This window comes from Anser cygnoides, chromosome 2, assembly GCF_040182565.1.
Source record: "Anser cygnoides isolate HZ-2024a breed goose chromosome 2, Taihu_goose_T2T_genome, whole genome shotgun sequence".
NCBI lineage: Eukaryota > Metazoa > Chordata > Aves > Anseriformes > Anatidae > Anser > Anser cygnoides.
Genome location: NC_089874.1, coordinates 34,997,196 through 35,122,566, shown reverse-complemented (window position 1 = coordinate 35,122,566; position 125,371 = coordinate 34,997,196). Strand labels below are relative to the sequence as shown.

The following is a 125,371-nucleotide window of genomic DNA, read 5'->3' as shown; positions in this document are numbered from 1 at the left end:
GAAAAGAGACGGGCTCCATCCTCTCAACACCCTCCCCTCAGACATTTATGTACATTAATGAGGTCTCCCCTCAGTCTTCTCTTTTCCATGCTAAACAGGCCCAGCTCTCTCAGCCTGTCCTTGTACAACAGAAATCAGACTTTTCCATATCATACCGTGTTTTTTATGGGACTTTGACATTTTATTTCCAATTATTTTGTCAGCTTACCTGCTATTGATATTAAAACTGAAGTTCTTCTCAATTCTATTTTTAAGGGAGGGTACCACATTTTCAACTTTACAGATTTTTGCTGTAGTAACTAATTTTAATTCTGATTCTCATGTACAAATTTTCATTGGTTAGCTTACCCATTCAGTCTTTCTCTTCTTTATTTTACTCACTACTGTTATATTTTATACTCATATTGGCTGAACTGCAGGTACTTTACCATTCAAATGGACACTTTAAATTGCACATCTCTTAACTCTGTAGTGGATTGGGTTTTTTTAAGTTTACAGATAATCACTTTACTCAAAAACACTTATTTCATTGCCTTTTTCATTATTTAAAATCTTTTCTGGTGAATGAGGGGAAAAAAAAAGGCTTCACTTTTTAACAGTCCTTCACACCGTGGTATTTTATCTTATTACTTTGTATACACCTCTCTTTTTGACCCAGCTATTCTTAAGTATTGAACAAGGGTTGTGTCCTTCACAGGAATACCTGGGAAATAATCTTTTCTTGAGAGTCTCAGAAACACGCTTCCAACAAGCAATCACATGAAGTGCTGACACTTCTAACTAGATCAGTTTGTTGTTTACACCAAATGAACAGAAGAGGGAGCCAATGTACTAAATAAAAAGCAGAAGAAAATCATAAGTGCACTTGACGGTAATTTTGAACAAACCTTAGACAGCTGGAAAGACAACATTCATTTGTACAAAAGGCAGTTTTACTGGAAGCGCTCAGCAAAAAGAGCTGGAGGTGACTAGTACAGCCGAAAGCATTGGTATGCCTACAATAATCATCGGGTCTTCTGAATTCTTAAACTGATTCATGTTTCATATTTCATCAGGCAAGCTCAGGTTTGAAGTAGCCTATATTAAATTTCAACTTACTCAAATGGTAAAATATTCAGTTAGAAAGGATAATGTTTCTTTCTGACTATTAAGAAAATCTTAATCTAAAGTGGGGATCTCTAATGGATACTCTGGCTTTGTTCCTATTGTGGAGCTCACATTGATATCATCAGTTGAAGTACTATGCCTGAAATGCATAGACAGGCTGTAATACAGTTCCTCCACTAGCAGTTAGGTAGGAACATGTCAACTTTTGTTAGTAAAAATGTAGTTAGTTAGAAACATATCGACTTTTGTTAGTAGAAATGTTTTTTTTTATTCTCTTTTTCATACTGTTCTACGAATGGTATTTGATGATAGACTCAAATTGCTCAGAAAACCATGATATATTTTATAATACAAGTATACAAGTAAATACTAGTGTTGTTACAATTTAAGGTCCTAGGAAAACTAACACATGCAACCTTGAGTCAAAATTTTAATTAGCTAGGGTGCTCAGCTTCATTAAGTAAACTATTGGTATCACTTTTCTAGCACATGCCCAAATATGATGCCTTTGCTACTTCAAGACCATGTTTTTCTTCATATCAAGCTGTATTTGATTGCAACTAAAGATTTTGAATACGAGACCCAGTCAGGAATCCCTTCTATTCTTTTGCATAAAAGATGGCATCAGCTTTTGCAATACTCAAAGACTTAAACCTACAAGGCTTTGAGCACCCATGAGTGCTCAAATCTCAAATTAGCTCTATGTGTATGTTGCAAGTTAAGCTTGTTTTTCAGTGCCTAACTCTATCAGAAGCTGTGCGATCAGACATTACAAATTTAGTTCATACGAGTGTGTGCTGTCATTCTGAGTTCTCAGAAAGATGACATCTCTCTCCACACCAGCATGCCGATGACACATCAGAAACAACTCCCCAAAGAATGAAGCAATCCAAAGGGAGGGCTTTGCAGTCGGAAGATACTTCCACATCAGGAAATCTACCAAGAACATGGAGAAGTCTTCAAGGAGTGAACAGGGTCACAGGATAGAAAACAAGATGACACAAGTGAAGCAAATAAAGGGGAAACAAAGTGGACATGAAATGAGGTTAGCATAGGCTGAAATGCTATATATTCTCATTACATGCTCAGCAGTTACAAGGATTAGCACTGTGCCTGTGCTTTAGCCTACTTAGTAAGGGTATTGCCAGGTGTTGCACTCTGAAAGGAAAAGCAGTGGAAACCTAGAAGCAATAAAAAACAGACTTAACCTACCTTCAACTGAAGGTTTGGCAACTCTGTGTGTGTGTTCAGTGAATATTTCTCTGTTCAGTTGCATTTAATTTTGCTTCAGCTCTGTGAAATCACCCATTTGAGGCTACCTGGCTCCGGCAGTCTGTGTTTTGCTGCCACATATTTTGGTGTTATATATTCCACATTAGCAAATCAGCCAGCTGAGACATGGTGTGATATTTTTTCAGTGCATGTATCAAATGACGTTTTGCAGGGCTGTAAGCTCTGATCTGTCTTCTGCAACACCAGAGCCTAATGTCCCCACTTAGGCAACATGCTTGAGTTACGCTACAGTCGATGGCATAGCTTTAAGCTTTAGATCCTACCTGAAAAGTACAAGGCAGCGATCTACACCAGCTGCTGTGAACATAATATAGACAAAAGGGCAAAAAAGAAGGGCTCAAGCAAAGTAGGGAGTAGTCATACGGTAGACTTAGCATGAAAAACAGCTTCTGTTTCATAGCCAGAAAATATAAAAAGTGTTGATGGGGAGAGGAGCATAGCCTAAATTACATTTAGATTGAAGTTTATCTTTTTTTTTTATTATTGTTTAAGGAAGCTAATTCTCAGAACTGCTCTGTGCCAATACAGAAATCACTATAAAGTCCTGCCATCAACAAATGAAGATAAAAAGCCACTGAACCCAGTGAATCTGCACTGACTACAGTGCTGTCTGTCTGGCTCTTTTGCTGACTTGAGGCAGTTATTTTTCTGCTTCTAGACAATGCACTCTAATGCTTTGATTGATCATGTTAGACAAATTTTTGTTTTTCTCTCACAGATTCCAACAACTTCTTTATTTCAAGTTTTAGAGAAAATTATTCCTTTGGTAAACTGGTTAGTTTCATTTTTCTCATATAAAAATTCATAGCAACCATAAATATCTCTTTGTTGTGTCTGTCATTCAGACTTGGTTAACACTGGAAAATAAAAATGTGGGAAAGATCCATAATTCACAGGTGAATAACTAGGAATGGGTGCATTGTGTGTTCCATCCACTCCAGGTCTCTTGACACCAAGGAGCAGATGGACATGCATTTGTGAGGTTGCTTGCTTTTCAGAGTCGGATAAAACAAGCAAAAAAAGATTTATTCCAAGTTTACTTCTGTGGACACAATACCTGTTACATATTGGTTTCTCCCTTATCCAGTTTCCCTCTGAACAGAGAAAAGAGAGGAGCATTTTGAGTTTCCAAAGCATTTTGATTCTGTCAATTTAGGGAGATAGAAGAGATGGGCTGTGTGATGAACCACTTGCTAGGAGAGAATTAAAATGCTCTTCTTAGAAAATGATTTCTTAGTGTAAATCAGTGCTGATTTTGGTATTTCTTGAAGGGAAAAATGGTCATAACCACCTTAGCTTCTGCTGGAGGCTCAGCATCAGGTTCAGGAAATGTCCAGCCCAAACTGGAAACTCTCCCAGGCATAACCCCCACATCACAGTGCACTAACTGTTAACAACTTCTGTCTCTCCTCCATCCCTTTTTTAAACTTCAGTAGGAGTAGGCATAGATATGATGTGTTTAGATCAGATAAAGGGGATTGGGAAAGGCTTCACAGAGCCCTAGCCTGGTAGAAATGTGTCACAGCCACGGGGAAAACACCCTAGCTGTCAGGCACCGTATTGCCGTTGGCTCACAACTCCAACGGTGCTTTCTCTGGGCTCTGGTGTGAAACCCATGGAGGGGACCATCCCAGCTCACTGCAATCTTGGGAGAAGCCTTCTCCATGACTTGTCCGTCTCCCAGTTTCCAGATCGGCAACACACAACACTGTGCTAGGAAATGCATGTTGTCAGTACTGGTGCAGGGAAGGGGAGGGCAGAGGCCTTCAAGGAAGACCATGGAGAAATCTAATACCTCCATGGGTTCCCTTGCAGGGACAAGATCAGGGATGTGGAGTTATTTATTAGGTCTCCATCTACTGCTACAACATGCATGTCATCAAGCAGCTCACTGTAAGCAGTGGTCTCCAAGCTTTCTGTCTTTTTAAAATTTTCAAACATCCTTTCTTTCTAATCTTAGAGTTACAGATTTTGGTTCTTACTTTAAAGAGCAGCACAGGATGCTTTCTGGAACAGTGACTTCTTGCCTAGTCTTTGATTTCTGCAGGTCTCTCTTGGGCAAGGGCTTTGGTTTTGTTTTGTTTTGTTTTGTTTTTCATTTCTCTGCTGAAAGGTGACTCTGAAAGACTTTAGCTATTGGGTAATTATTGGGTAAGAAATTCTTACTACTTTATCTATAAATTTTGTTTGTTGGTGCATATCAAATACTCACTTTCTCTTCATTTATGGACCTAAAGTAATTCTAGAGCTTGCAAGTTCACTGAAAATAGTAGTAAGTAGGTTTTATGACAGCATTCAACATCAAAAGATTTCAAAGACAGTTTTCTTAACTTTCAGTAAAACAAATGCATAAGTCTAAATGAAACCTTTATGCTAGCATGATAAGAATCTATAACTTGGTAGTTTCATATTATAAATACAAGTCTCCAGAAAATTAAATATATTGCTGTAGTGACTGCTGGAATATTCAGCTAGCAGATGTTTGTTTTAAGCTACTTTTAAGAGAGTTCTTACATGAATACAATAGCTTGTTCGTTTTTCTTTTATTTCTATATAACTGAAGCCCTTGTCTTTCTCTCACAAACATCAAGGGGGGACCAGGAGAGAGAGTTTTGTGAACTCTGACCGCCATGTAGCTCTTTTCCATAGCTGTGCTTGTACTATGTATGGGTGGGACTTGGTCTGTTTCCTGTGACTTGCTCTTCATACAGTTTCTTCACAGCCACAGAGAAGGAAACATTCTTCTCTTTTGTAAAGCCACCTTTTGAAGGAAGACATAATATTTTGTTGTGTAATGCCATTTTTTCCAGTAAATGTGTGTTCATTTAGTGGAATGAGTCTGATTACAGTCTTGTGCCAGTCTCTGAAACTTTTCAAGTGGTTTCATTGGACTAATAGAAGATGAGATTTCATTACTCTCAGGATGGTATTCAATTTCAATATTATTCAATATTCAATATTAAACAAACGCATAATATTTGTCCCCAGTTAGAAAGTTAGAAGTATTTAATTTTACGCGTTTGTTTAATATTTGCAAGCAGGTAGAATTTTTATGTCTTGCCAGGCTTTGTAGCAGTTACATAGTGCTACAAGCAATTTGTAAGTATTGAATATATTTTGGTTAGTTCAAAAATGCTCAATTTTTTCCTTATACTTTAGTGGATATATGAGACCATGAACCTGCCAATATGTTTAATTACAGAAGATGCAAATGCCAGTAAGTCTGCGCATTGTGTACAAAGTATGTGACCATAACTGTTTGTTTCTTGTCAGTCTTAGGAAATCCACAGTCTGAAAAAAATTCAAGTGCCAACTAGACATTAATGTGGCTACACAGCTCAAATATGGCTGCCTAAAGTTATGGTGCTACACCCAAAGTTCATTGGCGAGGATTTTCACTCCATTGGCCTTGATCTTAGTTCCCTGTTGCCATAACCAAAATGAGAATCCTCTTCTGGGCATTGTATTGTCTAGGAAAGTTGGGCGTAGACTGTTGCATTACAGCATCTCAATATGGGCTTGCAAAGCTTGTATATGTATGTCAGGCCTGAAGGTTTAGGGCTTAGTTTTCAGCTTTGGTAGTTCCTTGCTGGTATGCCCTTTTCAAGATTATCATAGAATCGTAGAACAGCTTGGGTTGGAATGGACCTTAAAGATCATCTATTCAGATCAAAAAAATCATTTGCTTTATTGTTTCAAAGTTTGCCTCAGAAACACTCAGACACCAATATTTGTATTCCTTTTTTGAATTTCATTTTATGGAAGACACAGCAGAGACAGTCCAATACTTACAAAGAAGTGAATGTTTTGCTGCTGTTGTCTTGAGTCTGTGATAGCAAGAAAAGCTAAATTAATAACTGAAGCAACAACTTTGGTTAAAGATGTGCTATACCCAGAATCCCAGATTTATGTCCTAGAGGGATCAGCTCTTCATCCTTCATTTATCCAGCATTAAACAGTCTACTCAGAAAGAGCTTGTCTACAGTAAATGTGGAATCCACCAGTCTGATAGACTTCTCCCTCTTACTCCTAAAAAAGCAGTGCTTTCTTTACTGTCTCTGGATGAAATCTCATCTTGGTACTGCTCTGCTGTTTGCTCACTGATTGTTTTCTCAAATACAGCTATATTCTATTGCTACTTCACAGTGTATGTACAGATAGCTAGAGATTAAAAGTCTGCACAATGTAAGTTACTACAATAATAATTTCAGACTCAGTGCACTGAATGTTTGGGGGTTTTGGTTTTTGTGTTTTTTGTTTGTTTGTTTGTTTTTCAGGTAATGACCCCTGGTAGTTCAGAACTCATAAATATCATGCTGGATAAAGATATGTAGCTCTGGACAGTGTTTTCAGCAATCCTGTTTCTGTGGCTCCATTTATACTATTCATATGCATTTTCTTGATATGTGCATGAAGCTCAAGAGGAAAATAATCAGCTTTTGTGGGATTTAGACCTTGCAGTGCTTCTCTATTTCTAAGCACTCAAGTAATAAAGGCTTTGGTAATCATCTCCAGCATACTGTATTACTATCTTTCCAAAGCCATCATTGCTGTTAAGCTTAATGGCTACTCTACAACTTAGCAGAAGCTATGAAAATCAAAAAGGATGACACAACTATAGACTGAAATCCAGAAAGCTGCGGTTCTTGCTCCAAGAAAATTATTGAACACATTAGCAGAACATGACTTCATTAACAGCATTAAAAGTTAGCATTTACTGGAAGGCAAGCTCTACTTTGGCACATATTTCAATGAATGACAACAATTTTTTGAATATTGCATCATGCATCAACAGCTAGTTTAGGGCAGTGGGTCTAAAAGCATTTAAGATCACATCAGTGTTCTTCAAAACATTATGAAGAATAGTTATTGCGCTCATTATTTTTTTAATTTTAAAAAGGCATTTTCCAGAATGTTTAGTATTTACTAATGTTCATATATAATTAAAACCACAGGCAAGAGCATAAGTCTCTGAGCTAATTATGTTGCCCAGTATCTTTCTGAAGAGATTGCCTTTTATCCTTTTCTCTTTCCCTCATAGTAGAAAAAGAAACAGATAGTAAATTTTGGTCTTTTGTGGCTTTTATAGTTTTACTTAGAGTTGACTCAGCCTGAGAACTGCAGGATTGGATTGCTTCCTTCTGGTTCTCCTCCATCCTCACCTCTATAGCACTGGCTGGATTTGGTGAAGATCTCTTATTACCAGCTAGCCAGCCCAGAGTCCTCTCCTAGGTAGTTGTCATTGCTACTGCCATGCTGAGATTTTTGGGACATTATCCTTTCTGGGGACAGCAGGACAGATCTCATGGATTTCTGCAAGCCACCGGCCTGAATAGGGATATACCACTCTCAAAGTCTGTTACTGTTTCCTGAGCCAGCAAAGCAATAGTGATAATATTTCTTAGCTGTTTTGACTTTTTTCTTTCTCTTCAGTCTCGTGATTGTTACATGAATAGGTGCTAAAATTTTGATTTAAGACAGCATCATTCAGTGTTTCAGAAAATCAGGATCAGTTTCAATTAAGCTTTTCCAATTAACTTTTACTTACAGGGAAAAAATATCTAAATGGATAAGAATGTTATTGGGTCTCTTGGGATTTCTTGTTTACAGTTGTAAAGCTTGATTCTCTTCTCTCTTACAGTGATACCAATCAGACATAAATGTAAGGCACGTAAATGTAAATGTACACTGCAGTAAAAGCAGAGAAGTGAGAGGAAAGTACTTGGGCCTAATATGGGTGAAATAGAGAGTATTTAGATGCATGTAGGGTACATGATCTATGAAGCAGATGGGGCAAAAACAGGAGGTCCGTGAAGGTGAAGTTTCAGGAATCTGAGCTCACATTCTGGAGAAAAGTGTTAGAGGTGTCTGGTTTGGTGTCCCTGGTCTCCCCACAAGTACACATTTGGTCTCCCCACAAGTACACATTTTTGGATGCAGCTTTTCAGACAGAAAGACTGTACAGGTAAGGTGCTTGACAGACAGAAAGATAACTACCTAACACAAACCTTCCCTGCACCTCCAGGGACTGGGAAAGGAGAGGAAAGGCAGACTGGCTGCCCCCATGTCCTGGCTCTTGGTGGCTGCGGAAATGAAGCACGCCTCACCAGAGCACAGAGAAATGGTGGGGTTCTGGAAACCAGGAGAGCCTCTCGGCAGCTGCCATGCCTGAGGCGCTGCAAGTCCACCAGGAGCTGCCTTTGCCATGCCCAGGCCTGGGAGCAGCTGGCATCAAGCAGACTTCTCTCCCAGGTGGTTAGGGAAGTCGTGCAGGCCCCATTTGCTGTGACCACAACCTCACAGAGGCTCTCTGTAATGGAGCTGAGCACCCGTCACTGCCCTACTAAAAGGGATGAAAAATGAAGTTTAAAGAAATGTGAGAAGAAAGCAGGAAAATAAATAACATCAAAAGTCAAGCTAAGAGCAAGCCTGCCCTTCAGCTCATTACAGTGAGGAGGAAAGAAATCAGTAAGTCCTGGAGGGGAGGAGGGTACTGCATCAGTTAGCAGCAGGAACTGAAATATACAACATTTGCACCTCAGATATTCACCTTGTTGCTCACATCCATTTTTCTGCCAACATTTTCAACAATAATGGCCATTAAACACCACCACGTGTATGCACAAAAGCTTGTATTCTGGAAATGGCATTCTATTCTTCAGTAATTACAGACCACTCCGTAGCACTAATGAAATACCCAAGCAATGCAAGGAAGTGTTCCCTCTGCCGCCCACCAGCACAGAATAAATATATCATATATACATATACATAGCTACTGAACATGGGTTTTGGCATCTGTAACCAAGCTGCAAGTCACCAAAAGAAAAGAAAAAAAGAAAATAGAGAAGAGAAGAGAAGAGAAGAGAAGAGAAGAGAAGAGAAGAGAAGAGAAGAGAAGAGAAGAGAAGAGAAGAGAAGAGAAGAGAAGAGAAGAGAAGAGAAGAGAAGAGAAGAGAAGAGAAGAAAAGAAAAGAAAAGAAAAGAAAAAAAGAAAAGAAAAGAAAAGAAAAGAAAAGAAAAGAAAAGAAAAGAAAAGAAAAGAAAAGAAAAGAAAAGAAAAGAAAAGAAAAGAAAAGAAAAGAAAAGAAAAAAGAAAAGAAAAATTCCTCAAGCCACTAAAAATTCAACTACATAATTCCCATTTGGCATGCTGTGGGGAGGAAAGCCAGTAGAAATTGTGGGGGCACCAGGAATGCTACAGGTAAGCACCCTATCCAGTGCCTTGATGGAGAAGTGCTCAGACACTGGGATAAAAGGGTGACAACTTCAGTGAGGAAAGGGATAAGGGAATTATGGAAAGGTGGAAAGGGTGAGGGGAAGATTAAGTAACTTCTTGTGGAAAGGAGGTCCCTAAGAGTCCCATTTCTCAGGAAGAAGAGGACAAAGGGACTGGAGCTAGTCAGGGGAAAGGAAGACAGTGATGTGAACACATGGAAATTGGAGATGCAGACCTGATCACGTTTTTTGGGAGGCCGCACTGAAGGGAGACAAAGGAGAAGGTTTTAGGAAGGAGGGAGCAAAGGGAAATACATTTTAAAAGGACTTTTCCATGAAAAGTGTGAGGAATGAAAAAGACTATAGAAAAATCACCCAGACATAAAAGGATGATGCTGAAGAAACAGAAAGGAAGAATCACAGCAGGACTAGGATGTTATTGGCTCTGCTTTATTGACTGTTTGGCACATCCAGCATGTTGCCCCATGAGTGAATGATTAATGGCTTGCTTCCTTCCCTAGGCCCTGCTCTTCGGGATACAGTCTGTATCAGTCTCACTTTTTTTCATTCTGAAAAGCATACTGCTCTTGGACTCATGTACCTGGAAGTCCATAAAAATTCAAACAAGTAACTTTACAGCAATATTACAGTGGCAAAGCACTGTGCCTCCACAGGCAGCAGCTGCAGGAACAGGGTCTCACTTTACTCTGATCAGCATTACCCAAGCATTTTCATATGTCTATAGTCTTATTCTCTGCATTATCAGAGAGGTAACAAATGACAGAAGCTTCATATTATGAATTATGTAGTTACTTCAGCAGTTATTAGAAGATATGTAACAGGAGGACATATACACATAATGCAATGATTTTAAATTATTCATTTGAAACCCCACTTACCAAAATACCCAAGAAAATTACATTTTGTCTGATATGGTTTTGAGCTTTGTGTCTTCTTTGTTCATAACGAGGTAAATCCCTTAATTTGTTTAATTTGTTCTCATGCAATAGAAAGAGAACACCCAAGATCCCTTTTTCTGTGGAGGAATTTCAGAGCAAAGAGTTGCTATCTCTGATAGCACCAAATAACTCATTGAGCTAAGTCCTATTTGCAGACTCATAAAATAACAACAATCCTTGGAAACATCTTTCATTGCTGAAATTGGTAGTCTTATTTTGTCTTCTTCTTATTAAAGTTGGTTTGGAAATAAGGAGTGGGGAAAATTACCACCCATGTAACTACCCACCTGTGTTTGTACTCCTTTTAATAACGTTGACCTATAATTCAGAAAGAACCAAAATGCTGTTTTTATGTAAATACATAGAAAGTTACTATTCCCTGATAATAAGCAAATGTCTAGGAGTGTTTGAGACACAGGTTTCATTTCAACTGGAAATGATGTTTTAAAGAAGCTCTCATGCCTCACGGGCAGGCACATAACTGGTTTTTTTGTTTGTTTGTTTGTTCATTTTGTTTGTTTGTTTTTTTGAGGATAGCATTTTCATTTCTGCTCAGCTTTCTCTATTTCTCATACCTGAGCTTAGAAGATGTTTAAAAGAGTTTGGTCTATCAAGCAAAAATTCCTTTAGGAAGAAATGGGAGCTCCTACTGTTCTCCTCTGCTCAAGGCTTGCCCTGGCTTTTCACTCTGAGGGTCAAGTACACCTGTGCTGCTTGGTGTAATGATTTCCAAGCCAGTTCTTACCGAGTTAGCATTGCTATCAAAGTGATAACAGCTGCATTAGCAGAACGCTGTGTGACAGCCAAGTTCTGCTGCCGAGAAGCCAGCTTGGATGCCTGCAGTCATTTAGCACTAGGTCAGGCATCACAGCCAGGTACCGGGTTCTGGCATGGAGACGTGAGCAATGTTTCTGAGAGAAAGAGCACTGACCACTTCCCCAGCCTGCCTGTTCCCAGATGATTCATCAGGCCAGTCTGCCTATTAGCAACTCATGCGTGCTGGCTCCAGCAGCTCCAAAGGGCGCGATCATTCATGGGTGACACGGCGAGGTCAAGAGACCTTTGCATCTTTGGCTCCTGACCAAACTCCTCCATGAGAGGCAAGGCAGGCGGGTGGCAGTGGCTGACCTGGAGCATCGATCTGGGCATTGATTCATTTCTTCCTCCAGCCTGAGCAGAGCAGGATCCTGTTTCTCCTTTCAAAGGGAACTGGCTGTGCAGGGGCCTGAAGCAGAGCAGTGTGTGTCAAGCAGCCATGGAAACACCCGGAGAGGCTCTGCAGGCATTGCAGACGATGCTTCATGCAGCGCCACAAGCCGTGCTATTGATTTTGCTGCACTCTTGTCACCAAGCTGAACTGAGGCTCAGTTCTCTTAAAAGCTGCATTAGGATCCACTGCACCTCCATGTGTTGTTCTGAAAGCTCACAAGATTAGCTAGGCCTAATGCAGTAGGCCGGGGTATAATCTTTCTCTGCGATTGCTGGCCATCTTTTTTGTTATGCCAGGCTCTGCCTGTCCTGAGAGAGAAAGGGTATTGTGCCAAATCCCATACTAAGTGAGTGCAGTTCCATAAATCAATGTTAATGCTAAGCTTATTAGAACTAGGGGCAAATAAGAGGAGCCTAAATGAGCAATACTGTGTATTTAACTATGTATGAGGAACAATTCAAACAGCACAAGGGCTGTTGGATGTACTGTCTGTAAATTCAGTAATGAAGCTGTTTACTGGGGAACACTCGCTTTTCTCTAGCCAAATGACAAGAAATCATTTTTGGCATTGTATGACTGTGATGCTGCAAGTTTTGAAGAGCAGAAATAAACTTGAAAATCTAATTTAACATTGAACGATAGCTTGCTGATCACAGACTATATAATTTATCTTTAGGTAAATCACTTTCCTCTAGACAACAGCAATTAATGCTTAGGCACAGAGGTATAATGGAGAGTTTGAAAAGATAGTGTCTTCATCCCTGTGTCTCATAAACCCATTGTCCTTAATGTACATAGTTCTCTTTCACCCTCAACAATGTCCTCTGCAGAATGCACTGCAAATGTTCTGGATGTTTGTTTCTTAAAGGGTGATCAAAATATAATGAGATGAAAATGGCTGTGATTTATTCTTGAAGTTGCTTGTTGCAGGATCCTGACCCAGATTCAGCCCTCCTTAGGGCAGTTTTGCACTGCACTCTGGGCAGGATGCCCTTGGAAAGGGCATAGCTGGTGTTGTGTTTGTGGAATGCACTCTGAGGTTTCTTAAGTAACAAAAGTCAAACTCTGTTTTCTCTATAAAATTTTGTATAAAATTCAGAAAAAGCTAAGGGTGGGGGAAAAAAAAAGTATTTAGTCTGTAAAGAATATGCTGCCTAAAGCCTATGTTAAGATCATGTATGACAAACAGTGCAAAACAAGAAATCAAATTGACTCCTGCTAATAAATCTCTAATTGGGCCTTATTGTTGAAGCAAATAAATGAGGGAATTAGCCAGTCTAGTTAGCACCCTTTGGGTTTGCTCTTTGGTACTGATGCTGGAAGTGCCAAGTTGGCACTCAGAATCCAGCCTTGCAAACATGACCCTACTTTTACCTTTTCCTGAAATGTTCTGTAACAAAACAGGGCTCTCATCTCCTTTTTCCCAAGTGATGGGCTTTTCTCATCATACATTTTCTAAGAAAAAGAAAGGAAACATCATAACTTCCACTGGATTTAGCTTATACCTGAAACTTACTTTTTGTTTTCCAGACTGTCCTTTCTGCATTGCCCTTCCTTGCATCCCATTTTCATTTCTCTTACTCATCCTTCCTCTCCCTCTCCTTGAGCAGGTAAGACTGCACACCTCCGTGACACCTGGATTAGAAAGCTGTGCCTTAACGAGGCTGAGTGCTAATGCCAGCTCACCTGATTTCGCAGGCTGTGGATTTAACCTAGCTGCAAGGGTGCAAGGAGTGCTGCAGCAGCACAAGCCTCATCTGTACCTCCTGCACTTTCTCTCTGCTACATGCACTTTGTTTTGTTTTTACAGAAACACAGCTATTTTCTCCGCAGTGATGGTGAAAGACCATGTTGTCTGCTCTTCTATTGTACAGACTCTTCTCTGTTTTAGCCACTGAGGTGATCAGGTAAGTGCTCCAGTAAGGGTTACTGTCTCACCGCTGCCAGGCCAGACAGATTTATCTTCATTCAGAGAAAATTAGGTTTGTCTCCCCTCCCTCTGTGTATCTTACACTCGTGCATGCACTCACACACACACAGAAGTTTCCTACCTGTTCTTTCTCATGCCTCTGGGCCTGATTGTCACACCAGCAGGCCACAGCATGGAGGAATTTCGCTTTCCTGTACGCTTAGATTTGTGCAGTGACATCCGGCAACATGAAGGACAGCCAAGATCCAAAGCAGCCCCCACAACCTGCTGTTTGTGGCTGACAAGCTGCCCCGTGTTTTGAGAATGTCATTCTTTTTCACCTGGCCTTTTTCACCTCTGAAATGAGCCCAGCACTAACCACAGGAATATCCCTCCCTCAGAGGCCGCTATGCAGGCCTGTAAGAGCACCGTCAGGACTCTTCTGCCTGTGTCTGTTCAAGGAGGCCGGCGCAGCTGATCTGCAAGGCCTGGGGCCTAATTCTTCAACATGAGTGAAGCTAGATGGAAACTTCTTCCAAACACTTCGGGTCACGCAGAAGTCAGGATGGAGAAAACATTTGCTGTAACTGGTAGCAGAAGTAGGCGGAAGGCAACCCCAAACTGCAGTTAAGTGCATGTTACGAGATTAGCGATGCATATCAAAAGATTCAAAGACTGATGCAACCTGTATGGTTTCTGTCAGAGCCCCAGTTTTGGCTTTCCTCTTTAGAAAATAAATGTTTCTGTATCTTCATCAGTGGAAGATTTTAAAAGAAGAGCGAAGCAGGTGTCAGGAATAATCCCCATACCATCCCTGCTGCCAGTGTCCTTGGAAGCCAGGACGGGACTGACATTTTCCTCTTTTAATTATGTTCGTTTTCATTTTCTAGCTGTTCATAAGGAAGCCATTAGCCTGGAACATATGCTGGGGCTGTGGAAAATTAACCCCAGCCGTGTCCAGGCTCCAGCAGATGGGTGCTGCTCTGCACAAGCTGATGCATTTGTTACTGACATCCCGTCCTGAAGCCGAGGGCAGAAGGCTGAAAGCTGGATATGCCCTGGAGATCAGTCTGTCCTGCCTTACTCAGGGTTTATCTTCTTAGGCCTTTCAGAGATGGATTTACGGGGGGAAATCAGGAGGAGTGTAATGCCCCTCATCTGTAAGTACCATAGTGTGTTTCGTATCTTGAGGCAGGGAAGTGACCATAGCATCACTTTTTCTCCCAAAGCACCATCATAAGTGGTTTATAACTAACCCTGAGCTATGGACAGGTAGATAGGATACCTTTGGAAAATCCTGACTACCTCCTACTCCCTGTCTTCTACCCCAAAGCATGTAACATAGTTTCTTGAACCAAGGCAAATCTGCGCTGGCTGGAAACTTTTACCCCAACTAAAGCACAGGTTGATCCCTATGTTGGCAGCAGTGGTTTGCCCTGAGAACATTAGTTTGTGTGCTGTTGATCTAGGGCGGCTACCTCCAGGCTTTCGCCTTGAAATTTTTATCTCAGGGCGTGTTTGGTTAGTGCTTTTGCCCTGGTTTTACCTGTTCTCTGAATTATATTACGCAGTCTCCAGTGCTCCCAGTACAGCATGTGGCTGTAATTTGCCCAAGACTCTTTCCGTCCTGTCACTCCAAATGCTCTTTATTTAAATTAAGGCTGCATTTCATGGGGAAAATCAGCAGTGTTATGGTGAGTCAAGCAGAAGTATGAGGTCAGTCGGCATATCTTAACAAGACAGAAACCTGTGTGTTGAAGATTTTATCATGCTAAATGCCTTTGGTTCAATTTAGGGCACTCTTTCACCAAGGGCTAAGTCCCTCAGGATTAAGGACCACTTTAGTCACATTAGGACCACTTTAATCCTAAACGAGGACATCCATTTGGGGCTTTAATGCACATTGGCTTCCCGTGGTCAGGTGAATTGGCTTAACTTGCTGAGTGTCCCCTTGCAGACAAACCCTAATTCTCCTTTGTTTTGCATTTTTGCAGTGTCCTACAGCAAAGGACTGCTGCGTCACACCTGCTATGCCACGTGTCTAAAATCCTCTTTCCTTCCCTAAGTCACTGACTCATCCCTCTCATCAACTCTTGACTCTCTTTGCAAAGTTTTGTAGGCTGCAAGCTATATAAAGAAACAAATAGTGCTCAACTGTATTAGCAAGCAGCCTGAAGGTTTTTCGTTTTGATTTGTTTGTATTTCTTTTTTTTTTCTATGCAACGTCAGAAAACAATTTGCCCCATCTTCAAACTTTCTGAAACATTTGACTCACATTCCTGAGTTATCAAGACTTCTTCATGCCGCAGAATTACTGCATATGCCGGTACGTTACTCCTTCATTCACTGCCTTTTTTATTCAGAGTTGATCGCTTTTTCAGAAACGCTATAGATGATGTTACAATTAGCTTATTTCACACAGAACTAGCACATTCATCTACTCTCTCACTGTAATTAGAGAGAAAAGTAGCACATCTGAAAATAAATAGCCCAAGCATGAGGTGTTTTTGTGGAACAATACAGAGCAAGTGGGTGGACAGGAATGTGGAAATAAAGCCAGGATTCTGAGTGGCAAAAATTGGCTTATCTCCATTAGCTTGCTAGAGCTACAATCGCGTGAACCCTCACATTTGGTGATAAGCTATGAAATGATTAAAAATGCGTAGTATAAGGAGAAATGTATCCTTCTAAGCTGTTCTTTCAGAGGACTTCTGCTGGCAACAGCACAGCTTAGAGACAAATGGTCTGAACTTAGGTTTCTGTAGTTGCCCTTCTGGCTGTAACCCACAGGGCCTTACGTCAGGGGAACCACACAAAATGGAGGGTCTCTGTGACAGATGGAGTGACTGGAGGTGCACAGGAGGTAAATGAAGAGAATTCTCCCTGTTGGAGTGATCTGAGCGACCTGGAGATATGATGACTCAGACTGACAGCTTATGACTTGTAATTTATGCCATGGAGTAGTGGAGAGAGAACAACATTGAAAAATTCCTTGGATTTTCTCCTCCTCTTGCTAGCACAGCTGGTTCTTTTCCTGACTTAGATACTGGAGTGCTTTTTTTCAAAAATGCCAACACTTCGTTAGAAAATTTGGAATGCAGGTTCCAAATTCAAGGTGCTGCTGGAAGTTGTATTCCCATCCTGACAGTCATCACTAACTTGATATCGCAATTCTCCCACGCCACAGCTTCTGTTTATAGTTTCTCACAGGCAGCTTTCTAGTTTGTGTAAATTGGTTGGCCTTCCTTGGCATCTTCCAGATCATGGACAGTACTCAATAAACAACCATGCACCTAAAATCTGTTTTAGCCATAATTATGTTAGCACTAATAGGAGAAAAGCAGATCCTTGTGATCCAACTTCCTAGTGTAGTATCCACGCCTAGAAATGTCTCCTGAAGCGAGAGCTTATCTGCTTGTTTAGTGCTGTTTAAGGGAGTCCGGTCATTAAAATGTATCAATCTTTACTTGAGAATTTTGTTTGTCTTTTCTATTTCCCTGTAAGTCGAAAGATTTCAAGACAGCTACCATACCCTTAGAAAAACCTCATCACTGCTGTGCTATATTTATAAGTCAGAAGTCTGCTAAGGCCTTTTTTCCATATGACTCTCCAGACATGCTCTTCCACTCTTGCATTTATTTACTGCTTTTGGCTGACAGCAGCTTTTCAACCTGCTTAATATAGCATGTAAATATCATGAATTTGCAGAATATGGAGAATCAAAGGAGAGAATTACGTCTTACTATGGCCTTCTTCATTTCTCAGGCTAATTAAAATGGTGCATGCTTCCGTTATTGAATTGGAAACAAGATTTTATTTTTTTTAATTTAGGTTAAGTTAAAAGGCTAAGAGTACTCCCACATACTTTCATAGGAAATATTATAAGCATGAATCATCTTCATTGTGTTTTCTTCCTTCTTGATGCTAGCGGTTGGGCTGGCAATCTCTCCCAGCAAGGATGTTGTTTTGTGTGCTCTTCCATTCCCTGACGCGTGTCTGATGGCTGGGACTGTGACCAGTACTTAGTTTTCAGAGTTGACAGCTCAGTTTCACACTTAAATTGCTCCTGTCCAGCAATCTGGAGGACAAAGAATTCATGCAGAGCACTATTGAACTGTTAGTGTAAGGACTATCATTAGGACATTGTTGGGAAGCAAGACATTTCTATCTTTTTCATATTTGATTTATCTAAAACAGCTCATTTTTCATTTATTATTTAATGAAGTACATCAGCAAGATTATTTGGTGTAGCTAGCTCAGGCTCCCTACAATGAGTGATACAACAGTCAGCAGTATTGTCACTGACCACACAGGAAGACCACAAGAGCACTAGTAAGGACCAGAAGTTGCTCAAAATTGTTAACGGTGATAAAGTTGAGATGTCTGTGACCTTTCAGAGAATATCTGTATCTTGGGGGAGGCTGAGATGGGAAAAGTCAGAATTAAGAGCCTGAGAACTTGCATGGTGCCTCCCCCCTCAGACAGGATGGGCTTTCTGGGCTCGTTGCCCAGGGAGAGCCATCAGGGACTGCCATCACCACTTATCTGCAGACAGAAGGACATGAGTAATGCTTTGGATGTCACTCTGCACCTCTCCTGCTGAGGTGCTGCTGCAGCAGAGACACTGACACCCTCTGGAACCCAGGGTGGCAATGGCAATGCTATCCCACTGCCTCGCAGACAGACCCCTGGCCATGAGAGACACTGTGGCCTTGGCTAAAAAGAAATACAGAGCTCAGCCTGAGGACTTTTCATCCTAGATATTCGGTGATTCTTCTTTTATTTGGAGCACCTTCCACCTCCAATCCTTTCATGGGTTCTCCCTTCTATAGGTACTCACTGTCTAGTGTATAAGGATGCTAAGTCTGCATGCTTCTTAATGATCTATTCCTCTTAGAGAGAGAAAGAAAAAGTAGGGGGTTTCCTGTTTTTTTGGTTGGTTGGTTGGTTGGTTTTGTTTTTGTTGGGGTGGATGGTTTACTTTGGCTTGGCTTTTTTTACTTTCATATCTTAAGGGGAAAAAAAAATATTTGTCCTTTGGCCAATTCCAGACAAAAGGGATGGCTGGCAGAGATATCAGAGTTATGAAGGTCTGACAGGTGACTGAATTGGGGCAGGAAGAGGGGAGTTGCAGGGGAACTCATCTGAGACTTGTCTCTCTTATCCATAACTGGATAATCACTTGCTATGCCTGCAGCTCTCCATACCCTGTGCTTGCTCTTGCTCAGCAGGAAGCCTGAAGGCTGTACGCAGGGAACATAAGGAGCGCTTTGGGTGTTGGATGAACAGGTCAAGGGACTGTAAGAGGAGCCTGAGGGGGAGGATTTAGGGCAGGCTGGGGGCAGTGTTACAAGAAACGCAGCTGAGAGTTGGATTACATGTACAGATTAGTGCTCAGGACAATGAAAACACATTTGTGAGGCATCAGGCTTAATTTGCTTTACTGCTAATGGAATAAGTTGTTTCTCCTGTTAGCCCCAATTATTGTTGCTTTGTTTTTGCAGTGGCTCCCTCATCAGCCATGACATGAGAGGCAGACACAAACTTCCAGGGCCACTTGAAATTCTCCCATGGCAAAAAATGGCGTTTCCTAGTAGATGAACAGCTCCCTGACAACTGCAGGAAGCAAATGGAAGAGTCAAAGCGTGTGTGCGTGTGTGTACATGTGTGCATGCCAGCAGCAGACCTTTCAGGGCAGTGATCTGTGCAAATTAGAAGCAGAGGTCCCTAACGAGCCAGCCCAATTTAGCAGAAAACTTATCAGAAGCATGGTGTTTAGCACCTTCTCTTACTCTTGGCTTTTGATGTGTTTAGTGTGGGTGTTCTGCAAACGTGAATAGGCTTTATCAAGCTGTGACCTTGGAAGAGCTGCTTTTATGCAAGAAACCAGGCTATGCTTGTGTAAAAGTCACTAGCAGTTCACCACGAAGTTATTTGCCATTTGCTTAGTGAATGGAGTGTTGTTTTTTTTTTGTTTTTTTTTTTTCCACTTGGCAGAGTGCCTAGTTCAGTTAGTACCAACCAGAGACTAAGTCTAGATCTGTTACCTACTTCCAGGAGTAGCATTTGCAATGCTGTTCCCTTTGTGAAGGTAACTGTGTCACCCTTTGGCAGTTCAGCTTTATGTGCTTGTAAGACTTGAGCTTTACTGAAGTTGTAAAGTAAATGGCAACAGCAACAACATTTCTGTGAGCCTCAAGGAAAGTGGTGGGCTGCTACAAAGTGAGAAGACTTGGGATAATAAACCCCAGGCTTCCAGAATCCATGTTACTCATCAGGTATGTGATCTGATGTATAGTACAATGGCACTCTGCAAGGACCTGAATAAGGGATTACTGTGCTTTGTCAGGGAACAGATGGCAGCTGGAAACCCTGGTTTCAGAGAACAAACCCGATGCTTTGCACACTAGTCATTTCACCAAGCTGAAAGATGCTGCAACAATATTCTTTGCAGACAGGCAATGGACAGTCTGCAGACAACGATCCAAAGCCAAAAAGGAGCACAAGTTTACTCTGCAGAAAGAGGAAGACCATACTTTATTATTATCCTAATCTAGGACTGTAAAGAACTAGCTGTAAAAAGTGAAATAGAAATTACCTATCTAACCAGTAACACTCTCCTTTCCTTCGAAGAATTACACTAGGGCCAGAGTCCTTGCTGCTTTGTCTTGTTCCACTTGCCAGGAAGTTTTAGGAACTCTCTGAGAAGATAATTGGTTGCAGCTTTTATGATTTTACCACTGGAATGTTGTCAGGAGAAAATATATGCCTGGAGATGCTGCAAGGTACTGTGCTGCTAAAGAAAGTGGCTCTTTGTAAGTGAGGAATTAGAGATGTCTCATCTCAGCTTTGTTTACAGGACTTTGTTGAAAATGCTGACAAAAGGATACATCTACACAGACAGCTTAACATGCTCATGAACTACACATTTGATTATCAGAAAGAGTTGTCAGGTATTTATTGTGGAGACCGAGGAGAAAGGAGAAGCAGATTGCTAATACAAGACTAGTGCTTATTACCCAGCCAAGCTTAATGATGTAAGATGTAAGCTATGATTGCAAATCTCCAGTGCTTGATTTACACCATGAAAGAACTTGGGCTCAGTCATTCAAAAGTATGTCACTGTTAGAAGTGGGCAATTTGTTTGAGAAAGACGTATTGCTAAAACTCAGCAGCATGCTAATCAATTTTATTGCATTGTAAATCAATTGTATTCCTGATGAATTGTTTCTGATCACACACATTTTAACAGGTTGCAGATAACTTAGTACTGATGAGTTTCCATATTAATTTTTTTTACTAGGTCTGGAAAACATCCTTCAGGGTCCCAAATATTTAGAATACCAGCAGTTTTGGGAAACTGACCAGAGTTTACCTTTTATATTGCATTACTGTGCTTCATGTGCCTACTTTCAAGGTTAAAACTGTTGAAGTTCCTCTCCAAGAAAAAGCTGTGATGTATGGCATGTCGGACTCATGCATTGGAGTGCTTTGTGTCAGCTGAGAAATCTTTGGGGAAAACATTACTTTTGACAATATCGTTTTTAATCTTTTGTATCACAACAGCAAAGACACATAAAATGTCACAAAAACAGACACCGTCTCTAGTCTAGGAAATATCGGGCTACTATCTAGCTGGTAGGTAACCAGCTGGTAGATAACCAGACACTGTGGCCACAGGTAACTGCGAGCAGCAGCACAATAACAAAGTTAGTACAAAGCATGGGTAGAACTTGGCATCAGCTCATACAAACAGATTTAATAGCAGGCGACTCTGCAGTACAAGGCTCTGCAAACTAGCGTGACCTTAACCCAGTAAGACCTAGAATTCATCCCCGTGAGATCACAGATTGCTTCCAGATTCAGGCTGGATCACATAGAGGCCATGTAGCTGTCTCTGCACAGAGAGCATGGCTACCGTGCCCCACATTTAATTCTGCCCCAGATAACCAGGAGGATATTGCCATTGCTTTGGTTTTATACAGGTTAATAGCTTGCCTGTATTTCATGCAAGCTAAAAAAGACAAGAATGTCTTGATCCAATGGCTAGGATGGCAGCATTTTACCAGAAGTCTGCTCTGTACTTGTAATGCTTCATCCCAGTTTTTATTAGAGACTCTTTCGCCTTTTTCTTCTTTTGTATATCTAGGAGCTAATTTCCATTTGCAAAGTTATTTCAGCTGGATCAGATAGCTAGGCTTTACGTCTTTTAAAATGGCTGAAAATTATTTACATCTATTCATTGTGAAAAGAGCCCCCAGAGTGCTGGGCATTCACAGCAGAAAACTATTTTTAGTCCATTTTCTTAAGGAAACAATGTCGACTCAGCCAAGTTGTTTGTTCCCCCATCTATCAATTTAGTCCTAATAACTATGAACCTGCAGACCGATTTCAGCCAGATTTGGCAAATTTGCTCTGTTCCTGCGAATCATGTGAAAATGTGTGGTTAGATAGAAAGAACCTATTATTTCCTTCATGATGCAGGGAAAGCAGGAAGAATTCAGCCATTGTTTGCTCTTTTGGGCGAGAGCAGGCTGGCCCGTTAGGCTGTGCTACTAATTGACCAGGTGCAGAGCTCAAATACAGCTACAGCACATCTGGCCCCTGCCTGGCCTGGCAATTAGTGCACCAGAGTGAGGTGAGACTACTGTAGGAGAGCCGAGGGATGTGTGGATTGATGAGGAGGAAGCTAGGGTTATTGAGCGAGGCTTTATAGGAAATACGTAGAGAAACAAATCTGTAGGAGATCAGGCTTCATTAGTGCTGCTGCCCGCGAAATACCGTCTTCTCTTTCCCTCTGGAGCATCTTACTCTGAACTTTTTTGCCTTTTATAGTCAGAAATCTCACCTGTATGACTCAGATCTTTTCAGCTGGCGGTTTGAAGATGTCATTGCCATTCAGCCTACACTTGCTGGATAAAAATGACAGCCACCTTTCTGGGCACCTCCTCCCTCAGCTACTTTGGGAGCTCAGAATCCCAAGCAGCACGCTCCATCCTCCCCCCCCACACGTTGTCTGTGTCGCTTTTTGTCCTTTTTTTCTTTGGGGTAATAAATACTGAATATACATCTCACGCTGGAACTGGGGAACTTTTATGATGACAGTCATGATTTGTGAAAGTGCCAGCTGGCTATGTCTGGATCATTTCTCTTGTAAGATATAAAGAATTGAAAGCATGCATTAGTATGTACCTGCTAAAAAATCTGCTTTTCAAATTAAAGTTATCTAATCTCAGATACACACAGAAGTGACAGGATGGCCACCTGAGGAGGGGAGAGGGGAAGAAAGGGAAAATTAGAAGAAAACTAGTAAAAGGAATGTTTGTGACTGCACTTATGGTACATATGAGTCAGGTGAAGGACCGAAAAAGAAAAGGGGCAGATGAAATAAGGGACTGGAGATGCAAACAACTGCACAGGAAAGCAATGTGGGTTGTCTTTCCAAAACACCTTTAAGTTTCACACCTTCTCTGTAGCATCCTTTTGTTACCAGACAAAGGAAAGCCCAGAGGAATGCTGCATGGTATCAAATTGTTTTGTTTAGTACCTTTCATTCCCTTGTTACAAATCTTACCACCTTACTCACTTTTTGACATCTGCTGAGCACCTGGCAGATGTCTTGGATGAGCTGTCAGCAAATGCGCTTGCATGTTGGGCGCCACAAATTGATTTGACAGCTAAACCAGACAACTTAAACAAAAATTGGTTACAATCAAGACTGAAGTCTATCTTCTGCTTTCCAAATTAAAACCCTGAAAAGCGTAGGTTCATTTGACACAAATATTCCCTTCAGCCTCAGTGGAAGATTTTGCTTAGGAGAAAGGCAGAGGAAAATGTAATCTAACCCTCCAACATTACTGTTCCTGCTTCTGCAGTGAGAAAACACCAAGGAGGCGGGTGCCCCAGCCACCTGTCTAAAATGTTTTCTGGGACAGCTGAATCAAACTTTCCTTGGCATACGACTAATCAAACACAAAGATCAGGTAGCGGCATCTTCTTGGGAATATTTTAATCATTGCCAGAGTCAGGGATTCATTCTCATTCTTTTTGCTCTAAGTAAACGAAACTCCTTACCCCACCCCCTCGGGCACAGCTTGTGCAGGAGAAGCCCTGACATCGCTCCATGAGATACGCAGCAAGGAGGAAGGTGAGCCGGTTCCCTGCACCTTTCCCAAGTGTTCCAGTTACAGCTTCACTTTTCTGAATCTGGCCTTGTACTGTGTCTGGCTGGGATGTTAACTTTCCCTGCAGCAGCCCATACAGTGCTGTCCTCTGCACTTGTAGCTAGAACAGCAGTGGTATCACACCAGTGTTGTGTCTGCTGCTGAGCAGTGCTGGCACAGCATCAGGACGCTCTAACCCCCCTAGGGGTGGGCAAAAATGGGAGAAAGAAACATCACCAGGGCAGCTGACCTAAACCAACCAAAGGGATACTCCATACCATATGATGTCACACTCAGCAATAAAAGGTGGAAAAAGGAAGAAGACGGGAGGGGTGGGCTCTTGTGAAGATGTCTGTCCTCCTGAACACCAGCTACGTGCGTTGAGGCCCTGCTTCAAGGACGTGGTCAAGCATCACTCATTTGTGGGAAGTAGAGAGTAATTTCTTTCCTCTGCACTTCCACATAGCCTTCACTTGTTTTGTTTAGTTTTCCCTTTCCCCCTCCCTTCTCCCCTTTCCCTTTTTTCCCTTTAGTTAAATTGTTTAATTAATATTAATCTTTCCTTAATAATTATTTTTTCCCTTTAATTAAATTATCTTTATCTCAGCCCGTGAGTTGTTCTTTCCTTTACTTCTTCCCCTCCTCTTCTAAGGAGGGGGAGTGAGAGAGAGGTTATGGTGTTCAGCTGCCTAGCACGGTAAAACCACCACAGGCCTTCAAATATATATATATATATACATATTTTTTTTTCCAGATGAAATCGTTTGGCACAGTCAGTTTGTATTTGCAAACAGTCTTGAGACGACAGCAGTCGCACTGGCAGTTCTACAGGTGGTTTTTGGATAGCCTTATTACCTGTTCTTCTTAGGGCTTTCCCTGGAGGTTACCGTTCATTCAGAGCTCGCTGCATACATGTGCCACAGCCAACGTTCCTTCTATCAAGCCATATCTTCATCTTTCTCTGTCGGTATTTCCTTTACAATTATATTGCTTCCAAACATTTACAGTAACGTTATTAGATCCATCTGGTATTCATCATATTCCTCCCAAACTGTTCCAAACCCAAATAATGTGTATCACAAGCAAATTTTACTACCAGACCATTCATCCTCCCAGACTCTGAATAATACACTGAACACTGGCTCCAGCTCGGGTCCTTGAGGCATCTTGCTATTAACCTTTTTCCATTTTAAGAGGCAGTAATTTATGCTAGCTCCTTGTAGTCTCTCTCTCAGCTAGTTTTTAATTCATGACAGAACTTTACCTTTCACCTCTGATTCTCAGGTTCCTTTGCAGCCTCTTTGAAAAAGACTTTTTTGACAGTGTTTTCAGGCTCTAAATTAATTGCGTCCCCTCATTCTTCCTCAGCCATTATTATAATACTGCTATAATGTTTGTCTTAGAAAATGAATGCTTTTCCCATCTCTAGCAAGTGACTTTATTTTGGCTTACCAAAGCCAGTGCACAGGGGGCCTGTGTGCTTGCTTTCCTCCCTCTATCATTATGAATGTTTGCTTCCAGCCTATAATAGTCCCCCAACTGCCTAAGAAATGCACCTTTAATTCTTTACTTCAACAATGAACTCCATAACCTGTACGATTCCTAAAATCAACATGAGATCCCCTTTAAAGAGTGAATACATTTTCCATTTTCTCCTTGCAAAGCAAATGTTTACCGTAACACATTACCTTGGCTCTTTGAGGTCAGATAAACAGCCCGTTTAATTCACTGTGCACTTTTCATTTTTAGGATGGGTTTTCCTGAATTCAGCTACTTCTTATTTTAGTTCTCACTAGATGTTCTTGTGTCACCTGCTCCCAGTTATGCAACGTGATTTAATTTCATCTTTTCAAGCACATCTCCAGGAGGCTTTTGCCTTCGTAACTTCTAAAAAAACAAGATAAAACCCCGAGTTCCCATTCCGTTATACTAACCAGTGTGATTATAGATGTACATAAACCATTCCATGTCTCTGCCAAATATTTTTCTTCTTTGATTATGAATGGGGAAGTTTCCAGTTTTCAAGATTTTAAAATACACTTGGTCACTCTTTGTTCCTGCAAACATCTACAGAACAATGGCCTCATTTTTTTTGCTATAGGATTTGCTTAACTTTTCAATATTTTTTAATTCCATGGGAAAATACCTGCTTATTAAAATAAAAATCTTAGCTGGTAAATCCATGTCTATTTGTATACAAAAGGCAGATTTTAAAAGTGGATGGTTTTCAAACCTTGTAGAAATATTCCTTTTCCAGATCTCTTCTGGAGGCAGGAGGGTGGAAAGATGGCTGCATATCTCCTTTAGAGCTGAGGGCATTGTTAATCGAATTTGTGCAAAGTGGCCTCTTGTGTGATCAGCAGCGGACTGAGGTGACAGTGATGAACTGGCTTATACCTGGGCAGCTGGTGAGTAAGCTTCCTTTCATGCCTTTTCCTAGTGACCTCTGTATTTGTGTTTGCCCACGACAGACTGTGTGGGAGGTTTGTTTTTCCTCTATTTTACTTTGTCAGTCAGTTGTGTCAGACTGTGTCAGTAACACCATAAATACTTTTGTTCTCCTTTGCAGCAATTGCCTCTGAGATCAATTGAAGGCTTTCATAGCTTTATTGTTTTCAAAACTTTCTTAACCACAGAAACCTATTCCTCAGCAGCAAATGCTTAGAAAAAACAGCACACATGAAAGGATGCATTGAGCAATGCAGACTGTGTAGCCTGTCTTGCCTCAGTTATCAATGGGGCATTAATGGGAGCAGGTTGTTGTCCTCCCAGCAGCTTCCTGGATTCTCACCAATGTCTTGAGATTCAAGGGAAAATTCCAGCCACTTAACATTTTGATCCATTAGGTGAAGCATTTGACTCTGTTGAACTTGAAGAATGATTTTTCCATTGACTTCAACAAGTCTAGATCTGGTCTGGTGCAGCTGCCTGGATCTGTAAAGCTCAAATAAAGGTGAAGACTTTGTTTCCTGGACATCCCTTCTGCCTGGAACTGTTGCTATGCTCTGGCACAAAACAAAAGAAAGCAAAATAAAACCAAAACCAACAAACAAAAAACAACAAACCACCTGTGTGGACTTACAGACTTGTTTCCTGTTGAGTCTGGCTTACAATGTCCGTGAAGATGTATTTTCTGCCAAACAAGGCCAGCTGCCAGTGGGCAAAATGGGAAATTAGTCATATTAGAAGACTTCTGAATTGTTTTAAAATTCAGACCCTGACACTAATGGCTGTGGTACAGAAAAAGGAGATACTACTGCTGTGTACATTAGCAGATCTGAACCCACCCAGCTTAGCATTTCCCCACCTAGACCTCACAACCTGTCAGAACAGCAGTTTGGAAATCTCCTGATACAAAACGTACAGTCAATTCACACCAGCAAACAGGCACACTTCCTACTCTCCTCTAGTGAAATTCTTACCTATGTTCGTATATCTGAGAGATACCACCTTGGATTGGCACATCAACCATTTACGGAGGCGCAGGTCAGGGCACGCAAAGTATCGATAGGCACGAACTGGCTGTGTCCATGCCTAGGCTGAGAACTGGGGGACTGATCACTGGAGCAGGAAGGCTCTGGAACAGCTCTGTGGCTGGAGGCCAGAAGTCTGACTTTCAAAAGTCTGTGAGGAGAGTTGCTCCTCTGCTGTTTCATTCTGACATCAGTCAGGAATAACTGTTTGCTAACAAGCTTAATGTCTGTAGCTGGACTTGCACACAGTTTTCAGGATTGCTCTTGCTACTGCCACAATCGAACCTTGCCTAATATCACATGCACTCAAATGAAGCATTTGCAACTTCAAGGAGTTTACACAATGGAAAACTTCACCCGTGCTGGCAGGAAATGTACCCGGTGGGTACAACTTACAACATTCGAACAATATCATTTATTTTCCCTTCCAAGTGAAATGCAAAGGCAACTGTCCCATAGCCTTTCAGAAAATGCCTTCCAAATATAAATTCAGTGCCTTATCTTACCTTTTGCTTTCTTGGTCCTGAAAGAATGAAAGTATTTGATGTCAGCAATTTTTGTGTCTTAATGTTTAGACATTTTTTTCCTGTTACTTGTATTCAAAGGAAAAGAATAACAAAGCTAACCCTAGCAAGAGAAACATGGATCCTATTCCCACTCTGGGAAAGGAGAACAGGTTCCATGCAGGGACCTAGCATCTGGATCTGAAGTGCTCTACGCTCTATGCAATAGTGATGGAGAAAGAGCTACACAAGAGGTGTGCCAGGGCCTCACCCAGAGCCGAGTGAAGTAAGTAGAAACTCTGGCTGCAATGGACAATGTATTACATCTTCCATCTGCAATAATATAAGACTTTAAAAAGGGAAATGGCCCATGGGTGTGGAATATCTCTGATAATCCCTTGTGCCCCACAGGTTTCTTTCTCTCCAATTCCAGAGAGAACCCCTCGCTAGCAACCTAAATAAATAAGCTTGCATTCGTAGGGAAAGATAATGTAGCCCATAGTGCACTGAATTACACTTTCTTAATAGCTGTATTATCCTCTTTGCCAATTGAACTGCATCTGGATGCCAAATTCTGCGGAGACCTGTATCATGTCTCTGTAAATATACTTACTGAATACGGTAAACTTTAATATACTCTGGTATTTTCTGTCTTAAATAATGTGGAAAAAAATATGACTACTTTTTTCCATCTGACTGCATTTTAGATAAATACTAAAATCCAAGAATACTTGAAAGAATGAGTAATAGTCGCCAATGAGGGGGAGGAGGATAAATGTTATAAAACAGCGTCTGGTGTGTATGAAACCAGTACAAGACTGACAAATCCAGAATTTTAAATTGCAAGTTTGTTTAGCTTTTATTCTTAAAGGAAAATGCTCCTGTTTTAAAAACTGCAGAATCATTTTGGCTTGAAAACCTTGGAGTTCCTCTCATTTCCAAGTCAGTATTAAAGTTCCTGTTTGAAGCATGTTCTCGTGTGTAAAGTAGAAGCTTTGAAGATATCTTAACTTGCTGTTTCTCCAGTGGTTTGCATGTTAGACTTGCTTATTCACCACATCGTAACCAGTTGACATTCACTAGCTGGTCCTCAACTGCAGTAAGCCTGGGAGCTAGTCCCAATACAGTTGGGTCCTCCCGTTTTCCCTGAAGCTAAATAGAACAGACAAATACAAGTCAAATCAACAACAAGAAAATTATTTTTAGTATTAGTGATGAATGTTACTATTTGGAATTCAGCTGTTTCCAAATTCATGGGTCCTATTGTGGCAGCTTCTGCATACCCTCTCCAACCCCTCCCACACATACACACAAAGACAGGGTTGTCCAGAGCCTGCATTCTACTTTCTTCACTATGGTACAGCCCACAGGGATAATTCCTTGCTGAGTGTCAGGCTGGTGGACATTCATTCCTTTTTCTCCTTTCTATTTTGAGTAACTTCTGGCCACACGTCTGCTTTCCCAACATAGAAAGACTGTAATCTTCCTGCTCTCTCTGCCCTTATCTGAATAAGTTAACATGAGCCAGTTAAGCCCCTTGTAAGGAGACGAGTTAGTGCACAGCAGGTCTGCTTTCCCCCACTGCTGTAGAGCTCTGACCACCAGAAAAATGAAAGTCAGAATCAAGACTCCAAAAAGTATTTGCAACAACTCATGAATTTTGCAACACAGGTGATATGCTTGCACAAAGGCATAGCAGCATCAGGCACTTGAGAGGTAAACTTTGCCCCTCAGAGATATTCGAAAGGGCCCCGAAGGGAGTTTAACGAGACTGAGTCTAGCTGGGAAGCAAGAAGAGCCAGGAAAGAAGGCCCAGACACTACAGTCATGAGAAAAGAGGGCTGGGCAGATTAGGGAGATGATAGGTAAGTGTTTAGAAATACCAGCAAGACACACAAAAGCTAATGCCAGTAGCTTGCATAATACTAGCCTGTATATGCAACAGGATGCTGGTGGTATTTGCCAAAGAATTGTCAGTGGGCTAGAAGGCTCCTGAGTGGTCACTGAGAAGAAAATAAAAGGTACTGGCACAAGGACAGAAATGACATGATGGGGAGGGCTGGTATTAAAAAAAGCTACCAAGGATAGATTTCTTTTGGTGGACAAGGAATGACGTTGCTGAATTTCAAGACGGGTAACTCCTGCCCAGGACTGAAGATGTATGCGCTAAGTCATGAGAAGAGAAAGATGGGTTAACCCAATAACTATGCACACAATTCTACTGCTGCTCACACCACCTCAGCCACAAGGATTCTGATAAACCTATCCTCCTGCTGAAAATGGAGAAGCTCTTCAAAAGGTTTGTCTTAGTTATTTATCTCAAAGCACAGGACATAACTTGTATCTCACAACAAGCCTTTCTCTGTCTGCTCCATATCCATGCTATAGGAGCTCGTTCACCAGCATGAGACTAAGATTGCTTGAACATGAAAAATCATTGCATGGTATTGAATTCAACAGAATCCTTTTCATTGCGCTCACTGGAAATATTATTGTGTACTGTCTTTACAAAACCACAGGAAAGAACAAGCTAAAAGGATGCACCTAATGGTGGAGTTTTAATTCAGACCATGCAATTTAATTATGCATTATATTAGATCAAAGGGAAACTGAATTAAAAAGAAAATACCTGTTGGATCATGGAGAATGGAGTTCCTCTTCTTAATAGCTCTGGAAAGATTACAGTGTCATGAGGCTCCATCACGCAGAACTGAAAAACCAAAGAGCAAGGATAAATCGAAGGTTAAGTGCACAGGGCTGGGGAACACCCTAACCACCTTCTTTTTACTAATACAAACCGGATGGCTTTGTGTTGATGGATCTATTAAGAAAAGAAAAACACCAATCTATATTCAGACAGAGGCTTTCTGCCTATACATTTCTCCTGATGCATGCAACCACCTTTTATTTTGCCATCTCAGTTAAGGCTGACACTATTTCTCTGTGCTTTGATTTTCTAATAGGAAGAATGGTCTTATTCCCAAAGGTCTTCCTATTAATTCATTTTTAAACTTATTTTTAGCCCAGGAAAAACACCACTCCAATACTGTTTCATTTTTTTTTCTGTTCAACAGGAGGGCAGAACAAAAGGAAAGGAAAGAAATCCACAGAAAGATCAAACTCCTTCCTGATGTAGCTGCAGTTAATATATCCCAAACATACGTTTGGTCCATGTTTTTTGCTGTGATGAACATAGGAACAGTGAATGTCCTTAATGTCTCAGGAACCCCAAGTATCTCACTGTCTATATGGCAGGACTCAAGATGGAGATTTTAAACTGGAAGAGGATTTGAATTTTGCTTTTTTCATTTCCTTCTCTTTGCAAGGTCTGGAGGCTATTCATCATCAAAGAGCCACCCAGTTCCTTTCTAAATCAAGAAGTGGTCTGAGTTTGGTTTCAGTGGGAGCTCAAACAGACCACACATGCATAGTGCTACCTAACAGTACGTTAGTACATCATGTGATTGCCGGAAAGGTGCCTCATCAACATATTCCAGCTGCCTACACTTTTCTTAAAAGATTTGCTGCAGGCTACTTAGTGCCATTAGTTCAATAATCATGTTCTTTAAAAGTACAGTGCTAGTTTTTTTTTTCCCTAAAACTTGTATTTATAAAAGCAATTTTTATAAAACTTGAAATGTAACAAAATGGTATATGCTATTTTTAGATTCTAGTTGTTTGCAAACTGATAAACACCCTCCAGCAAAACCTGAATTCCCACACTGCAGAAACTCAAAGCTACATTAAACAACATAACCAAAAGTAAAACTGCTTTTGTTGCCTTTCATTGACTTTGCTCATTGACACTCACTAAAAATTGCTCCTCATATAAAAATGGGCATAAGTAATGCTGAAAAAGCAGTATTCCAAAGGTCCCATCAATATTATTTTCAAGTACATTTTATGATCTATATGAACTAAGGCAAAAATAAGATCATTATGTATAAAAGCAGCATTTAAAGGTATAAAACGGTATGGGATGCTTTAGTGCCTATGGCTTGGGAATCCTCTGCCACACCCTGTTCTTATAAACGTGGTACTCGGTGGCATCTCATAGCCTTTTAGCAAACATGGTTTCATTCACAGTGCAAGGTACCACCCTGAAGATGGGCTATGCTACTGCAAGCTCCCATCCATGAACGCTCTCCCTGCCTTCTGGGATGTCACTTGGAATGGCTTTCCCAAGCACTTCTGGCCTGTTCTGAGGCAGTGTAAACGAAGAGAAGGTTTTCCAGAAGGTTGCCCATGGCAGTGGTGGCGTCACTGTCCCTGGGGGTGTTCAAGGAAATGTTGGACGTGACGCTTAGGGATATGGTTTAGTGGGTGACGTTGGTAATAGGGTGATCGTTGGACCAGATGATCTTTAAAGGTCTTTTCCAGCCTTAATGGTTCTATGATCTATGTTTCTCTTTCCTGCGACCACTGAAGTAATGAGAAGCACCGAGTGCAGGCTGGGATTGAGAAGCGTTTGGTCAGCTTGGGGCCCATGATGCTGAGCTGGGAAAGCAGGGGGTCCTTCCATCCCCTTCCTCTCCTGATCAAGGATTAAACCACACTTTGCACACAAAAACCACACAAGTTCTGCGCCAGGCCACATCCTCCCTACATCCTCACAAGCAGCAATCATTTCGGAAAGACTTCGCGCAACACCACAGGGATCATGGAAAGAGCCCAGAGCGCTTCTAACGGCTCGGATCTCATTAGTCACTCAGGCTGTTTCTTTTCAAACAAGACTCTGAGGAACAGGCGAATTTTAGGTTGTGGGGTTTTTAGGACGTGAGGTTTTGGGACGTGAGATTTTAGGATGTGAGATTTTGGGATTTGAGATTTTGGGATGTGGGATTTGGGGATGTGGGATTTTGTTACGTGAGATTTTAGGATGTGATTTTGGGATTTGATTTCGGGATGTCACATTTTGGGATGTCACATTTTGGGATACCAGCGAGGACTGTACGTGCCCGACGGACGAAGCCCTCGCGAGCCTCCCCTCAGGGCCGGCCCCCGCCTCCGGCCCCACCTGCCGGCGAGGCCCCGCCCGTGACGTCACGGAAACACCCCCTCCCCCCGCGATCGGCGGGGAAGCGAACGCGAGCTCCCCTTTGGCCAGCGCGGCTGCCAATCGAGCCCGGTGGTCCCGCCCCCCTCTCCCCCACTCTCCCCCCCCCCTCCCCGCGGTGCCGATCGGGTCCGGCCGGCCGGAGCCGAGCGGAGCCGAAGGTAGCCGAGCGGTCGCCCCGCGCCCCCGCCCTCCCCGGTTCAGGTATTGCCGCTGTGCTTCATTAAAATAAAACTGAATAAATCCCGCGCCGGGGGGCTGCCTCCAGGCGTGTTTAGCCCTGGGACGGGGCTCGTACCGGCGGGTACGGGGGATGCCCCCGTTGTTCTGGTGGCTTCTCCCTGCCCGCGGCGCAGGGCAATGGGTTAAGTCCCTCCAGCGTGGCTTCCGACGGGGTGCGACTAATTACGAGCAATTTGGGGACAAATTACGAGCAATCTGGGCACAAATTACAAGCAATTTGAACACTGAGCCGCTCGGTACCGTACACTGAGGCTTGGTTCTACCAGGGGGACGTGCGGGGTGGCCGGAGAAAAGGGCATTTGGTAAATTTACTTCTTCCTCGTAGCGTAATTTGCCTGCTTTGCACTTTTTTCTAGGCCTCCGATGACTGTCACGGCGCTTTTTTCCTTCCCTGCTCTCCAGAGAAGGGACGCGGGCTGTTGCTCCATCCCTTGACTTCAAGCGCCGAGTTGGGAACGCTTCGCTCCGCTTCATTTCATCAGCCCGTGAGTCCTGTTTGGGTACGCACAGCGTCATTTATCTTAATTTCCAGCCTTTTCATTGAAAATACATCTGCTTTTAAATCTTAAGTAAAGCTCTCTAGTCTGCGCTCCAATGGATTAGGCTGAATGTTATCGCCGCGCTTCCACTGCATTGGCTTCGCAGTTCCTCATCTGGGTGCCGTTCCCTGCCACGCACACGGCGCTAGGCCCGCTCCCGTCCCTTTCTATCGTTCTGCACGGCGTCTGGGTTTGAATGCAGGAAGGGTGGGAGGGGAACTTTAGGGATTGGAGATGCTATCTGTGTACGAGCGTGCGTGTGTGTGTTCTGGGGGTGGTGCTGAGCAGTTGTGGTTGGGCTGAAATTACCAGCACGTTCACTAAGGACAGGAAATGATGCTGAGGCTCTGATAGAGTGTGCTTATTGCAACGCTGCGTGTGTGGCTAGCTCGTTTACTTTTGCAAATGTACATATGCTGTATTACATACAAAACCTTTTTCTGGATGCTGTGTGTATATCATCTTACAGAAGTGGGTCTAGTTAAAATAGCTTATATTATAAACAGATGCATGTATGTCTAATAGGCATATATCTAGTATTTCTTTCATTAGTCACGTTCTGTAGGTTTTATTTCATGCTGTGTAGAAGTTAGAGTCAATTGTGACATTGTGGCAGTCTTGGATTATATGGTTTCTAATTGTAAGAATGAGTTTTCAGTTGCTGCAAACAGTGCTCTAAGCAATTCACATATGAACTACATTTTCAACAGGAAGGCTTTTCTCATTTTCTAGCTGATACATTTCAGGCTTAATTTTGACTTGCTGCGGAGGTCTTTGAGATTCTCAATTTTGGTGTCTGTCTTCTGCCTTTGTGGTTATGCTCAAGCAGTATACTTTAGGGACATGCATCGTTTTTAGTCGCATGCAGCTGTCACTTGTGGTACCGGTATGTAAATCCATGAATAATATGCCTGGAAACAAATGTTCTATTGCTTTAGTTTCTCATTTATCTGAAGGATGAGGAGGTTTTGTGTATGTAACATTATGTCCTCTTGTGGGTGCTTGTCTTTTTTCTGTTAACTTAGAAATTAACACTGAGGAAATGTATTTTAATTACCTTAGAATAATTTTTGCTGCTTGCCATCAAGGTTAAGAGATGTGGGTGTTGATGGTAATATGACAATGTAAGTAAAAGAGGAAACATAATAGTTGAGAAACATACTGCTGTGGGTATGCTCTTGGGAAGCAGGATATCCATAACTCATTTCTCCTTTCAGTCTGTTTTAGCTTGATCCTCCTGCAAAGGTCCTGAGGCTGCTTGTGACTTATATGCAGCACATATCATATGATCAGAAATACCAGATTCAATTAATTCATGTCATAACTTCATATATAACACAGTATTTTATTGTTAGTTTAGGATTCTGTCAACATGAAACTCATGGCATATTGTTTCATGTTGCTTGAAACAAACAAACAAAGTTGAGGACAGCCTCAGTGAAGGAAGAGAACTTGCACAAATTCTCTTTCTATTTAAGTGTCCAAACTGAGGTGATTGTTACATGATCCAAGTGCTGGGTTGTTGTTGTTGTTTTGTTCTATTTTAGCACAAATTTAATGACAGTTCTGGTAAATGCATTGTTAATAAAAACACTGCGTGCTTTAAGAAAACGCTAGCTGAGATTGAGAAAAGCATTTGATTAGCCCAGCGCAGCTCAGCCTTTACCGTCCTGCCTGTCTGGTGTGCAAGAACACCACTGACTCAATGCAAACTCCTTAGGGTAGAAGTCACGTGTTAATATATAGCAGTAAGCACAACAGCACTTAATTCTATTTCAGTGCCTGGGTGTTCCATGCCGCTAACCGCAAAAGTAGAAAGAACTAAAGTTGAGCCACTTTGGATGTGGAAGGTGCTGAGCAATGTGTGCAGTGCATGTTAGCTAACAATTCTCCGTCTTTGGCTGAAGGCTGAACATGCGGTTCTTGAGTCTATTCTGAGGAAAATAAATAACTGTTATGCATGACTTGATAGGAATCCTTGTTATGTGCGGTGGAACAGTGAGAGTACAAGATAGAGTAAGAGTGAGTACACTGTATAGGAGTGAGAACTGACTTTCACTGACCTTTGAGCTCTGAGCTGAAACAGTGTATTCAGAATTTCTAGGAGTTTCTAGCACTCAGAGGGATCTCCAAACTTACGAATTGTACAGCTGGCTGTAAGAAAGCCTGATAACAGCGGCTGCATAATAGCATCGGGTGAGTCACAGAAGGAGGGCAGCATATATGATTCTCCACATGCCTCTGTGCTTTTCTTTTCAGCATTGTAACAGTTTAAACTGATTTTTGAAAAATTCTTCCTTTGTAGTCATTATATGGCAGGTTAGCCAAACTGCATTCCCTGTCTGACCAGGAGGCGTGTCTGTATTCGTGTTTCTAGGTTTCTCGCTTTCAAGTCGTGTTGTTCAGGTACAAGTACCTGGCCTGAAGGTTCCCTCTTTGGTCTTTCAGTGGTGGGGGGTTTATAGGTTGGATCATATTAGGTTGGTGAATACAGCTGCTGCCATGTCAACAACTATTTTTTTCTGAATGTTTTCTTTGGCACTTATGTTAATATGGGTGTGCAAACAAATCTACCTTTCTTCTGCCTCCTAATGTAAGGCATCAGTTGGGAATTAAATTTTTTCTTTTTGATTAATCTCCCCATAATGCCAAGTTCTTAGTGATAGCCTCAGATTCTGCCTGTGTGTTGGTTAAACCAAAACATAACATTTTTACTTTTTTTTTTTTTAAGGTATACAGTGCCATAATTGTCATGCAGCGCTTGTATTTAACTGCTGCTCTTAGAAAGAAGATGACAACAATCCAAAATATTAAAGTTGAGAAGCTAATCCTTGTTTGCACCAGTGTTTATTTTCTCTCTTCTTTTTCTTTTATGTTAATGATGTGCACTGTACTTCGATGTTGGGTTTCAGTAATGACTTTTTGTTGTTGTTAGAAAAATTTGAAACATGGGGCTTTCTGGCTATGTGGTGTATCCTCATGTGAATGTTTTTAGACTGGAAGTTTGAAGCATGTCCCTGGCTGAAGGTAGTGTTACTCTTCCCTCATCTTAATTTCTGCCATTTCTGTTATTGCTACTTAAGATAATAATGCCATGACTCTACTTTTGCTGTCATCTTATCTGTTGTGGCCATCGCTTAAATCACTTTGAGGTCACCTTTCTCTGACGTTCTCTCTTTTATTCCCCTATTTCCCCATAATTCTGGAGGTTTTTCCTAGTCTCGGTGTGTATGCATTATTGTTCTGTTATTTGTCTGTTCCATTTTCCACATAGTTGCTGGTGAAACCGAGTGAAGCTCCAGGTCTTAGCAGTTCCAGTAAAGAACAACTGTGTGGGCATACTCTATTGCCTTAAGCACTTTTTTTCCTTCTGCTTGGACAGTAGCTGAAACCACAGAAGAGACAAATTCTGAATGGCCTGTCAGTCACCAACAGGACTGTGTGTGTGGGAGACTTTATCCTTCTCAGTGCACAAGCCCATCTGTGTCATTCTTAATTCTGCTTGTTACTGAAGGTTAAATCCTGCCCTTCAAGTTTTAAAGCAAGCAGAGCAGAATCCTGGTCGCTGGCGCTACGTTCTTCTATCTCTGCAACCAGTCGCTCATATTAAAAATTTCTGTTGAAATGTCTTCCTCTCCTCCAAGTTAATTTTTTTTGTCGGTCTAGAAAAATAGCCTTGAGAAGGGGCGGAGGGAGTTTCTTCATAGTTTTAATGCCCTAAGTGAAACATACAATTGTTCTTATAGGGGAGCTTTTGCTGTCCTGTCTGTAAAGGCAAGAGATGGCATTGAAACTAGTTTGGATAAGTTTTGTTGTCAAAAGGTTTTTGCCGCTGCCTCAGGCTGTGAGGCATAATAGCAGTGTCTCCCCTGAACATCATGCAGAGCACGTCGTGCTCATATTGGCATCTGGAACTGCGCTGGCTGCAGCCACGGTGCTAGCAAAGGAGCTTGTTTAATAGTCTTATAAATTACTGTATTCTGACAGAGCGAACAGCTCCCTCGTTTGTTTCCAGATCCCTTGCTTGTGACAAACCCGAGTGCTGAGATCCCCTAGGTGCAACCATGACAGCACAAACTGTGAATTTAAGTGCAGCCTGTAGTGGTGGGGCAGGATGGAAGTTTCGTTATGAATGAGAATCAGTCACTGACCTTTTCATATCTTTAATTTAAAAAATAAAAGTAAGAAAGGAAGTGTCTGTTTTCGGTGGTACTGCTTGATCGCTTTAGCTAAGTAAGCGTAAATTATCGGTGTCAATGGGGATCCCCAAAACACTGGTGATTACCATCTGCATACTGAGGAGCTGGTGATGTTAACTCCAAAGGATGTGGGCAGCGGGGAGTCTTTGCTATTTCGTAGAGATGACTGCGGTAGGACTGTGGTGCCTTTCTCAGGTTCCCTCCCTGATACTGTGCTGCTTGCCAGGCGCAGGCAGGCTGATACTTGCTGACAGATACCTTTCTACAGTTTAGTAACTCCTCAAGTCTTTTTTTTTTTTTTTTTCCTTCTCTCTTCCCCTCATGGGATGTATCTGTGTCTGCAGCTGAGTAGTGCTTGACCCGTCTGATTTTGGGAATCCTGCAGCCATTTGGGTAGCAGATGTTCCAAGAACTCGCTGGTCTTAGCATGTGTCAGGCTATTTGGACCTCGTATTATTGCTAAAAGATTGCAAATCTTTGCTTTCTAAATAAGTGATAATGGAATGAAGAAACAAAAATTAACAACCAGGGGGCATTACTGAGACTATACCTAAAGATAAGATTTCTCCTTAACTTTTTGCTGGCGAGTAAGAGTGATTAATAAGTCTGTGCAGCCTACCCTGGTGCTGTGATGTCCTGGAAGCTTCTCAGAACAGCATCCCACTTGCTGTTACTGTCAAACAGGGTTTGTGGAATCCCTCAGAGCAGTTATCTTTAGTTTCCTTAAAAGATAGCGTTCTGGTAATGTTTTTGTCCTGTCCTACATCTTAACAAGTGACAAGAGACAATGGGCACAAAGCGAAGGAGCACAAGAGGTTCCATCTGAACGTGTGGAAATATTTTTTTTTTTTCCCATTGTGCGGGTTACTGAACACAGGTTGCCCAGAGAGATTGCGGACACTTCATTCTTGGACATATTTAAGAACTGTCTGGACACGGTCCTGGGTGACCAGCTGTAGGTGGCCCTGCTTGAGTAGGTCAGTTGGACAACCAGAGAGAGGCCCCTTCCCACCTCAGCCAGTCTGTGGTAACTAGTAGTGTATTTTGCGGTTTAGCTTAGCGCAACTCTGCTCTGCAGACTCTGATAGATTTAGAATTTTTTAATTTTTTTTTTTTTTGAAAAGTCACTTGCAGTCCGAGCATTCTTTTCCAGTCTTGCATGGGTCAAGAGTGGATCGGATCACCGCACATCCTTGTGAGTGGGCTGCAGGTAATCTTTCATACAGCACGGTGCAACCATAGTTGGAATAGGTTATTTCTGGAGAATTGCTGGTGTACCTGACAGAAGATGACTTCTAGAAATAGAAGAGAACTAGAACTAATGGGGTTTGCTGATACGATGGCCAGATAACAAGGAATTTGCATATGAAGAGGGGAGAATCTAGGTTAAATCTACTTTTGTCACTGAACTCTAGCAACAGCCACGTTGGGGAAAAAGAGTTGATACTTCCTGTGAATTTTTTTGACTAAGGCCTAACAGTAGAAGGAAGAGAATTTTGGTATAAGGTCTACAGGACTTTGTCATGTCCTGGCAAGAAAGTTACTGGCTTTTGGGAAGTGAATTCAGTAGCTGTACCCTTAGTAGCATCAACAAATAGTCTGAGGGCACCCAGCTGCGTTTAGATTCTTGAGCTGCGTGGGGGGTTGTTTTGCGGTGCTATTCTTAAGCTTCCAGGGGGAGGCATCTAAAGGGAAATGAAATGCAAAATTTTCATGTTGAGTGAAGAAATTGGACAGAGTATTACGATTACTTCTTGTCTTCCTTAACTGAATAGTACTGATAACTTATACTGATTGACTGTTGTGAGTTAACCCCTGTAACTCACCCCCAGCTAAGCACTACCAAAACCAGTAAGCCAAAAAGTAAGCTAAGCCAAAACCAGTGAAAAACCCATCTTTCATTTTTTCCTATGGTGGTCATGATACCTCTGAATTCATTTTCAGATTTCTTACAGTTCTTCAAATCTATGTACTTTGTCTGCAAGGCGATAAAACCAGAAGCACTTAGTATTACAGTAACATTATGAACCTTATAAAACTGAAGCTCACTTACTGAATATCTCCCAGTGCTTAGAGTTGCAAATTGCTGAGAAAGGGGAACTTAATGAAGTAAGAAACTGTTATAAATAAAGTTCTTGCCTTTTTGCTGATGACCAGTCCGTATAGTTGAAGCAAGCTTTTAACATCCTATTTCTTAGAATAAGAATAAACATACACTGCTGAAATGATGTGCTTTTTTTTTTCTTCACTTAATTCACTGAATAAATATGGAACTTCGTGTCAGATTCAGAGATATTAGAATTTTCCACAGAATAGCTGAATCACAGGCTTCTTTCCACACACAAACTTCTTATTTTTTCATGTATTATACTACACAGTATCATATCCTTTGAAGTTCAGCAGGATCAACATTTCTGCTTGCAAAGTAACAGCAGAGCCGTTGCCAGGATGTCACTCTGGCAAATGAGACTTTAAAAAAAATATATTGCTAGGCTTTCACAAAATGGAGTATTTGACAAGACTGACTAGTAATTTTTCCCCCTCTTTTATTGTAGGGGCACTTAAGTGTTCACGGTCACTTTTTTCTGGCATGTCATATTTGTGAAATTGCTGGTGTACCGAAGATCTCTTACGGGTGATACTTTTACATTTTAAAAGATCAAATTTCAAGTAATGGGACACCACTGAGTATTTTTGAATGCACACAAGGTCATTGTTTTTATCAGGTGAGCTTTAACAATCTGCTTGTAGTCCTAGTTGATGAGTGTGATAAGGTGAACAGGGAAGATGCATCTTCCCATTTATTCCTAGCTGTTTCTTCGTCCTTCTTGCTTTAAAGCAAATGGCTTCCTTGATTCCACTGTAATTCAGTGGTTGAAGAGTGGCTGTATCTGGGTGTCGTTAAGTGACTGAATGCCCTCACTTTGGGAAATACTTGTGGAGCTTGTCTGTGATGGTGGCCCCTTCGTACTAAAGAGGCATGGGGAGAACTTTGATTTCATGGCATGGCTCAGTACCTGGAAACATCCACATCTTCCGAACTGCGGATGCCATTTCAGCCTTGGTAATCCTGACACAATGACAGTTCATATTGAAGTGCCAAATGTTCACTGCTCAACGAGCTTGCGTTATTTGCTTTAATATGGCTAGAGTGCATGGTTAACATAGAAACATCCCACGTTCAATGTAGAATGAGAATTGTGTACTTCTGATGTTCTCAAACAAAACTGTCAAACAGTATTTTAATGTGCAGAGTCCTACCTAAGAATCATCGTTGCTTACGGTTAAATGGATTTTATGTTCTGAAACTAAAATGTTGTTTCTTGAATAATAGGAAGGTGCAGTGCCTTTTTCAGTGTGTCCTGTCTCCTGGCACTCACGTCTTGCAGAACTTGAATTCATAAGGGAATTTCGTTCTGAAGGACTGTTGAGCAATGAAATCAAGTGCATTGCCACTTGTATGATGGGTTACTTCAGGAGAGAGAAGGAGGTGTAGGCTGTGTGTCAGTTGTTGCTTGCTGTTGTATCTATCAAATCGATCTTCTGTTTTATCCTGGCGTGATACGATTACAGCAGAGAGGAAGGGAAGTGTGTGGTAAGAGAAATAGAGATGAAGGATGGGAAAACAGACTTTTATGTATGAATATACATATCTTTAATTCTCGCTGCTTATTCTGCTTGACCAAACTGCCTTGTTTTTCTTTTTAACTTCCCTATGTTTATTTCTGGGCCTTCAAAATAATCAAAAGTCATGATCTGGGTAGACGTGATTAATAATAATAAAAACGAAAAAAACAGCTGGTGGAAAAGAAACTCTAGCATGTCTTATGTCAGTGCTGACTGAGTTAATGGTTTACTCTTTGTTGGATGTGCACAGATAAAGGTGTATTTTAAAATAATCAGAAATTTAATATAGTCTTAGGGGAAACGTGGAAAATGTAATTTAGCAGTCTGGGTTTACAGGTTGCATTGTTAAGGTTTACAAGCTGAAGCATAGGAGAGACTTCCTTTTATTATTTTTATTTTTAAAAAAAAAAATAATAATTGCCTGCCAGATTTCTCTCTTGCCATAGTTCCGATAGCATGGACTAATTGTAAGGAAATATGATGAAGAATTGTCATGTTTGTATGGTGAGAAGTATGTTGGACTACTTGTTAAGAATGGGATGAAAGAATTTTGGCAGTTTCCCAAAAGTAAAACTTCTATGTGCTGTTCTGCCTTGCGCTGTTTGTAATGTGAGCCAAGTAGCTTGTACAGTAAGGAAGAAAGAACTATGTACTCATTTAATTTAGATAGTGTAAATTTAAAGAATTCAATTAAATGAAAAGGTTTATGTACTACATAATGAAGTTAAAATTTTCATTGTAATAACTCTTATTGCTTTGTTTTGGGGAGTTGAAGAAAGCTGTTCTGATCCCTGCACTGAGATTCCAAAATGCTTGTTTTTGTGTATCAGGGTTCCAGAGCTCTGCAGTACTCATCTTCAGGAAGTCAGGAACATGCAAAATATCTTCATCTTCAAAAATTTCATCAAATTAAGAAGAAAATATCAACAAATCTCATTGTCGAAATTAATATAGTAAAAGCTACATATGCTCAGTAGCCTAAACATAGATTCTAAAAAGTGTTATTTCCTTGATCTGCCACTTTTTGAAATTAATATTCCATAAGAAACAAACGAACAAAACAAAAAAAACACCGTACACCCCATGATAAATAATAAAAGAAAATCATACAGAAAAAAATACAGGTGCATGAGTAAAGCTGAAGTAATTCATTTTTAGTAAGGGAAATTCTAAAAATGTTACATCAAGGTCACTTGGCAGACCAGGTTAAATCACCAGTGGATTTTTAAGTAGTATATAATGGTATTCTTACTGAAAGCGGCTGTACTGGCACTTCATATGACTGGAAGAGAGGCCCTGGATACTCACCTTTTGGTATTTCTGTTGCAGTCAATACTTTTGTATAATCCCTTTTGTAATCTGACAAAGCATCCTCTTAAAAATAGTTGGAGCTTTGACCTAGTTGTCCCATTAACAGAGTATTTCAGAACTTAGTTGCTTTGACTAAAATGCTATTCCAGGATTCCGGATAAATGCATTCACACCCAGTCTGTGCATCTAGCTAAAATTAGTGTTTTCTCTCACCATTTATAAGGGCACCTGTATTCCCTCTGCACCTTTGTTTTGCTAAGCTAAACTGGTTAACTTCTCTTTCAGCTCTCATAGGAACGCTCTCCATTTCCTCTGTCATCTTTCATTTCTACTTGAAGAGATGCAGAGAATCTAGTGACTGACTACATACGCTCCGATATTCACTTCAGGAGGCTATTCCGTTGTCCATCTCCCTTGCAGAAGAGTACATTTATCTCTCATATGTCTTATGTGCTATTTTGGGCTTCCTGACCAGATCAAGTGCTAGCACTGCCTTGCACAAAGATTTTTATTTATTTTTTTAATGCATCTCTATATTATCTCTGTAGAAAATGCCTTACTTCATGTCAAAAGATAGCTCTTTATTTTCAAGCCTTCATCAAACTGGTGATTTAGTGAATCTGCAATCAGCTCAAACAGGCAGGTACCTTCCCTTCCTTGGTTGCTCCCAGCAGAATTTGTGCTCATCCTGCTCCTTGGGTTAGCAACCTTGGCCTTGCCTTTGGGACTTGAGAGCTGCGCTTTGTCTCACTGCTTCTGTTCGTGAGGTTCCTTCACCCGGTGTTTTGGTCACTTGGTGCATCAGAGGTGCCTCTGTGCTTTTTGTCAGCAGGGAATTTCAGTAGACGCTTCAATTCCTTTGCCACTAGTAGCAGGACTAGTGAATAGAGCCCCAGGATAATTCTTAGTAACCTCTTCTGGTGATCTCTGTCCAGACTGGTATTTTCTAATTACCTTCTCTGACCAGCTGCTTAGTTACTTTGCAATTCTGCAGTTAAATACAATAATTTCCAGCTTGATTAGTATGTTGTATGCAGTTGTCAGGTCTAGATGATATCTACATATTTCACTCACTTTTAATTTTTTAAAAAGTTCATCATATACCATTGACTTTGATATTTCTGTATGATTCTTTGACTTGATCTGAAATCTTGCATGTTACTGATTGTAGCCGGCCTGATTTCTTTTCTCTGCTCCCTAACTCTGAAGAGAAGTGTCCTGTTTGCTCTCCTATCATAATTTACCTCCTACTGTGTGTGTGTGGGGGGGGGGGTTGTTGTTGTTTGGGGTTTTTTGTTTGTTTGTTTTTGCTGGTCTGCTTAAAAAGTATAGTTTCTTTTTAAATGTGTATATAAGGTAGGGGTGAGGTAGACAGGTAACCTGAGGATGCATGAAAGTTTTATTTGCAACTGTGTACAATTTCCTCTGCCTTTTCTTTCAGAGATCTGTAACAGCGTTGCCTGGTTTCCTCAATTCGTGCTCAAGAAAGCTTTTAGTTCTAATTCTGTGTCATAATTTCCAGGCCTATTTTGTAGTAGGCATCCTGTCTTTGTTTCTCTACTAGGCGATAGTCACCGCCAGGTTCCTTCTTTGCTTAGTTCTGATGTGTTGTTGAAGAACTTAATTTTAAATATTTTTTTAAAGTCCATTTTTTGGAATGTTTTAACTTTATTCCCGCACTTTAACATATGAGGTGCAATTTCTTTAATCAATTCCTTCCCTGCCTTTTCGGGAGGGTTGGAGAAGCTATTTATCTACTTAGGCCTCGTGAGATGAATCTCACGAGTCGTCTTCTGTATGCTATCTTCTGTATGCTGCACCCCACGAGTAACTTCCAGATACATTTCTGCACCTTAAAAGGAGCAGCAGCTCAGCATTTCTGATTCGGGGAATCTGAATTCCTCAGCCCACCTGACATCAGCTAAATCCTTTTGCTTATTATTCGCTTGTTGGAGAAGTTAATCTCTTGTAATGCACACTTCTCTAATATTTTTTCATTCTAATAAAATCTGTACCGAGGCTGGATTTTGTGAATCTATTGCAGATTCACAGCACTCTGAACAGGGCAGTCCTTCTTTAAGTGCTTTTTTGGACCCAAACAGATTCTGTTCTTACTTTGCAGTATTTTTTATATATATATACTCATATATATGCATATATATACACTATATATATATAGAGAGAGAGAGAGAGAGAGAGTGTGTGTGTCTATATATTTTAATCTATCACAGTTTTAAATTGTGTCAGTATGCATCACCCCAACGTCTACTTCTGACTTCTCTGAATAGCACGGGCTTTACGAAAAGCACATATGTGCTTTAGCCACCAAGCCTCTGTTGTCCCTGTTATATTTAGCCTTATATTTAATAACTACTTCAAGTTGCTCAGTTTTGTAGAACAAGCTTTTTTCTTTTCATTTTTCTCCTTTTATTTTACTTATTTTGAATGAATGCACTGATAACTTCAAAACACTTCATGTGGTCATGTAAGTTTAACTGGACAGACTACTTATTTTTCTGACCCCTGCTCACATCCATGTTAGGACTTAGTCTTTTGTGAAACGATCGGAGAGAAGAATTCTTCATGGCCACATCCTCATTTTTCTCTGCTGGTGCAGGGAAGTTAGATGTCAAGGCTGGGCACCCACGCAACAACTCTCACTTCTCGCTCTCATCTGTAAATCCCTTCTTGGGTATGTCACCTGTCCCAGAGGGTCAGTGTCTTTGTCTCATGAACAGTCCATCAGCAGGAAATTCCTTTTTCCACAGGTAGCTCTGAATACTCTGGTGTTTCACCCAACTTTCTCTCTCTTCATTATTTATTCTGTCTCTTTGTTAAATCCCTTGAGATATAGCTGGATCAATTGTTTGAAGTCTCGCTACATAAATAATCCTCATTTTTCTTTATTTTTCCCTCATTGTTTTGGTCTCTAAGTGTAATTTAAGAAACCTTGAACACCCAGGAAAAATAAGCTTCAAATCAGCAGGGGAACACCTAAAGTGCAGGGAGGAGGGAGAAAGGCTTGCATGTGTGAATTACTTGATCTGGCGGTGGAAGCATTCACTTAAATGGGATAAGATACGTATCCATCTGTCTAAAATCACATTGAAGTGCATTATCTATCTATAGACAGATTATACGTAGATATATCTATGGAAGAAAGCATATATATATCAGTCACATTTAAGCGAGTGTGTGTATGTATATTTATTTCTTTCCTCTTGATGTCACATACATAGTAGCAGCTGTTGCCAGCGTTTTTCAGCAGCTATTGTTACAGCTGAATGAGGCAGTCTTGCAGGTCACCAAATGCAGAGAAAAGAAAAGAATCTGGTAAATAAGTAAATTTTGGAATGTGTAGAGATGTAGTTGGCCACATGCTTTTCTGGTTGCCTCCTCCCCCAGGAAAAAAGTCTTTGAATAAATGTTCTTTGAGTGGATTACAGCTTCTGGAGGATGGAAGAAATTTATTCTCATGGATCCTGTTGTTTTAACATAATTGGTTTTAACATAATTGGTTTTTAATTAATTACTTTTTTCCATGGAAATTTTGTAAATATTTAGGCTTAAGCTGTCCTGACCTGAGGCTGAAGGTACTCTTTTTTTTTTTTTTTGGGGGGGGGGGGGGGGGGTTGTGTGTGTGTGAGGCTAAGAGGAAAAGAAGAAGGGGTTATACTTACATAAGTGTTCTAATTTTGGAGAGGAGAGTAAAATCTCTCCAGTATTACCAATAGCAAGAAAACAAATCACCTTTTTCTAGCATCTTTTCTCTTCTGCTAATCTTCAGATCCAGATTTACTGGACAGTCACATCAGGTTATCACAGTTGCATGTTTCCTTTCCCAGACTAATCCTGCGTTTGCTTTGGCTGATGTCCACCGTGCTTCCAATTCTTTCCCTTGTGCATTTTTGCCTCTCGACCTTTCTTAAAGGCAGCGTGCGGTGCATCTCTTCTCGCCGCACCTTGTGCAATGGATTTAAATGCAGGGAGAGGGTGGGATATTATGAGGCTGGGGCACCAACTGTGCTGAGGACTTCTGGGTCGCACCAGTTAGCACAGAGCATTTATTGTGTGTTTGTCCACCACAGGTGCATGATGTTTGCTTGGTCTTTTTGAAATATTCAGCTGTACTGAAAAACTGTTGTGATTGGCAGGGTTTTAAAACAAAAATGCCTTCTGTAAGAGTGACAGAAGGTCTGTTACACAAAGCCTCTAGAGCATTTGTTCCTATTTTTGACATCATTTATCCACAATTTAGTCTGTTACTTCGGAAAGAAAAATCTCAATGGCAGCGAGTGGTGACACTGCAATTTACACTACAATTTAGAAATGGAGAAATGAAGTCTGTCCTTGCCTGCCGTGACAGCAGGGAGTTGTTCTTCCCTTCTCCTGTTCTGTGGCAGCAGAGCATGGATGTTCTGGTGCAGAGCCTCCTCTTCAGGAGGAGGCTGGCTTTAAAACTTCTCTCAGTCAGCACCAAATAGGCATAATCCCTTTAGCCTGTTTTATCCAGCCTGGTCCTCCACTCAGAAATGGTAGGCGGGAAAACTTGTGGGATGCTAGCCTTGGACTTGTTCAGTGTAGTAGGTATTTCCTGGCAGCCTTCCAGCTGGTGCTCCTACAGCATGTGCACAGCTCGGTAACACAGGCAAAGCTGGGGTTTTAGCTAGCCCATCTTTTCAGCTCTAATGCTGCACTCAGTAATTCATGTGGTCTGATGAATACATTTTTTTTTCTATAAGTAAAAATACTATTTTTGTCCCCACTCACCACAGACGGGATGAAGACGACCGGAAATCTTAAATATATATATATATATATATATATATATATATATATATATATAAAGAAGCTGAGTTCAGCTCAGTAAAAAGAGCAGAGGTTGGATAAAACTAGAGAGAAAAGGTGAAGAGGAGGGGGTACAAGCAGGTGATGGGAGGGGTGTGCAGTCAGTGGCAAGACTGTCACTGCAGCAGTGGCTCCCCGCTTCTTGAATTTGAAGAATAGTGGGGGAACTTCAATTGCATAATGACCTGTAAAATGGAGGTTAACAAAAATGCAGAATCTGTAGAACATATTTCTAGGCGTCAGCCAAATTTTCAGCCTGTAACCCTTTATCAGGTCAGAGAGGGAAAGTGAAGCCTTGCTATGTAAAACTTTTGCAGTTACGTTTTTCAAAATCCTTCTTCGGTGTAAGAAGGCAGAAGAGAACTTGTTTCACGCCTTTATTGGGGCGGTGCAGTCTCTGCAGCTATAGCAGATTTTGGACTCCCTCTCGTGTGTCACGCAATACACAGCAGCAATACAGGTAAGGGTCAGGCTGCGTGCGTGTGCAGGAGACTCACCCTCCTCTTCCTCCCCTGGGGTGCTCACGTCGGCGGTACATGAAGAAGCGAGGGGGTGCCAGGGCAGCTTGCTGGTGAAGGCAGTATTTTGGCTGGAAATATTGGGTAAGTGAGACTCAGCACAGTCTGCTAATACAGTGAAGAAATGGCAGAGTCCAAAAAGGAGCAGGTACAGTACGTAAATGGAAGCAGAGCGGTGAAAGAGCAAAGCAAACGGCAGCCTGTTGAAACCAGTCCTTCTCTACGGGTGTTTGAAACTCTTAAAACTTAATCATCGTTAAGGTTTGCTTCCTGTTTCTCAGTTGTGATACGCGACTGTGCGCCTATCTGCTTTTTCGAACTGGAAATTTTTTCTCTTCTTGAAAGACAGAAAAGCTGCGGGGAGCTATTGGATTCTGAAAGTTATATTTAGCTCAGAGCAATTAAAGCTAGCACTACATGATGACATTTGTAACTAGCTTATCCATCATGCAAACTATAAGATTTTAATGTTTGGTTTCAGTCAGACTTGGCATTACTGACAGCTTTTGCTCACATACATCAAACTGAATTTTAGAAGGCAAGTCTATTGCCGAATAAACCTGGCAAGATGCTTTCTTTCTTACTGGTGCTTTGTTCCTAGCTCCAATTTCAGTGCAAATCAACATAATTCTGCACCACTTCCAAAAAAGGGGTAGTTGTGCTCTATGGGTCCTGTCTGCAGCTGCTTGGTTTGTTCTTTTTATTGCATAAATTTTGGCACAAGCATTCCTGCAGCAAACTGGTCCAGCTAACAGTGCGGCTAAAAGTCTGGCTTCTTTCCTGCTTGAGTTATGAGCTGGACTTATTTCCCAATCTCATTCCACTCTCTGGTCATGTTGCTACTGGTTTTACTAGGAGTTGCAGCAGAAACAAATGGCAAACTTGGAGAAGGGAGAGAATTGACTGGTTACTCCTGAAGGGCCTGGTTCTGCCTGCTGCAGACTTGTACCCAGTCACATCTTGTCGCCAGATCAGCTCTTAGGTTGTTGCAGCTCTTCCAGACATACTTAGAAATACGTCGCTTCTTTAGGAATGGTACAGTGCAAAACAGCTTAATGAATTGTGGAGTTGTGAAAAGGTCAAGTATTGCATTTTTTTTTTTCCTTGGGTACCTGATAATTAATTTCCTCTGTTCTGCTTTAAATGAGCATCCCTCTATGATGCTCACATGAGCCGTAGTCACCCACTGAGAGTTAAGTTTGTTGTTCTATTCCAATGTACCACGCTGTAGTTTTCCTAGTGTCTGTGGATGTGACAGCGAGAAGTTCTACTTATTGCATCTGCACAAGTGGGGATTATTTTTTCTTCCAGAAGTACAAAAAAAATTAAGAAAACTGTAGATCAATCAACAGGCTGTCAAGTGTTGCAGTTAATCTGGTCTGGATTTCCCAGATGATTTTAGGAAGTGTGCTTACCTGCCTTGCAAAATATTCAGAAACATTTTTTTTTTTTTTGTAAAAAAAAAATAAATTTCTACCTGTTGGCCCATTTTATAGGTAAGTTGTGAAGAGCACTAACGTTCATGAGCTGCGTTGAGCTATTCAGATATCCGTATGACCAAAGAGCTACTGTTTTTGTCTTTCAGATTTAGAATCTGATCTGTATTTCCTGAGAGCAGAGATGTTTATTTTGTGGTATGCTCCACTTTTCCCCTAAATAAATAAATAAATAAAAGGGGAAAAAAAAGAGTCAAATTGCTTGCTCTTTTAATTTCTCACGAGGGCTTTGTTCTGTGTTTTTGTTGTTGTTTTGTTGTGTTTTTTTGTTCTTTTAATAAAAGTGAGAGTAACCCCACCACCAAAACCCTGGAACTGTGCCTATGTTGGTCGTGTCCTAGAGTTTGCCACTGCATCCCTCTGCCTGTTACTGAATTAGATCACTGTATGTGGCACAGTGAGGCTGGGGAGCAGTAGGGAACATGGGTACACGCTCCCTGCAAGCTCCTCTTTTTGGACTAGTGAGTTGCAGGAAAGATTTCATCCTGGGGTAGGAGGACTTATTATATATTCAAAAAATACAGAAAGACTGGAAGAACAAAGGCACCCATTGGCTTTATGGGGCAACTGAGTGTCACTCTCTTGTAGGGTACTTGCTATTTCAGTGTGATACGTAATATATTCCTGATAAATAATGTAGCTTTCTCAAACTAACCAATATCAGATTACTTTTTTCCCTCTCTCTTTTACTTCCTTCATACAAACAACACAAAGAATTAAAGGCACTATTTTTCAAAGTTAGTTGGTTTTTTTTTTTTAGAAGCTTATCATAAGGTTATTCTGTTGCCTTAACCATGAGAAGTTTTTAATGCGTGATTAGTTGGTAGTTTTAAATGTAGAACAGCTTAATTTTTGAGATACTGGGAAAAGTGCCAGCCATAGATTTGGAAAAGTCTGACTAATAAAATCGTAAAGCTGGTTCATCACTCAAATATGTTATTATTTCAGCTGCCTCTGCCCACTACAGGCTCCTACAGGCTAAAAATGTCAATGGGCTGTTGCATTAGTAGCTATTTTAGGTCTTTAAACTTAAAAGGCAGAACAAATGAAAGAACTTTGATATTTTATATTAATCTAAAGTTAACACATCAGGTTTTTTTTTTAATCTGCCTTTAACAATTTCCAGCCTTAACATCTTGATTATTATAAAAATAAACAAGCTCATATGTTAAAAGATCAAATCCTAAAATTAGATCACAGATGTTTAGATCCCAAACCAGCTGGGGGCGGTGGCATTTTCAGGAATGTAACAAATAGAAGAAACAAGGAATTAAGTATAAACATGAAATTAGGAGTTATTAAATATAGACAATTGGTAAGAGAAGGCAAAAGTATTACTCAAAACTCAGCAGGTTGAAAACAGGGAAAAGGATTTTTTTTTTTTATTATTCCCTGGAAAACATGCCAACATTTTAAGAATAATACTAAATAAGGGCTGTAATGCCAATAACTAAACAAATGCAAAATAATTTAGTTGCGTTACTGAAAAGAAGCTGTATGGTTTATCCACAGCATGTAGAAATAATGACTAAGAAAAAAGTTATAACTGCTAAAGCTATATATATATATATATATATATATATATATATACACACACACACAGGTATATTTATATTTTTTCAAATCTACATAGCAGATAACAGTTTTTAATCAAGGGTACAAATAATTTGAGGAATTCTGTTCTTTCATGTTGATCTTGAAGGAAGATCAGGAAGGCCTCTGAGTACGGGGAGAAGCTTAATGATGGGCCAGATTTTATAAACAAAAAATGATATGTGGTACCCAGATACTAGTTTGCCTTGTGCTGATTCTGATTCTGTGAAGGTTATCATTGATATGGGAACTGGCTTGGTTCAACAGAAATTCAAATTTAATAATCATAGAATCATACAGTCTACAAATATAGAAATAGGTGAAAATATCAATCCTTTTTAGCACAAATTGATGGTGTGGTGTTCAGATTGTCCAGAGATATTGTACAGGCTGCTAAAACTGCAAAGTTGGATTGTCTTTAGAAAAAAAAAGTGTTTGAATAAATGTTAAAACTGCACGTTGGTTGCTACAAAGCAACAGATGAATAATGGTAAGAGTTTGTCAGACAGTAGTACCCCCTGGCAACTCTTCCCATGCAGGACTCTTCCTTCTTTTTTATGCTGACAAGATGTGTGAGAGTGGGTTTCCGTACCCCCTAAGTAGAGTCACATCCGTTGTGCAGAATCCTGGATCCTTTGGGCAAGAAAGTTTTCTGTTACAAAATGTATTAGTCTGTTAGTATGTTAGTAGCCTAAAATTTAGTTGCTTTTTTTTATATGAGAATTTTGCTAACCTGAACTTCAAATATATATATATATATATACACACATATACCCTTCAGGAGAGGAAGATGTAGTCATAGATGCTGTATTTTAGGGAAAGATTTTAGTTAACAACAGCAACAAAAATTTCAAGATATTTGTAGATCATATTTTGTATCTCTCTCATGCTTCCCAGGTACGGACAGATAAGTTTTTTATTTTTCACCTGATTTTTTTGTTTGTTTGTTTTCAGATCCAGCAGCAGACTCACGTGAGCTTGCCAGGTTTTGCCTGATGGAATTGCTCAGACTTCCAGTGCTCTAAAAGGGAGAGGAGATTTGGATTCTTCATGGTCAGCACTGAGAGACTGCCCATTCACTGTAAGTCAGTCTTCCCTGTATTATGGATGTGTAGCCCTCTTTGAATAGGAAAGTAGAAGTTAAATTTCAGGGTATAGAGAATAGAGTCTATTTCAGCTTATAGGGGGTATGATGAAAGAAGCTTCTTACTGTGAAGAATCACCCAATCCTTATACAAGGGAAGAGGACTGTAGCATTGCTGGTATAGAGGCAGCACTTCCATTTCCTTTTTGGATGATAAATTGTGTTTAACTATGTCTAGAGGAAGAATTGAAGGAAGTAGGAAGGAAATCAGAGGTAAACCAGGGGCTGTGATAATGTAACCTTATATTCTGCTGTTATGAGGGCAATTGCTTGAAAATACCTCAAAGCTGCCTCTCTTTTGAGAGAGGACTGGGGTGGAAAAAAAGGACCCTTTTCAACCCAAACCATTCTGTGATTTTTGGGGTTTTCTTTAATCTTAGGCTTTGAGGTTTCCACTGGAAACTTACCAGGTCAGAAAGAGACTCTCCTACCTGTTGTGCAGTTATTTTCTTTGTGGTTTGTACCTCTTTCTGAAATGTTCTCCATAGAAACGGCCAAAGCTGGGACTTTGGCAAGGGGAGATTATGTAACTAGTGTTACTTAAACAAAACAACAACAAAAAATCGTGTTCTTAGTTGATGTGAGTTTTTTTTGCCTGTGTGCTCACTAATTGTGATATTTAGGATTGGGAAAGAAATCTGTTCAAAGTCATATTGCTGGGCATGGCACTTGTGGCATTTCACCTTCTTCTGATAGCATGTATTCAGGAGGCACTGTGTACTTTCAATTAACAACTTGTCTTTTAGGGTGGTGACATTGCTTGGTGAATTCTTTTAGGGTCAATCTCTCCCCATTTCTGTTGTGAGCATGTGCAAGGTATTGTTAACTGTATGTTGCTCAGGAGGACTTGTGTTGCAGTGGAAAGTTGGAGATGAGTCATGGAAACTGAAGTATGTAGCAGGCACAGGGGCTGACTCTTTGCTAGATGTGGCTGCTGTTAATCACATTAACAGCCGTGTGCATTTCCAGTTTCTACAAACTACAAGCCAACAAGGAGCGAGAGGAGTGGAAAATACTCCTACCTGGTTTATTTGTTTTGGTAGGTACTGCTACGTCGCTACTGTGTGCTCTTTCTGGGAGGTGCCAGGTTGCTCTAGGATCTTTTTGCCTGTGCATATAGGAGAGTTTATCAAACACTATTATGAAATAGTTAGCTGATGATGTTGGTGTGCTTTTATTTAAGTAGCAAAGTAATGTTTTGTGGTTGTCTAACAACCTGTAAGCTTTGTGTACTTGGCAGAAATGAATATAGCCCTGCTCACAGTGTGCAGCATGTGGCTGTTTAATTTTTGGAAGGGGTTCCTGAGGAACAAGTATGTTAATGGCTTTCTATGGAGTTGTGCAGGAAACCTGTGACAAAGTCAGGGCAGGAAACCTTCATTTTGCTTATCTTAATCGTTAACTTCTAGTGCGAGAATGTTCTCTGAAAGGCAATTTTGATAGTTCCTAAAGGAAGGGTGGTAGATTTACAGGGATACAAAACTATCAGAATTTGAAAGATTATAGAAAGGAAATTCTTTGTTGTGTCTGCTGTGGCAGAATGCTGCCATGAGAGCTATCACTTTTCTTAACAATAATATTTTAGTTTTCATATTGACGTAGTACCATCCTGTTTGGGTAGGTTCTTGGAATCCATTAATACTTCATAATCCCCTTTCTTAATATACATTGTCTCATGTTAATACCCAGTGTAATTTCACTGAAAAGCCCTATCTTTCAAAAAAAAAAAAAAAAAGAGTACTTGGTGTTCAAAGTGAATTCACCTTAAAGTGAATTAAATTAATTTTACAAAGTTGAAATGAATCTATGGCTGTTACAGAAGCAGTTTCCATAAGTTATTGAGACTTTAGAAGGATTCTTTACTGCTCACTTAAACACACAAAAATGTAGTGAAGGAAGCGATCCTCATTTTGCAATCTTTTTAAATTTTATTTGAGAAACTTCATGCAACTCCTGTGTATTCATTGCTCTTTTTTTTTAGGTTTCCTTGCTTTTGCCAAACTAAAATTCCAAGCTTAGTTCTTCAGTACAAATATCATGTACATTGATTTTTGTTCTTCTCTCACTTGGTGCTCTAACATAGTAAAATTAAATACTTTTCACAATATTTATTTTGTAAGCTCAATATTGACAGAAATGTTATTAACAGTGGCAGTTCAACAGCCTGCTCTTTACTGTCTTACATGAGAAACTCATACAGGACTACGAATTCTGTGCTAAAATATGTCATTTGCTGCTTACTTTGAAAGAAAATGAGGTCAAATCTTAGTGTGCCTGTGCTTCTAAATGCAAAAATAACCAATGTGCACAACCTTAACTCTTCTTTGTGCACAAGCTGGCGCCTGTAAGTTCAAGTTATTTGTCTCAGATGAATGCCAAAGTCCTTACTTGTGGATTTAGTTATGAATACTGTCATTAACTTGTTCAATTGATAGTAGCATAGATAGAAGTTTCTGGACAAAAAGAAAGGAACAAAGAAAAAGTGGAGAAGGGAAGAAAAGATGTATTTGTTACTCTACTGTCTCAGTAGTTGCTACTGAAACAAATTAACCTTGTATTGTTTAAGACTAAAATAGACTATATATCTGAGCATCCTGTATGGCATCTATGCAAGGGAGAATGAAGGAGCAAGATGACCTTATTTCATAACAGCATAGCTTGTAGTTTTTGTTTTTTTAATGATAGTTACTTTGATATTAAACAGAGATAATACCTTATTAGACAGGGGAGCAGTTTGAAACAACTGGACTGCTGATTTAGTATGATTCCAGAATAATGTAAGCTTTAGAATTTGTTCAGGAGAAATTAAATGTTTGAAATTATGAACAGGTGGATCAAATGTACAGTCCAATTTCATTAATACAGCATTGTAAAGTAGTAATAGCTTAAACGCTTCTTTTAGAGCAGGTTGCCATTTGTAAATGCCAACCGTGTGTCAGACTGATGTTGGGCCTGAAGCAGTAGGCAGTTGTGAACTCCATGATCGTGTGGTATCATGGATGCAGAACGTTCCTCTTGCAGTAGGGATGCAGCATGCCTCAGCCATGAAATTCAGATATTTCTAATAGTTCCGACATCCTATCTTGTGAGAGACTGTGAACAGAAGTGCTTGAAATAGGTGATTAGCACAGCCAAAGGTAACGTATGAGAAATCATGAATCTTGTCTCCTGTTACTCAAAGTAGTGATTCCATATGTTTTTATGCAGAGAAAAGTAGCAACTGCTGTGTCTTGTCATTCCAAAGGAAATCAGGTTGGTTCCCTTGTGTTTTAAGATCAAGAACAAATTATGTTTTTATTGGCACTTCTGGGACGGTTTTAAAAGTGAGGTTCAACTTTTTTTTCCCCAGGAAGTGATATGGACAGTCCATACTCTCACCAATTTTCTCTGAAAATGTTTTCATCACACCATCACTGAGCAGAGACATTCCCTTTTTATCTGGAGGTCATCAGCAAAGTCAGTCCTTTGATGTAAATCAGTTCTGTGCTTGCAGAAGCCATGAAAACTGCCCTCTCTGATAGATATCTGTCTCTGCCTCAGAGATATGTTTGAACATATGCTTCCATCAGGATTATATCTTTTTTTTTTTTTTAGAGAGACGGTAACTTTTTCCTGTCTTTCTTTTTGTAAACTCATGACAAGTTGCTTATTCATCTACTGGTTGAAGAATAAAAATAATGCGTCAGGAGGCAAAAGATTTGTCACAGTTCAGGAAAGAACTTGAAGAAATTTATTCTTTGACTTACGAGGAGCAATCATTATATATGACCAAGGTCCCTTGCATTTCAGTTGTGCAACAGCAAAGGTTTCGTACACAAACTGATTGCATGGGAGGGAGAGTTGCTGTCCTTGGTGGACTCCTTCAGTAATATTGTAATGGGACATGGGACTGAATCTTTGATCCTGGCATGTGTTGCAATGGGTGAGGTACAGTTTTGGCTTCTAGTGACTCCCTTGCTCATTGCCCCACTGCTAGTTTAAATGCTCCCATCTGCTTTTGGGAAAAGGTCATACCCTCACTTTAATTCAGAAGGCATGTTCTTGTAGCAGTAGGTATTTGAGGAAGAAATGAAAATCACATTGTTCCTTTAGGTTTGAAGAAAGACCACACTAAATAGAAAAAATAGGTTATTAAAGTCGGTACTTTTCAAGGAGAAATAGATTACTTTAAAGATTCTGTAAAATGTTAACAGTATATACGTATTTATTTATTTAAAGCTCACGGTGAAAAGTTGACAACCAGCATACTTCTGCAGTAATGTGCTTTAATCTTGTTTTGTTTATCACATTGGTCCAAGCATGTAATCTGTTGTAGACTTGTTTTGTCATACATCTTATGAACGCATATATGAGGGATGAAAAAAGATGAAACCTCACCAAGAATAATTATTAGCAGTGATTAATACCCAGAAATGTATTTATGGAAATATAACGTTTGCAATATTTTTTAATGAGTTCATCAAACATATTGACTCAATGTGCCACACGCTTATAAAGGAAAGTGTCTGCTATGTCTGCTTGCTTTTTGGTTGTAAAACCGTAGCAAGAACTTTGAGAAGGAAAATATATTCTCCTGTCGGCTGAAGTTATGTTGAAAGAACATTCCAATTCTGGCAGAAAATCAGACAAGATCTTATCTGGTAGGGAGTAAAACATGCTGGCTGGTAACTTTGCAGGCACAATAGAGCGCATCGGAGTAATACCATATAAAATGACTTTGAAAACCTCTTAAAGCTTTTTAGTGTGGCTGCCTGTTTTACTGTAACTTTCACAGGCATTTCTTTTTGTCCAGGTAACTTTTGTGCCTCCTTATTTCCCAGGAGAGACCTGGGTACTTCTGCCTAGAGTGAGCTCCCAACCTGGCTATGCTTGAAGCAGTTCCCAAGCAAACAACTGCATGGGGTGCACAAGTACAGAGAGGGAGGTGAATTAAAGGAGGGCCAACTTGTTTGGGGGTTAGAGTGCGGAAAATCTCTTTTGGTGGGGAGTGACCTGATGGGAAGGGTCCTCTCTCTGTCTCTCTTGCCTAAGGTAAGGAGACTGGATGGCAAGTGCTTGGTGCTGGCAGGGGTGTATGCACTGACATACACTCTGTGTGTGTGTACACACACGCATATTATAATACATATAACAATTCTAAGAGATTATTTGCATGTTATTTTTCACTTTCCTTTGAAGTCTGTCTTATGTTTCAGATCCAGGAGAGGATTTAAAGCTGAAAGGTTCTCTTCCCATTCCCTGCCCAAGGTCTATTAGTGTCACTTGTAAGAGCTCGCCCACAAACCTTGTTTTTCCAGTGTACGTAGACCATGAAGTCTGCAAGAGCACTGCTGCTGTATTTTCGGAGGATGGTGAACTCTTGAAGAAAAGTTCTTGATCTAAGTGTAGATTTTGAATGATACCTTACCTTAAAAAAGTACTTTTTTTTCCTAGGTTTCATTCAAGCATATGTTTATCCCCATGATTTATTTTTTTTCTCTCAGTATTAACTAATATCTGAACATTTTGACAACTGTCTGCAAGTGTGATTGAGTGTTGTACAAGTAGCGGTTTATTTCAAATAGCAGACTTGTTTCAGAAAAAGACAAAGAAATTTAAATTATTATTCTACTTTAAAAACGTAATACTGAACGATTAATGAAAATGTTGATACTAGAAAATTGCCTTTCTGTAGTGCAGTAAGTCTAGAAGTGTTTTGAACTGCTAGCAAGCTGTCAAGTGCTACAAAGTGAAATAATTTTAGTTCTTGTGGGCTCTTATGTCATGTTTGCTAAAAAGTGGTGCTGTCAACTACAGTAATAGTCAAGAGACAGCAGTGCTGACTCTGTTTACAGTGAAAATGCTTAGTATGCTTGATTGAGGGACATAAAAGAATTTATCCTCGTAAGGATAAGAAGGATTTCAAAAGTGCACTGTCCTCTTGCATGTGGTTTTAACTCCAGGTTTTATCTGGCAGCAACTCTTTGCCTCTAAAGGTTGAAATTGATAATGCAGTTTTTAACATGTAATGATGTGCCGTTCCCTACCTGCTGATTTTCTTGTTGTTGTCATTGGACAAAATGATATAAACAACAAACATGTTCAACAAGGTAAAAGGTACCCCAAGGCAAATTAGCTTGTAGCTTTGCCTGTAATATATTTTGGTGTCTTGCCATGTTCAGTGGATTTGTTTTGTTACGCGAGTAGTATAAATCTGTACGTTTTCTATGCATGTAATGATTTGCACAGCTAGTAAACTTATGACTAAATTTAGCATGTTCTAACAAAGTGGGGATGTAACAGGGCAGACTGTAACAGTATTGTTGCTCTCTACCCATAAAGAGGGTGTGTGTATGTATGTCTAATTAGAGTTCTTAATTTTAAATGTTTCTTACTCTTGGAATGATGACTAAGGTAATATTCTGTGTATGTCCTGTGGTAAGTTGCACTGGCATGGAAATTGGGTGAACACTGAAAAAGTAATTTTAAAAATTAAATTTAAAATGTGCAATATGCCTAGAACTACTTTACTGAACCAGAAATGTACAGTGATATTGTACCATTTTGTTTCTGGTTGTCCTTTGGAAGTATAAAAGTTGTGGATCTCATCCCCTTGCACAGTTTGGTGATATTTCATTAGTTTATTACGTGAGAATTAGCAGTTTCTTCAGTTCCCATTTGCCTTCCCCCTTTCCAGTGAGCAATATCCAGCACTTAAGTCTAGGCAACATATGCTACCTGAAGTAGATGCTGTCATATAAAAGTTCATGTTAACTTTCCGGAGCACTTTTGATTCCATGTGGGTTGTTAACAGCTCTTCCTAATCTCATGGTTAGAGTCCCTTTGAAACATTTCTATTAAGCATATGCTGCTTTAATTTGCTTTCTCAACTTAGTATACTGCCACCAGCCAGTGTAATCATAACTTCAGAAATAAAATTTCAAGGTTAAAAAACATTTTGACAAGATTATTTTTGTTACTCTTCCAGGCTGTCTCTAGTAACCAGAATTCTGGTATTTCTAATATTTTGTCATCATCTAGGGGTGACAGTATCCACCTGTCTTCTGAGAAACAGAGGATGCACACTGTCCTGCCTCCTTCCGTTCTGCTCTTTTAATGGGAGAGACAACAGGCTGTAAAATAAGCAAAAGCTCTGGCTGCCACAGACTAAATAACAATGAGACAGTAATTTGCTTCAAATAATGCATTTTCAAAGGAGAAGACTTTTAAAGACTACCGAAGACTTTTAAATAGACACTGGTTAAACTCAGGATTTATCATCTGGTAGTGTTGTAGTTTAGAAAAGGTATTAATGAATAGACTGGCTTGTCTAGACTTGTCATTCTGTTTAAGTAAACATAAATAAATGAAAATGTAGATAAAAGTGAGGGATTTTTCTACAGCAGACTGCTAAGCCTGAAGAATTTTGTTGTACATATTATATCTTTGCCGTATAGCCATAGAAGTATGCACATCTGTGTCTGAAATAGTCATGAATTTTTGGTTTGGTTTTCTTTTAAATAAGTCCTTGCCAAAATGTGTATTTATTTTTATTTCACCCATTGTGATTGGGAGATATATTGAAGACAAGGCGAGGGATGCTAGCGGTGGTGCCGGATGACTGTGGTTGTCTGTCTGTAATAATACCTGGGGATTTTACTGCTGTAGTTGTTTTGTTGTTTTTTTTTTTTCCCTTATCTTTCTGCAGCGTGGCCTCAAGTAGGCTGTTGGATAATTTTCCTTATATTTGGATGTATCAAATTTGGAGACGAGTTTTTCTTTTTCCTTACAAATTCAAATCCTACTGGGGGAGTGATGAAGAGGGAAAGAACTCACTCACCGTTTTTTAAAGTCAGTTACCCCATGACCAGAAATTCCATATGTTTTACAACTCTCCTAAATGTGAAATTATTCTTCCTAAAGGCCATGAGTCAGGCTTCACCGTAGACAAATGCTTTTTCCGATTGGCCAAACTGCAGTTTGTACTTCATCTTTACAAATTTCATACACTTTTTTTTTTTTCCAGTGCCATAGAGCCCTCAATTTAAATCGAAGAGAAAACACTAACAAGAGCTGGTGATAGCTAAGTAACAGCTGTTGAGGGCATGCTTCAGCATCTCCCCCTGCAACCAACATTTGTATTCTTGTGAGATGTCTGTCTACCCGGTATTTGCAAACTCCTTGATGAAAGCAGTGCTGGCGACCAGAGTGCAGGAACTGCTGCACAGGGTGGGCTCTGGGGTTTTCCTGTGCTCGTCTCTGGCATTGGCTGGTAGTGGATGCTATGGAGGAAAGTGCATCAGTCCTTATCCTGAAGAGTTATAAAACATCTGACTTTTGGTCAGACCCTTTCCATAATCTTCATCTGAGAAAGTATGACTTATGATCTGGTGTTTTAAAAAAAAAAAAAAAAGCTGTTTAATTATTTGTTTTTCCAGCTTTATAAAAACTGCACTTACTGGTCTCACAAGTGCATAACTTGGTTGGTGGCACACATGAAGATAAATAAATGTATTCTGTAGGGATTTACTTTGCTGTGTACATTTGGCATAAATAAATTGGTTTTCAAGGGTGGTGTTTATCAGTCCTTCTGGCAACAATTCCCATGTACTAATGTAGTAGCTTGATAAATAATACTTGCTTATTTTAAATAAAAAAGTGAAAGTGCAAAAAAGAAAATCCCCCAACACCAAGAAAAGAAATCGATTAATGAATGATAATAACTTCAGTAACAAAGCTGGGCATGGAACTGAAAGTGTCCCCCACCCCCCCAAAAAAAAACCAACACCCAACACAATGATGTAGCTATATACAGTTATATTACATTTGGTAAAGATGAGATGTCTGTTTTGAGGCTTTTGTTATGAGAAACTGAGAAACTTCTCTTCTTTTTTTTTTTTTTTGGCCTAAAGTTTATTCTCTTCCTGCCCACAGAAACACCTGCAAACTCTCACTGCTTTTGACTATGTTCTTTTAAGTTTTGATTTCTCTCTGGAGTTGTATTTCAGATAGAAGAATTTTGAACAGTATGACAGAAGCATTTGTCAAAATAAAATCCACATAGCATTGCTAAATCCTGAGTGTCTCTCAAATTGTCAGTGCACCAAAGCAACCTCACTGAAATGAGACTTACTGTAGGAGAAATGGCGGTGCAGGTAGGAAGTCAGCACTACCATCAGTGGTAGTCCTCTCTGTGTGGTGGTGGGCAATGTGGAGGGCATCCCAGCTGAAACATGTAGAGGACGGTGGATGGAGGCTTGAGGGAGATACAAGGAAAGAAAGGAAGGAGTGATGAGAATGTCTTACCAATTTGTATTTCTGCACTTAAAATCATATATTGTATTTTATATAATATATATTTCAAAGCAGAATTAGAGGTTTTCAAGTTATGAACAGATTTTAGACTTCTGTAAAACATAACCAGGCTAACACATTGTTTTTAAGTGTACTTCACTTAAAAGTGTCAGTCATGTCCTGCCTTTTTTCTATTTTTTTTAAAAAGCAAACTTAAAGTCAAAATCCCCATTAAGACTGAAATGCAATTCAATGTAAATGTCTATCAGTTTCTTCTCATAGTCTAGTGGTAGACTATCAGACTTGTCACTCAAGTCCTAATGCAGGAGAATGTAAATATGTAATTTATACATAGTATGACTATGAGCAAAAGTTCCTTAGTGTGCATCTGTTTAGACAGTTTTGATTATTTCAGGCTTTATCTTCCTAGCACCTTTACACTTGGCTAATTCACGATTAGAAGGAAAAAAATGTGAGGAATGCTTGTGGAGATTTTGAAGCGAGATCTCTGTGAGCTGCTGGTGACAAGCCAGAGGCCTGTTTAGCAGTGGGTCCCTGGATAAGGAATGTGAACATTGTCTGTCTTCAGGATACCAGGCTGAGTGGGAGTGAAGCTTCTCTTCCACTTGAGCTGTTTAACTCTTTACTTGTGAGGAGATCTTTTTATTATTATTATTGTTTTACTGTTGCATAACTAGGCATCAATTCTGATTTAACTTACAGCCCAGAAGTGGGCCTCAACAAGCTAGAGATAATGAGTATGTTTAAAATACAAGGCGTTGTCATAGAAAAAATAAATCTGCTTGTGAAGAAAACTTAATTAAAAAAGTATCAATGGCACTTTAACTAGATGATAGTGTTACTGTACACGTATGTTTAGAAAGCATGTATATAAACATGGATATACTTTGCATAGGTATTGGTAATAAAGCAGCTTTATGACCAAAAAGAAATGTGGGTTTTGGCATGGAAGATAGTGTTTCTGGAAAAGTCCTTACAAGTAGAATAAAGCTGTGAAAGGTGCACTCAACAGAGAGGAAGGATGCGGCCCACCGACGTCTCTCAGGCGCAGGAGCGCAGTGACAGATCTGAGCACCACAGCCAGCTGCGGAAGCGTGAGCGATATGCATGTTGAGGGAAATATCCAGCTCTGGTCAGGCTCTGCGCTGACTGCAAATGGCCTGGCTTCAGCCTCAACATCCAGATATGCTCTGTTACGTGGCCAGTGTAATCTAATAGACAGTGACCTTTAATTGTTCTTCAGCCTTGCAGCATCAGGCTGCAACTGTCACAACGTGAGTATTAGCCAGTAACGTTCCTGTCATGAAGCTGGAGTCTGAGAACAGCAGGCCTTCGTTCCTCTTTTTAGTTGGAGTAGCTTTAATTCGGATCTGACAGTGTCCACAGCAAGATTTTTGCTAATTTAGCAGGAGCAAAACAGAGCAACATATCATCAAGTGCAGGGTGAGGAAGATTTACCTTCCTTTACAAAGAATATTTTATTGCTGTCACTAAAGAATTTGTGATGTTTCTGCACTTGCTTGTGTTTCAGAGTTCTCTGAAATGATTGTAAAAACTATCATTCCTGACTTTTTTTAATTTTTGTTTTTCCCCATTAACAGTGGTGAACAAGCCCTGATCCTGTATGCTACAGGAAGGTCAAATGGAAGGCTGTGTAGTGGTGTTGGATAAACTGGCAACCTAATTTGAGCTGTTCGCTTTCAGGTGGTTTATTTAAATTGCCACCTGCAAACTATCTTGTTTCTGTACATGTGGACATGAAGACTGAGCAGGTGTTGCTCAAGTAATAGATCTCTGCTTGCTCAGCTGAAGAAAAATCAAGCCTGCAGCATCCCTGGAATTGGTCCTGAATATTTAATTAAAAAAAAAAAAGTCAATGGTTGATTACGTACATAATGTTAATTGTCATTTTGCTCTGTTCAGACATAACTGATGCGTGACTTAATTTAGATACATTAGCTGAGAATCATTACATTCACATGGAAAGAAATGCATTTGTCACATGTATTTAGTTTCCCATGCTTAATGCATAACATCCAACTTGACAACTCCTGCACTTGTTGGTGAGTTTAAGCTTCTTAAATGTGCTGTGTAAGGTAGTTAAGCTGCTGTTTTTAACTTTTAACTACCTCACACTTTTGCTGTGTCCTGGCTTAGCTCTAGAAAAGTATTCCATGTGCACGGAGGGAGTTGGGCAAGGAGGAAGATGGTGAGAGATGGAGCTGTGAATGTATGAGCTAGTAACAGGAGACGTGAACTCTGCTTCAAGCAGTTTGTGGAATCCCCAGGCAAAATTAGTTCCAGATCTCTCTGCACAAGGGAGCAAACTCAATTCATTCCAACGTTTACTGGAAGCTCTAATTATTCCAAAGCACTGTATAGGGAAATTGTATGAACAACCTGCAAGAGCAGATGACAGGCTTTTTAAAATGAGTTGCTGGACACCGTAGGCAGGAAAGGCAAATTTACATCCAGTATTTGTGAATCATACTAAATTTTTGTGTAGGCTGGTGATAGTATTCACAGCCATACAAAGTCCTATCATCTGTGGTGAAAGCAAAATGCAAAGTGTGAACGTTTAATATTGATTTGGGTCAGTCTAAATGAACTCTACTTCACAGTGGAGGCTTTGGGAAGCATGAAGATGGAGTCAGCTTTTTCTGGAGGCTGTTCAGAGCCTGGTGTAAGTCTACCATTTGTCCCACTTTCAAAATCTTTCTTCCAAAACCTGATGGTGCTGAACAGAGAAAAACATAAGGAAGAGAGATCAGAATCTTTTTCACCTGAGTAATTCAGTAACTTTTTGTGTACTTTATGGAAATGTAAGTTATTTGAATTTTGGCCTGTGAGCTTCCTAAGTAAACTGTCATGCTATTCTGACAGTATTTTAATTCAAGTTACCAAAACGAAGAGAGAAATACAACACCAGATGCTCAAGAAATATTGTGTTGTGCCGTACTCTGTGTTGACTTTTTTCACCTTTTGAAAGTATGATATCCATTCAGCTTCACAAGTGATCTATTCTTAAAATCTTCTCTCTAGGGGGCGCAAATGATACTGGAGCATTACAGGAGATCCTGCTCGCTTTGTCACTGTTTTATTTTATACTTTGGTTACTAACTTGAAGCAGCGATCACCTTCACTGTTCATCTGCCTAATTCCTATTTTAAAATTACAACAGAGAACAGTCTTTGTCATCTCGTTCTGGTAACAATGAAGGAATAGTTTCAACAACTCTTTTGTGATTCTCTAGATTAGTGCAAGTTTTCTACTCTGAAAGATCATTCCAATGAGGGACATCAGAAGGCTGGTCCTTCAGTCAGAGTAGGATATGTCCTTTTGATTCTCTGTCCATACATGCAGGGTTTCAGAGCTTTGTTAGGCAATCAGATACGTGTGGTGCTCTTCTCAACATCTTTATTTTGCTAACTGCAAAATGCTGCTCATAAACTTCAGCTGTAAAGAATTTCCAAAAATGCTTCCTTCTTCTACTCCCGGAAAGCCTTCAAGCCTTTCCAAAAGGATGTTTTTGGAGCAGTCTCCGTATTGCACACAAAGTGACAACATGTTTAAAATACCTTGCTCTTTTCTCCAGACGCTGATGAGCAGTCAGGTGACTTAGCATGTCTGAGAATGGCAGTCTGGAATAAGAACAGTAGGACTGCTGGCTCCCGCTGCCACCTTGTTTGTTTGCAGCTAGAACAGGCAGTTGACTTATTTTCTTAATTTGGAATACAGAACAGAAGACTGGAAAACTGCAAATGCTGATTGTGTAACTTCTCCAAGAGTAATCTTTTCAACTGTTGTCAGTCATTCCAAGATTCATCTTTATGTTCCATGTAAATTGTCGTCATTCTGAAGTAACAAAAGTAAAGGATTTGAAAATTTCTTGACAGTTTCTGATGTAAAAAAACAAAAACAAACAAACAAAACTGTGAGTACAGTTTTGGGGAGCAAATTTATGGTATTCTCCCAAAAATGCACATATGCATTTCATATGGAAGTGTTAAATCCTCTTGACTTTAGGTTACCATTCATGCTATTTTTTTTCACATTTCTCCTCCAGCTCTTCATCTTTGACAAACATTTATTTTTTCACCTTTTCACAATGAAATACATGGAATAAAATAATGAAATTCAATTCTAAGTGTTGACTGTCTTTATGGCACAGATTTTTTTGTTTGTTTGTTTTCTAGAAGAAGGTATGAGTTATGAAGATGCTTTAAGCCCTGCAAAGTCCAAGTATTGTGGTCAAGATTTGATGAAAACTTTGCGTGTAATTTCAATCACAAGAGCTTTAGAAAATACAACTTTATTTCAGAAGTACAATTTTCTGGCATAGGTTTTGTGAAAGTGTTTTCCTCCTTTATGCATTCTCTGTTTTTTCATATAAAGAAGACTTATTTGGATGAGTTGCTTAGGCTTTTTATCCTGAAAGTGTTATTTGCTGACAAAATTGTAGAAAACGTAGTTAGTAAAAGATGAGTGTTAAGGATAAAGTATGTAGGTCAGCCTGGATGAAGTGGGCATGATTACCATCTGTTAAGAAATCAGCTTTCAATATTATGTTTCCTGATGCTTCATTTTATTTAAAAAAAAATACTTCAAAAATAATTTTATTATTTAAAAGAAAAAAAGACTTTTAGCTCCTTCTATTAAGAAGAAATTGCTTCTTTACTCACATTTTCAGAAATTCATTAAGTGCGTTATATGAAAAATTGTGGAAAATGTCTTAAGTATGCCAGGATGCACCTTATGCTGCACTACTCATAATTAACCGCAGGTTTAATTTGTTTTTGCATTGTAAGCAGTGGTGGTTTTAGAAAAACCAGTACCAACTGCCAGCATTTTAGAAACAAGCACAAAAAGGATGAGAGGCCGGGAGAAGAGAGCAGAGAGAGAGGAGGTGAAGAGCAATAGTGGTGGCACTCTTCCACTATGAAGAAGTTTAAGGGGAATCTACATCAGTTGTAAACACGTCTGTTTATTGCTGCTTTTATAGCCTATAATTAAAACCTAGGCTGTTCAGCTGTAGTTCAAGTACAACCAACCTCAAAAATGCTATGAAGCAACCAAGATGCTAGACTGCACACACATTATGAAACTCTGCACGTTGTCTGCTGTCTCTGTATCCTGTTTAGTGACTGGAACTGAAGTGAAAAATGAGTGTACTCATTAGAAGTAATAAATATGGATTGTTAAGCTGTAGCACCCTTTCACTAAGCTTAAATCAAATTCTTTGTAAGTTATTCATTTCTTTTGTGTTGCGGAGGCATCATAATTAAAAACTCCAATCTTTTAAACCTCTAAAAATGCTTGAGAATAGGATTGAAGCTTTTTTTAAAATCTTGTGGAATTTCATTCATTTTTTAATTAAATTCAAATAGATAGGCAGTAGGTTGCACTAACTTGAATCTAAATGTAAGATTAGGGACATAGTATCTCTCGCAGCTCTATCTGGACCAGTTGAAAGTAACACTGCTTCCACTTTTTCGTTGCTGCCCATAAGTTGGAGAGTGCCATGCCTGCATTTTGGTGAACAGAGTAAAGTACATGAACTATTCGCTGTGCCAACTGACTCTACAGTGAAGTGGATTAAGGAAGTCTCCTATGATTTTATGTGTTTATGAATTTTTGGATGAGGGGGAATACTTATCTCCAGTGAAAGGGCAGTAACAAGTTGTTTGGGAACAAGAGCATCTTAAGCTGCTTTGGTTGTTTTCAAAGTGTGTATGAATTTGATGACTTTGAGCTCCAGCTCCACACTGGAGGCACCACGCTGCTGCTGAGAGCCATGGAAGTCCTCAGCAGTTTTATATTAGCTATTAACATTATTGCCGGAAGGATGCCATATTTTATATTGGGATGCCATACTGCAGTTGAATGGTATAAACAAGCTCAGTACATTAAAACTCTATACATCTTCCTTCTTCTGGGTTGCCTGTAATAACATTAAATTATTCACCAAGTCGTAATTGAAGCTTTCCTTTCTGGCCAATCTCCTAATTTGCTTTTATGTTTTGTTCTGTTGTAGCTCTGCAGTGGTACAACAAGAACTGATGTGAAAGCACTTACTCTGAAATAGGCCTTCTGTTCTTCCCTAGCATGGCTGCTTCATCTGCAGCTTTGGGTTCACCTTTATTATTTTTTTTTCCGCAGGGTCAGAAGTTCTTTTGCCAGCTCTGTCTGAATAGAGCCTTTAGGGTAACCCTAGCTGGATTCGAGTCCTTCAGCAATTGAGAACTTGAGGAGGTAGCGGTGGTTGTGGGAACTTAGATCATTTAAGTTGGGGAGATCCCCTTTACTTATTGCTTTCTTGGTGAGGACATACACTGATAACATAGTCTGAGGTTATCTCTAGCCTGAGTCATCTCTTGCTGACCCAGCTATTGCAATTGATTCTTTCCCCAGGTTTTCTTCATTTTGGCAAAACACCACATCTAATCATTCAGATTTATAATCAATGTTCTTACATCTTGTGTCTCTGCTTCTAAGTATCACTCAGTTCATGCTTATCTTATGCCAGAAGGATAATGTTGCAGAAAACCTGATCTGTGGAGTCTCTTTCCTAGTTCACGTTGTCCAGGTGTTTGTTACAGTCATACATATCAATGGATTTAAGACCAACTGTGATATGTATGTCTTCCAAGAGGATGATCCACTCCATCAGCAGCTGCTTCTCATTGTTCATGTTACCTGTATACAGGTACATGATGTCTTTCCCACCACAAGGACAATTGCAGGCCTTGTTCTGTCTGTCCTCGAGGAGCTCCAGCGCAAGCCTTAACATGTTTCTTTTAAATAAGAATTAAACATTTCTATGTACCGTTTTTTATCGTATTTGCATTTTTTTCTTACCTGTTGGTATCAATAACAAAACTACTTAGCACTCATAGCACTAATTATCCTCAGCACACCTTATAAGTGGTGTTTCTTGCAACACTTCTCTAAAGTGTCTAGGTTTGTTTACATATTGCCAGTTCAGAAGCACAATATAGGGAAGTTAGTGGCCCTCAGCCTAAAAAGATGTAAGAGAAAGTTAATGCTGATACACTTAAAACTACTTGTTCTTTGGTCAAAATACTGCACATCTCTTTTCAAGTTTCAAATTATCTTAATGTGAAAAACAATCTGTGAAGACCTAATCTATACATAAGCTTTAAAGGAAGCTGTGGCTCTGTCTGCATCAGTTTGTAAATGCTAGTGTTATAAAGTACACTGAAAGAGGTGTATTGGAATGGATTTAGAGACCAGAAGCCTACAAAGATACAACAAATTGGTCAAGAAATATGATGTTTCCATAATCCACGGTCACTGCACTTTGTAAAGCATGTAAACAAATTTCTATGCATCTGGGGAAAAACTGAATCTTGTTACCATGCTCATTAAAGTTAATGAGATTTAAATTTTGAGCTAATAGTCCTGCTTTATAAAGGATAACACTAAACTTTCTCAAGAGGAAGTGTTGTTTCTCCTGCAGCTTTATTTAGAAATTGCGATATATGCTACACATACATGACAGTTCAACTCTATCGTGGAAAAAAATAGGTATCTGCAAAGGGAAAAAAAAAAAAAGTTTTTTTTTAGAAAGTATATGATGAAGTGTGAAAATTAAAACATCACATCAAAGAGAACAGAGCAGGCATGTTGGATCCTGCCACTCTTTCAGGAACGCATCTAACTTTCCGCATAAGATTAAAGGATCTCTGGGTTGTGTTTGCTGTTCATACATACCCCGTGACATTTTTCTTCAGGCTTTGGTAAGAATTGTACCTGGGCTGCAGAAACTCTTCCTCCAATAGTCTGTTTTACTGTTCTGCATGAAACAGGTGATTGTTTTGGGGTTTGTTTCTCCGTAGTTAAACCAAGTGAGCTGGTCTAATAAAATATGTTGCTTGACGTCAGCCTTGGTAGATTTATGCATCTCACAACATTATGCAGCTTATCAGGTCACAAAGAGCCAGTCTGGTACAAAGTTATATGGATGCCTTCAGTGATTTTAAAGGAAAGTGATGTCTTTTTCTTGATGTACAGACAGTGCTGTCTTAAGATCTTGAATTGCTACATGCTGGCAGACTGACAGCTATTTCCACCAGAAGGCATTAACTTCCAGAACATTGTGCCTATCAAAACTGAATCTAGGAAAACAAATAGTGTGCATTTGAGTAATGTTTTAGCACTAATGAGTATTAAAAAAAAAATGAAAAAGGATTAAGCCTTGGCATATCTTTGTTTCGGTGAACAAAGCAAAGCTTTAAATAGCAATAGATAACAGAAAAATGAAAGGCAACCATGCGTGGGCCAAAGCTCTGATGATGGTGTTTCCACTCATACCAACCCTGGGACATTGTCATTAGCAGATGATTCTCTCAAGGTTTTCAGTACAGACTGTGAAATGATACTGTGTGCCTGTTCTTTTCCTGACTGAAAACGAAAAACTTTCTTCTCTCTTCTATTGCTTGATCATCCTTTGTCTTTTGGCTTGTAAAGTGTTCTCTGGGTGAATAGCATGTCCATTGCAAACAGTCCCACTGCTTCTTTATTGCTTGAGTTTGATGGCCCTCACTGCACCCATGAGCACTGCTGTACGCAGTGTTTGTACTCCCAGCATTGGATTTGATCACAGCTCAGTAGCTCCTACTTTCTGGACAGGGAGACTGTGGACCCCTCTGTTCCAGCATCACAAAGCAGGTCCTGTGGTCCCCGGGTTTGGGGCTTCTCCGTCACATGTGTGAGTTGTACTCAGAGCTGGCAGGGGGGCATCTGCGACCCTACTCCTTCTGGTAGCTTGTGCTAAGGAGCACGGAGCTGCTAGCCTGTCCCTTGGCAAGGCTCTTTCCAAAAGGGGCTGGGGGAGAAGAGGAATGGATTATTTAGGACCTGACTGTGAGCTAGGTCAGTCCTATTTAGCTGTGTTCTCATTCTCACCCGTGATTAAAAGTTGGATTGAAAAGGTGGTATGACAGCTAAACAATTAACATAACTGCCATTGCTAATGGATTTATTTTTGTATCACTAGTCACAAAGATTATTAACCTATCTGTCTATGATATGTATGCAGCAAATTTCGTACAAATGTAATCTATCTCATCTCCTGGGGGAGGGGGGCAACAGTGTCAAGATTATGCATTTAAAATAATCACGTCACATGTAGTATTAAAGTCAATTTTTATGGTAGATGTGAGGAAAAGGTGGTATTTTTATATATACTTACATTTTAGGACGCATATTGACCTACTTCTAAATTTATATAAGATCTTTCTAGTACAAGGGACTGAATTATTTGTCCCAAGGGTTAGTGAAACAGTAGTTACTTGCTTTGTTCCAGGAACATCTGACTAGACTTGACAATGAATCGTGTTCTTCTTTTGTGTCTTATTTGGGATGTATTGTAGTGGATTGTCTCTGGGTGGTTAGTTGTGTGGTTTTTATTGTTTTGTTTTGTTTTTTGTATGCTTACAACATGCAGGATTTTCTTTAAGTGATGAATATTACACATGAAAAGTAATCTGGTGTTAAATGCAGTATGTTTGTGGTTTGCCTAGTTTTTTCCCTTTCCCACCCTCTGTCTCTCTTGATTACACAAGTAGGACAGTTTTGTTTGAACTAAATTTTCCTCTCTTGGGTCACTGCAATAGCATGATTTAATTACTACAGCAGCCTCCTTAAGAAAGTGGACTAGATGGAAGTAACTGTTTCTTTGCATCGCAGAGTACTTCAGAGAGTAAGTAGTACGTGTCCATGGCCAATGGAAGCATCTGCTCAGCAGGGGCTGTGATTTGGATGGTGTCTAGAGACAGCACCTAACTGAAGGCAGGTCTGAAACTTCCTGTTACTGTTAGTTTCCTTAAGTTGTTTGAATTTTTGCCTTCAAAGGCAAAAAAATTAATAACTTTTAATAACTTGTTTTTAACTGTTTTATATTTGTTTCTGCAATATTTTTTTATTTATTTTCTGTAAAGAGAATAGGCAGCAGTGTTAATGTATTTATGTGCCATCTCTTTCAGTAGTATGAATCTTAACAGTAATTCAAGAACAGCAAATACGCTCTTCAAAAAGACATCTGCAGTAGTTGTGCATGGCATATCTGTAGTTTAGAAATAATTCTTTCTTTTCTTTTTCTTTCTTTCTTTCTTTCTTTCTTTCTTTCTTTCTTTCTTTCTTTCTTTCTTTCTTTCTTTCTTTCTTTCTTTCTTTCTTTCTTTCTTTCTTTCTTTCTTTCTTTCTTTCTTTCTTTCTTTCTCTTCTCTTCTCTTCTCTTCTCTTCTCTTCTCTTCTCTTCTCTTCTCTTCTCTTCTCTTCTTTTTTCTTCTTTTCTTTCTTTTCTTTCTTTTCTTTCTTTCTTTTCTTTCTTTCTCTTGAGCCAGATGAGACTGTTGGATATATTAAAGCTGACAATTTGAAGTGTAACAGAGAAAGCTGTGAACGCATTACTTGGAAAAAACTATTGCTCTGTTTATCCAGGTGGACATGAGTGAATGTAACTTAATAGTTTTATAATAGCTGTAGCGCAACAGTCTCAGTGTGGATTCTTTTTTAATTCAGTGAAAGTCACTCAATGTCGCTTGCAGCTCTGAGTTGGATTGCTCAGTCATGCACTGGCTGTGTCCACACGACTTTCATCAAGCTTTCCATTGTTCTCATTCTTCTAGTCACAAAATCTCAATTGACTACAGTTATGGGATGAGACATACACTTTAAGTTTCGCTGCTCAAATTCTCTCTGCAGTGATCTTTCACTGCTGAATCAGCTCTGAAACAGCTAAGTCTTTTTCTTCCAAAGCCGTAACAAAAATAATCACATAATGTTGATTTAATGCTGCATTTTTTCCAGATTTTTCTAAATTTCTGCTTTTCTTTTGTGAGACGTGGGATTTTGCTGTATGCTTATTGCTTTGAGAATTGCTAGAGATGAATTGTGATACTTGAGGAGCTGTTTTGAACCAGTGCAGTTGTAAAGGTTTGAGGACAATGAGGACAAGTTAGGATAGTACTCTTTTTTTTTTAGCAAGTCTTCCTGTTGTACATATTGTCATATATCTATTATTTGTTTTGATTGATTTAGAATGATAAGGCTCCTGGTAACAGATGATAAGTAAAGATAAGTACTGCTCATGGGTTTAGGACACAATAGTTATAAATAATATTTGATGCTCATGTTTTCTTACTTCTATAAAACAGTGAGGTGATTTGCAGAAGTACTCTCGGCCTACTTTTGCTGTTGTTGACTTAATGGAGAAGAATTAGGCCCATACTTAGCAGTTGTGAAAATTCGTCTCCTAAATTTATTTGGATTTGCCTCAGCCTCACACCTTTAATTTGTCTTTTCGGAGGAGACAGAAGTAGTTGGTAGCACATGCTTCAGAGGAAAGATGGGAGCAAACATAGTTCTGAGGCTGTCCTGTAGCATCGGGAAAAGCAGAAAGTCTTGAACCCGAAGTAATTGGATCATGTTTACCTCAAACCATGAGAGCCTGCTGCAATTTTAGCTTAGTTAGCATAATTCTGATTTTTGTGCCTGCTTTAAAGTCTTAATTGCTCATGTACCATTGTAACCTTAAGTGCTGCAGGTAATGTAAAATATGAGTCACCCTAGAGAGGCTCAGTCACTGCTGTTGGCAGCCCAAATACGAGAGTCTACTTGGGATGCAGGATCAGTGTTCTTACACGCTTATGGAAGCATAAGTTGGTAGTTGTTGAAGGGCAACCATGTTTTCCTTTTTTCTTCCTGAGCTTGAAGAGAATTTTAAAAAAGGAGCACAAAGCGGTTGCTGGAGGGTGCAGCAGTTTTGACAGATGGGTTGGAGCCATATTCAGTATTCACTTACAGTTTCACGTTCAAATCTGGAATTCTCAAGGTAATAACTTGAATTACTGGGAAACATTACTGAAATATTAATAAAAGACTTTGGACAGAGGGCGCACATCATTCCTGCCTTCTTCAGAGCTGGTAACAAAAGCCTTTTCTTAAGTCCATGTAGCAAATTAATTTGAAGGAATACAAGAAAATTGGAAAGCCCTATTTTGGAAGTAAACCTCAGAATACTTCAGGTGGTCTCTGTCAGATGTATCCTTCCAGCCTCCTGCCTCTCTTAAGCACCTGGGGTTAGGTGGTGGAGTCATCTTCAACTCATCTGAGTTCTGGAAAAGTGCCCGTCTCTCTCTTTTTGCTTCCTAAATAGCAATGGCCATAGGAGATCTGGAGTTCTTAGCTGTGTGCCCAAAGTTAAGTAGCGTAAGTCTGTCTCTAGACCATATCGACATTAGCAAGGATAGCAGTGCAGTGAAAGCGGACCTCTGTAGTGAATTGGGTAATGGCGAGGACCCCACATCCACACCAGGATGGGACCAGTCAGGACGGGCTCCAGTCTGGTGCCACGGGCTCAGTGCTGTGAGCGCTGGCCACACTCCTGAAGCACGCCGGCTGCTTTCACTTCATCCAGAGGGGATTTGGTGTCTGTGCTCCACGACTGTCCTGCAGGGCTACCCAAACTGCGGTCAGAAGGGCTGATCAGGAGATTTGCAGAGGAAGTGTACTTCTAATCTGTGCTAAAATGCAAATGTAGGCACACCTTAATTTCCTTTAGGCTCCACACTGAAAAAATACGATATTAGAAACATCCTTCTGACTACATGGCTTCTTTTTGTATTAAAAACAGGCCTCCATTTTGTTTTTCCATTTTCTGAAGCTTCCAGGGTGTCACAACCATTGTGCTGTGTTCAGATGGGCAAAGGGCATCACGTAATTTCCATCTGGCATGTCCTGAGGGATATGCTCACAAGATACTGATGACAGTAACTTTAAGTGTATTTTGCTGCAAATTAAGCCTGTTTCTTGTCATGAACTCTGCCAATCATTGCCAAAATGCCAGATAGTGAACAATGAAAGCCAAGTGGTAAATTGGTTGTTCAGACACTGAGCAGTGAAGAGGACTGCATGGCTATCTGAGTGAACAGTGAACATCAGTAAAACACTTGGTGCATGGCACTTTGAAGACAGTATCTGAACTGAGTTTACACGAAGAGTATTTATGTCCCTATCATGTTTGACATCTACTGGTTAATATAAAGGGATATTACCATTAAACTGTTTTACTAAATGCACCTTGAAACTGATTAATAAAGTTGTGCTTTATGCTTACTCAATAGTTTAAACCTGTTAAAAGTGCTAGTCCTTGGTCAAATGCCATACAGAAATTTGTCTTCTGGATAGGAAGAGTCTATACCTTCTCCAAACCACACTAGTCCTACTATTAGCAGTAATTTCAGTGCAAAACTTGTGTGCAAGGCCCAGTTCACATCACTGTGCTGTTGTGTTTTTCATAGGTTCTTGCATTGTACTCTCTGGCTTTGTATTTAGCGGATGGTTACTGGAAATGATTGCCAAACTGACTCACCAGTGAAACAGCCTCAGCAGAGCTTGCTTTTTAACCTGACTTCTGGAGACTGGGACTGTTTCATTAGTGTTACTTAGTATAGATTTGCTCTGGGGGTAATTGAGTATTTCTAAATAGATAAGATCAAGCCGTATTGCAGAAGAGGCGTTGTACGCTGGAACCGGTCTTTGTTCAGAAGTTGGATGCTTCAGACCACAGCAGTTAAAAGCAAGGTTTTCTGCAGCACCAGGTTGTTGTTATCTTAAATTCATCACCTGTTTGTCACGGTGGTTTTGTTTGCTTGTTGTTCTGTGTTTTAAGGGAAACTAGAATTTCTAAAACAAAACATTTTACTAGGGATCTTAAAATGCTGCTTCTCTCAGCATAGGCTTTTGTGCCTCTTCAGGAGAAGAAAAATGAATGGAAAACTTCAATAACCACTGAGCCTGGTTCAGGACTCTTCTGACAGTGCGAGCTATTAAGCGGGTTATGAAGTAATGCCTCCTCCCTATTTCGGCAATTAATTTTCTCTTCTCTGTGGAAATGTCTTTACTTTCATAGGTTTGTGCACCATTCCTCATGTGCAAATTCATTACCCAAGACAATAAAATCTGAAGCGACAGACAATCCACAAAGCTGCTCCGTCACCCCAAGTTTTGGAAAGCATCACCCTTTCGCTACGTCCTCTGTTCAATTTAAAAACAAAAATGCAGTTACCATGACAACTCTTGCCCACACTGGAAATCCGTTATTGGGAGTTTCTGGCATGGGTTTTATTTGCATATGCTGCAAACTGCACTGTTATTAAACAGACTGTTGACTATTCTTCCAGTCATTGACTTGGACAACTGATGTGACAGTAGTCACAGCTTTCTGGTTCCAGGTAAGATGCTCATGCACAGTTTTATGTAGCTGAATTTGCATGCTCTCTACTTGTGTGTATTGCTCATGTTATATATTATATATGGTCTTTTTTCTTACAATCTGAAGCCATGCTTACTTGTTTAAATCATCAAAGAACTTGAAAAAAAAAGTATTTTTTCAGTTGCTATCCTTTTTGTGAGATGCTTTCTTGGTTAGATGCTTTCTCCTCATTTTGAGAGTATTTTGTTCTTTTTTTGTATAAATATTTAGTATACTCTGCGTATCTGTTAGTCATCTTTTTATTATTATTATTATTTTATTATGAACTTAAGCCTTTAAAATGATTCCTGGTGCTGTACTTTGTCTTCTGCATAAGTCACAACAATTAAAATATGTATTTAGGACCCTAAATTCTTGATGGTCCTGTTTGATCCTTGAAAATTTATCTTAAAGTGCCTGTTGAATTTATTTCTAGTAGTGTACAGTAATGCGGTCAGCTTGTATTACCAAAGACTGTATTATGATTTCATGATTCGTGTTACTGGATGGCAGTAAGTGATTGTGTCTGATAAACTTGGCTTTTTGTTTTTTCTTTTCCCTTTTAGGAATTTCCATGAGATGCAGATCATGCCGCTGGAATGCATTTGAGTAAACGATGAGTTCTGCATTTCTCAGGAGTCTTCCAGTACATTTGCTTAATTACCTTTTAATGGTCTTCTAAGTGAGCTGATGTGAAACGAATGGTCTTGGATCATGAGTGAAGAAAAAAGCTTTGGTGTATCCCAGAAAATGCTGTCTCCTTCAAGAAGTACTAGCAGCTGCTCCTCCAAGCAGGGAAGTCGACAGGTAATACAAATGTTTTGTAACCAAACTGAAAGCATTTGCAAGATTGGCTATTACTTTTGCTTATGAATATCAGTGAATCTCTTAAATTCTGTTTTCCTGTTGATTGTTTTATTTTATCACTTCTTTGGCTTCCTCACCCTCTTCTTTTTTTGTCTGTAGTAGGATCTTTTTTTTCAGTCAAATGCAGTAAATACATGTTATACAAATATTTATTTGTAAAATAATATATATAACCTGCCTGAATTGCAGGCACTTGTAAAATTGAATTTCTATCACATTGCATATACAGTGTCTTTATAGTGAAATATTGCTGCTGTGGAGTCTTGATCTCAGTGGTTTGATCCTGAAATCCCAAATCCTCTTTAGAAGATACCACTTCTGTGGTAGAATATTGGGCAACTGCTCCGCTCATTTCAAGTTTCCAGGGAAAGATGTGAGTCCGTGTGTGAAAGAGAATGCATTTTTCTGAAACTTGACATAGGGCCTCTTTGACATTAAAATGTGCCTGTGGATGCCTCTGTGCCCATTGTTGCTGGAGACATGTAGTTAAGAAAATACATATTTGTGTAACATGATGCATCTGGATGCCTAATGCTATGTGATCAAACCACACTTTGCCTTCTGCAGAAGTGATCGTTTATGCTGTTCTTTCAACCTTACAGTTTTAAAAGACCTGTCTGGGAGTGTATGTACTTGATGAGTAAGACTGCTTAAGACAGCTTTTGTTAGTGGGCAAGAAACATTGACTTGTAGCCGTGCTGAAAATTAAGTTTAAACACACAGAAACCATACTTGTCAAATGATGAGCAATATGCTCAACATAAACTTTTATTTGTACAGATGCTAGCTTAGTGGAGGTCTTGGAGCTGCTTCAGGTTGAAAATTTAATTGGAATTGAGCATCCAAATCCCCCGAAAGCTTTGGAGTCCTCAGCTGTGTGTTGAAAGAGCACCTGCTTTTCTGGGACTTCTGTCCCTGCCCATACAATTGGCAAGGCAGACAGATCTCTGAGCAATTTCTGCATTTTAAAATGCTGTGCTTGTAAGAAATGCTGGGCGTTTCTAGTACCCTAAGCATGGAAATCCTTGCTTTCAGGACACTTTTTGTTTTCCTTCAACATTATTTTTTATATCCTCAGTATGAGATTACCTTTAATAAGCATAATTTAAAACATTTGGTATTGTCTGTTCCAGCAGCTCATGTCAATCAAGTGTTTCATATAGTATTTCAATAATAAGATTTACATGAGCATGACTAAATCCACTGGTGCTTTACATAGCCAGTAAAATCAACCATACTTATGCAGGAGGAATTTATGCAAAAAACTCACTGCCATTTTAACATGGTCAAATCAGTTGGCTAGCTGAGGCTTTTGATATTACTGTCAGTGGATCCCATTTCTTAACCAGTTTATTCTCACCTGCTCTCTTTTGGAGAAAGGAAATAAATCGGTAAGGTTTAATATCATCTTGTCTGTCCCTACTTTTTTAGTCTTTGATCACCAATACAAAAATGCAAGGTATACCTGGCAGAGGTGAGAGATGCAGCTTGCTATTTTATTTGTATTCCTGGTGCATCCATGTTCACTCAATATAGTCAGGCAGACAGTAAGTTGCCTCATACACCTATCAGGTCAAGCTGAACAGAGATATAAAGTAGGTTGTTTCTCAATCTATGTTGAAGGCAGTACAGTCTATAATCATAACAATTCATCATAATACGAGGCATGGTGATAAATATCTCCACTTTGATTAATGTTTCACTATTAAACTTTTCATGGTCAGTCATTGCAGTACCAAGTAAGTGACAGAATACATTTGCATCTAGAGAACGTAAAAGAGTCAAGTGACTTGTCCATGTTTTCAGGAAGTGTTAATGAGAGAGGCAAGCCCCCAGAAGTTGGGGCAGTTTGCATGGGTTATCATATGCTGAGACTTAATCGCTAAGCAGACTAAAATTTTTACTTGCTTTCTTTTTGTATATAGTCTGAAAATTTAGAAAAACATTTTTTCAGAAATTAGTTGTTCATTTTAAGGTGTTTATGTCGTTTTATTTTTTGTAGGAGAGACTTCTGATATTTGTAGGGAACTCAATACTTTCTCTACTCCCTTCTTTACCAAGTGCAATATCTTCGTAAGTTATCCTGTAACTTTGTTTGCATTTGCCAAAGTGATCAAGAGGTCTACAAAGTAGCTAAATTTACAATGTTACGCCTGTTTAACGGTATTGTGAAAGTTTAAATCATTTTGCCATGTGCTCTGCAAAATGTGAATTGTTGATTTTGGTATTATTTTGTTTATCTTCCAGCTCTATGGGAGGCTTCTTACTCCTTGTTCCAACATTTGTGCCCCTTTCAGCCACCTTCAGAACTAGGCTTGTTGCTTGCAACAGATCTGCCTGGATGCATTTTTCTGTGCTGCTGATCTGACATAGCAACTCTTTTAATCTGATTAAGTAAAAAAAAAAAAAAAACAACAAAAAACTCTGGACAGCGCAGGAGGAAGGGATTGAGACAGTTTTAGTTTGTTTTTCCCTTAAATAGTGAGATCTGAGTTCTGAGTCTCTGTTTTCCTAGTCACAGACTCTGTTGCAAGTACACACTGGCACCAAGTAATAAGCAAATTGAGACTGGGATTTGGAACCACAGTAGTGTAAGGCTACCGCTGGGGTTCCTGTGGCTGCTAAAATTTAGTTATTACTCCTCACGGAGCAACATGTGCCAGTGGTGTGGAGGATAAATGGAGTCCCGTGGTGCAGAAGGTAGACCACTATGCCAGAAGAGTTGACTGAAGCAGGGCTGCAGGACTTTGAGGGGCCTGCTGCTTCCTTTGCTAAACTTGGTGCCCTTTTTCTGCCAGATGCAATACGTTTGCAGTGTGAACTGCAGACACTAACAGTTAATGCTGTTCCACTATGTTCATGTCACCCTGAAGCCCCATGGCAGGTTGGAGACTACTGCCACATCCCACCTCTCTGCTCTTCTCTGGCAGCCATGGAAAGGGTTGTCTTCCACAAAGCCACAACTTCAAACCATGTGTTGTGAGGAAGGAAAACTGGTCTCGGTCTTTAAATTTAAACTGACCTATGTACAAAAGTAGATATATTATGATAGTCATTTCTAAGTCTAATATGCTAACTAACTTTTTAAATAGATACAGTAGGGAAAAAAGCCTTATGACAGGAGAGCTGCTTAAAAATACCTCATGTTCTAAAAAAGAAAATTAAATCATTTCTGCCAGTTTTATGAACTGTAACAAATGCTTTAGTTGCAGCTGATGCCAACCCTTATCCTCCACAAAGCAGGTTTCTATTTTTGGCACTTAAAATATTCGGTACGACTGACTGCATTTTACACTGAAAGAAAGTCTGGCACTGTCATCTGTTTCGTTCAGGGAGCTGCAAGTGCAAGCATCAGTTTGAGAGCCCTTCAAACTCGTTACTTCATTCTTTCTCCCAAAATAATTCACCTTGAGGAGCTCCATGATACATAATACTGCAGAAAATGGGAAGGCTTTTATTTTATTACATAAAGAAAATAAATACAATTATCTCATGACAGACTTCTCTCTGAAAACCAAAGTGTATGGTTTTTTATTCTCAGCAACACAGCAGGTATGCTCTTCAACTACAGTGTGAATTTCCCATGCTGATCTGAAATGAGCATCTTTGGACCTGAGAAAAAGAAACAATGGTACTTTCCTCCCTCAGCCTTCAGTGAAATTTCTGCCTCAGGCAGCAAATGCAAGGTTGATCATTTTGTGCAGATATTGGCCCATAATGATGCAAAACTTTTGGTAGGGTTGTAGTCTTTTTTTCTTTTTTTTTTTTTTGGGGGGGGGGAATATGAAAAGAGGTGGGGTGTTTTTTTTTCTCGTTTTTTTTTTCAGTTTAGCACTATGGTTTAGGCTATCTTTTTCAGTTTGCTGTTGTGGGATAAGAATCAACAAAATGGACCATAATGTAAATGCTTCCAGTAGCTTTCATGAGGTTCTGTATTTCTAATTTGCTCCTCTGCTATTTCAGACAGATAAGAACAAATGATAACCAACCAGCCTGCTTCATTTGCTTCATTTTAGAGAGTAAGCAGTTTTCTTTTGCTTCAGCAGCTGCTCCCAGCAATAGCCAACTGATGCTTTTTTCTCATTAAATGAGGTGTCAGATCTCTCACAAAACAAACCACCAATCGAGATCCTGCAGGGCTTGGGTTAAGAGCAAACAGATCCAAAAACAGTCACAGCAGCAGCGTTTTGAAAACCTTGTGAGTTCAGGGGTTTGGCTGGGAGAGGTTGTGCTCTTTGGCTACCCGTGTGGAACAGAGCCTAATGCTTGTTGTTATTGCCATGTTGAGCCTTGCGGTTATCCAGTAGTTCCCCATGCAGTTAATTACCTGAACTATTCCGTGCATTTCCTTGTCTAACCTAGTGGATTAAATCGTCCTGTGCTTTAAAAGCACTGGATCCATTTCCAGTTCACATAAAGCTACCTTTGTGTAAGCTTGCAGTTGACATGTGAGGTTCCTGGTGTAACAGAAATGTGACTAGGAGACTTGCCTTCCCCTGAGATTTGGCAGGCCTCTGGGCCTACTCAAAGGGAAGTAGTTCTACTTCAGCTCTTCTTCCCATTTTCACACTTCTTAATTTTGAAGACACTTTCTTGGCTGCCTCGCTGATCAGAAGAACAGGGAGAGATGTGGATCTTTTGCAGGAATAGGGGAAACATCTTATGCCTGGACTGCGGAAGAGTCCCAGACTAAATTTGATTGTGATACAGGCCAGGATATGCTCTGTATTTAAACTTTTTGTCAAAACTGTTGACATGGTGTATATTCCAGGTGGGTGTACTGCAACTGAACTATTTCCCAGTGCTTCCTTTCTCTTTCACTTCATATGCCCAATGTAGCACAGATCTGTCTATTCTCAGGAGTCCCTATATAAAGTGAATCAAGATTTTTGTGCCTGATTGTGCTCAAATGTGGGCTTGTCTCCTGCAAGTAGACTGCTTTATTAACAATATACAGTGTTTAAGCTTAAACAAAGTCTGTGAGAACTGGATCCAAAGTTCAAGCAACTGGATTCATTAGGCAAGACAAGAGAATATTGAGAAGGATCTGCTGTTTGCTAGTCTTGACTGCTATCAGATTAGTTTTCAATGGAAAAATTATGTGTTTGGATACTGCAGTTTAATATATTTTGGGTAAGGCAATGAAAATAACGTGCTTGGTAATCATGCAATATTGCTTTTAAGCTCTTCTGGCTAATTTCAAGAAGGAAGAAACAAAAACATAAGCATGCCATTCTTCTTAATCTTGTAGATGTGCCTATTAGTTCTTAGTTAGAATCATCTTTCATTAGTACCATTAGGTTTCACACTTTTTTTTTAATGTTTACCTCAAGTCCCCAGTTTGAAATCAGCTCATGTCAAGATTCGTTTTATATTGGCTCATTTAGTAGAACATATTTCACAAGGAGAGGAAATTTTATCCATATGTGGACAGTGAACAACAGTAAGTTCAGCTGTTACATGCTTAATATAAATTGTAGCATTATACCATATTTGATTATATTTAAAGAGGGTGCTCTGTCATCATAAGCCCTAATGCTTGTAATTATATATGGGTTAATTAAATAAACTTTAACAAGCGAAGAAATTCCAAACTCACTGCAGAAAGCATTTGGTGGCCTAATATTTCCATTTATGGCAAAAGAGATGGTGGAATATAAATTCTTTTATGCTTTCAAGGTCGGAACACTCTGTGAAAAAAAGAAGAAAAGTCCTTAATTGTGGAGGCTTATAGCTGCCTTTGTACTTGAATAGCTGTCAAACCACAGCTAGGAAGCCGTAGCTGACTGTGACTGTAAGGGCACAAGCTGACTCTCTGCTTCATTCTCTGACTGCTTCACCCCACAAAAGACTTGTGCTGCTGGTGTCTAGCAGCAGAGCGTGCACTGCTGTGGCTCATGTTGCGCTGATGTGCTGGAGACAGCCTGGAGACCTTCTGCTCTTCATTCAAAACATTAGCTGCTGGTGTCTATGAGTAACTTACCTGTTCCCTGACCTGATATCACAGCAATTTTCCCCTAAGCAGGAGAGGATTCGTGATTATTTAGAGTCCTAAGTGAGTCCCACGTTGAGAAAAATGAAAAATAAAGAATATGGAGTGAAACTTCTGGTTTTCAATAGGAAAAATATGGTTTCATGAGTGTACTAGTTAGAAATAATGGTATTTAAGTAGCTGTCAAAATATTGCAAATTGGAGGGAGAAAGCAGCTGTGCATTACAAAACTGGCAAGCATAAAACCCAAGCCCATAGGGGCACAAAATGCATGCTGTGATAACAGTTTCATTTAGAATGAATGCAATTTTGACTTACCTTCAGGCAGTAGAACATCATGGATGATCTGTAGGGTGTGGAATGATGGAGCTGCTCAGCCCCATTTCTGGTGCTGGCAGCCTGCTGTGTAGTGCTGGCAGAGGGAACTCAAGTCAAAGAATCTGACCAGTTATGCAGTTTGCTCCATAAAGTGCAGTGCAAGGAAAATAACAACAAAATAGGGGAGTGCTGCCACTAATGTGTTGGAATAAGAGATCATGTTGTTTAAACTATTTAATGGATGGCTTTTTGAGGATGGTTTGCCATTATGTCTTATTATTCTGGTAATGGGCATATAACCTGATGTAATTTTTTTTATTATTATTTTTTTTAATTTCTTGGGGTGAATTTTAAGGATTCTGAAGATGGATAAATAAGCACAACTAGCACTTTTGCCAATTTTTGTTTAACTTTTATTTTAAAGTTTTTGAGTCAGCCATTATTTTTTTTTATGGAAGGAAAAGGGGAAATACTTCCCTTTGTGGCTTAAATGAAAGACCACAAGTACTCACCTGCCTGGTATAGTTCTGTTTTCTTCTAAGTGTTTCATAGTAGTCCTTTACATTATTAAATTCTACAGGTTAAAGTATTTGTCTTTTTTAAGTATATGTCAGTGGCACAAGCCATGACATTTTCTGTCAGTTGTTTATAATTAGAGATCTGTGGAATCCAATGGTAGCTGGCAATAAATAATTCATGAAGTCTGACATCAGAAATCTTGAAATTTGTGTTACATGGTCATTAGTAGTCTTCCCATTAAAAAAAAAAAAAAGTAAAAAATCTCATCAGATTAATTCTTTTGTCTGTTACATTGCTGCAGGATATTTCATTTAAGACTTACTGACAGCAGGAGAAAGAGATACTCTTTTAATTAGAGATGTATCTGATGAAGGTGGGGGAGTATTTTTTTTGTAGTCTCCCTTTACATCTTGTTCTTCATAGTATTTGAATTACTTAGCTGGCTTGTTCTTTTTCTTTCTTTTAATTTTTATTTTTACTATTTTTTTATTTTTTTTTTATTTTTAGGGTGAGTGCAGTTCATTACAAAATACAAAGCCTTTAGTAGCTGAGTATGGGCAAAAGAGTGTTATAGAAAATGTCTTCATTTTCAGACTTTTATTTCTGTTTCATAACCTACAAAGCATATCCTTTTAGCATAGTCAGTTTCTGCCCATGACTGCAGAAAGGTTTTTATGGTAAACTGTGACTAGGCTGTGGCTACATACTGTGTGTGTAGGCACCCACAGAAGAAAATATGCATATAAAACTGTGGTAAGCATCTACCTTCAATGACGGTTCATGTCATTAAAATAGCATTTTTATTTTGTTTATATTGTTCCTTTCAAAATTAAAAAAAATCTTGTCTCTTCGTAGATACATAGCAAAGTATAAAGAAGGATCTAAGGTTAGATTTCAGCATCCTTTTGTATTTGTTTACTCCTCTCCAATCCGTCTTAACAATTCTATCAGTTGGAAGGAATAAGATCTAGATTTGGATTTTCTGTTTAAGCAGGACAGCTGGGAAATTGTGGAAGGACTCCGGGGAGCAATGAATTGTACCCAGGAACCACAGAAGCAGGAAGGCTGCTTGCTGAAAAAGAGGAAATGGCCTTTGAAGGGCTGGCACAAGGTAGTAAAGGAATGTCTGTCTGAAAGCCTGATGCCGTTTGAATGTGACTTACTGGGTGTGTTGTTACAGCAAAAATAAAAATAAAAAAAAATAAGAGCAGGGAATGTGTTCTCCAAAAAAGTATATGTGAGTGAGGGTTTTTTTGGCTTTGTGTGTTTTTGTTTGGTTGGTTTTTGTTTGGTTGGTTGTCTCTTTGTGTGGTTTTTAATTCTCTGCATTTCTGGTTACAGAGATACTTCTTTTTGGACAGAGGGATTTTGAAATATTCTAAATGCCAAGCTGATGTAAGTGATTTAAAACCCTTTAAGACCATTGTAAGGTAACAACAGCATTTTATCTGAAATATTAGTAATTCCGTATTGCTGGTAAAGAGAAGTAGATTTTCAGCAGCTCTAAACAGCAGGTTGAAGGCAGGAGAATGATGGTTTTAGCAGGTCTGTCCTTCTGCTTTATTCTGGGGTTGTTGCATTCTTGTTACTTTTTTTTGCAGATAGAGAGAGGGAAGCTTCATGGCTGCATTGATGTTGGACTTTCTGTCATGTCTGTAAAGAAATCCACAAAATGTATAGATTTGGATACAGAAGAGCAGATATACCATCTGAAGGTAGGTCTTTAAGATTCTTTAAAGCTTACTCCCAAAACTGTAGGAGTATAACAACATTAAATCTGTACGGTGGAGACCATGTTTATTTTTAGTAGTAGTAGGTCTGTTAGTTGCACTAATAATTTTTAGTCTCAGCAAACTAGTTTTACACTTTATAACTTCAGAGATTTTACTGTACTGTTCCAGAGTCGGTAACCCTGTTACAAAATTATTCTCTAAGTAGAAACTTGGAAGGTGCCTCATGTTTAGCAAAACTCTCTTCTCCACCACTTTTTTCAGCAAAGGGTATGCACTTATTGTACAAGTTTTGTCTTATCTGTAGGAAGTATTCTCTGTAGTCAAATGTATAGACCTGTCTATTCTGTCTTGTGGAATAAATTGTTTTAAAATTCATCACCAAAATCAAATTTCCATTTGCAGTTAGTTAAACCTTGACTAAACCTTACAACTGGCAACTAAGAAATGACAATTTTTTTTGTTTATATTTCTTTTTTCCTATCTAGAACTTGCTAAGTATTGTGTTCTGTATAGAAATCATAGCTATGTTAACTGAAGTTTCTCTTTTTCTTGACTTTATCCAATGACAATTCTTCTGTCATGCTTAAGCTCATGCAGTGTGTCTTCTACTATAAGCATCATTAGAGAAACTTTCTTGATATTTTGCCGATAAAAGTCAGCCAGGCTAGCTGTCTAATGAGCACAAGATATCTTAGTTTCTTTGTTGGAAGTTTTGAATGTGAGTGTTACAAAATCTGAAATTTTGTGTAGGTGAAATCTCAGGAGCTGTTTGATGAATGGGTAGCAAAACTTCGTCATCACAGAATGTATCGTCAGAATGAAATCTCCATGTTTCCTCATGACGTCAATAATCTTTTCTTCCCTGTATCTGCTACTGTGGACTCAGTCCCCGGTGTGTGTGATTCTACTCCAAGTAGAAAGGTAATAGTTACGATTTATAAATAATGAGCTTTCATCAGGGAATAAATTAGCCTGACTTGTGTTTAAATAAGGAGCATAGGAAATTTGTAGGGGTTTAAGTTATCGTTTAAAATGTTTTGCTCTATAAAGAGCAAAATAATATTATTTATATATTTGCTCCCAAGCAGTTTTCTCTATGATGATGGTAAATTGTATAATATTGTCTTATTATTTTAGTGCATTAAATAATATTCAGTTTCAAAAGTCATGAAAATATAGTTATAATCCCATAATATTTAAGACATATATCAGTATTTGTGTGATATGTTCATGGTGAATGTCAGTCTGGGTCACTAAAGAGCACTCAGCTGTATTTTTTTCCCCTTTCCTCATTTTTCTTTTATCCTTTAGCTAAGAAAACCTCTTTCTTTTTACATTAACGTGTCTGACTGTGCTCAACTGAGATATTTCTGCATATGTATATAGGGATTACTGAACAGCCATCACCTGTAACTACCACTTATATTTTTCACTGAGGTACTCTCACAGAACAGTGATTGTATTCTGCACCCGAACACAATCTGTCTCCAGTGGTTTGCACATTGAGTGGTTGACGTTCACCCAAAGAAGCTCTTCTGCTGTTGTCTAGAACCAGTGATCTCTTTTGAGAACATCTTTTTTTTTTTAATCAACACTGTGCTACTTTCTGTAACTGGAACTGCTTTCTGTTTCTGTCAGCTCCACAAGTATCTCTGTGCAGCCATCACCTCTTTGTTATCCTCCTACTTAAGGTTTTCTTTTCCCTAGCTATATTGCTATGTGGTCTGAGTGGGTTTGTTTCACACTACCTGCAGTACAAGAATTTTCCTCCTAGTGGCACCTCCCTGGTTTGATAGGATTCCTTCTGAGCTGTCAGCAACACGTTTATCAGTGCTTACTGTGGAAACAGCACAGTATTTCTGCTTAAAAGGGTTTTAGGCATTTCTGAGGATTCTCCATCTGTAGGTTTCTTGGAGGATGTTTAGGAGTGCTTTGTAAATTTACCCACTAACCTTTCTCCCACGCCTTTTTCGCCTTCAGAGACACCAAGTACAATACATCCCCTATTATTGACAGTAAAAAACAGGGGTGCCTGTAGTATCAATTTGAACAAAGTCACTCTATAAGTTTGCCTGGTAGCTGCATGGAGCTCAGTGCCTACAAGACACTGGGTTGAGGGGAGGTTCACCACTTTGGTAGGACTATACAGTAACTGTGTAAGGTTTTTTTTTGTTTGTTTGTTTGTTTTAGCAAGCACAAACACGTGCCTGAACAAGGGAATTTGTATGAGCCAGCAGCTGAAAGGACAGTGATGTGCCCTGCAGTAACATCACTGTTCTGCAAAGAGCAGTCTGCATGGGTTTTGTGGAGCCACCACCTCTGCAGCTCTGACAGCCTGCTCTGCTGAGGCTGTGTCTGCTAGGAAATGGGAAACCTTCTGGGACAGTCTAGTTCTTTTCTCCTGCAAGACATCTGGAATAGAGGGGGGAGAATAATATTGAAGGCAGACATCAAACATAACAATGCCTTTGCTCACCAAAAAAAAAAGTATATATCCATGTGACCAGAATATCTAAAATCTGTACTCATTGTCAGTAGCTATAAACATTTCTTCTTTGGCATGAAAGACTTTAATTCACTTTTAATTTATTAATCCAGATTTGTACCGCAAAGAAGCCCTACTTATTTTCATGTGAAAAATAGAAGGGGATAGTTCTTAAGCTGCAGTTAATCACCTTAGATCTGCTGAAGCTAAATGGAGGTTTGCCAATTTACACCAGCCCTAGCTAGGTTAATGTTGATATCAATCCGGAAGTTAAGTTATTTTGAGAAAAATATATTAAGTGAACTTTATATTGCATTTTATTTGCTTTTAGAAACACTAGATCAATTTTCACTTTTTTATTGTTGTTGTTGGAAGGTGGATGTATGTATCTATGTATAATTAAGTGGAACACTTAGAATCTAATGCTTAACCAGGCTGATCGTGACCAAAAGTATGCTAACTGGAGCTCTACAAACTCTTTTACCTGTTTCTTGGCAATGTCTTCTTGCTTCTTACCTCCTGCTCACGCCCCTCATGGATACAAATTCTGGAAAAGGTTTGGTTATATGGTTAGATTTTTAAGAGGTAAATGTGGGATTGTCTCCCAAAATGTCAATAAAGTATTCATCTTTAAATTAAGTTTACTTATGCTTATAAAGGTGCTGGAATTATTATTTGTGTGTATCTGTATAGATGACTAAGGCTCATACAGCTTTATTTATGCAGGAATAAAACAGCTGAACTGCATAGGTTAATTTAAAAATAATTGTGTTTATTGATGTTTACTGCTATAACACACGGACTATATAAATTGACATAGTACTGAATGACATCATTGGGACAGTGCATTCTGTTTTATTCTACAACTCAAGTTGGAGCATGTGTTGTAAACTTTATAAGACAAACTAAGAAAACAGCAACTGAATGAGATATAAATGATGTTTCCTCTGAATAAATTTAAAACTAGTACTACATGAGTTTTGATACAAGGTGAGCAGGAGGTAACAAATCCTGTAAGGCCTGTGATTTAGAGAAGAGCCAAACAACTTATCTTTTCTCATAATCAGTGAGTGGGCCATGTAATGGCACTTAAGATGAAACATTTTAAAAACTGACTTTAAACAAGATGTTGATAAAGCATGTAATTGCTTTGTGCAACTTCCTGATGTAGATATTAGTAAAGGTGAAAGGTTTAGTAAAGTTTAAGAAATAATTGAACGTTTGAATGGCTACTATTTGTAGTTATATTAGAAAAGAAAACAGAATAAACCACTATGAAGTAGTAATAGTATTGGCTAGAAATTTATTTCCATTGGAAGCTATTTAATTGTACTGCGCAATTCACTCTTATGCAGGATTTCCAGCATCTCTTGAAGCGTCTGACAGTAGCCACTACCGAAAATGAGATAAGTTTGAGAAAGTGTACTGAGACATTGCAAAAGGATAGTCTATATCCAGTTAAGATATTTGGTCACACATGTATTAAGGTCTATCAAGCTAAATCTACTCTTGAGTCATAAGACCTTGAGTAAAATTTTTAAAAAGCATCTAGTAGATTATGCTTTCTTCATTAGAAAATAGCTCTAACAAACATGTGCATATTACATTTTAGTTACCTTTGGGGGTTTCTTCAGGGAGCGTGCAGAAGGAACAGAATGTCCTGTTTTGGTTTTGTGCCACATGAGGAGCTTTGAATATATTAAATTGATTTAATTGATGCAGAGCTTTGTCCTTTCTCAAAATTTATTTTTCAGCAAAATATTATTGTTCCTTTGTTAAAATATTGTTTGTTAATAATTCGCTTGTTCTTCTTTGGAACAGGCAGGCAGCTTGACCAAACAGAATTCACTGTCAGCTGGAGGTAACTTGTCATTTTCCTTTTCGAGTAATGAGTCCAGGATTCCGTCATGGCTACAGTCTTCTGAAGACATGGAAAAATGCTCTAGAGGTAATGATATTTGAAGGAAGCTGAAAATAGCCTATTTCCTATGGCTATTTTTTAAAATGACAGTACAATAGCATAAATAGTAATTAGAGTTTTCTCAGAAACAAGAGGGAGGAACAAAGTAGTTGTTGGTTAACTGCCTACTTGTTTTCAAAAGGACTAGTGATTCCTGAATGTGGAGATTATCAATTTTGTGGACCTCTTAAAGGAACCTACATATTTCAGTATATTTTCTTTTATATATGAACATCACCTTCAATAGTAAAACTTGAACTTTCGTAATCTGGGTATTCAAAAAAGGGAAGCATCCAAAATCTAGTCATTTTAAAAGGACTAAATCTTTTTACTTAAAAGTTACCTTCTGCTTCCATGTTTTCCTAAAAGCATGAAAATCTTTCTTATGTTGATAGTGTCTGTATGCTGTATATCTGGTAAGTTTCTACCCAACGTTGAGCTTCAACGCTAACATAGAGGAGCCACATCTCTAACTCTGAATGGACTATTCTATCTTTAAGCCTATGGATTTGTTACCCCCTCTCCATGAGGAGATCTGACTAGTTCCAAACTGCAGTAATTATTGTGTTACTCTCAATTTTCTACAATCAGCTAGGATAAAATACCATGATCATTGCACAGGCTGTATAGATACATTTCAATATTTTGAGTATGAACTTGAAGAGAGAAGGATACAAGCATTTTTATGCAGTTGTCTAATAGTCTTCTTTTTTTTTTTTTTGGTCAATATATAACTTAAGCTAGCAACCATCAAAATAAGACTAACCTACAAACAAAAAACTTTCATTGCGTCTGTTACTTGAGAGCAACTGAAAATATTCTGTTGTTCAAAACAGATCTCTCCACCTGTCACACACATTTACTGGAAATGAACCAGCTGTTACAGAGCATGGATGTTCTTCACAGGACCTATTCAGCGCCTGCTATAAATGCTATGCAGGTTTGTTGTTTAAAAAAAAAAAAAGTGTTCCCTTGCAATTCAAAAAACAACCCCAAATCCTAAAGGATCAAGGTGTTTATTCTTATCTTTGCTAGTTTTATGGTGATCTGCATTAATTTTGTCCGGTGTGTTGTTAAAAGGTTGGACCTTTTGAAAGCCCAAAGAAGGAAAAGAGAACACATAGGAGGTGGAGATCCAGAGTTGTTGGTAAAGAGGCTAAAGGAACATTACAGGTAACTTCAATACTTTCAGTAGCCTTTCTCTAGATCTTAGTTATTGATCATTTCTCAGTGTAACCAGTTTAGGAAGTATGAGTCCTTTTGAATTAGTATCCTGTGCTGGATCATTTTAAGCAGTAATACATTAGACAAAACAAAAATATGTCCTCATTTATATCTGCAACAAGATCTGTACTAATTTCTTTGGGAGATTGACCATGTCTTTTACTATCTTTTCCATCTGCCTGCAATTTAGGGGGGGATTCTAGTAGTGTTTTATTTTTTTAGCAGTACAGATTTTTTATATTCTCCAGGTATTTTTGTGCATATTTGCCTCCAGAGGCCATACTGTTGGATACTAGGAAGTGAGTAAAAATAGTATATCACATCCTACAGCTCTCAACAGGCCTGTTTCATGGAATTTTGCCAAATCTCCAATTATGACATCTTGGGCAAAATTGTATCAGTGGTTTTATCCATTGCAAGCCTATTGGTAACCAACGGTAGTACTTCAATTTTTGATGTCTCCAACATGCAACTCTGATAGGGACAATTAAAAAAAAAACAACATTATTTGCAAAACAAACAAAAAACAACATCACAAATGGCTGTCCTCCTTACAGGTGCCTTCAGTATTTTCTGCCCCTATGAGACTGCATGCTTCCAATCCTAATTTATCTACAATAGATTTTGTAGAAGAGAAAAACTACTCTGATGGCTCTGAAACATCATCAGAATTTACTAAAATGCAGGAGGACTTATTTCACATTGCACATAAAGGTAAATGAAATTCTGTCATTCATTCATAGTTTTATGTCATCACAATTTAAATATTGATGTGACTTTTGAGAATGCATCCTATTTAATATTTAGAAAAATGCACAAAACGCCCTCCCTTCCTTTTATTCCCTCATGGAATTGCAAATGTTGATGTCTTGAGTCATTTGAAAAAAGTGGCTTAATCATCCAGTATATATATATTTTATGGAGGACCTTACCTTACTTAATGTACTAAAAACCTAGATTCTATTTGTTGCCAAAAGGTGAAAATCCTACAGTCCATTGCTGTAAATGCTACAGCAGATCATAGTCTTTTCTGTTTACATACATATGTGTGTATATGAGCACATGTATGTTTATAAATTCAGGCAGTTCACTGTATTTCAGAGTCAACATTTGTTGGTGATGCAAGGGTTGCTATGGTAGTAACCTATTTTTAGTGAATACATAAGAGTAAAATCATGTAAAGCAGCCAGAGGGGCAGCTTGACTGTTTCTTCTCTAAGAATCATTCTTCTTTAGCAGTACTTTGCGCTGTCACCCTCACACCGGAAACATTTTTACTATTTAAGTTATCTTGGTAAGGAAGGCACTCAAGCATGTATATCTGAAAGACTTGGAAGCATTGGTTTTGCCCCCTTTTGACAGGGTAAGGATCTGATGTTATCAGTATGCATTCTTTCATTGTTTTTGCCCTCTGGTGCTGATGTGTCTTGATTCCGTTTGGTAAAGAATGTATCTATCTTAGTAGTAAGCTTTATAAAGTCAATTATAATCAAAACTGATCCATGTTTTCTGAAAACAAAAAAGGGGGTGAGGGCACAGCTGGAAAAGTTGCTATCTAGTGGAGTTCTAGAAATCTCCTTCTCAAGATGATCGTAACTCAAATGTCCATGTCGCAAGTTTTGACTGGATTGAACCATGCATTGAGGGGACAATTGACTATGCACTATTTAATGCAGTTACCATTTTATTAAGAAAGCAAAGATATTTTTTCCCAAACTTGCTTTTTACACTTCTGGAAAAGGATAGTAAAGAAAACTTTTGCTTTAGCTTTTGATACAACTGAAATGTAACATTAGTACTTAATTCTGTAACATTTCTTCAGAATTTTAGTATACAACTTACTAAATGAAATACAAGGTCACTGAGGATTCTGTGTATGTCATCCACGTGTGAAAGGCTAATGTAAAGTAGATCATAATGGATACATCTTCCTCTTCATCCTCTGTGACATTGTTAGATTTCTTCATGTAGGGTAAGGTATGAAAATTATCTTTGGTAACCGTTTGCAGTGTTGAAATACACCTCAGGAGTATTTTCTTATAAGATTAAGTTAGGTTACCTGAGATATTCAGATATATACATGTGAGAGAGACATACGAGGTAATGACTATTCAGGCTAAGTCTGAATGGATGATTAGAAAAGAGAGATACCAGAGATTTCTTGTTCTTTACCCTTTCTATGCATCCACACTCAGATTTAGTATCTCCGTTTCCCTGGTAAATTCCTTGACAAATTTTTTGCATTGCTAGTTCTTGTGACTTCAGTACAAGGTTCGATTAGTCCCCCAGAAATCCATTAGTTCTGCAGTTATATGAATGTTCAAAGCCTACATAAGCAAATGTCACTTCATATTCCTCATAGTTAAAGAAAATATCAAATCTCTTTAAAAAAAAAAAAAAAGTGCATTCCCTTTGAAAAATCAGTGATTTTCAGCTTTCATGATCTATTGTCTTTGAATGTTCAGGGCTAGTAATATAGGCTCAGGAAGGAGTAGAAGGAGCACCATCACATTCAGGACCTGAGCCTTTCAGTCACGAAATCATCTAACAAGCTGAAATTTCATTGTACCCAAACGATATAATAGAACTCAACGCCACAGTTAACTTGTGGTGAAACTGCTAACCCTATAACTGCGGCACTGTATGTGCTATAGCTGCTTTCTTGATTTATTTTTTTTTCCCTTCCGTCTCCTTCCCCCCTGGAATTCTTAAAGGAATGTGAAGTAGAGTCATGGCCATCTGAAGATTCAAGCTGATTGGGGAACAAAGCAAGTGAAGAGCAGATGTGGTTAGTTAGCTTTGTTGCCATCTGTCACAAATAATCAAAGTAATTTTGACTGTGGCTAATATAGTCAGCATAGTAGCATTCACCATAAACATTTCTCCTACTAAAAACCTACTCTGTAACCTTGATTAATATTACTTGTTTTTAGTGACCTATCCAGGATCTCAAACTAAATTCTTGTTTCTGTCACCGTAAACGATGTTTCATTTAAGTTTTACATAACTGATATGTATACAGCAGGCTGTTTTTAACTTTCACTTTTTACAAAATGGTTCTAGTTTACTTCACCTTGAAGTCAGCTTTCAGCACCATATCTACAGAGAGAGAAAAGCTGAAGCAGATGCTGGAGCACGATGCAGCCTCATCTCCATCTGCACAAATAGTTGGCTTGAAGAATGCCTTAACATCTGTAAGTGATGTGCTGAAGTTCAGCAAGCTTCATTATTATCAGATACCACTTTTAAATTTTATAGTAATTAATTTCTGTTTCATAAGTGTCTGTTCTGTGCTAGAATTCGCAGTATTGAAGCATAAGTTATTATATAGGGTGTTGTATAAAGACTCTCTTTCCTAAATGCTAAAGGTGAAAACACTGAGGTCTGACAGATTTATTTATAGTATGTAGTATACCTGTATATAGTATAATCTGTATTATTTGATGATAAATATAAGAGGGCTGTTCTGTGACAATAAGTCTACTTTGTCTGGAAATATACACTCTGTTCAATCACTCAGTTCTAGCAGGTTGTGGTTTTCTTCTCCTAAGCAGCATTCAGGTATTTATTATGACTGGCACAAAATAAAGGAAGGAGGAGCTGAAAGCAGTCAGCTCTCCTTTCTATTGCACCAGAGTGTCATCACATTGTACCAAGACACTGAAAAACAAACTCAAGAATAACTTGCTTATATGGGCTTGCAACTTTACCTGTTAGTCATCTACAAGCAGCAATGGAGCAGTTAGAGCAGAGTTCTAAATGACAAAAGATTATGCTCTTTAAAAAGGTGGGGAGTTTAGGTTGGTGTACTTTGTCTAATTGTTTGAGACCTTGAAGGCTATTCATATTCGAATGTGTCAACCAAATAGCAATCTGGTTTCAGAGCAATGAAGACCATCATTACCACGCTCTTAAAAAATTCGGTCTATGTTGCAAATTCCTAATCAGAGGCACTCCTGACTCTCTGGCTATATGTGATATAGATGATCTTAGGAAATTGTTCAGTATAAAAATTGTTCGACTCCCTTTGTTTTACAAAAAGTTTACAAGTTTTACAAGTTTATAAAAACGTCCTTTGTTTTACAAAAGCTGCATATGGTTATAGATTTTTAGCTTGTAACATGTTTCTTTGCCTAGACCTGTAGAGGCAGTTCTATCTTTGTAGATTTTGGCGAAAACTGAAACCTGTTGCATAATAACTATATTTACTCATTTGTTTTTGGCTTTCAGATATTCCACTTCTGACATCTGGATAGGTGTCTCACATTTTTCCAGTGCTTTTTGCCTACTATTTTACATCAGAAAATCAGTTTTAAGACTTCTGAACTAAGTGAACACTCAGCTTGATTTTTTTTTCTGAGCAATGAAATTCTATTCGTCTCCATCCTCTAGATGTCCTTTAAAAGTCATGCTCTTAGCTCTTATCTGTTACTTAATAAGCCTTCTGTAGCTCGTCCAGATGTCATTTGTGAATGCTGGCAGTTTCAGCAGAGGTTAACATCTATATGAGAACTATTCTTAGCCCGTAGATCTGTAAAGCCATGATGCCAACAGAAATTTTCTCACCATGCACAGGAGAGATCCTGTAAGAGAAAAGAATGAGCTGCCTTTGAAGAGCTATGGAAGCACAGTTACGATAAACGTGACGCATTTGCAAGACTATTCTTTTCAAGAGAGTCCTGTACTGGTTACTTTGACTTGGTGGTTGTTACTAATTTGTTTTTTATTCTGTACATGTACAAAAAAATCAAACTCATTGGTTAAAAGCTATAAAACTTAAGTCTGTTTTGCCCTTATTAGCCTGACAGGCTGAAGAAAAGTGAACAGATAAAGTGCATCAAAAGACTTTTACAAAATTAGCATCTCTGCTTCTATCCTTGACCTACACACAGTCTAAGAAAAGTAGATAGTGAATACAGAAACGTTATATATAAAAAATAAATAGAAGGAAGAAAGCACAATAGAAGAAGGCTACAAGAGAAGGAAAAAAAGCACTTCACAGCATGCTATACAGGAAGGCTGTGTAAATTATTTTTTGCACTCATTGGAAGATGTGCGTATAACACGTAATATAGTCTGCCTGAACACTTGACACAGGAGCAGTAAATGCCTGTGTGTCGAATCCAGACTACACATATGTAAAGCCAGAGAATGTTCTTTCTCCCCTCCACCATCACTTCAGGCCTACTGTCTTTCCTGCCCTCAAGACCATATCCATCAGAAAATCAGAAACATTATTGGGACAAAATATTGTGTAAACAAGAGGGTTCTCCACATTCGGATTGCAAAGTGGGCAGTAGGTCTTCAGTATTGTTCCAACCATCAACAGGGTTTGTTTCTTCTTCTTTTTTTTTTTTTTTCCCTACCCAGTTCAATAGACACAATTAAACAAAAAGGGAAAATGTGTTTTTTAAGGGCTGTAGGACCATCCTCATTTCTATACTGGATTTATTTAAAATGATGATCTTGGCTAGACTTGTGTTGCAGTACAGGAACTATGACTCAGAAGGCTTTTTTTTTTTCATTTTATGGTTAAAATTAGTAATGCAATTTTTTTTCAGAGGCACATTTTCATTTCAGCAGGGCTGCATTTTCTTCCTTCAATTCTACTGTGACTAACATATGGCCATCAGATGCACTCAGCACAAGTAACTAATACCAGAGTTTGCAGTAGAGTTTTTTTCTTCTTACCATTTCCATTATAAGGGCGTCAGGACACAAATTCTAACTGTTCTTTGATACAGTGGTAGAAAGAGTTGTGAAGTTCTGCATTCTGTAGAGAACTCCTTGGAAGATGTAGATAACCCTTGCCAAAGTCTACTTTGGCCAGAGGAAATATTTCAAAATAGTCTAAAAATACTTTATTTGGAATACAGTATAAACAGCCTGCTATAGTAGATATTTGGCATCTAGTGAAAAAATCCTGGGACAAGAACATCACAGTGAAATCTTTTTTTTCCATTCCCTTTTGTTACGTTGCCAGAAAGCTGAAACCAAACACTTAAAGACACTTCTTCTGCTTCTGGGCAAGTCTGACAGTCTGAGGAGTTGCACAGGTCTTTGAGACTTTGCAGGATAAACATGCACTAGATTGTTCCTCAAATTCCTACCCAAAGTTGCCTCTTTCTTTCAGCTCTGCATCAAACCATCCACAGTCTGTCCTGTGGTCCTGTCGTGGAGTACATTTCAGGTGTATCTTAGCAAGAAGATTCTGCTCCACATTGCTCCATTTCCATCCAGCCCGGAGGAATGCAAAGACAGCTAGGTGGAAGAGACCTCTTCTGTATCAGTTTTTAAAGCAGAATGTGTTAAGATCAACAGTCAGAGCAGTCTCCACAGCTCCAGTTGGTGCAGCAGAAAAATAACTACACTTTCTGGTTCTCTTCAGGAGGCCAAGAAACAAAAACTTGTATTCCTATTAGTAAGGATAAAACCACATTTCCTTACCCATGTTAGTAACCCAAGCTTTATATGTGAAGTCCCTGTGGATGATCAGAGGGCTGGGACATCTCTCCTATGACGAGAGACTGAGAGAGAGTTGGGGTTGTTTAGCCTAGAAAAAGCGGCTCTGGGGAGACCTCTTTGCGACCTTCCAGTACCTGGTGGGGGACTACAAGAAAGATAAGCTGACTCTTTACCAGAGTGTGTGGTGATAGTACAAGGGGTTTAAAACTAAAAGAGGGTAGATCCAGATCAGATATAAAGAAGAAATTCTCTACTACAAGGGTGGTTGAATCCTGGAACAGGCTGCCCAGAGAGGTTGAAGATGCCTCATCCCTGGAAGTCTTCAAGGCCAGTCTTGATGGGCTTTGGGCTTTGGGCAACCTGGTCTGGTGGGAGGTGTCCCTGCCCATGGCAGGGGGTTGGAATTAGGTGGTCTTTAAGGCCCCTTCCAACCCAAACCGTTCTGTGATTCCCTGGCTGACAGTCACCGAGAAGAGACAGGAAGCTGCCCCCAAGCATGCCTGCCTTTCAGGGGATAAGTAAGCATCCAGGAATTGTAGACATAATTAAAGAAGCAAGGAAGCATCTGAAAAAATACACTGTAACCAACAAAAGAATCCCCGGTTTAAGGGAAGAAATAAGCTTGCAGCCAGGACAATTTGAACACCCTAGCAGAGTGGAGTTCAGTAAAACTCTTGGCTCAGACTAATCCTCAAACACTGGGCTTTTGTGTCTTTTGTGGTTCCAACTGAGTATGAGGGAAAACCCACCTCACCTCAGAAAAGAGTTGCCCAAAAGACCTTAGTGTGTCCAGCTGACAGCTGTGGCTGGAGGAGTGCTGGCCAGCTATTTAGAGTGTGTGTTGTTTGAATTATCCCATCTGAGAGACAGTAACTGCTTCTGTGTGACCTCCTGCTCCATGTCCATGCAAAGGAGAAGTTATGTTACCATACATGACTACCTGTTGGTCTTGCAGTGTTATATATACTTGTGATACTCTGAAGGATGGCGTCCTTTTAATTCGCTAGAGTGCATTGGTTTCTGAAATGGAATGAAGAATGGGCTGTTTCACTGTCAGTATCTGTAGAGATTCATTTTTTAACAGAGTAAATTTTTAAAAATGCTTACACATAATTATAAAGCAGTAGAATATAAAATAGTATTGCTGTACAATGTTAAAATACAAATGTAGTACAACTGTGTAAATACAAATGCAGAGTTTTAGTTATTAATATCTTTCTCACAAAAAAAAAGAAAGAAAACAGAGCTAAGTTGCTGTAGGTGTTGCTAAGTATTTTTCTTTTTATTTATTTATTTATTTGTAGCCATCTCCAAACCACACAGAAAAGCTCTGCCTTAGAGCATAATCATCATGTCCAGTGAAATTTGCCCTCTGCCATTTCTGGAATTGTCTCCTGGAAAACAATGTTTGTCGTGTGCGAGGGTTGTCTTTCACTCCCAGGCTGCATTCTCAGTTCATGCCTAGTACAGTAGCACCATTGCAATTGGGGTGCAGCAGTAAAAGGAGAAGATAACTTTGTCTTCCAAATCAGTCTGAAGTAGTCGTATGCGTCTGTTGGTCGAAGGCGAAGGGAGCTGTGAGAATATCAGGTTGATGGGAAAATCAAATGGTTTTGGGTGTAACAAAAGTAAGAATATTGAGAGAGATTAGTTTGGAGATAGGACAGAAGGAAAGGAGCTGAAAAGAAAAGAGATGCATAAAATTAATTTTTAAATTCTTATATCACCTTGCAGAACCTGGTAAATTGAAAATATCATCCTTGGCTTTTGTTCTCCACTTATGTGTCTGAACAAAAATAATTTTAATTTTAAACATAAAGAACAAGGTTTGAAGTATTTAGAATAACTGATTTGCTGGACCAGTAAAGAATCATGTTGGTGGTGTTTAATACTGCACTTTAAATATTCTTCTCCCCTTTCTTTTTACCCAATAAAACCACTGTTCAAATTAGTTGAGAGAACTTTATATCCCCAATATTTTTGTTAAATATTCCAGGCAATAGCACAAAACACTGATCTAAAAGACCGGTTACGCAGAATACATGCCGAATCTATGATCCTTGATTCAGCATCTAATGCAAAATCAAGTCCAGATTTGGTGAAGGTGGGTATGGATTTCGTCTTTCAGTGATATCTTTTCCTCCAGCTCCTGCATCTAGACCGTGTTACATCTTGTCCTGTTCTTCATGTGTTCCCCGCAGTGTATTGTGTTAGTAAAATGAGTCCACTTCTGTGGTTATGAATCATTTCTGATGATGCATTGTGTAATATTTAATTTTAAAGACTCCTTGTGAGCGGTTTTCCTGAGCACACTTCCATTGCTTTTTCCTGCTGGCTTCTGGTGTTCTCCCTCACCTCCTGCCCACTTCCCATTCAGCATGAACAAAGCTGTCTTGTTGTTACCTTGCAGCCAGCGTTTCTCTCCCCCTTATTCCCTTGTTAACTTTCATGTTCTGTATTTCTTTGTTGCCTAAATATTTTTAGCCCAGAACACTGGCTACCAGTGGGACTGATTTAAAGTTTAGAACCATTAGAAGACTTTTTCATGAAAGGATCAAATAAATTAGATGTACACAGCTCTTAACGAGCTCTTTCAACCATTTAGTTTTGTGTGTGAAGCTGTGGAGTCTTCTACATATCCAGTTAGCCAGTTTGACATGTACTGGTGTTCAGACAGTTCTTTGGCTTGCTGCAGAATGCATACAAATATGGTGTATTTATAGGTCACAGGATCTAGATGTTAATGGTGCTAGTAAGGGGAGCAAGAGCTGTGTTATTTCTGGTGGATTTTCCTAAATGTTAACTCATATGGAAGCTTCTGCTGCTCTTGCATTATAAATCCTGCATTAGAACTTGAATGGATGTAATGTTGGGGGTTTTATATAACTTACTATTTCCTTCCATTTTTAAAGACAGTTTAGTCATTCAGTCTGTTCACTTCTATTTTAGTTCTCTTTTAGTAGAACTGGTTTTGGCCATATTTAGCCTCCTTTTTTTTCTTTTTTTCTTTAAGGTAGTTGATCATTCTACTTGCCTTTTCCTTTTAATCCCATAAGATTTTGAACAGCACTTAAACTGCCATCCAGAGAAGCATTCATGTATCGATACAATGTTTTTTTAATTTCAGGAGCTATTTTCCTATTTAGTAGAGGACCTTGCAAAGACAATGGATTATGTCTGAAACATGCTGTATGCATTGCATATGTATGTGACAAAAATAGCTTTCAAAAGGTCCTTTAGGGGGTTTGTGGACAAATTCCCTCTGGCATGGTTGGGAATGGAACTTAAGGGCAAAATCACTTATACTGGAAAAGTTTCGTCTTAGATTTCTCTGAGGGCTATGATACAGCAGTGCTGCTGTAGGTCACTGCACAAAACTTGGCTGTAAATGATACATCAGGTGCTATGACAGACCCGTGAAAACTGAAGCAGTATTAACTAGTTTCTCAGGCCTTAGCATAAGATAAAAGTTTAGCTTGTCAGCCAGTTTATGGTGTAGTTTATCATGCCACAATTGTAACATGAAAGTAGACAAAATGAAACTCTCATGTGATTAAATATAAAAAGCAACTGTTCTTTTATGAGCCTTTTCTGCTCATTTTGCTTCTCAGATTCAAAATAGTGTTGGAAAAAATCCCAGTAGCAATGCTTATGTATATAAAATTTTTTTTTGACTTGGAGGCCAGTGTAACTGGTTTCCCACAGAAGAGATAATTTTGAGGTTGCATCTTTCTTACAGCTTTATCCTGGTTATACGCTAAAAAAAGCAAAAAGTCTTTGGTATCATAACAGTTTGGTTTGTTACCATGTCACCATTAGCAGTACACACTGAGAAACATTTCATACTGTAGTAAAATCCACCAGCAGAAAAGACTGAAATGGTTTGTCGGTTTGAGTACAGGCTTATCAGATTATTCGTTAAGTGAGTTCTGAAAGTAAAACACTACATTTCCTGCAAAATGATGATAGTTAGGGCAGTCATGGTTACAAGTTAATAAAGCATCTTGTGCAGAATGAAGCTTGAGAGCAGCTGATACACTCATTTGGGCCAGCTAGCCCTTTTCCTTAGTATTGGTGGAGTTTTGAGGGAAAACAGTAACAATCCTCTCCAACTTTTTCCTGCGTCCACTTAATGAACCAAGGTAATCCCACCTTTGCTAGACTACTTTCTGCAGCTCTGCCTATGCCAACTATCTGTAGAGCACTTGGGACTTCCATAGGCAGAGATAATGAAATCGCTATGATGGTCACATGGGCCTGCAGCAGCAAAAACAATGTCATTTACGTGGCTTTGATAATACGCTGATTTTGGTTAACAGAGAGTTCTTGTGTGTGGATGTGAAGGAAAGCTTTCCAAAGCATGGAAAGTAGTCTGGTGACAAAAGACAGCTAGGAAAGCATTGTTATTATATAGAAAGCAACTTTGCCCCTCTGAATTTTGTATGCAACTCCTAGGCCAGATTGCATTAAGCATGGCATGGGAGGAAAAGACTGATTTGATGGCTAAGATCAGAAAAGAATGTGAATCCAGTATAAAGAGGCTGGGAGTTTTCTTATTGTGGGGCTTTTTTAATGATATGCTTGCACGTATCTAGTGAAATCACTCAAATACCAATGCGTTTTTACATTTATTTTTTTGGGGGGAAAATTACATGCATCACTGTAACTGATTTACTGAATAATGCATTGCGCTTTTTTTGCCTTCTTTTTTTCTTCTCTTTAGTCTGTTTTCCTTTGGTTTTAATTCCGTCTTTAAAACATGCTGCCTTTCACTAGAGAGGAGCATGTGCAATCTGCTCCCACTGTTTTACAGCCTGTTAAGTTACGTGACTGAATTTGCATGCATGAATGGTATTTGTGGTATTTTTCTTCTCAAAACTTTGTATTTCTTTTAAACAGGAAAATTCGAGAGAAGAAAGCAGAGGTCTGGTTCACCAGATCTCCAATGAAAGCAGACTGTCTATTGCTGACTCTCTCACAGAATTTTTCGATGCACAGGAAGTCCTACTGTCTGCCAGCTCTTCAGAAAATGAGGTCTGAGCATTAGGATTGACATTATTCTTATGTAGTTCATTATCTGCTACTTGACACGTTGTCTTTCAGAGTGCTAATTGCATGTCAGATGACTGCCAGAAATGTTTTTTTTTTTTTTAATAATAATACACAGCATGTATTTATTTGTTGTTATCTTTTCTCAGTAAAGTGTAAAAAGTTATTATGGAGAAGTCTTATTTGTGCATTGAGAAAAATAGCAAAAAGGTAGCTGGTATGCAGATATTGCATATATTATACCATCTGTCTTGAGTCATCCTGCAGGTGCTTAAGAAATTGTATCGTAGAAATATATATTTATACTTGTCCTTGTTGTACCTGTTGGTACCTTGGGGCTGATGTCATGCACACTGAAACTTAAGAGCTCACTTTATCACCTCTCTGGGACTCCATAAAAGCCTTGGCTTTTGATGTGGGGAAAGCTCTTTAAGCTCTGGGGCCAAGAAGATGAGGCATGCTTTCACTAAAAGAAAAGTTGAATTGTCATTGATGGTCATCTCTCCCAAAATTATCTTTTAATTCTTAGGCCTGCTTTTCTGTAATACTGAAATACAGCTTAAACAGTTCAAATATAATAAAATAATTATTGCAGCAACAATTTTAATGTGCACATGGGGTTATTTTAATGAGTGCTTTAATGAGTAAGATATCTTGCTTATTTCCCCACCTTGCACTTAGGTATCAGATGATGACTCATACGTAAGTGATATCAGTGATAATGTCTCAGAAGATAACCTAAGCAATGACATGGAGAATGAAAGACAAACTTTAGGTAAGTTCAAAGTTTTATTTATCATGTTCTGAAAACAGTGTTTCTTGTTGTTTGGGGTATTTTTTTCTCATCTTGCTAGAAATCATTCAATACTACAGGTTTTGTGATGCAAACAACTTGTGGTTTTTCTCTTACCACCTTAGACAGATTTTGAACAGCACATTCTGGATAATCTGATTAACAGGGCCAGGGCACCATTGTTTAAGCACGGTGGTGTTCAGTATCAGCAGATAAACACCTGTTTTCTTGGCTTCATTAGTGACTCCAACTCTTTTTTAGTTCCTTTAAATGTCCATGGGATTTTTCAAACTAGCAAGACCTAGTTGCTTTCTTTTTTTCCATGAATTTTTTTTCAATTTAACAACCACATTCAGAGTTCTGTTGTTCTTAGCAGAATTTGTTTAAAGGAACATGACAGTTATTACACACTGGCAGTGTGTGACTGTATGGATTTCTTCTTTGCGTGTTTTAATTATGATAGGCTTGGTACTGCATACACTTACTTAACTGTCTTGCTAATTAGAATGAGAATCAGGAAAGAGGAAGAGGAATTGGTAATAACAAACTAATTGGCTCTGTGCCTTCAAAGCATGTCATCTAACCACAATGTTCTTCCCACTCTATCAATATGTTTTATCTTCAATAATGCTGAATAATGGTTTCTTACTTGTAGCATGGGCTTTTTTTTCTTTTCTTTTTTTTTTTCATGAGGCGCGGGCAAACTATACTGTAGAGAAAATTTGGCATCTAATCTGTCTGCCTAACCTGGGCATGCACCAGCAGCCTTAAAGGAGATTAATGAGAGCAGTGTGGTTGGATTACCAGACTAGAAAGCTCCTTTTAGGTGCCCAGATGAATAAACAGTCTTAAGTTTCAACTCCCCTGCTGCATGTTTGAACTATTCACATCTTTTTTTCCTACACTTATAATTTTTTCTTTTTCTCTGCTGTGTTTTGTCACTATTTACCCCAATAAATGGACTGACCCAGAGTATGTAGTTCAGTCAGTTGGTATTCAGGTTTTAATCAGAAACTGTCAAGGGACAGTTTAGCCAAAATCCTATTTCAGAGAGCTCTTTTGAACAAGAATATGTTTTTAGTGTTTACTCCGTCCTCTTCAGATATCCAGTCATTCCTGAGATATGTGAGGAAACATCTTTCTTTTTGGCCTTTTCTGATACTAAGTAAATACTTCCAATAGGGAAGTAAGTATAGGAACCAACCTCTTCTTAAAAAGGCACACTTAGCAGCATTAAGTTTCAGGCAGATTTTCTGATTCATAGTGCCCACATCCTTCCTATGCAAAAAGAAAGAGATATGCACTAGTATGCAAATAGTTCTCCTGTCCTTGTTACAACTCAGTCACATGAGGTGTTAGGACTTCTAGTTTTGTGAGTAGCACTAAAGACAGAAACTTCTTTGAGGCTGTTAATTATGAAAGCCTCTGTCTGAGGCACTGGGCTAATATATACGTCAGTGGTGGGGACGTTAGTTCTTGGGGTAATCTGTACTTTGTCACTGTTGGAAGCACTGCTGGGTTTGTGCTTATGCCACTGCAAAAATGGAGGAAATAATGTTTGAAATCATGCATTTAAGGGCAGTGATTCTTTGGGCAGGTATGTATGCTACAGGAAAGCTCTGCTGTCCTATGCTGTTTCAGTTCCTCCAAGGAAAAGCTGTCTGAGGAAAGCCAGATGAGGATGGGGGTTAACAGTCTGGGGCTATACCCAAAGGTCTCCAAACAGCAATGGATTGTAGGGCAGAAGCTTCCTAGGAGCTTCTAAGGATGTATAGAGCATGCTCATGTAGTGGCAACTGTGCTCCTTTCTGAACTGAGATTTATGTACAGATAAGCAATGTAATCTTCAGGCTACTGCCTGTTGCAGAAGCTTGTAGCTCTATTTTGATTGTGACACAAATCATTTCATTGCACACTTACAACCATTTATTCCGTTCTGACTGCTTTGACAAGGCATCACAGACCTCAGGTATTCTTGTGATTACAAGTCCTTTTTTTTTTTGAATCTTTATCAAACCTAGAGCTCCACAGTTGCTTCAGTTTTACCACCTACAAAAGAGGTCATTTCTCCGCCAACATATGAGTGCATCTACAAGCTAACATGGCTTAAAATTTTTTTAAGTGCTCATTACAGTGACAAGTGCTCTAGAAAAGCCTGCATGTAAATCTGTGGTATAGTAAATTTCCTTGGTAGAAGTATTCAAAAAAGTAGGAAAAGATAGGTGATATTTTTATGCTTGGATCCGTTAAGTGACACCTTGTCTTCTGAGAAGTGTCAACTTAATTGAAGCTCTGTCAAGGAAGGAGGTTTTATGTCACTTAAACAGATAGGAATCCATCTCTGTTACAAACAGGTTAGTTCTAATATTTACTCTTTCAAATTCAATGGGAAGCCTGAGCCTTTTTCATATCCTTTAAGAGTAAGGAGGTAATTTTTTATGCTGCTTTCCTATCTGGAGTTTAACTCGGTTAACTTACAGAAATTAAAATTGTGTTCTTTCTTTATCCTTTTGTAGCAGGCTACCTTCAAACCATAAGTGAAATACTTGAATGAAGTGTGAGGGTGGATGGAAGCTTTGACAGAAAAAAAGTTGATTGAATTTTAATGTATGTTTGCAAAGGAGATGAAATGGTAAGTAAGCAATGTATTGATTAACTTGTTCTGCAACTTCCTTTTCAGACTGTATTTCTGAAAGTGGAATTGGATGCCATTCTAAACGGAGAACATGTTTACCAGCTCCATGCCCTAATACTAGTAATATCAGCCTATGGAATATCCTGAGAAATAACATAGGAAAGGATCTCTCCAAAGTGGCCATGCCTGTTGAATTAAATGAGCCACTTAACACCCTTCAGCGTCTCTGCGAGGAGCTGGAATACAGTGAACTACTAGATAAAGCAGCGCATACACCTAACCCATTTGAACGGATGGTAAACACATTATTCCTAATACTTCATAACATTCAGTATAGCCAGAATAGGGTATAATGTAAAAACAATTTGCCAAAGAAATGAAGATATTCTGGTCCATTTTTCTTTTTCTCCAAGCTGAGGGAAGCAAACTCCTTAAGCGTGTCTGGGCATGCTTACATACCCTCTACTTTTGATTCTTCTGCCTAATTTCTGTTGTTTTGTCAGGAAGCGTATCTCCTTAAATGCCTTGCTGTCCTGCAAGGTTAAGTAACATACTAGTTTAACTCTGTCTTGCAGCTTTTCCTCTTCCTTTCTTATTCTTTTAATCTTCCAAGATTTAAAACTTGGAGAAAAGAGGGAGGAATTGAGCTAATATGTTTCTTGCATGAGTATGAAAGTTACAATATATCTTTTCGTAAGGTCTATAAATAAAAGATTTAAAAGCTTTCTAAGTTCTCTTAAATGGAAGTTATGGATTATACCTTAAACTAAGTCAAGCCTTTTCAAGTCAATAAATCTTATGTTAAAATGAGGCTGTTAATGAATGTAAATAGTTATGTTATAAATACTGTTTGAAAAGAATCTTGCTTCATTCTGACAGTCTGCAAGGATTACAATTTAGTGTCTGTTCTCTTCTCAGGATAGAGGGTGTGGCTGTTAATTTGTTTTTTAGGTGCATAATCTTTTTGTTGTTCTCTTGAGAACGTACATTAAAAGGAAATGAGCAGTAGTTCTTCACATCAGAGTGAAAAGTAATCTTTTCTCTCCTTCCTACAACTAAGCATCTGGAAATTGACTCAGAATTAAGTATTCTTTGCCTTTGAGAAATTCCTGAGGCAAAATTAATGTTAGCTGTTGCACAGTAATTGCCATAGTTCAGTTTAGAATGGCTCTTTTATCAATTCAGTTTCTGAAATTGTGAAAGGAGAGCATCTACTCTTTCACAAGATGAGGAAAAGAGAATGAAAAGGGAGAAAAATGGTACATAGGAGACATGAATTGAACAAAACTAATTGTAATTCCTCAGGCTTTGGAGGAATTATGCTGTGTTGACTATAATAATTTGGAAGGATCTCCTGTGTCTTAATTGTAATAAAGAGCAGTTTCATTATTAGGTAATAGCATACAATAGATAAAAGGCAATTCAAACTGTGTTGGACATAATAAATTTTGTGAAAATGCTTTTAGTGCTTCCTGTGCCATGTTTAGGAAAAGGGTAGTGGGTAGATCCATAGAATCACAGGCCGTAACTGTAAAAGCCAGTTAAAAAAATCTAACAGTGATTTTTAAAGTTACTGCTTTGAACTGTGCGTGTTCCAAAAGGCTGAGGTGTTTCAAACAGTTTTCAGAGACACTGTTTTCAGTTGATTAAATTTGCAGAGTTTGATCCTAGTAACTCCATCCATCAGTGAACCAACCCCTGAATGACTCTCTGAAAACTGAATATTTCTGTAATGTATGATCCAGTGTTTAATTTGCAGGAGGAGGCATACAAGTTCATACTCTGCAAATGATGGAAAAATAAAGAATTACTTGTCAGGATAAGGCTTTTTTTTCCTTCTATTAAATCCGAATCTATAGCAAAAAATGTGCATGACTGTGGTAAATTAATCAAAATTCCATGTGTGTTATTCCCAGGTGTATATAGCTGCATTTGCAGTATCTGCGTATGCCTCCAGTTACTACCGAGCTGGAAGTAAGCCATTCAATCCTGTTCTTGGAGAAACCTATGAATGTATTCGTGAAGATAAGGGTTTCCAGTTCTTTGCAGAGCAGGTACTGTATGCTGCAACCCTTACACTTGCTGTTTGATAGGCTGCTTAATTCTGAATGTGTGGCTGGTATCCTTTGGAGTTAATAGCAAAATGTAAAATTACTTTACCCAACCAAATCTCAAGGGGTGCTACAGAATTATAAATGATGGAAATTACTTTGTTTTTTGAAGAAACTCGGCTAACTCTGGGATGGAACATGACAACCAACAGCTGGCAGTCAGAAGCAAAGGCTGGCAGTTTGTCTACTCCAGCAGCTACATAACTTGGTTAAGGGGAATACAGTTCCCCATGCTGAAATCTGATCACTGCTGCAACAAGCCTTCATGTACTTGTCATGTTCTTTTGTGTGATCATTAAAAATACTGTATTTTCAGCTGTTTAATGTCTTTTTTTAATGACAAATATTTAAAATATTTATTTGTTGATCAACCACTAGTATTTTTATGGTACCTTGAATATTTCTCCTTGCTGTCCAAATATTTTGTGGGCTAAGCCTGGTACCACAGTTTAGTAGCTGAAGGATGTATACAACACATCAAGGTCTGAGTGTTGCTGAAAATAGTCCTCCAATAGAAGAGTAATTATTAAGTGTGGGTAAAAAATATTAAATTTAAACCAGTTGAGTTACCAAAACTGCTAAGCTTGAGGCATGTTAAAAAGAGATAAAACTTAAATATTCTGGTGCCTATCAGGGCTTAAGAATGATCGAAAGCTGTCTTGTTTTGTCTAGACATAACAGCAACAAAAAAATACGAAAGTGTGGTGGTCAAAGCTGTGCAACCTAGAAATTTGATCAGAAGAAGTCTTAAAAGAAGCTTGTGGTTTTTACACATTTTGTACATCATGTTCTACAGCTGACAAAAAGGAATGCTATGTGATCTTTCCTTGGTCTCAGGAAGTATCATGGGCAAGAGTAAAAATAAGGAAAAAAAGCAAAGCAGTCAAAGCAAGAATTGAATTAAAGTTCAAGCAGTGTGTCTGTTACTTTATTGTATTTAGTTTTAAGGTAATGTATAGCACACTGAAGTTACCAACATAACATCAAATTGGAGTAGCAAAGTGGTCAATAAAAGTTTGATACTGAGTTTAATGTGAGTTTGAATTGAGAAGCTTTTCTCCTTGATATTGGACAAATCAGTACAAAGGCAGCTTTTACTAAAGGAGAATTTTAAAACAGGAGGCTTCTTCAGTGTTTAGCAACTATTGTTCTAATACGTGCAATAAGTGACAAGAGTTTATAGATTGGTAAAGTTTTACAACACTAGTATGGCATGGAGGAATATTAGGAAGGGAGGGTGGTGTAGGAGGAAAGAAATTTCATGCAGCTTGCAAGCATTAAATACTTCTTTTTCCATCAGGAGCTGTAGCTTATTGCTTGTTCGTGCAAGCCTTTTGATGCCTACTGTAGATAACTTGTTAGTGCGGACAGTGTGCAATCCAGGGAGTAGATAGGCAAAATGTATAAAATGACAGAGATTCTGTTGTATGACTAGAGTGTGTTCAGAATAGCTCTACTTAGCTCCATGACCTTACTCTGGAATTATAACAGTTTAAGTGAGAGCTAAGTTTAACCCAGGAATTATAGTGACATCTGGGGTTAATCTGGGTGCAGTATGTGAGAGAGAGAGTGTTGCTCCCAGTGGATTAGGCCATAGCTGAGAGTAATTAGTACTGCTTTATTTTTTTAACTAAGTAGAGGTTGTTCATTGAAGAAATGGATGCCTTTGAAAGAAAGAAAGAAAGAAAAAGAAAGAGAGAAAGAGAAAGAGAGAGAGAGAGAGAAAGAGAGAGAGAGAGAGAGAGAGAAAGAAAAGCTCAGTAACAAATTTGCAAAATGAACAACAAAGAAGAAAGTAAAACTGCATTTGAAACATGTATGTGGTTAAGAAATGAAATTCATAGTAGGAAATAGCAACTTGACTTGAAAATAAAGGTGTTTTTGTCAAAGAACAGTATTACACATCAGAGTATTGGACCTGGTCAGTTTTAAGTCATGGTCACCCAGAATGGAGAATGTACAGCTGAAGAGGAGTGGTTGCTTTTGCTTTGTGCAATCACCTTATTATTTACTATTTTCTTTTAATAGTATACATTGTGTATTTATTTACTTAGTCCTCACTTTGCTATTTTGGTCATTGCTCCAGTTTGTGTATGTGCTATTACCCAAAGCTGATAAAATGAAGTGCGTGTGGTTAGAGTTTCACACAAGAAAAACCCGAGGTCTCACTAGTGCAGTAGTATGTAGGTGTTGGTAGTTGGAATTTCGTGGTTTTATTTCTCCACCCGTTTGGCCCCCTTCAGCGATGCTGAAGTTGCCTCCTCCCTCATACTGAGGGATCTGTAGGTATTTACTGTACAGAATAATTTAGCCTCTTGTTTTTTGTTTGTTTGGTTGGTATTTTTTACTTTTTCCCGTGTGCTTAAAGTGCAGCTTTTGTTAATATATGAATGGGGCCTTCGGATTAATTGTAATTATCATGTTAGAGACAATGTGCAAAATATATAGTTAGATTTTCATTTGATGAACAGATTTACAGGCCTTTTAAAGTGTGCTTCCCATTTCTTTCAAGTCTTCTTAGGTCTCAGTACCTTACTAATCTCACTGGCTCCCCCTTTAGGAAAGAACTGCAAACGAAAAGCAAATGTTCAAATTGTGAATGTCATATATGAATGAAAAATGAAGGGGAAAAGGGAAAAAACAACCAAAAAACGACTATTCAAGTGTTAATATGTCCATCTTTTTTTCCCCTTTCATGTCTTGCTATTAGGTCAGTCACCATCCACCTATTTCTGCATGCCATGCTGAATCTGTGAATTTTGCTTTTTGGCAAGGTAACTTTTTCGTCTATCATTTACTTTTACAGCCTTCATAATAGTTTCACTGTGTGTCTAACATGAAATATCCTGAAATGGGGAAAAGGTTTATTTCCCTGCTTATGTCATATCAGAATGGCTTTAAGAAATTCTAGCCTTACTGCCATGCTTCTTACTTGTATTTTCTGCCATTACAAAAATCTACAAGTATTTTACAACATTATTGATCATTCTTTTAATTTACAAATATCTGCATTTATTCAAAATCTGCTGAAATATTTTTCTTTCCTTTTTTTTTATGTGTGGGAGGTTTATTTACTAGAGAAGAGTTGTACCTCAAGCTATTTATAAAAACAAGCTAGAGTAGAGCTTGAAAAACTACAAGTTAAATCCTGAGCCCTGACAGATCTTGTAATCCTGTTCTGAAAACAATTTCCAGGAATGCTCATAACAGCAAGGACAAACATATTCTCCATGTCTTTCTCTGTTAGTATTATTACAGCATGTAAGATTTCATGCTGTTTGACTACTAACATTCAGTCTTTCAAAAAATATTGTGTTGGAGCTTTGTTTGCTCCGTAAGTCTGGTGAAGATGTCAGCCAGTTACAATACCTGTAGTTAGGTATTTTTGGAGTGTACAAAGAACATAACTGTGCCTTTCAACTCGGTTCAAATCCTTTGCCCAGAGTTTTGTCAATTCACTGCGTGGCCATATGATGGCATTTAATTCTGTTATGATCGACTCTGCTGACTTGATTATAGTTATTATGGATAGAGCTGTATTGAACAGAAATTGGGACTCTGTCATTAGTCTGGGCTTTATTATTCAACATAATTCTGTGCTTTATAAACACATACAGGACAAGAATCCTTCTCTTCTTAGCTGAAAAGCAGAGATGACCAAAATGTATTCATTTCCTGAATACTCTGTATACAAGACTAGATAAAAGCCTGTCTTAATAAAAAATGAAGAGACTGATTTATTTAATGGATCTTGGAAAACTGCTGTTGCTTGACTATCGTAACGTGCATTTAGAGAACAAAGTTTTTCTGCAAAGATGACAGCTGAGAATCTGGTCAATTAGAGAGAGTCTGAGGTTTGGTCCTGATGATTCCGGAAGATTCAATCAGACTACAGCAGGGTTTGGGCTGCTTTGGTTTGTTTGGTTTATTTTGTTTTCAAGCATGGCTAGCTGAGCTTAAGGGAAATCTAGACAATGATGTTTTCCAATGCAAAGGCAGTTTGTAAATGCTGTGGCCTCTTGTTAGAGGGCTGTATTAACTTATGTGGAAAGATTAAGTTAATCATAAAGGTAGCTTGTCAATGAGGTAAGTTCTTTCTGTGCAAATCTCTTTTCACTTACCATATTATCCCTACTGCTGGAAAGGAGACAGCCCTCAGCTACATTGCCAGAGCAGTGCTGTCATCCCACCAGACACTGCCATTTGTTCCTGTTTCAACGTCAAGAAATCTCTGGATCATTTCTGTCGAGCCATAAGACTGGGTTCTGACAGGGACAGTTATTTCAGAAACTGCATTTTCTTACTTAAGAAACTAAAGCGACTTTTGCAGAACCTATTTGAAAGGACAAGAACAATGGAAATGCAGAATAGAAAGTTCCGGCTATTACAGTATCTGTGCCTCAATTAGTCTGAGCATAGCTTTGAAATAACACTTGGCTTTTTTTAGCTCTCCTAAAATTTTTGCATGATGAAGTTACACACTGGATCCTAAGATGTTTGCAATTTAATGATCTCTGTGTGACTTTCTGAGACCGTAGAACACAGTCTGATAATACATTTTAACTGTTGAACTCTGCAGGGTCTGCCGTTGCTCTTTTTCTTTCATCCCAGTGCAGAAGACAGAAACCTAGTGCAGAATTCAGTTCAACTATGAAGTCAAGGTAGTTTTGGACCTCTTACTCTGAAGTGTAGGAATCATGACAGAATTCCTGTCACTAAAGATACTGACCCAACATAAACCTTCACAAGAAAAACAAACAAAAACAAAGATCCTTTTCTCAAGTGCTAAGAAAAGGATTGTTTTTTCCACTAGGAATTCTGCCTCATGTCCCATGCCAGCTTTTGCAGCTGTAGGCAGCTTGATGTAGCTCAGTCTTGTAACACATGCACATATACTTGGGAAACAGGTAATCTCCTAACTCCAGTTTGAGTATCTATCTCACAAGAGTTTTCCTCCAGCAATTGCATGGGAAGCAGTAGTCAGGAAGTTATTAGTTAGTGTACTAGCATCTTTTTGAGACTAGAGGTGAATGATTCCCTCATTTTCAAATTGTTCAGTGAATGGAATTGGGAATCCTGGTGTCTATCCTTGTCAGCAAGGATACTACCCACTCAGCTCTGAAGTTGTCAAAGTTACTGCCTGATTATCTAGCCTAATTTAACTCCATACCCTTTCTGCCATGCTTCCCTGCCCATGTTTATTTCACTTCCATGTGAAATAAATTGCTAATTTAACAACTGCCTCAAGAAAGTTTTATAAATTCACATTGAGATTTCTCATCTTCTTGTTTGGAGGAAATGACTTGAGACTTGGACAGTTCTTTCTCTGATTCATTCCAGATTTTAAAAGGCCCGTTAAACTTCCAGGGGAAGTTGGACTAAATCCCTCTCCACTTTTGTGCCCTTTGTAGCATTCTCTTACTTCTTCACTGTAGATGTTGTTAGTTGTTATATTCTTGTATTGGAAATTCTGGTTTGGGTTTTTGAAATGTCTGCATTCATTCACTAGGAACTGAATTACAGATGAATGTACATTTTTAAGAGATGACTTTTAGAACTCTGGTGCTTTTCTATTTAAATTACCACTAATGTTGTGAAAAAAGTTGCAACTGTTAGTAGGTCCATAGCATTACTTTGAACACTTCATTATGTTGCATTTCATTAATTTGCATTTCTTAAAAATAAAGTAGAACCCAGATATAAATTGATTCATCCATGCCTATGACTAAACCTGTCTTTTTTTTTTTTTTTCTCCTCCTGTTTCAGATGTAAGATGGAAAAACAAATTCTGGGGAAAATCCATGGAAATTGTTCCAGTTGGTACAACACATGTAACTCTTCCAGCGTAAGTGCTTCAGTCTCATATTGCTGTTTGCACACAGATACACACATGCTTACATGCACTGGAGCTACATTTATCCAGATGAGGACAAGCTGTACTGTGCATAGGAGACCTTTGGAAGAACTGGTGACTGATTCAGTTTAAAAAGAAAGGGAAAAAAAAAAGCCAGAAGCTCTAAACATTTCAAAGGTTATAAAACCAAAAGATGAAATAAAAATAGTCACTTTTGTGTGTTTTGAAAAAGGCAAAGTTGGTATTTTCATACTTTGGTTAAATTTCAAGCTTAGTTGCATGGAAAAGTTGCACGCTAAAGGAAGTTATGAATTCCTTTCCTTGAACATGAATGTAAGGGTTGGGGTTTGTTGCTATATTTGTGCCTGTGTTCATACAGACCCTAACACCATGGAGTCTAGGTCTATAGCTGTCCTTACTGCTTAAGTAGTTATTATAAGTGATAAACAGCACCAGTAGCATATCTAATATTTATTATCCAAGGCAGTAAGCAGTCACAACAACTATGGTTAAGTGTTGAGTATAGTTTGATTTTTTAAAAAAGAAATATAAGCAGTGTTCCTATGCTGGCTTGTCAAAGTGCCCATTATAGATCAACAATTAAAATTCTGGCCTATATCCAGCATGGTTGCAGAACTGTTTGCAGAACTATCTGTTTTCCAAAGAGAGTCTACAAATTTAATTATTCTTCCTTATTTAAAAAAAAGAAAAAAGGAAAAAGAAAAATAGACCAGTATAGTATCCAAAAGATAGTGTATATAAAAGATGTTGTGCTCTCTTATTCATAGTGACTAGATTAAGCTGTGAAGTGAGAGGTCTTTAGGATGTGAGTGAAGGTTCAGTAGCGAGGTAACTACCAGATTAGTACCCATGGCGGGCTGATGAACTGGAAAATTTTCTGATTCACATGTGGTCTCCACGTGCTGGTTTATATCCCTGTGAGAAAAATATCATATGTCGATTTGCATACAAAAAAGATGCTCAGGCTAAAGGCAGAACTGAGAGAAAACTGAATTCAAGACCAAAGCTTACAGCAGAAGTGATAAGGGTTTTCTGGGAGATGGGATTGTTGTCATGGCCTTTGTTTATGAGAAGAAGGTGTGGGAACAAGAAGACTGAGGCATTATTAAAAAATAAAAATAAAAAAATCCATTTCATGGTTTTTTTTTTCTAATTGAGTTCTCTGCATTTTTTTCAGAAGTTTGTAAGCTAGTTTAAACATGGTATGAGACTTCTCCTGTATATATTTTCTTACAGATTTAAAGACCATTTTGCATGGAACAAGGTGACGTCTTGCATCCATAACATCTTAAGCGGACAAAGATGGATTGAACACTACGGAGAGATCATCATCAAAAATCTTAACGATGACACTTGTTACTGCAAACTGACTTTTGTAAAGGTGACTCAGGAACTGCAGCAATTTTGGCAGTGCCCTTTCTAGCATCCACAGGGGGTGGATGCTGTCTGCTGAAACCCAGTACAACTGCTTACACGCTGTTTTCCTATAGTTCTGTAATTACCTGTGATTCTTTGAGAAATGTGAACTCTAAATTAACTGCAGCTCAATAGGTAGAGCAAGGAAAGAAAAAAAAACAAACATTCTCAGGTGATTCTAGCTGAGATGCAGAAAAAAAGTATGAGGATGGGAAAGGAAGAAATGTCATCAAAAACCTAGTCTGTGTTTGACGAGGGAGGTACGCATAAGGTGTCTAGTGATGGTGGCTTACTGCATGCCTCCTGCTAAGCCATTGTCCTGTGCTGTGGTTGCAATCATCCAGCAGCTGTAGAACCAGAGCTTACACAGGGTATTTCAAACAATGCACTTTTGTAGCCTTGTACAGATAGGTGGAGGAGCTCAAGTGAGATCTTGTGTTGTTTTTCAGAACTTCTGCTTCAGTACAAAGCCTCAGTATATAACTTCCTAAAGAAATGCCCTCGTAACTGAAATTAAAATTAGGTTTTAGCAGTAGATGACTTCTTCCTAGAAAAAGAAAATCAGTTTAAAACCTAAAATAATGTCAAACTTTCTAACCTTAGAAATTTTGCACAGCATGCTAGGAGTCTTACCTTAACCTGAGTTTTCTGATTCTGATTGCTCGAGCAAGGCTGTGCTTTTCATAGCTCCTATCTGCATGGCCTGTCTCTAACTACTTCAGCATACCAATGCAGCATGACATGCTCAGCACCAGAAGGAAAGTGAGTATCATCATTTTCCTTTTCCTACTTCTGAATACTGTGTGCTTTCTAAGAAGCATTAGAGTGAAGCATTCAGGTACATAATTGAAAACACTGTAATGTATTTGCAGAGCTGCAATAGATGTTTGGAGTTCACATTTTAGATTGAGAGATTCCAAGTTTTATACCTTTGATATTATAAATTGGCAAAACTGGAGATCACTGTGAGTAACAGTTTCTTCTTTTCCTGTTCTGCAAATCTGGAGAGGATGTCAGTAACTATATCAGAAATCAGTGTTATCTGTCATTGGTCAAAGTTCAGTCAGCTGTGCTTCACCTAGTGCTGCCTTTAAAAAGGCAGACAGCACAGATACAATTCTCAATAGTAGTATTTTAATTAGCTAATTCATAGTACTAACAGCAGTTCTTTGTGCATGATATCGTAATGCACACCTAAGTGAATAATTTTCATTTCAGAAAAATACTCTACAGCATGGCAATATCACTTGCACTTGATCTCTCACCCACCTTTTTCTTCCTGTTCCTTTTGATTCTAGGCAAAGTATTGGAATCCAAATGCACACGAGATTGAAGGCAGTGTCATGGATAAAACTGGGAAAGTTGTGCATCGGCTCTTTGGGAAGTGGCATGAAAGTTTATACTGTGGGACGACTTCATCTTCAAACTGTATTTGGAGAGCAAGTTAGTGACCAGAATGGTTAACATACAGAACTTCAAGTCTGCTTGAGAATATCTGTTTATTTTCACTTGTTAGGCCCCGACTTCTTTTTGTTTGTATATGGAATATTAGAATTTTGTCAAGCATTTAAAATTTAGACCAGAAGAATAATAAATTATTTAACTTAAATGATATTGAGATCTTAATCCTATGGCTTCCTGCCTTTTCCTCATTCTCCCTCATTTTCATATCTGGGAGGTATAAAGGAGGTATTCAGGACTCTATAAGGAAGAAAAACAAAAAAACAAACAAAAAATAACAACAACAAAAGTACATTTTTGTGTACGGAATTCTGATTCATGTATTAAACATTGGAGGATAGCCCACATAGCTCAGCTCTGTAATGAGAGCCATATCTGAAGACCTCATGGGTTTTTGTCTACCGTTGTTTGAAAAAGTGCTGTGATTGTAGCATGTGTTTCATCACAGTTGTGCTCTGATTCAACTTAGGAGATGCCTCTTACTCCCCAAAAATTGAGACGAAGTTCAGAGATACAAAAAAAAAAAAAAAAGACTGAGGGGAGTTTGGTATTGTCCTTCTGCAGATAGTAACATTTAACTGGAATTCTCAATGTACTTTTTTATGTTTTTTTTTTCTGTAGATCCAATGCCTAAAGACTATGAGCAGTGGTATGGATTTACTCAGTTTGCATTGGAATTAAATGAACTGGACCTGCAAACTAGGTCATTACTTCCATCCACTGATACACGTTTTAGGCCAGACCAAAGGTAAGAAGTTTTCCCCATAAGTATCTTCCTCAAATAGTTTTAACCTTCCTTAAACTCACTTACCCCTAAGCTCAGGCTACCTTGTGTAGGTACCTGCAGTGTGCTTCCGTTTTTACATTACTTTTGCATCTGAAACAGACATTTTAATCACTTATCAAGAGACGCTCTGGTCATTATGAACCAGTGTTTTCTGGAAATGGTTTTGGACACTTCAGTTTCTAGATAACTGCTTTTTCAACAATGTTTTTAAAACTTTTGTTGTCAAGCATACTGTGTTTGAATAGCCAAAAACTGAGACACTTGAATTTGCTTTTTGCATTGGAATTTCTACCATTGCTATCTTCCAATGAAAAGGTTCTAATATAAAGATTACTTTGAGCTTTGTGAGAATTACTTTTCCTTTGGTGCTTATTGCTAAGGTAACTGTCTGCAGATGTAGTTTTTTACCTTTCAAACACTGTGAACCACCTGCTGTAAAGATTAGATTCTGGAGCTCTAGAGGACTTGACAAAGATGGGGACAGAAGCACCAGTTGTGTCTTTTATCACTGCTGCTCCTACAGGTTTCTAGAAGAAGGGAATATTGAAGGAGCTGAAGTGCAAAAACAGAGAATTGAGCAACTACAGAGAGAACGACGGAAGGTGCTGGAAGAAAACAATTTAGAGCATCAGCCTAGATTTTTCAGGTACTATATAATAATTAACATATACTGTCATGTATTGAAATGTTTATTATAGATCTTGTTCTAAACTACCATAAAGCAGGTTCCAGTTTTCCCAGGTTTCTTCTAAATTCTTTCTTTGTTGTTGGTGGTGGGTTTTTTGTTTGTTTGTTTGTTTTTCTTGACAGTGAATGGTATTTGGTCTAACTTTGAATTTGCCTGAGGAGTGAATGTAGCATCTTTGATTCTTTCAAGCAAGGTGACATAGGTCATTTTAGCTTAATTATCTCTGCTGAACTCCTGCAGAATTCAGTGGGATTGCCTTGTGCAGCAGTGTGCAGAGGTGAAGCCTTTCATATTGAGGGATGTTTTTGAGAAAGTTTCCCCCATTTAATGGCAAGATAATTGTGATTTAGAAAGCACTTTGTTTCTTCCTGTTATAAATCAATTAACAGGGGACTTCAGCTATTGAAAGACAAAAATGAATGCTAGTGAGGATGTGGTCTTTTGCCCTCCAGCTTCTCTGTTGAGGATGCAGTGAAAGAGTTAGACCCAAGGTGAATGTTGTATGGGCTTGTGTATCATAGTTAACAGATCAGGGATCCTAATTATTTTCTGGATAGATACTGTACTTAGGAGGAGTAAGAATTGGAGAAACACAGAAAGGTTTAAAATAGATGCAAAAAGGAAATGACTTAGGCCAGTGTCTGTCTGAGGAACTGCTGAGCTAACTACAGAAAAGCAAACTTTACTTCCAGGAGGCTAAATAGACAGGAGAAAAGCAGAGTCTAATGCTATGTTGTATCTTCACAATGAGGATTGTAAATAAGGATGAGGATTTGAATCCGTGTAATGAGGATTTGAAAAATTGAGATTTGTGCTGTAGGTTTAAATGACAGAATAAAAAAATTAATTACTATATAGCAAAAGTGTTACCGAATGTTAGGTTAGATATGAAACACACATTTTGCTTTTCAACGTAGATTTCTTCCTCCAGCAAATCACAAACTCTGATTTACGTTGAACACTGTACTGAGCTTCATTGCACCTGGTTTGTGGGCTGGATTGGGTATCTGTGCGTAGTGCTACGTTGCACCACACAACAAATATATAGAAAATACAAGCTTTACATTAAAAAAAAAAATCAAACGACTGTTTAATCTTTGATAGGAAATCCAAAGATGACTCCTGGGTGAGCAATGGAACCTACATCGACCTTAGAAAAGAACCTGGTTTTTCCAAACTGGACAATCCTGTCCTCTGGTGAAAGAGGAGCCAAGTGAAGATGTTCTGTGCTGTTTTCTTGGATCTGATTTAAAAGAAGTATATATAAATATATGTGTATATATATATATATATATCTACAGACACACATAATATATGTGTGGGGGGGTTGTATGTGTGCAAGTGTGCATATCTCCAGAATTGTGCTTACTTTAGTATATGATAATTGATTTGTTTTCTCTACTCTATTGCAATGATTGTTTGAATGTATAAATACCCTAACTTCTTTTTATAAAATATTTAATAAATAGCACTGAATGTTAACAACTAGAGGGAAAAGGGGAGCTTTTACACTACTTTTCCAAGGTGTGATGGTAATGTCAGGTCTGAGTTAACTTATGCCTTATTGAGTTGTATTGGAGACAGTAGCAACAGCTTCTCGTAGCTGTGCTGAGAAATGAGCGTAAGCCTTAGTAACAAACTGTAAGTAGGCTTCCACAGTTCAATGAGTAGTTCAGCTGTCTCTGGGCTGGTCTAAATTCCTAAAAACGCATTATCAGTTGGTGCTGAAATCTGAGCACGATCCTTTGCTGCAAGAGAATAAGACTCAAATATGCTTTGGTTTCTATTAGCTTTCTTACTAGCGTTATGGAAGCAGTAGTTCTGAGCTTACGTCAATGGACTGATGGCTGTGTAAGTGTACCTGGCTAAAAGCAGTGCTAGAAATTCAGGAATCACCAACGTTTTCCACTGGGAATCTTCAGATTTATAGCCCCCAACAGGGCAAGAGGAGGAGATCTTTTGTATATAATGGTTGAGCACTGACTATCTAGTCGCTGTCACTAGTCACTGACTATCATCTGAAGCAGCTCTCTCTTTTTCCAGTAAGTAATATGTATACAGAGCACAAAATCCTGTGCTTCCATAGCTTCATTTGTTTTTATTAACCTAAAAATTGCAACAGTAAGTCTTTTTAAAAAGTAAGCGAACTGATTGTTTTAATCTAGAATTTTTTTCTTAGTATTTTGATATTTTCTACCTCTTCAAAAATAAACAACATATTTAAGATCTTATATTTAAAAAATGACCATCTGCCTTATGGAGAAATGTATGGAATCGTTGATCTTCCTCTGTTTGTTTGTTATGTTCAGATAAATATTAAGTGTCTTGCACTAAATCAGTTGCTTCTCTTTCCTGTAATTTTATACAGTTGGGTAGATTTGCAAAAGTATGAAACCATAGGTCAAAATATACCAAGAAACAAATGTAGCAGAATTAGCACTTTTGAATGAAGATTACAGTGATGGGCAATTTTATTTATTTTTTTCCATGAAATCACAGTGCTCATGAACAGAATAATTGCATTCCTGCCTATCTGCAACTCAAGCCAGACTCATTCTTCAAGTCTGTTAAGTGTGTCTGTGACTCTCTGGCAAGAAAACGCTTTTCAAGTTTAAATCTATATCCACCACAACCCTCATTTTTTTCTTACATGCCACCTCAAAGATTGAAAATACACCCTATATATGATAAATGTTGTTGGCATGTTTACCTGGCTTATGACTGGAACAAATGGACAATACATGCGTAAGGGTTGCTCTTAGAAGGACTAGTACCTTAGAAAAGCTTACTTTCTTCCTTTTTTTTTTTACAGTTTTTTACATCTTACAGCATTGTTCTAAAGAAAACCCATTAAAACGGATCCATGTAGTATATGTAATGAAGGAAGTACTACAAAAACTTCCATTTTAAACCAAATCCATGGTATCAGTTTAGATGTATATTTAAATTTTGTTTCCTGTTACCTTGAAGCTTCATTGTCTTACAATCAAATGCTTTATCACCATTATTTACTTTGCCCAAGAACTCTGGCTCACTATCCTTTCTGCAATTTCTTACCAAAACAGTTAACTCTCTATTTAATGTGTCTTTAATGTCTATTTAATGTGCACTCCAGCAGCTTACAACAAGGCAAGGTTCAAGTCAGTATGAAAACAAAATCCGTGCTTTGATTCTCAAGGAAATCTTAACCTCTGGGGACTGTTTGGCTTTTCAAGGAAAATGAGAACCTCTTCATGGCTTGAGCCCTTCCTGTTTTACACTTGTATTATCAAAACTTGGCACAGAAATGAGTGGATATTTGTAATTATCCTTGTTGTTGGCAATTACCCTTTGTATGAAAAATTACACGCGTTTAACAACAAAGGAGGTAGGAGAGAGGAAAAAAAAAAAAGCTTTTAAGAAAGGGAGTAAAATTTATGGAGGATACATTAAATTTGCTCATTGTCATATTTGGCAGCTATTGTGATTATTGTCTGATCTGATTGCTGCTTTTGCTTTTTCTACATATGGAGTGGATTTTCCCCCTACTATGTCATATGAGCTAATAGTTGACAGCTTTCAAAATTAAAGGATTAGAGGCAAAAAGAGAGTTAAAGAACCATAATGCATTAAAATCTGTGGGTGTTAAACAAAAACTAATTTCATTTTGGGTGTTTGAGTCATGATTTTTGAGTAATCAGACTGGTGCTGTTGTCTTGTATCTTCCAATCCAAAATGTCTAAAAGACATTTACCTAATGACAGGGAGAATTGGGCTGGGAAGTGCCTTATAGAAAATTGTTTCCTTTGACAAAATTCCCTTAGCAGGAAGGCAAAACTCAGAATTTTACTATCTTCCTCAGTAAAATAATGCCCATGAAGGTGCATTTTTTAGATAAACAAAGGGAAATTGTTGCAGAAGAACTCCTTTTGTAAATCCGTGATACACATCTGAAAACCTGGTGTAACCAGTCACGAATGATCTTCTGACCCCACATTTCCAACTGCAGTATAGTTGTCCCTGCTTACCTTTGTGTGAAGGAGTTGGGTTTAGTTGTTAAGCTTCTGACAACTGTATATTAAGAAGTGGAAGAAAAATGTCTCTGTTATTTGTGTATTTCTGCAAAAAAATATATTTTTACATCATTCACAAACCTTAATACATTCTATAGTTATTCTTGGTAAAATAATGACATTTTGGTATTTTTTTTCCAAAAACTTCAGCTGTGTTAGAGTGCCTAACTTACATTAGCTTTCTGCAATATACTAAGACATATGTTGTTTTTAGTGACTGACATTTAGAGTCTTTCTACCCTGAGTAGTAGAAAGAAAATAGCAAGCAACTTACTGCGTCCTTTCATGCGCAGCAGTGACTCCCAAACTGTTCGGCTCAGTGGATCAGTCCTAGAATTTTCTGTTGACCGTTGCCTGCTGTTTTAGCACTCTTACTTGATGACTTTGTAAACATTACTTAATATGATTTGGAGAGGCAGTTTAAGCACCACTCATCGAGCTCTCCCTTTCCTTGTGTACTCCTTCACAAAGTGAAAAGCTTACTATAAATTTACATCAAGGGGATGGAGCAGCTCACGCTTTTGGGTGTTAAACCACTGACTCAGTTTTCAAATCAGACAGCAAAGAGAGAAAAAAAAAAAAAAGTCCAAGGAAATAGTAATCATAGAAATAGAAACCCACAGCTGTATTCTCAAATTTTCAGATTTGACATTGAGGTTCTGATTTTGGTGCAGAGATTTGGTGTTATGAAACAACAGGGTAACTTGTATAGGATGCTACTCTTGGAAGGATAAAGTGCTGTTTAGACTGACTGGAACTAGAGTGCACCACTACTTATTGCATCCCTTTCTCATATTTGCTTTCTGATTTATGCTTTATGTGTTAGTTTGCCAGCATCAGTCTACCTTTTTTGGGTACTTTTTGAAATACAGATCCAGTCAAGTACTTAGGTTCTTCATACAGAGCCTAGAAAATCAGCTGGTCCTTCTTTGAAGGACCTGAAGCTGGGTTGCTGGCTCCTGTTAAAACCTGGCCCCTGGAGGAGGTGGTGGTTGCAGACTCAGTCACCTTATTTTTTGGCACTTTACTGATTAAACTGTCCCTGAAGAGTTTCAGGCTGTTGAAGCCAGATCACTGGACAGAGAGGAACACAAATTCACAGGGCTGGACATCGGCTAGGGACAGCTTTGGGGTTGGGCAAAGGTTCAAAGCTGGTCTTAAATAAATGAAGACCCTGCCCCCCAATTTCCCTCAGCTGTTTACACTGCTGTTAGGTTTTCTGTGTGGCCCCCTTGTATCTTAAAGCCCTTATTCAATGTCCCATTTTCTCTTTATTAAAAAAAATAATCCCAAAGAATAGTAAAACATCCCACCCTAACAGGATTTCAAATGACAAAATATGCCTAAAAGCTGTAGTTATAAACTTCTTCCATAAACATCACGGTCTATTTCTGTACCTTTTCCTTGACTTTTTCACAGTTGTACTCTGGAGCCAGACCACAGCCTGGTAAGGGTGCTAGAGAAATATCCAGCTACATCTGCTCAGCATATTCATCATTAATATTCTCGCATCTGCTTTGTGTAAATCTGTTCTATTGTGTCTCTAGATGATCAGCTTTGCAGAGCAGGACATTTTCAGTGTATCTTATTTTGTTCAATACAGCTTTTTTTGTACATTACTCATACAACGGGGAGGGGGGTGGAGGCAAGCTGAAGAGTACAAAACCTGGCCTGCCATGCAGATATAATAGCGAAGGATGAAACCCCAACTTCTCCACATAACTGAATGCATCTTGCAAGAGCTGGAGTTGGGTGGTCCTATTCAAAGGAGTGAAGCTAAAATGGAAGGTTCTTTTGGTACTGTTTTCATTCATGGATTTTGCCTACTATAAATAAAGTTCCCAGCGTTTACTAACTCATCCTTTCTATTTTCTAGCTACTGGTGGGTGCAACTTACTCCAGCAGCTGTAAGTTGTTAAGAAATTGCAAATGTTATCTGGCTTATCTGTTGAAGTTTAGTAACTGTAACTTATCACCAAATACATTATTGAACTGCTCAGTTCTTAGGTACTGTTTTTGCTGCAGCTTTTGAAAGCAATAAGAAAAATTTTTCACATAAATAGTCGCTGTATGTTAAAAAAAATAAATAGGTGGTTCGTTTTTTTTGTAGAAATTGTTGATTTGGCTTTACTGTTGTACAAAACAAAACTGTATTAAAGCTTATGGGAATGTTTTGGAGATTGATCCACAAGAGATGATGAGCTCCTTGAGCTCCCTATCTTCGAGGTGTCTATGAGAATATTTGGTACACCTGAGAATCAGGCAGTCTTGTATTTATGTTGAGTGTTTTACTAGTTTTGGTACTGGAAAACATGCCACATGTATGAGGTATTACATATGCAAAGCTGCTAAATGTTGAAATTGTTGTTTGTTTTGATAGGGCATTAGTGATTTCAGGATGAAGAAGGGTATCGTGTTAGAATTATCACTGACTTTCAGATTTTTGAGAAAAACTGCTGTAGTCAGGATCATTCCTGTTTTCTGCATTCCTTACTGCAAAAATTTGTAATACTGTTGGAGCACCTTGACATGCAATTTGATTTACTTCTTTGCCTCTGTAACCAATTTAGTTGGATGTTAATAAATCAGACTTGCAAAAGGTCGTAGAGCACCCTCACTTTTTCCCAGGGGTTGTAAGCATCTTTCTTCAAAGGTTGTTATTGACAGCTGAAACAAGTTTAGCTGCTGTAGTGATCTATGGGTTTTATACCTGCAAAAATGGCAACTATGAAAGCTTCCATCTGCTAGAAGTCTTATTTATCACTCCCACAATCTGTCTTAGAGTTAACTTTTGCAATTTTCCAGTTGGTCACCGGTTACCTGCACACACTATATGGCACTGTCATTTGGCTACTATGCCAGACACTGGAGCAGGGAAAGGGGTAAGCTGATGGAATTCATTTATGGTTCTAAGTTGGTTCTTAGAAGCAATTTTTAGTAGACAGATGTGCAGCACAAATGTTA

At 38.8% G+C, this 125,371-nt stretch overlaps 1 protein-coding gene and 1 long non-coding RNA gene across 8 annotated transcripts; both read left to right on the top strand.

Annotated features, from left to right (window-relative positions):
- Positions 1 to 13,473: 13,473 nt before the first annotated feature.
- LOC106030220 (uncharacterized) lies at positions 13,474 to 20,121 on the top strand. Its single transcript, XR_001203603.3, has 3 exons — positions 13,474 to 13,691; positions 15,923 to 16,019; positions 19,198 to 20,121. It is a non-coding gene; the product is annotated as an uncharacterized lncRNA (long non-coding RNA).
- A 13,368-nt stretch (positions 20,122 to 33,489) lies between these two features.
- Positions 33,490 to 125,010, top strand: OSBPL3 (oxysterol binding protein like 3). Of its 7 annotated transcripts, none has more exons than XM_048070294.2 (25): positions 33,490 to 33,616; positions 52,217 to 52,343; positions 75,637 to 75,958; positions 76,545 to 76,785; positions 84,666 to 84,785; positions 85,016 to 85,069; positions 85,276 to 85,389; positions 86,158 to 86,328; positions 89,714 to 89,840; positions 90,689 to 90,792; positions 90,933 to 91,025; positions 91,634 to 91,790; positions 94,139 to 94,269; positions 99,537 to 99,644; positions 102,440 to 102,574; positions 103,271 to 103,364; positions 106,063 to 106,313; positions 107,934 to 108,071; positions 110,839 to 110,902; positions 113,895 to 113,973; positions 115,240 to 115,384; positions 116,718 to 116,862; positions 117,502 to 117,628; positions 118,191 to 118,313; positions 119,460 to 125,010. In XM_048070294.2, the coding sequence occupies exons 4-25, from the start codon at positions 76,693 to 76,695 to the stop codon at positions 119,554 to 119,556; spliced, it is 2,670 nt and encodes an 889-aa protein (XP_047926251.2). In that variant the 5' UTR covers positions 33,490 to 33,616; positions 52,217 to 52,343; positions 75,637 to 75,958; positions 76,545 to 76,692; the 3' UTR covers positions 119,557 to 125,010. The 7 variants fall into 7 exon arrangements, with proteins under 7 accessions (XP_047926251.2, XP_013027329.3, XP_047926248.2 ...); XM_013171875.3 differs by having other exon boundaries at positions 33,492 to 33,631; positions 84,669 to 84,785; XM_048070291.2 differs by having other exon boundaries at positions 33,492 to 33,631.
- The last annotated feature ends 361 nt before the right edge of the window (positions 125,011 to 125,371 follow it).

Coding starts and splice junctions, on each gene's coding strand:
- OSBPL3 (XM_048070294.2), top strand. CDS start 76,693: ATGAGTGAAGAAAAAAGCTTTGGTGTATCCCAGAAAATGCTGTCTCCT. Junction 86,329..89,713: donor ATTCTACTCCAAGTAGAAAG/GTAATAGTTACG, acceptor TCTTTGGAACAG/GCAGGCAGCTTGACCAAACA. Junction 102,575..103,270: donor CCAGCTCTTCAGAAAATGAG/GTCTGAGCATTA, acceptor CCTTGCACTTAG/GTATCAGATGATGACTCATA.